At 49.1% G+C, this 121,896-nt stretch overlaps 5 protein-coding genes across 11 annotated transcripts; 3 read left to right on the top strand and 2 right to left on the bottom strand.

Annotated features, from left to right (window-relative positions):
• The first annotated feature begins 22,775 nt into the window (after positions 1 to 22,775).
• KEL (Kell metallo-endopeptidase (Kell blood group)) lies at positions 22,776 to 41,992 on the top strand. 5 transcript variants are annotated; one of them, XM_041750962.1, is made up of 19 exons: positions 22,788 to 23,095; positions 23,394 to 23,535; positions 23,823 to 23,999; positions 25,516 to 25,640; positions 25,958 to 25,979; positions 26,056 to 26,104; positions 28,933 to 29,011; positions 29,111 to 29,299; positions 29,541 to 29,689; positions 30,724 to 30,853; positions 37,578 to 37,688; positions 38,844 to 38,942; positions 39,184 to 39,261; positions 39,705 to 39,805; positions 39,988 to 40,098; positions 40,244 to 40,311; positions 40,526 to 40,695; positions 40,958 to 41,053; positions 41,720 to 41,992. In XM_041750962.1, the coding sequence occupies exons 1-19, from the start codon at positions 22,961 to 22,963 to the stop codon at positions 41,879 to 41,881; spliced, it is 2,193 nt and encodes a 730-aa protein (XP_041606896.1). In that variant the 5' UTR covers positions 22,788 to 22,960; the 3' UTR covers positions 41,882 to 41,992. The 5 variants fall into 5 exon arrangements, with proteins under 5 accessions (XP_041606899.1, XP_041606896.1, XP_041606895.1 ...); XM_041750961.1 differs by having other exon boundaries at positions 25,958 to 26,104; positions 28,949 to 29,011; XM_041750963.1 differs by lacking the exon at positions 28,933 to 29,011 and having other exon boundaries at positions 22,789 to 23,095; positions 25,958 to 26,104.
• A 565-nt stretch (positions 41,993 to 42,557) lies between these two features.
• Positions 42,558 to 43,647, bottom strand: LLCFC1 (LLLL and CFNLAS motif containing 1). Its single transcript, XM_041751504.1, has 3 exons — positions 43,585 to 43,647; positions 43,350 to 43,470; positions 42,558 to 42,776 (listed from the first exon to the last, which is right to left on the bottom strand). The coding sequence occupies exons 1-3, from the start codon at positions 43,618 to 43,620 to the stop codon at positions 42,598 to 42,600; spliced, it is 336 nt and encodes a 111-aa protein (XP_041607438.1). The 5' UTR covers positions 43,621 to 43,647; the 3' UTR covers positions 42,558 to 42,597.
• A 3,782-nt stretch (positions 43,648 to 47,429) lies between these two features.
• TRPV5 (transient receptor potential cation channel subfamily V member 5) lies at positions 47,430 to 82,882 on the top strand. The gene is made up of 16 exons (XM_041751399.1): positions 47,430 to 47,557; positions 49,670 to 49,767; positions 49,933 to 50,055; positions 50,507 to 50,644; positions 50,880 to 50,978; positions 51,083 to 51,258; positions 51,610 to 51,756; positions 53,666 to 53,878; positions 65,817 to 65,903; positions 66,001 to 66,077; positions 66,329 to 66,494; positions 66,694 to 66,760; positions 68,678 to 68,946; positions 72,299 to 72,405; positions 73,103 to 73,669; positions 82,844 to 82,882. Exons 1-15 carry the CDS (start codon positions 47,430 to 47,432, stop codon positions 73,404 to 73,406), a joined length of 2,199 nt encoding a protein of 732 aa, XP_041607333.1. The 3' UTR covers positions 73,407 to 73,669; positions 82,844 to 82,882.
• A 5,566-nt stretch (positions 82,883 to 88,448) lies between these two features.
• TRPV6 (transient receptor potential cation channel subfamily V member 6) lies at positions 88,449 to 103,287 on the top strand. 2 transcript variants are annotated; one of them, XM_041753458.1, is made up of 15 exons: positions 88,449 to 88,851; positions 96,847 to 96,944; positions 97,091 to 97,213; positions 97,577 to 97,714; positions 97,950 to 98,048; positions 98,153 to 98,328; positions 98,677 to 98,823; positions 98,903 to 99,115; positions 99,407 to 99,493; positions 99,593 to 99,669; positions 99,912 to 100,077; positions 100,443 to 100,509; positions 100,852 to 101,120; positions 102,148 to 102,254; positions 102,544 to 103,287. In XM_041753458.1, the coding sequence occupies exons 1-15, from the start codon at positions 88,724 to 88,726 to the stop codon at positions 102,821 to 102,823; spliced, it is 2,175 nt and encodes a 724-aa protein (XP_041609392.1). In that variant the 5' UTR covers positions 88,449 to 88,723; the 3' UTR covers positions 102,824 to 103,287. The 2 variants fall into 2 exon arrangements, with proteins under 2 accessions (XP_041609392.1, XP_041609393.1); XM_041753459.1 differs by lacking the exons at positions 88,449 to 88,851; positions 96,847 to 96,944 and having other exon boundaries at positions 97,098 to 97,213; positions 97,582 to 97,714.
• A 139-nt stretch (positions 103,288 to 103,426) lies between these two features.
• Positions 103,427 to 118,741, bottom strand: EPHB6 (EPH receptor B6). 2 transcript variants are annotated; one of them, XM_041753457.1, is made up of 18 exons: positions 118,632 to 118,741; positions 112,140 to 112,214; positions 111,641 to 111,839; positions 111,304 to 111,368; positions 110,387 to 111,140; positions 109,499 to 109,654; positions 108,899 to 109,255; positions 108,680 to 108,804; positions 108,366 to 108,528; positions 106,379 to 106,493; positions 106,064 to 106,116; positions 105,759 to 105,878; positions 105,382 to 105,629; positions 104,956 to 105,126; positions 104,581 to 104,730; positions 104,140 to 104,333; positions 103,863 to 104,018; positions 103,427 to 103,754 (listed from the first exon to the last, which is right to left on the bottom strand). In XM_041753457.1, the coding sequence occupies exons 3-18, from the start codon at positions 111,738 to 111,740 to the stop codon at positions 103,646 to 103,648; spliced, it is 3,036 nt and encodes a 1,011-aa protein (XP_041609391.1). In that variant the 5' UTR covers positions 111,741 to 111,839; positions 112,140 to 112,214; positions 118,632 to 118,741; the 3' UTR covers positions 103,427 to 103,645. The 2 variants fall into 2 exon arrangements, with proteins under 2 accessions (XP_041609391.1, XP_041609390.1); XM_041753456.1 differs by having other exon boundaries at positions 104,956 to 105,129; positions 118,632 to 118,740.
• Between the last annotated feature and the right edge of the window lie 3,155 nt (positions 118,742 to 121,896).

The following is a 121,896-nucleotide window of genomic DNA, read 5'->3' as shown; positions in this document are numbered from 1 at the left end:
AAAAAAATGAGGCAAGAAAAATATTCTAGCACAATAAGATAATTTCATAGACGTCTAGAAAAAGTTTCTAATTTCTCTGTAATGGAATGATTTCAAAAACCACGATCAAAATGTAAAGAATAGAAAATATCTATTAGCAAAAAAAAAAAAAATGAGAGGAATTGTAGCAGTTAGGACAGGTTAGAATGAAAAAGACAGTAACTTAATGATTAACCATAATAGAGTAATTAAGAATATTGTTGGCATACTCTTTGACCCAGCTATCCATTTCTAGGAATCATTTTTCTAGTTATACTCACACAAGGGTACAGAGATATATTCACAAGAATATGTGTACCCCTGTGGGAAATGTACACATATGCATCATTTGTTTTGGAATAACAAAGCTAGAAGACACTTTGATGCCTACTAAAAAGGGACTGATTAAACAAATTATGTATATCCACACAATGGAATATTATGCGTCCATTAAATAGAAGGGAATGCTTTGTATACTGATGTGTAAAACTGAGTACTTTAAAATAAATAAAGAAAAAAAAGAAAGTTGCAAAACATCATTATGTATTTTTTTTATTATTTTAAGTTTTAATTTAAATTCCAGTGAGTTAACATACAGTGTAATAGGCATTTCAGATATACAATACAGTGATTTGACATGTCCATACAATACCTAGTTCTCATCAGGACAAGTGTAATCTCCATCATCTATTTCACCACCCTGTCCCCCCACCTCATTATGTATTTTGAATCTGGGGAAATGGGCAAAGGCCAGAAATTCACATTTTACTTCACATTAGCTATCTTATTTGATGTTTTAAGAATTATTTGTTAATGCTTAAAAAGAAAAATATTGTTAACCTTGAAAATCCCAATTGAGGGATATATTAGTTAATGAAGCCCTATGTAGTCAAAGTATAATTGGACTAAAATGAAGTAATAAAACTGACTGGACTTGAGAATGGTGTATAATAATCTGCCTTGGGTTTAAAGAGAATCCCTGAATAGGTGATTTCAAATCAGCAAAAGTTATATAATGAATAGGGACTGTTTTGTTTGCCTAAAACTCCTTCCTCCCTTCCCTGGGGCAGCCCCCCCCCCCCTTCTCTTGGGAAAGGCTTCTTTCCTTTTTGCAAACATTTGGCTTAAAAAATATGCAATTTTCTTTTCAACTCTATGCTCCTGATCACAAATGATGGTCGTAAAGGAAGCACCTACCCCAAGCTAAGCCAATCACTTAAAGACCACCAACTTACCCCAATTGTAACTGGTGATGTAGATATCTCCCTGACCCAATCACAGGCCTTTCTTGGCATTTTTCATACTGAACATGAGGAGAAGGAGAGTCATTACTTCTTTGACGGTGGGAATTAAGGAACATGCATCCCCAGAGCCGTCACCACCTATGTGGAGGAGGCCAGTTGGCAGAAGAACATGAAGACAATATTAGAAAGAAGCTGTGATGAGAGATGGAGAGAACATGATCACAGTTATACTTCTGTCCTGCTTCCTTTCTTGCAGTCTCCTTTTCTGACTAAATTAGTTCAGGTTGGGTTTCTGTTCTTCACAACCAAAAACATACTGGCTAATAACAGAAAAAAAAAGGGGGGGACTATTTATTTGCTCCCACCTTTCATTTTGATGGCAGTATAATGATGATACATGAATCTAAAAAGGAGCTGACAATATTCAAAAGATTATAAATTAGGATGCCTACAACTTTTAGAACCTAAATTATAAAATCCTGGAGTAGGGAAGTATTTGTCACCTCTTAGAAATATCTATTCCCCCAAAGACCATTTTTTAAAAATAACTGATTGATCAATCTCTTGAGGGAAAAAAAAGTAGAATGATATTTTAGAGGTCCAAAGGTCAGAGACAGATTTTTTTTTTACCACATATTTTATCTCTAAGAATCATTTAAAAGTTATTTTTAGCAGCTTACTGCGTGGGAAACTCGTATTGAAAAGATTTAATTGAAAACTCTGACAGCTACTCTGGGGTGGATGTCATGGTCAATATAATGCTGGACTCAAAACCATATGTGAAGTCAAGAAACAGAATGAATAAAATATACATTCAGACATGAACAATTAGTGCGAAACTTTGTGTGGGAACAAGAAGTCCAAAGTTTCTATTTTGGATGTTTAATATAAATAAAGTTGAAAATGTTAGTTAACCTTGTAGAATTGAGTTAAATAAAGATATCTAACCCATTTTAGAAGAATGGTATATGTAAATGTAGTCTATGTATAAAAAGGCATAATTGTTAAAGCAAAATAGAATAACAAGTATAGGAAGGAGAAAATTCAGTAGAGTGGATTTCAGACATTCTTTTTTTTGTAATTTTTTAAAAATTTTTATTTATTTATGATAGTCATACAGAGAGAGAGAGAGAGAGAGAGAGAGGCAGAGACATAAGCAGAGAGAGAAGCAGGCCCCATGCAGGGAGCCCGATGTGGGATTCGATCCTGGGTCTCCAGGATCACGCCCTGGGGCAAAGGCAGGTGCTAAACCACTGCGCAATCCAGGGATCTCGATTTCAGACATTCTTAAAAAGATAAAATTCACCTCTCAAAGAAAAGGTCTCATTCTATGTTTATTTTTTAAAGATTTTATTTATTTATTCATGAGAGACAGAGAGAGAGATTGAGAGAGAGAGAGGCAGAGACACAGGCAGAGGGAGGAGAAGCAGGCTCAATGCAAGGAGCCTGATATGGGACTAGATCCTGGGACTTTGGGATCATGCCCTGAACCAAAGGCAGATGCTTAACCACTGAGCCATCCAGGCATCCCTCATTCTATGTTTAAAAGCAAAACCAACTTATAGTTTAAAAATAAAAGAAGAGCTAAGACACTACTAAATTATAGGGGAAGTATAAATGATATTCAACAGAATAGAAGACAATTCATAAGTTATTAATCATAATAGTCACTGGATAAGATAATGAAAAGGTACAATTGAAAAGAACACTTTAACAATTTTACATTCAATCAAACAATGTAGCACTAAAACATTTTAATGAAAACTTTGAAATGAAGGAGAGTGTGGCAGTCATCGGAACTCTCCTTGCAGACCTCCCAGTACAGTGAGGAGAGCTCCAGCTGCTGGGCTGTGGAATCCATCACTGTGGGAGGCTCTGGCACCCACGGGCTGCTCCCGCAGGCACACCCATTCTTGGAGACAAGGGATTCCTCTGATTGAAACTCCAGCTCGGAGACTCCTCAATGATTTTCCAAGCATCCTTAGACTACATGACAGTCTAAAGTGCTTCCACCCATGTTCTCTCCCTTGCTCTTCCAACTCCAGGCTGGACTTGCTTTACGAGTGTTGAACCAGCCTTGCATCCCGGGGAAAAATCCCACTTAGTCATGGTGAATAATCTTCTTAATGTGCTCTTGGATCCTATTGGCTAGTATTTTGTATCCATGTTCATCAGGGATATTGGTCTATAATTCTCCTTTTTGGGGGGGTCTTTGTCTGGTTTTCGAATTAAGGTGAAGCTGGCCTCAGAACGAGTTTGGAAGTATTCCATCTCTTTCTATCTTTCCGGACAGCTTTAGTAGAATAGGTATGGTTTCTTCTTTATACGTTTGATGGAATTCCCCTGGGAAGCCATCTGGCCCTGGATTTTGTGTCTTGGGAGGTTTTTGATGACTGCTTTAATTTCCTCCCAGGTCGGCCTGTTCAGGTTTTGTATTTGTTCCTGGTCCAGTTTTGGTAGTTTGTGGTTTTCCAGAGATGCATCCATTTCTTCTACATTGCCTAATTTATTGATGTATTGCTGCTCATAATAAGTTTTTAAGATCATTTGTATTTCCTTGGTATTGATGGTGATGTCTCCTTCTCATTCATGATTTTATTAATTTGAGTCTTTTCTCTTTTGTTTTTACTAAGGCTGGCTCATGGTTTATCAATCTTATTAATTCTTTCAAAGAACCAACTCCTAGTTTTGTTAATCTGTTCCACAGTTCTTCTGGTCTCTATTTCATTGAGTTCTGCTCGTATCATTATTAACTCTCTTCTCCTGCTGGGTGTAGGATCTATTTGCTGTTCCTTCTCCAGCTCCTTTAGGTGCAAGGTTGGCTTTTGTTTTTGAGTTCTTTCCGGTTTTTGGATGGATGCTTGTATTGCAATGTATTTCCCCCTCGGGATCTAAGAGTGGCCCCACCTTCCAGCCACCACAAATAATGTTAGGGGCAATAGCACCTCATACTGTGTGGGAAACAAACTCCTCATACATGTAGCACCAAGACCCTCAATGTAATTCTGCTTGGTCTGGATTTCCTCCAACAGAGTAGTGATTCTTAGGGGTGGGAAAGGATAAAATGAATTAATAAGAATTATCCAATTATTCAGGCCATTAAAAATTTTAATTCCAGTATATTTAAAATACAGTGTTAAATTAGTTTCACGTATACAATATAGTAATTTAACATTGGGAGACATTTTTCTCCCATCCCTTGTGATAATCACCAGTTTGTTCTCAAGAGTCTTTTTGTTGATCTCCCTTTTTTTTGGTTTGTCTCTTTTACCATATTGAGTGAAATCATATGGTATCCATCTTTCTCTGTCTGGCTTATTTTGCTTAGCATTATACTCTCTAGATCTACCCATGTTGTTGCAATAGGCAACATTTCATTTTTTATGCTCAATAATATTGCATGTGTATATACCACATCTTTTTTTTTATCCAGTCACCTATCAATGGACACTTGAGCGGCTTCCATAATGTGACTACTGTCGATAATCCTTCAATTAACATAGGGATGCATACATCCTTTTGAATTAGTGTCTTTTATTATAGCCATTCTGACAGGTGTAAGATTATATCACATTGTGGTTTTGATTTACATTTCCCTGATAATGAGTGATACTGATATTCATGTATCCCTTGGCCATCTGTATGTCTTCTTTGGAGAAATATCTCTTCATATCCTCTGTCAATTTTAGTTGGATTATTTGGGCTTTTTTTGGTATGGAGTTGTAGAAGTTCTTTACATATTTTAAATACTAACCCCTTGCCAAACATGTTATTTGCAGATATTTTCTCCCATTCAGTAGGTTGCCTTTTTGTTTTGTAGTTTGTTTCTTTTCCTTTATTTCGAGGTAGCCCAAATAGTTTATTTTTGCTTTTGTTTCCCTTGCCTCAAGAGACTCATCTAGAAAAATATTGTATGGTCCTTGTCAGAGAAATTACTGCCTGTCTTCTCTTCTAGGATTATTATGGTTTCAGGTCTCACATTTAGATCTTACTCCATTTTGAGCTTATTTTTGCGTATGGTCCAAGAAAATGGTTCAGTGCCACTCTTTTGCGTGTAGTTGTCTAGTGCTCCCACCACCATTTGTTGAAGAGACTGTCTTTTCCTTTTTTTAAAAAAATATATTTTATTATTATTATTATTTTTTAAAGATTTATTTTTTTAAAACTTTTTTTTTATTTTTTTATTTATTTATGATAGTCACAGAGAGAGAGAGAGAGAGGCAGAGACACAGGCAGAGGGAGAAGCAGGCTCCATGCACCGGGAGCCCGACGTGGGATTCGATCCCGGGTCTCCAGGATCGCGCCCTGGGCCAAAGGCAGGCGCCAAACCGCTGCGCCACCCAGGGATCCCGAGACTGTCTTTTCCTTATTGCATATTCTTGCTTCCTTTGTTGAAGATTAATTGACCCTATAATCATGGGTTTATTTCTGTGCTTTCTGTTCTATTCTATTGATCTATGTGTCTATTTGTGATTACCATTTTGATTACTACAGCTTTGTAGTATAATTTGAAATCGGGAATTGTGATACCTGTAGCTTTGTTTTTCTTTTTCAAGATTCCTTTGGCTATTAGGAGTTTTTTGTGGTTCCATACAAATTTTAGAATTGTTTGTTCTAGTTCTGAGAAAAATGCTGTTTATATTTCCATAGGGATTGCATTAAATCTGTAGATTGCTTTGGGTAGAATGGATATTTTAACAATATTTTTCCTCCCAATTCATGAGCATGGAAAATCCTTCCATTTATTTGTGTAGTCTTGGATTTCTTTCATCAGTGCTGTATAGCTTTGAGAGTATAGGTCTTTCACCTCCTTGGTTAAGTTTATTCCCACATATTTTATTCTTTTGCAATTGAAAATGAGATTGTTTTCTTAATTTCTCTTTCTACTGTTTCATTATTAGTGTATGGAAATGCAATGATTTTCTGTACATTGATTTTGTATCCTGCAACCTTACTGAATTCACTTATTGATTCCAGTAGTTTTTTTTGGTGGAGTCTTTATGGCTTTCTATATATAGTATCATATTATCTGCAAATAGTGAAGTTTTTACAACATTTTTACCATTCTGGATGCCTTTTAATCCTTTTTCTTCTTTGATTGCTGTAGCTAGACCTTGCAGTAAATGCAAGTTGAATAAAAGTGGTGAGAGTGGACATCCCTGTCTTGTTCCTTATAACAGGGGAAAAGCTCTTAGTTTTTTTTTTTTCCATTGAGTGTGATATTAGCTTTGGGTTTTCATATATGGCCATTATTATATTGAGGTATGTTCCCTCTAAACCTACTTTGTTGAGGGTTTTTGTCATGAATGGATGTTGCACTTTGTCAAACACTTTTTCTGCATCTATTGAAATGATCATATGGTTTTTATCCTTTCTCTTATTGATGTATGACATTGATTGATTTGCAAATATTAACAATCATCTTGCATCCTGGGAATAAATCTCACTTGATTGTAGTGAGTAGTTTTTTTTTAAGATTTATTTTTATTTATTTATGATAGACACAGAGAGAGAGAGAGAGAGAGGCAGAGACACAGGCAGAGGGAGAAGCAGGCTTCATGCCGGGAGCCGAAAAGGGACTCGATCCCGGGTCTCCAGGATCATGCCCTGGGCCAAAGGCAGGCGCAAAACCGCTGAGCCACCCAGGGATCCCCAGTGAATAGTTTTTTTACTGTATTGTTGGATTCAGTTTGCTAATATTTTTGGAGGCTTTTGCCACAGAGATATTGGCCTGTAGTTCTCTGGTTTGGGTAATATCTTTATTTGATTTTGGTATCAGGGTAAAGCTGTCCTCATAGAATGAATTTGGAAGTTTTCCTTTTTCTTTTTGGAATAGTTTCAGAGGAGTAGATATTAACAATTCTTTAAATGTTTGGTAAAATTCCGCTGTGAAGCCTTCTGGTTCTGGACTTTGGTTTGATGGGAGTTTTTTTGATTACTTATTCAATTTCATTGCTGGTGGTTGGTCTGTTCAAATTATCTATTTCCTCCTGATTCAGTTTTGGGAAATTATGTGCTTCTAGGAATTCATTCATTTCTTCCAGTTTGTTGGCATATAATTTTTCATAATATTCTCTTACAATCTTTTGTATTTCTGCAGTGTTGGTTGTCATTTCTTCTCTTTCATTTCTGATTTTGTTTATTCTCTTTCTCCATTTTGATGAGTTTGGCTAAAAATTTGTCATTTTATTGATCTTTTTAAAGAATCAGCTCCTGATTTCATTTTTTTATTTATTTATGATAGTCAAGAGAGAAAGAGAGAGAGGCAGAGACATAGGCAGAGGGAGAAGCAGGCTCCATGCACCGGGAGCCCGACGTGGGACTCAACCCCTGGTCTCCAGGATCGCGCCCTGGGCCAAAGGCAGGCGCCAAACCGCCCAACCGCTGCGCCACCCAGGTATCCCAGCTCCGGATTTCATTGATATGTTCTGTTGCTGTTGTTTTGGTTTTGGTTGTCTTTAGTTTCTATTTCATTTATTTCTGCTCTAATCCTTCTATTGGTTTTTTTGTTTGTTTGTTTGTTTTGTTTTGTTTTGTGGTTTTTCTTTTCCTACCTCCTTTAGGTGTAAGGTTAAGTTGCTTATTTGAGATTTTTCTTGTTTCTCGAGGTAGGCCTGTATTGTTAAAAATCTTCCCTCTTAGAACAGCTTTGCTGCATCCCAAAGATTTTGGACTGTTGTGCTTTTATTTTCATTCGTCTCCATATATTTTTGTATTTCCTCTTTGATTTCCTGGTTGATCCATTCATTCTTGAGTAGCATGTTATTTAATCTCCAATTTATTTGTGGTCTTTCCAGACTTGTTTTTCTTGTGGCTGATTTCTAGTTTCATAGCATTGTGGTTGAAAAAGATTCAGGGTATGACTTGGTAAACTTGTTGAGACTTCTTTGGGTGGCATAACAATTGATATATTCTGGAGAATGTTCCATTGCACTAGAAAATAATTTATATTCTGTTGTTTTAGGACAGAATTTTCTGAATATGTGTTAGATATACCTGGTCCAATGTGTCATTCAAAGCCACTATTTCTGTCTGGATGATCTACCCACTGATGTAAATGGGTTAACTGTGTTAAGTGTGTTAAGATTTTATTTATTTATTCATGAAAGACACACACAGAGAAGCAGAGACGTAGGCAGATGGAAAAGCAGGCTTCCTGTGGGGTGTCTGATGCAGGGCTCTATCCAGGACCTTGGGATAATGATCTGAGCCAAAAGCATATGCTCAACCACTGAGCCACCCAGGAGCCCCATGTAAGTGGAGTTTTAATGTCTCCTACTTATTGTATTATTATTGATTACTTCCTTTATGTTTGTTATTAATTGTTTTATGTATTTGGATGCTCCCATGGTAGAAGCATAAAATTTACATTTGTTACATCTTCTTGTTGGATTGTTCTGTTTATGATTATATAGTGTCCTTCTTTATCTCTCTTTACAGTCTTTATTTCAAAGTCTGTTTTGTCTGATGTAAGTATTGCTACCAGCTTTCTTTTCACTTCCATTTGCTGGCTAAAGTATTCTCCATTCCTTTACTTTCAATGTGCTTGTGTCTTTAGGTCTGACGTGAGTCTTTTATGTAGCCATATATCTTTTGATTGGAGCATATAGTACATTTATGTTTAAAGTAATTACTGATGAGTATGTACTTATTGTCATTTTGTTGCTTGTTTTTGGTTGTTTTTGTAGTTCATCTCTGTTCCTTTCTTCCTTTGCTTTTTTCTCTCAAGATTAGTTGGCTTTCTTTCATGATATACTTGGATTACTTTCTCTTTGTTTTTTGCATTTACTGGTTTTTGATTTGTGGTTACCATTAGGTTTGTATATAACACCTTCTTCATATCAGAGTCTATATTAATTTGGTGGTCACTTAAGTTTGAACCCATTCTACTCCTCTCCCCCAATATTTTAGGTATATGATGTCATATTTTCATCCTTTTATTTTGTGAGTCTCTTGACTGATTTTTATAGATATAATTTTTTGCGTGTGTATGTTTCCTACTTTTCTTACTTTTACTTTTGGTCTTTCTTTCCACTCAAAGAGTCCTCTAACATTTCTGTGGGGCTGGTTTAGTGGTCCTGAATTCTTTTAACTTTTGTTTGTCTGGGAAACTCTTTTATCTCTGCTTCTGTTATGAATTATAGTCTTGCTGGATAGACTATTCTTGCCTGTAGATTCTTTTTCTTTTTAGTATTTTAAGAATACATGCCACTTGCTTCGGGCCTGCAAAGCTTCTGCTGAGAAATCAATTGATAGACTCATGAGGTTTCCCTTGTATGTGACTGTTTTCTTTTCTTTTGCTTCTTTAAAATCCTCTTTCTTCACTTCTTTTTACCATATTAATTACTGTGTGTCTTGGTGTGGACCTCCTTAGGTTGATTTTGTTGGGGGCTTTCTATGCCTCCTGGAGCTGAATTTCTATTCCCCTTCCCACATTAGGGAAATTTTCAGCTATTACCTCTTCAAATGAATTTTCTGACCCCTGTTCTCTTTCTTCTCTTTCTGAGATCCCTATAATGTGAATGTTATTGTGCTAGATGGAGTTGCCGATTTCCCTGTCTCTTCTCATTTTGCACAATTTTTTTCTTTCACCTCCTCAGCTTCATTACTTTCCATTACCCTGTCCTCTAGGTTACATTACCCTGTTCCTGTTCTTCTGCTTCCTCTAATCTACTCTTTATTCCATTTAGAGTATACTTAATTTCACTTATTATATTCTTCATCTCTGATTTTTTTTCTCTTTGTTGAGAGTCTCACTGGTGTTCTACACTCTTTTCTCAAGTCCAGTGAATATCTTTCTAATCATTACTTTAAATTCAGGCATATTACTTATCTCCATTTCACTTCCATCTCTTGCTGTGATTTCGTCCTGTTCTTTCATCTCGGACATATTCTTCTGTCTCATCATTTTTTCTAACTCTCGGTGTCTGTTCCTCTTTGTTAGGAAAAGCAGTTGCAACTCCTGCTCTTGAATGTAGTGGCCTTATGTAGAAGAGGTCCTGTAGTTCCTGGCAGTGTAATGTCTTCTGTTCCCTGGAACCTTATGCTTCAGAGGTGTCTCCAGGCGTTGACATGTGCTGAGCCACTTTTTAATTCAGTTCACTCATCTGCAGTGGCTTTCTTTGCCACTGTTGGTCCTTATGGTGTTAGTTGGTAAGTCTGGGCCTACCTTGAGCTTTATTCAGGGAATTTTAATAGATTGTTGGGAAATTTAATGAAAGAGATAAAAAACATACCTTTGTATATCTGTCACCAAAAAATAAAAAATCATAAACAGGCCATAAAGACATTTTTAAAGTACCAACCACTAACATAATAGAAAGAATTCTGCTCAACACATTCTCTAATCATAACACATTTAAAAAAGAAGTAAATGATGGAAGTATTAAAAAATTGCTTAATTTCTTGGGATATCAAAATACTTATTTAGGGGTGCTTGAGTGACTCAGTTGGTTAAATATTTGCCTTCAGCTCAGTTCATAATCCTGGGGTCCTGGGATCAAGCCTTGTGTCAGGCTCCCTCCTCTGTGGGGTTTGCTCCACCCTCTGCCCCTTCCCCCAACTCGTGCTTGCTCTGTGTCTCACTCTCAAATAAATAAATACAATTAAAAAATAATTTTTATTTTTATGTTTATTTTATTTTATTTTATTAAAATACTTTTTAAAGTAAAAATTAGCTTGGAAAAAAATTTAGAATGCAATAAAAATCTATTTTAAAATAATAATAATCACAAGTCTGCACAGCAAAATGTGTTGAGATGTGGCCAAAACAGTGTTTAGAAGAAATTGGACTCATTTAAAGGTCTTTAATAAAAAGAAATAAGAAAGAGATATTAATGAAAAAACTAATATAGTGTAAAATTCCAGAATAGAACATAGTACTAATCCAAAGCAAAATAGGAAGATAATATAAAAGCATGAATTAATAACATGGAAAATAACTGGTATAAATCATACATAAAATTAAGAGCTGGTTATTTGAAGAGAAGAAAATTGATAAATCTGATAAATATAGTTTAATAGATGTGGAATAATTCTAGTGCATAAGGAGATCTGAATGGATGGATACTCATGCATCTTACATATGTCCCTTGGATATCTGCAGCATTTATCAATGAAAAAAAACATTAAAGTACATACACATACACAAAATCCTAACATTCCCCAAATTAATCTTTTTCCTGGATTCTTCTCTTTCTGGTTATCAAATGTTGGAAAGGCCTATGTTCTGATCTCTTAGATTCATCCCTACATGATCTCCTCTGGTCCTTTGGCTTTAAAGGTAATCTACTTAAATTCAAACGTCCAATTTGCTATGTCTACCTTGTTCTTTCTGATGATCTCTAGATGTTTATATTTAATTTCTTACTCAACACCTCTAATTCAGTGTTTTAAAAGCATCCTTCAATTTAAACACTTAAAGCATAACTCTCTACATGCACCTACTCTCAATTTTCTTTCCCTTAGGAAATGGCACCAGAATTCACAGAGCTCCTCAGGTATCAAATCTAGGCATTATGCTTGCTACATCTCTCTCATCTCATCTCATCTCATCTCATCTCATCTCATCTCATCTCATCTCACTCATCTCATCTCATCTCATCTCACGTGGAATCCATTGAGTAATTCTATTGTTACTATTTTTGAATATACCTAGAATTCAGTTGCTTTTTTCCACCTCCATTGCAATTGCTTTAATTCATATGATCATCTCTTGGCTGGATTTTGCAGTAATTCCAATAGGCTCCTAACCACCCTTTATGCTTTTCAGCACCACCTCCCCAGGGGACTGGCTAATACTTTAAAAATATGTCCAGTGACTTCCCATCAGACATAAAGGAAAGTTCAAAGTCTCCTCTCACATCTCTTGGTTGACTCCTTCACTCCTTTGGCACAAATGTCAGATCACATTATTAAAAATGATGCTACATTACCACTACCCTCCACTTCTCTCCACCTCCGTTTCTGCTTTATTTTTTCTCACCACCTAAAATTGCAGTATTCTTTTGTATATGTGTTTGTATGTCTATGTCTCCTTCTGGATCACACCAGATCAATTCATATACCTTTGTCCGGTCCCTACCTTTATTACTTTTTTTAAAATCTACTCAGAAACAGCAAGAATATCTACACAAGGGCAGTCCGGGTGGCTCAGCGGTTTAGCACCGCCTACAGCCCAGGGTCTGATCCTGGAGGCCTGGGATCGAGTCCCACGTCAGGCTCCCTGAATGAAGCCTGCTCCTCCCTCTGCCTGTGTCTCTGCCTCTCTCTCTCTCTCTCTCACGAATAAATAAATAAATACAATCTTTAAAAAAAGATATCTACACAACAAGTTGAAGTAGATGGAATCTGGAGAAGGTGGTGCATTCTCTGAGGCTGTGGAAGGTCCTATGTATCATGCATGATCAGAGGCAGGTACAGTGAACACAGTAGTTTGAATACATGCTAGGAATTAGAGCTTTCACACAAAATGAAGATGCTATGACCTCAGTAGAGAACAGCTATACTGATAAATGCCTGCTAGAAATACAGACAAGCCCTGGAAGTACTACCTGCCAACTATAAATAGGAGAATGAGAGTTGAAGTGTGCTTCACCCAGACTATCTTTCTAATTCCAGGTGGTTCCAGGATGAATTCTTTATTTTTCAGGTGAGTCTCAATATATAAACAAAGCATGCTGGCTTTCATCCACCTCTCAGGGGAGAATCTTAAAACAAAGAAAGAATTAAAGAATTATCTTATGGCTTCTCACCACCCCAGGTACTGTGAGCATGGAAGTGCTGCAAGAGAAGTTGGGGGATCTCTTGACAGCCTACAAGCCTTCCAGGAAATTGGCTGCCCCCAGGTTTAGTCGGGGGAGGAACAGCACTTTAAGTGAATTTCAGTAAGCTCGGGAGGAACAGTCTGGACAGGGGTTCATGTCGTGTGGTTACAGACATTCACAGTCAGACAGCCTCTGGATCATCTCTTTTAGAGAACCACAAAGTGTGATTCTGACCCTTCCCAGGAGTGCTTAGGCATTGCAGCCTCAGTTAACCTACCAGTCTTTTAATCATAGATAGTACAAATCTAATAACATCCTTACATTTCAAACATAGCACTGGCACCCAAACTCAAACTGCTGTACTAAAATCAAGTGGCATTCGCCAGTTCTATATTTATGGACCAGGTTTTAGAAAATGTACAAGAAAAAAAAAGAAAAGAAAATGTACAAGACAATCTGGAAAGCACAGTTAAAAAAATTTCATTTCAAAATAGGATTTTCTTGGGAAACCCCAGGCTCCAAAAGAAAATTGTCCTGGAGACCCCTTATCAAGACAGCCACACAAGTAGATCTAGAGCAGGGATAGAGGGAAAATATACATTTTCTTAAGTCTAGAAATTTCATCTTCTTCAATTAAGAAGAGATAACACCTGGAGACTAGACATAGGAGAATCTGATTTTAGGAACCAAATGATGGGATAGGACACAATTTCTCTTTCTCCATTGTTAGTTCCATCTCCTGAATATAAGCTCCTCTTTTACACAGGCTTCTAGCAGCTGCAGGGATGAATCTTTCTCCTTTACACTTGTCAAACCTGGGTTAGGGTGGGCTTGGGAGCTTCTCCTAACAGACAGGAATCTTGGACCTGTTTTAACCCAGACCGATGTAGGGCACGTGACCACTCTTGAATCAATCACTATAGCCAGGAGGATACCAGGCACTGATTGATTATAACGGAGGTAATTGCATTGGTGAGGCAGTGGGTGTGTGGTGTGTGTGTGCGTGTGTGCGTGTGCGTGTTTGTGTGTGAGAAAGGACTCTGACTGGCTTAGGTCAAATGGGACCCACCCCAAGTATGGTGGTGGAATCAATCCACCTAAACTGCATTTCCAATGGGATATGAGTGGAAATGGCCGTTAGAGAGTTCATTGGAGTTATTACTAAGTCCTGGATTTCAAATGATTTTTGTTTTCTCTTTTGCATTTTTTTGTATATTTTTTATTGGAGTTCGATTTGCCAACATAGAGCATAACACCCAGTGCTCATCCCGTCAAGTGTCCCCCTCAGTGCCCATCACCCAGTCACCCCAACCCCCCGCCCACCTCTCCTTCCACTACCCCTTGTTCGTTTCCCAGAGTTAGGAGTCTCTCATGTTCTGTCTCCCTTTATGATATTTCCCACTCATTTTCTCTCCCTTCCCATTTATTACCTTTCACTATTTTTTATATTCCTCAAATGAATGAGACCATATAATGTTTGTCCTTCTCCGATTGCCTTCTTTCACTCAGCATAATACCCTCCAGGTCCATCCACGTCGAAGCAAATTGTGGGTATTTGTTGTTTCTAATGGCTAAGGAATATTCCATTGTGTACATAAACCACATCTTCTTTACCCATTCATCTTTCGATGGGCACCGAGGCCCCTTCCAGAGTTTGGCTGCTGTGGACATTGCTGCTATAAACATCAGGGTGCAGGTGTCCCGGCGTTTCATTGCATCTGTATCTTTGGGGTAAATACCCAGCAGTGCAATTGCTGGGTCGTGGGGCAGGTCTATTTTTAACTCTTTGAGGAACCTCCACACAGTTTTCCAGAGTGGCTGCACCAGTTCACATTCCCACCAACAGTGCAGGAGGGTTCCCCTTTCTCCACATCCTCTCCAACATTTGTGGTTTCCTGCCTTGTTAATTTTCCCCATTCTCACTGTGTGAGAATGTGTGAGGTGGTATCTCATTGTGGTTTTGATTTGTATTTGTATTTTCCTGATGGCCAGTGATGTGGAGCATTTTCTTATGTGCTTGGTGGCCATGTCTGTGTCGTCTTTGGTGAAATTTCTGTTCATGTCTTTTGCCCATTTCATGATTGGATTGTTTGTTTCTTTACTGTTGAGGTTAATAAGTTCTTTATAGATCTTGGATACCAGCCCTTTATCTGATATGTCATTTGCAAATATCTTCTCCCATTCTGGAGGTTGTCTTTTAGCTTTGTTGACTGTTTCTTTTGCTGTGCAGAAGCTTTTTATCTTGATGAAGTCCCAATAATTCATTTTTGCCTTTGTTTCTCTTGCCTTCATGGATATATCTTGCAAGAAGTTGCTGTGGCCAAGTTCAAAAAGGATGTGGCCTGTGTTCTCCTCTAGGATTTTGATGGAATCTTGTCTCACATTTAGATCTATTTTGAGTTTATCTTTGTGTATGCTGTATGTGAATTTTCTAGCTTCATTCTTCTGCACATGGCTGTCCAATTTTCCCAGCACCATTTATTGAGGAGACACTTTTTTACATTTTTGTTTGTTTCTTGTTTTGATTTTCAAATTTGCTATAAGAAATATGTTTTTTTGTAATAAAAAAGAAAATAGAATGCAAAATAAAATAAAATTAGAAACAAAAATAATATACAGTAGTGAGAAATGTTAAAGCTAATTTAAAAATGTTAGGCACAGTTAATACAATAAAAAGATAACTATGAATTTTTAATAAAAATATATCAACATTGGATCAAGAAATAGAAAATTATAAGAACGGAGGGGGAAAATGGGTAAGTTATCAAAGAGGCATGCTTCCTTTCTGTACCTGCCCTATTCATCAGAATTTGAAGTGGTTTTTTTTTTGCATATTTTTTGAAGTGGTTTTTTTTATAAAGATTTTATCTATTTATTTTAGAGAGGGAGAGAGAGAGAGAGAGAGAGAGTGTGTGTGTGTGTGTGTGTGTGTGTGCATGCAAGTGGAGTGAGGGTAGGGGTATAGGGAGAGATATAATCCCAAGCAGGCTTGTGATGAGCATGGAACCTGTGTAGGGCTTGATCTCATGATCTTGAGATCATGACCCCAGTGGAAACCAAGAGTCAGAAGCTTAACTATGAACTTCGGGCACCTGGGTGGCTCAGTCCATTAGGCATCCAACTCTTGATTTTGTCTCAGGTCATGGTCTCAGGGTCATGAGACTGAGTACTGCCTGGGCTCCGTGTTCATCATGAGCCTAGCCTGTGTGGGATTCTCGCTCTCCCTCTGCTTCTCCACCCCCCTCGAAAAAAAGAAAGAAATGTTTCTTTAAATTTTCAAAAAGTAAATGGTCTCTTGTTTGCAAAACATGCCATTATACTTATGGTGGATATTCATCATGTTTGTGGATAACAAATATCTTTGAACACTTTTCTAGAATTGGGGAATTTCCCATTTTATAAATCCTACTTCTCTAGGACCAGAAGTCAGGCAGTGCTCTCTCAGATTCTCCTGTAATTAGGCACAGGCTATTACCAATCAGGTAATAATAATAATACCACAGGTTTTACCAATCAGAGATACCTGCACCAGACATCAGTTGCAAAGTAAAAAATCGGAGAAATAGTGTGGACAATCCTGGGGTAAGTGTAGTGCCAGAGCTTCTGTTGTCTGTTCCCCAGCATCACTAATGGGAGCCACAGGATCTGGGCAGCAGTGGCTGCAGGAGAGGTATGTTGGCCAGAACAGGGTGTGGTTCTGGGTTTTTTGCTGCATAGCCTTTGATTCTGTCTCTCTGCCCATCCCAGTGGAATTTGTGAAATTCCAAATATCATTGAACAGATTCCCTTACTGAGGAAATTATCCAGAATAAGTTCTGTTGCTTGCAATAAAGAATTAGACTTATCAGGTAATTATCCATTATTCAGATCATTCTATGAGACAATAATAGAATCTGTTTTGCAACTTAATAGGAGAGACCCTGTGTACCCTTTACTCAGTTTCCTCCAATGGTAACATCATGCAGAACTGTAGTACAATTTCACAACCAGGATTTTTTGGTAATATTTATTTATTTAAGTGATCTCTATACTCAACATAGGGCTTGAACTCATGACCCCAAGATCAAGAGTCACAGGAGCCAGGCAGGTGCCCCACAACCAGGATATTGACATTGATACGGTTAACATCCAGAACATTGCCACCACAAGAATCCTTCATGTTCCCCTTTTATAGCCATACCTACTTCCATCCTATCTCTACCCCTCCTTATCCCCTGGCAAACACTAATTTGCTGTCCATATCCATAATTTTGGCATGTAAACTTTGTTATATAAATGGAATCATTAAGTATGTAATCTTTGGGGTAACCACGCAGCATATGATTCATCCAAGTTGTCCCATGTATTGTTACTTTGTTCCTTTTTATTGCTGAGTAATATTCCATGGTATGGGTTACCATGGTTTAACTATCCACCCACTAAAGGGCATCTGAGTTGTTTCCAGTTTGTTCATTACAAATAAGGCTGCTACAGATATTTGTGTACAGCTTTTAGGTGAACATAACTCTTTATTTCTTTGGGATACTTGCTCAGGAGTATAGTTGGCCAATAATATCGTAGTACCTCTCTTAGTTTTTAAGAAACTGCCAAATTGTTTTCCAGAATGGTTGTGCCATTTTACATTCCCACAAACAATGTGTGAGTAATCCAGTTTCTCTGCATCCTCCCTAGCACTTCGTTGCCAATATTTATTTTACACATTCTGATACATGGTAGTGATATTTCATTAAAGTTTTAATTTGCATTTCTCTAATGGCTAATGATATTGAACATTTTTCAATGTGCTTATTTGCCACTTTTACATCCATTTTGGAGAAATGCCTCTTAATGTCCTACTGCCCATATTCTAATTGGATTCTTTGTCTTTTTGTTGTGGAGTTTTGAGAGGTTTTTAAAAATGTATGTCTTAGATACTAGTCCTTTGTTGGATATGTAGCTTGCAAATATTTTTTTTTTTCCTCAGTCTATAGTCTGCATTTTTATCCCCTTGACATGGTTTGGTGCACAGTAAAAAATTTTGATTTTGATGAAGTCCAATTTGTTAACTCTTCCTTCTAATGACTGTGTTTTTGGTCCAAAGGCCTGAGAACCAGGAGCACCAATGTCCAAGGGTAGGAGAAGATGGATATCTCAGCTCAAGCAAAGGCAGCAAATTTGTCCTTCCTCTTTTTGTTCTATGCAGGCATGTGGCAGATTGGATGATGTCCACTCACCGTGGTAAGGGTGACCTCCCCACCTTCCTTCCTCCCCCACAAGCTTCATTGAGATACAACTGGCATACAACATTGGGTGAGTTTAAGGTATACAATGTGATGACTTGCTACACATATATAAAGAAGTGAGTGGTGGCGTGGAAAAATACTAAAAAACAGGGATCCCTGGGTGGCGCAGCGGTTTGGCGCCTGCCTTTGGCCCAGGGCGCGATCCTGGAGACCCGGGATCGGGTCCCACGTCGGGCTCCCGGTGCATGGAGCCTGCTTCTCCCTCTGCCTGTGTCTCTGCCTCTCTCTCTCTCTCTCTCTGTGACTGTCATGGATGAATAAAATTTAAAAAAAAAATTAGCCTCAAATGTATTCTCCAACAAAGGAAATGACCTCTGCTTTGTTAAAGAAGAAACCTTTAAAAAAAAAAAATACTAAAAAACAAAGGACAAAGATCTTCCTTTTGAGACATTATTGACATGTACATATTTCAAACTTCAGTCTTTGGGGCATTACACTACCTTCAAGTTTTTGCCATGTTTAATACCAACCCAATTATTATATTTTAAATATATTTTTTAATTAATTTGCTAACTTAATTAAATAAGCTTATGTATTCTAGTCTTGTACCTATAAAAGAGAAAGTATTTATAGAAATTAAAAGCAGTCCATGTAGACTTGTCCCTAAATTGTTTCAAAAATCATACATTTTTCTTTCCCAGAGATGATCCCTAACTCTCAATATGGCTCCCTTTGAAAAAGCAATTAGAATGTCCCCAACCTTGACCCAGTGATCTATTTCTTCCTCCTCTGGTCAGCCTACCCAGTATTGCCTATGACATCAAGGCTTACTCGGGTTCACTCATGACAGGATTTATTGCTCCTTAGGAGGAAGCTTCTTAATTGTTATCACTAAAATCAAGTGATCTGAGAGGTAAATTGTCACTGATAGACATACCTGAGAGTGCTATGATATGTAGATAAATGTTCCATCCTTAATTTTGATGCTTTTAGCCCTGTCATTGTGAGCTGGTTATGGTCAACAATAAAGATATGATCTTTTTTTCCCTTTTAAAAAAACATTTAAATCCAATTAGCCAACATATAAGTATATCATTAATCTCAGATATAGTGTTCAACAATTCATCAGTTGCGTATAACACCCAGTGCTCATCATATCATGTGCCCTCCTTAATGCCTATCCCCCAATTACTCTATCCCTCCACCCACTTCTGATCCATCAACCTTCAGTTTGTTTCCTAGAGTTAAGAGTCTCTTATGGCTTGTCTCCCTCTCTGATGACTTCCCAAATAGTTTTCCCTCCCTTCTCCTATGATCCTCTGCACTGTTTCCTATATTTTACATATGAATGGAACCATATGATAATTGTCTTTCTCTGATTGATTTATTTCACTCAGCATAATGCCCTCCAGTTCCATCTGAGTCAATGCAAATGGTAAGTATTCATCCTTTCTGATGACTGAGTAGTATTCCATTATGTGTACACACACACACACACACACACACACACACACAAACACGGCATCTTCTTTATCCATTCATCTGTTGATGGACATCTTGACTCTTTCTACAGTTTAGCTATTGTGCACACTGCTGTTATGAACATTGGGGTGCAGCTGCCCCTGCAGATCTCAACATTTGTATCTTTGGAGTAAATACCTAGTGGTGCAGTTAGCAGGGTTGTAGAGTAGCTCTATTTTAACTTCTTGAGGAACCTCCATACTGTTTTCCAGAGTGTCTATATCAGCTTGCATTCCCATGAAGTGTGCAAGAGGGTTCCCTTTTCTCCACATCCTCCCCAACATTTGTTGTTTCCTGAAAGACATGACCTTCAAAAGGTGAAACGAATGTTTGAGAGTCTGGAGAATAATAGCTTCCAAGGCAGTCATAACAAGGTCAAGCCATGAAGAATAGGTGAAAGAGTTTAGACAGAAGAAGATTCTGATGAAGAAGAGCCTTCCAAAAATAGAAACTTAATGACTGAGGGTCTCAATAGTTCAGAGTTTGCTTCAGTCTAGGCTTTGATGATTGTTGATTTTATAACTTCGAGCAAGTGTACTGTACTTCCATGTATCTCAGTCTTCTCATCTGTAGAATGTGGAAAATAGCTCTCATCTCTCTCATAGAAGACTGAATGGAAAAAATATGCATGAGCAAAGTGTTTATTGGAGTCCCTGTCATATAAGCAGTGCTCAGCAAAAAGTAGATACTATTGTAATTATTATTATTTGATATTATTATGGTATCAAACAGAAGATCCTGGAATTCAAATAGACTGCACAGAACGCTAAAAGCAACCAGGAAGCAGTATCTGCCAAGATGAAGACGTGCCTGCTCCTGTGGTTGCTTGCCAGTCTCTCTGGATGCCTACAGCCAATTGTGACGGCTCTACTGGAGGTGTGTGGGGTGCTGGGGCCTGGTGGTGGCGGTGCTGGTGATGACTCACTGCACAGTAGGACGTGGGAGATAAGGGGGTTATTTTCCTGAGACAGGTTCCAGAACAGAAGCAACTTTGCCTCCAGGAGACACCAGGGTGGGGAGGGGCAGACTGGCAACCGTGTTGCTGTATCTCCATGGTTGGCTCAGCCTCTCTAGGAGAGAGAGAGAGAGAGAGAGAGAGAGAGAGAGAGAGAGAGAGACATGAAGCCCAGGCCACAGTGGCTATTCACAGAGCTCATGTGACAGCTCTCACCTAATCTGAATCGTCCCTCCTACCATTTTCCTAGAGAAGCATCAGCCCAGAGGAAAGAAACGTGGAGGGGAATAGGTGCGAGGGAGCTAGAAGTGCAAGGTTGATCATCTGGGAAAGGGGAGATAAAAGAGAAGGTACAATTGATTTATATCCAAAAAGACAGAAAACTTCTAAAATCCCGAGTCATCATTTCAGTCTCAAGGTGATTCCTATAGCAGCCCTTAACCATGATCCTCCTTTCTACCACAGGCATCACCATTCTCCTGGTCATCCAGAAACAAGCTATGATGGCCATCTGTGTCTGTTACACTAGCTCCCTCCTCCCCAACTCCATCAGCTTCTGTGACTTTATTTCCTCCCATAAAGTTTTTCTGTCCATGTATTTACATCCCCTGCACGGTCGCCCAGGGCCAAGCTGTCACTTCCTAATTCCTGTACCACCCAAGTATACCAATGTATTTCTCATCTCTCATCTTAATCAGTCCAGATCCCCAGTACCATACCAGCTTTCCACAGCTGCAATTTTCATCATGTTAAATTCTTCCTCAGAAGACTTGAATCTCTCCTTTTGTAACGCCCAAAGTCCTGACTTTTCTTCATGACTTTCATGATACTCCATATTATGGCCTCCATAGGCATGTTAGCTGTGTTCCACTTCACTAACCATGCCCGGGGCGGGGGGGTGCTTACCTCCATCCCAACACACACACCATCGCCCAGTGCTGATGTAGGCAGGAAATACTGCTGAGGTACCATGAGAGGGATTATCCTATTTTGCCTGGGATGGGAAAACAAGGGACAGAAGTGAAATACCTTCTCTCAGAAATATGCTCACTGTGACCACAGTGAGATCTCAGTAGGATGTGGGAAAGACAGTTTCTGACCTGGAATGCAGTTCATTCCTACACATATTTATAAAGCATCATGGGAAGATACGAAGGAAAAAGGGACACCATCCCTGCCACTAAAGATTTGCAATCACTAGGGAGATGAAGACTCAAGCCACCTGTGGAAGAGAACACAGAATCAAAGAGTCAGTAATGCCTCCTTCTTTTGTAGAAGGTACGAGACCCCGTGAAGTGGGCAAGGCAAATATTAGACTCATTTTCTAGAGGATAAAGCTTTCTTACCTGCTTGAGAATTTAAGTGGCTTGTTTATTGTCACAGGACTAATAATTTAGCAGATCAGGGTCTCCTGGCTGTGCAGTCCTCTGCCTGCAGACAGTGAAGTTATGACATACTCTGAGAGCCATCAAGCATTCCCAGGAGCTGTGAGAGCTCTTGGCTAAGGTGGCATTTACCTGCAAATTGAAGGATCCGGGAGATTTCAATCATAGGAGAAAGGAGTGAAGAAAGAATATTCCAGAAATAAAGAAACTCCATGAACAAGGGCACAGAGCAGGACAAGAGGAGCCACCCAAGGGCAAGATGGCTTGGGGAGTGAAGACTCCCTCCCTTTGCCTCCCCTGAGAAGCTGAGATAAAGGAGGAGGAGAGGCCTGAGTGTCTCTGCACTGATAAACAGACTCCACCCAGAGGCCAATAGCATGGGTATGGGGACAGGAGGGTCAAGTGGCAGAAGTGCCCCTTCTCCAGGACAAATGAACTGGGGTGGGGGTAGGAGGGAGGCCATTTCCTGAACCCCTGTTTCCAGACTCAGCACTTAGGGTGGAACCAGCAAGGCTTCCGGGAGCCAGAGGGAAGTGAGAGACGGCAAGTCCCCTGGCAAGTCCCCTGGCAAGTCCCCTGGAGAAAACCCTTCCCTTCTGGGGTCAGATGCCTAGGGTGGGGGAGGGGATGAATGGTCCCTTGCGCTAGTGCCCTGCCCCCCACTAGAGAGGAGGGAATGTGAGGGTTGGAGAGCAGAAATGGGAGAGAAGAGGAAGGTATCTGGAGAGGGAGGAAAGTAGGGGTGCATCCAGGGGAGGGGCCCCTTCTGAAGCCCTTCTGGGAACACTGCCCTGGATGATAGCGCCTGTGTGACGGGAAGTGTCAAAACGACCTGATATAACTCTCTTTAATGCACCCCCTTCCTGAACCAGCTTCTCTCCCCTCCCTCCTCCTCAGTTCAGGAGGGTGGAGACCAGAGTGGGGAAGAACCCAGGCTGGGGGAATGAGCCAGCCAAGTGGAATGGGACCTCCCTGGAACCAGGAGGTAAGTGCCGTCCTTGACCCTTGTGGGGCCGATGTATGACATCCCTTCCAGCCCTAGCATCCCACAAACTCTCACCCCTCATAGTCTGCTTGGTCCCTACCCAGAACAGGTGGCTTTCTTGTTTGCACATCCCTCCGGGTGGTCCGAATAGGGCTGGGTTTAGGGAGAAGGGGAATTTTCTCCCCACAAAGGGCCCCTGGCACTAACTTCTTCCTTCTCTCTCCTCTCCCCTTCTCTTCCTCACCCCTCTGTCCCAATCCCCTCCCTCTGTGGTTTCACTTCCTGGTTCCCTGCACAGAGATCCCCAGAAGGAAGGCTGCCCACTGAACCGGGCGGACGGTGGTCCACAGTCAGGGGGGTGCTGATCGCTGGGCTGCTCTTCAGTGTGCTCCTTGGCTTCTCTGTGCTTTTGGTCTACGTTTTTCGGAGCTGTGGCCCTAGTAAGCAAGATCCTGGAATCCTCCAACCCAGTCAGCCCTTCCTCCTCAGCCGGAGGCTTCATGTTCCCTGACGTACTCACCCCTGGTCCTGTCTGACCGTCTCTTTCCTTCCCCACTCTGGACTTCTTCCTCCCAGTCCTGATCCGGGGCAGTGTTAAGTCCTGTCCTTCTCATAGGGTCCCTCTGCCTTTTCCTCACCAGGCAGTCCTTTGCTGAGCCCCTTGGGGGAGCCCTGTCCCTTTCTCTCTCCCTCTCTCCCTCTCCCAGTTCTGAGCTTTTCCCCACAGGCCCCTGTAGGACGCCAGCATGTTGGGACCTCCTGGCTCGTTACTTGGCCTCTGGGAACACCAGTGTGGCCCCCTGCACCGATTTCTTCAGCTTTGCCTGTGGAAAGGCCAAAGGGACCGATTATTCTTTCCAGGCCCTTGCAAAGGAGAACAAGGATCGACTTCGGAAAATACTGGGTGAGGCATTCTGGGCAAGTGGGTGACCCTGAGCCTAGAACCGTCTTGCTGTCCCAAACCTGTGTGGTTGTGAGACCCCTGGTTTGCTTCTCTTGTCACTATGGCTTGCACCTCAGTACCTCCCCTCTTCTGGTCCCTCTCATCACCTCTCCTTGCCTGCTTACCCATGACTACTGCGTTCTCTTCAAGCTCTCCCTCTTTGTTATGGCTCCCACTGTGTCCCCTCACACCTGCTGCATGTAAGTTCATGTATCCATTACTCTCAGCCGCCAGCCCCCCACCCTGCTTGTCTCCCAGAGCCCCTGTCAGTGTCACCCTCTCCCTCTGGACACTTCTCCACTCCTCTCAGCATTATCTTCTATTCTCCATGGAAACCTTGGATCTTGGTGTGCAAACTCCACTGGAAGAAATGGGATACTTCAGGCTGGTTGGCTGGGGCGATGTGGCCAGTGGGGTGAGAAGTTGGGGAGACAGGGGTTATCTGGCTGTGTGCCAGGGAATAGATCCAGACAGGCACAGAGGGTGTGATGGAAGAAGAGAGGGCCCACCTGAAGCCCTGGGGTACAGAAGAGGCCTGTACAGGGTGGCTATGTGTGGAGAAAACAAAAGAACTGAGAGGAAAATCTGAGGACGGAGCTGCCACCATCTGGGAGGTTGGAAGTGGGTCCCAGGAAGTTGGAGGATGGTGGTGAAGATGGGGAATGAGACGGGGGTACTACCGGCATGTATTTCCAGCATAAGGGAACCCAGGGAGTGCAAGGCCTTATCCACTGGAATTTGGGACAAATTAATGTATTCCCCCACACACCTCCGCCCGCCCCCCCCACTGTCCTCCTTTTTATGAAGGAAGAGTAGAGGCAGACATTCCCTTGGTAGAGGGCAATGCTTCCAGTCAAGGCCCAGGGATAGAAAGAAAATGTATGCTGAGAATGAATGCTGTTCCCCACGAGAGAGGGAAGGGTTTCGGGGGCTAAGGGACAGGTGGAAGGTATTACAGGGGGACTGATTCCAAATGATATGCCTTTAGGTTATTGCCCTGTGTGTGTGTGTGTGTGTGTGTGTGTGTGTGTGCGCGCGCGCATTTCCTGGGGTCTCAAGCGAGGGTCTGGACCCTGTTTCTTCTCCTTGCTAAGCCTTTCTGGATGAGTTTTCCTCCCTCCAGTCCCTCAAAGTCCTCCGGTTTTCCAAATGCTTCTAATCTCTTCACTCACCTTCCCTCTACCTTCCACTGCACCCTTTCTCCTGTACCCACAGGTGCTCCTAGATGTTCCCATCTCCCTTCTCTCCCGTGTCTTTTCCTCCCTGATTCTCTTCCATGTCTCCTTTATTTTTCTCAATCTTTCCCACACTCCCTCTCCCTGCACTTGTTCTCCCATCAAGCTGATCCAGCCCTCCTGTCTTCCCCACCCCTGCATCCCTATGTTCCTCCCCTTCTTTCCATTTCCTGGGAGTCTTCCTTGTCCCACCTCCCTCCTCGGTTCTATTCTCCTCTAATTCTCTCATGATTCCTTTCTAGAAACCCCAGATTCTTGGAACCTGGGCTCTGGGGAAGAGAAAGCCTTCCAGTTCTACAAATCCTGCATGGACACGGGTGCCATCGAAGCTGCTGGGGCTGCCCCCCTGAAACACGTCATTGAGGAGGTGAGACCCTGGCCACTAACGTTTCTAGATACACAACACAAAGGGCCAATGTATGCTCAGGGCTGCCCTCCTTTTTTTCTAGAAAGGGAGGGGGTATCTCTTTCCTAGGGATCTCCAAGATCCAGGAGGGAGATGGAAATGGCAGCACCCTTTGGAAGCATGAGGACCCTGGGTGTGGTAGAGAAAGGACAGAGGTGGAGCCTCGAGGGCTCCAAGCACTCAGAGTAGAGGTCAGGAAGTAGCAGCTGTCTGAGGAAGGGGGGGACAGGTCTCCCAGGCCATCCTCCTGTGCTGAGCCCTGTCTCTCTGCTTCCCAGCTCGGAGGCTGGCGAATCTCCGGTAATTGGACTTCCTTAGACTTTAACCGAACTCTGAGCCTTCTGATGAGTCAGTATGGTTATTTTCCATTCTTCAGAGCCTATCTGCAACCTCGTCCCACCCCTCCGTACACGCCAATCATCCAGGTGAGGGATGCACTGGCAAAAATGCAGTAAGACCTGGGTCTGCCTTGAATTCTAGCCTAGCGTCTTCTAGTGGAAGGTTGTGGGCTGGAGAGAGAGGACAAATGTGCAATGTAGAAAAGATTCCTATCTTGAGGGAAAACTGATGCGGTATTCAGGGGCACTAGGCGAAATTAGGGAAAGGAGCAGTAGAGCCAGTCCAGAGAAGATAGAAGTAGTTCCTATCTTCCATACTGCTTATCTGGATTACCCCTATACCCTCTTAATTAGCCCCCTTATCTCCAGTATTGCTCTCCTCTTATCTACTCTTCATTTTTGCTAGAGGGACCTTTCTAAACCAAGAGCTAATTATGCTATTGTCTCTGTTTAAATGCCTCCAATGCCTCACCAGGTCATCGTGATCTAGTTCTTAATCCTTAGCAAAGCCTTGCAAGTCCTTTTGTGATCTGACCCTTACACACTTTTCCAACCTTATCTTCTGTCCCATTCCTTGTCCCCTTTAAACCTCAAGCCACACTCCCTGACTTACAGCTTCAAGAATATCCCTCAATTCTTTGCATATATTACTCCCTTTACCTATGACACCACAACCTCCCAAGCTCAGCCTGGAAAACGCTTACATATTTTTCAAATTTAGGGTTTATTATTATCTCTTCCAGGAAAGCATCACTGACATCATAGCTATGAGTTAGGTATATCCTTCTGTCCTCCCACTTTCCAAGTTCTCATCATTAAACACCATGTTAAAGACCTAAAGAACAGGACCACACCTTATTCACCTCTTGCTCAGGACCTAGTACAGGGCCAGGCATCTTGAGGCCCACAGCAGGTGTTTGCTGAACAAGTAAATAAATAAAATTTTGAGGGAGATCGGTATTGTAGTAGGCAATGCAGTGCCATCTACTTGGCCCCTGCTCTTAAAACTTCCACAAAATTATACGAGGATGAATATACCAGAAAAGCTGTTGTTAAGCAGTATGAGGCATTCTAAAATTCAGTTCTAAAGAGTATTCTCAGGAGCTTAACTGGTGTGGCCTTTAGGGAGTAGTTAAATATCTGAAATGGTTAAGAAATGGTTCAGAGAAGGGAGAATTTGAGCTGAGCCTTGAAACATGGTTGAATCATACAGCTGAAGGTGAAGCTAAGGGCATGGGGAGGGCTTTGGGAAAGTCCTGAGCTAAGGCAAGAGGTTAGAACAGTGTGACTCCTCTGTGGGGTCAGTGAGAAGTCTGGTTTGTTGAACAGAGGATTTGGGGGAGGGGTGAGGTGCAGTGGGAGATAGATAGGAGCAAGGCTGAAGAGGTCAGGTTGGGCCTGATTATTCCTGGCCTAAAAAGACAGATGGAGGTGATCACCTGGACTCAATAGAAAAAAAAGAACTATTGGGTCCCTTCAAATATGATGGCTATGCACTGCCCTTAGCAGAGGCAGCAATTTTGGAGGTCAGTCTGGAGGTGTTGAAGAGTCTAGATGAGCATTTTGGAGGTTCTGAACTAAGATGATTGGGGTAGAAATTGAAAAGGAAAGCCAGGCATGAAGATTTAGGCAACTTTATCCCTGTGGTGATGGTCCATGGTGATTCTAGAGGACTCACTGGCTGATTGAATGCAGCAAATGGAGAAGTTGAGAAATGACCCCACAGTCTTCATGTGCTGTGAATTGGAGGAGGGTGGTCACCATCAACTGGATACTGGATGGACTCTGAGGGGGAAAATAGGTGGACAAAATGGACTGCAAAGGGAGTACCTCCACAGGGGCCTGGGGGCCGGGAGGGAGCGTCAGACTAGCATGGTTGAGACACAGTGGACAAGGGAGGAGCATCTTAGGAAGCGGAGGGTTGTCATCGATTCCAGAGATTTCTGAGCTCAGAGAATAAGGAATGGGAAGACACCATTAGGAAGCTTCTAGAAGGGAGTATCAAAATGGTTTTGGAAATAGATTATACAGAGTTTAAGATGAAGGCAACAAAGTTGAAGCAGGCACACAGGTGATTTTTAGTTCTTCAAAATGTGAACATAGAATCCACATTTCTAAGGAACCAAGCGAAAGATTTTTCAAGGTAGGGGGAAGTATACAGCTCAAGGTGGGGATGGAATATTGAAGTCAGTGCAGAAAAAGGCAAAGTCTTCAGAACAGAATCAAGGACATGTCAGGACTAAGGTGGGGCAGGTGAGGTAAGTGGCTCACTTACCTGTGTGCAAAATCAAAGAACATATCCAAAACAGTAATCAAAATAAATATTCTAATAATATTTTTAAAAAATCAAAGCCAGTGCAAAAATTCATGATAAACAAAATATCAAATTTTTGTTCATTGTGGATTTTTTTTTGAAAAGATACCTTTGTCCCCAAAACGGGCCAAAATTTTACTGTAGACTTTTAAAAAAATCTTTATTTTTTCTTCAAAAATGGATACAAAATATACTTTTGATTTTCAGAAAAAAAATCCAGGATGTACAAAGTTTTGTTATTTTAGTCAGTGTGGATTTTAGCATTGATTTTTATTCTTAAAATACCAATTAGAATATTTATCTTGCACCTGAGATAGTTTCTCATTCCCTTAACTCTAGACCTGGCCTTAGCATAGGGGATGGCTCCCTTCAGGACATGGATTAGTACACTCCTCTCTTGCTGAGCACCCCAAACTGGTTGACATACCTACCGTGTCTTCATATTTCCATATCTAGACTCTTTTTCCCCCTGCCCCCTGGCCCCAATCCCTTACTTTCTTTGTCCTTCCTGCTCCTTCTCTTTGAGGCCATCTTTTGTGGTACATTCCCCTTCTCCCCACACCTGTCCTCTCCTTCCTCCATGCTCCCCACTTCTCTCCAGTATCTCTTGTGTCCAGATAGACCAGCCAGAGTTTGATGTTCCCCTCAAGCAAGAGCAGGAACAGAAGATCTATGCTCAGGTAAGATGGCTCTGTGGACAAAGGTCAGGTCCTGACCTCTGATGCTCAGAGAAAGGCAGGGGCCTCTGGTGGCTGTGACTGAGGTTGCCCCTCCCCCAGATTGTTCGGGAATACCTGGCTTATCTGTACCAGCTGGGAACCTTGCTGGGAGGAGACCCAACCAAGGTGCAAGAACATGCCTTCCTGTCCATCTCCATTACCTCGCAGCTGTTTCATTTTGTGAAGCCGCTGGAGCAGCGACGGGCACAGGGAAAACTCTTCCACATGGTCACTATTGATCAACTGCAGGTGCCTTGAACCAGGGACTGGAGGAGGATGGGCATGAGGGCTTCTCTCCCAAACTTTCTTGATCTGATTTCCTTTCTCCTCATCCCCTAATTCCTTTCCATCCCTAACATTCCTGGCTCTATCCCTTCCCCTAACGATCCCCTTCCCCATTCCTTGTCAAACCCTGAGGGAGGGGGAAACCCCTTCTTCTGCCTCCTTTCCTCAATCCCATCCCCCTCAGCCTTTGTGTCCCTCCTCTAAGGAAATGGCCCCTGCCATCGACTGGTTGTCCTGCTTGCAAGCGACATTCACACCAATGTCCCTGAGCCCCTCCCAGCTCCTCATGGTCCATGACCTAGAGTATTTGAAAAACATGTCTCAACTGGTGGAGGAGCAGCTGTCAAAACACAGGTTCGCCTCAGGTGGGATTGGGGAAGTATGAGGGCAATGGAAAGGGTCTCAGGACCTGGAGGCCTCAGGGACAAAGGAGATTATGAAAAAAATGCATGTTGGTAAGGTCCTCCCAGGAAGATGGAGGGTATCCTCAGACACACAAGGGCAGAGAAGGGCTGGGGTGCATGGTTCAAAAGGGAATGGAGGGAACAGGAAATATGAGAGGCTTGGGAGGCACAGGGAAGGGAAGATACACATGAAACAAGGAATATAGGTGCCCAGCAAGATACAGTGTTTGCTGGGAGTAGAACTCAGCCCATGAAGAGCCTCAAAGCTATAGGAGATGCTAGAAGGCCAGTCACGAGGGACAGTGAAGGCCTATGTGTCTTGTCAGCAGCTGGAAGGTACGGGCAGGAGGTGGAGGCACATGAGGCCAGTGGAAGGACGAAGTGAAAGCTGGGAGTTCTCTGCAGGAAGAGCTGGGGGAGAGGCCATTTCTCAGCTGTGGGAGGATTCTGAGGCCCTTGTCAGTGAGGCTCTGTGTTGAGCTGCCATCCCCAGTGCCTGTGCTGCCACTATCTAAAGACAGTAGCTTCTTCCCAGGGCCTTGGTCTCAAGGCCCTTCTTCATAGTAACTCAGTGGCAGCAACATCTAGAAATTCTTTGTGAAAGAAGCAAGAGCCGTTCTTGTGGATGTGAGCGGGTTTATGTAAGGCTACAGAATAGGCATAAGTTGAACTGAGATATCTTGCTCGTAGAAACAGATGAATCTGTTGGTTAAATTCTTTAAGTCCAGTCTTCCTCTAGCCCACACCCTTAACTCCCTGAAACTTGAGAAGTCACCTCTGTATCTAGTTCCTTCTACTAGTATTTTCCAGCTCACACCAAGAAGAGCTCTTTTTGACCTATTCCAAGGTCAAGCTCTTATTCTCTATAGATACAGAAGAGAAGGGCCTTCCCCTCGGAGTATCGAGGTGACTATACAAAGGGAGACTGTTCCTACGGCATCCCCAGAGCCCTGGGTATATGTGTCCATCTCTTTCCCTCCACAGAGACTTTTTGCAGAGCCACATGATCTTGGGCCTGGTAAGGACCCTTTCTCCAGCCCTAGACAGTAAATTCCAGGAGGCACACAGATCGCTGATCCAGAAACTGGGGGAGCTGACAGAACGACCAGCCATGGTGAGTAGAGGAGATGAATTTTCCCAGATTGGGGGCTAACAGAGAATTTGCCATTTTGAGGGATAAATGTTGGTGTATCTCTCTCAGGGAGAAGGCATGAAGGCAGTGCCCTTCAATGTCTGGGTTTCCCATAGAAGCAGACAGGTTGGGCATATGGTACGTACATTGAGGACTGAGATGCCAGGTACCAGACATTTAGGCACACATCTGCCTATTTTTATGGCCTTTTGCTGAGTATTAGGGTATAAATATAAGACTAAAATTACCAGCAATTGCTTTTCCTTTGTCACGACCTTTAAACTATTTGCCTAGTTATCCAGAGCTCTGTGATTTAAGGATGTGGACCTAAGGCTTAGGATTCACTGGGATGCAAGACATGAGTAGCAAGCAGTGATCTTTCCTCTGTATAGATGATTCCAGTGTTTGATGTTCAAATGTGTTTCACAAAGAGTTCATCTCTGACATCCAGTGTGATCTGCTGGGCCACAGCATGGGCTTCATGGTCCAGATCTTGATTTATCTGAGATAGCAGCTGTGTAGCAGACCCACTAACAAAGTCTACTATGTCACATAAGATGTGGAGAAACTCCTTTACCAAGACCTTTGAAACCCTAGGTCAGACACATCCAAATACAAGTGAAAGTATCTAGAATATTGGATATGCTTCAACCTCAGTAAAGGCCTCAGTGTAGTCTTGAAAATCACTGGTTTTCTTTTTTTCTTAGTAATTTCTGGACTGTTTCTGTGTCTTGGAGAAACTCACTGCTTTGGCAACCTGAAATCTCTGTGGAATTCGAGAGGGGAAATGTATGGACAGGGACTGGGAAGTAGTTATAGAGTACTGAGAGTAAGATATTTTTCCAAACCTCTTTAGCTATATATGAGTTGATTTAATCCTTGGACAGATTTCATGAGGTAGGCACATCATCTTGTTGTTTTATCATGGGGAAATTGAGGCACAAAGGCTATATAACTTGCTCAAGGTATTATAGCTAGTAAGTTGGTAAGAGCTAGGATTTGAACTCTGATAGTCTGGCTCCAGGCTTAATCATTGTGGTAAGAAACAAACAAATAAACAAAAACAAATGACAACAAAAACACTCCTTTTTGGGACTTTCACTCAGGTGGGAAGTCCCCAAGAAGCTTCTTCCCAGCCTTTCTCTTGACACAGATGAAGCAGACAGAGCTCCACCTCTTAGTTGGCATTGCTACAAAATCCTTGGCAACACACTGCTTCCTGTCAATCCCAGAACCATGGTCTGATGGCACTTCTTGAAGGATGTAAGTGTGCCAAAATTGAAATCACACTTTAAAGAACCTAGAAGACTTACAAATTGCTAAAGTTGCCATCCTTTATATACTTATATACATCCTTTATATCCATTATGTCCATCCTCATATATCCATTAGGATTATAGTTGTCCTTGGGCTTGAAAGATGAGTCAGGTTCTACCAACAAACAGAAAAAGAGTAATAACTAATGAACAGTGAATATTATTGTACGTCAGGCACTGCTTGGAATACTTAGCAGTAAAAAAAACTGGACGCTTTTATTTAACCATCCAGAAACACTCCAAGGTCCTCAGAAAGGGCAAGTAACTTTCCCCAGACCACACAGCTCATTAAGTGAAGAAACAGACTCCAAAACAGAGCTGCCTCATGAGGCTGTTTTAAATTATATACTACACAGGATTTGAGAAATAAGTGGGTAGGAAAACAGAAAATGGGTTGGAAAATTCTTTCTACAAAGGTCAAGATAGTAAATACTTTTGGTTTTGTGGCCTATACAGTCTGTGTTGCAACTGTCCGGCTCTGTCCTTGTAGCACAAAAGCAGCTGCACATGGAGTCAATGAAAGGGTGTAGCTGCGTTCCAGAAGGACTCTGGCTCATACAACAAACACTCAGAGTTCCCAAGAGGGAGGTATGAGGGAGTGTTTGAATGGCAGTGGGATCTCTGTTCAGGTAGTAGGACGGGGGCAGTTGTCTAGAGAGTTGAAGGGGTTTTCTGGCAAAGAAAGGGACATCATTTCATTGGGACAAGGCACAGAGCAGGCTGGCTAAACTTTGGGGGCCATATGGGGGTCCCCCACAGTAGCTCTGGCTGAGAAGAGATGATGAGGCATATGTGGAAGGTGGCACAGAGAGGCTGAAGGGAGGAAATCAGAGAGGATTGCAGGGGGCCCCCAAGGCCCAGTAGGCCATAGAGAGTGGGACTTGGGCTTTCTCAGTATGATATGGAGGCCTACAGAAACACTGATCTGTTTTATGTTTCAAAAGAATGTATTTTGAAGGGAAGTAACAGGCACTCTGATAGATGTGTGCTGTGAGAAAGAGAGGGGACTCAGATACCCCCGAGGCACCAGCCTTGATGTGACCGAAATTTGTGGTATAGCCCAATGGTCATTAATTGCAGATTTCTAACCATATTCTTTGGAATGAATTCTAATTTATAGTGTCCTAATCCAGAAAAACTAGGTCTCATTATCTGGCCATATTTTGTTGAATAGTTTTGAATATGTAGTCAATGAAATGGGTGTTAAACCAGGTCTTTCTCTTATTAAACTTGAAAAACTGAATTTGGGGAAGTAAAATCACCATGTCATATTCGTACCTGTTAAGTGAACCCTTTCTATTCAGCCCAACATCCTGCTTCGTTCAGATAATTTTAGCGTTGTTCCAGTCCTCTGCTCTATTACCTTTCCCTCCCCACTGTTGGTCATTTGCAGTTTTATTTAGAGTATCTTCCATCTGGACTATTATTAAAATCCCAAAGAAGGAAGAACAGCAGGTCAGGTCATTGAAGACCTAGCTATAAAGTCATCTGTTTAGTTATGCAACAGATTTTACTGAGCACCTACTATGCACCAGACACCTCTCTCAGCACTTGGAATACCACAGGAACAAAAGACAAAAGCCCCTGCCCTCAGACACTTAGATTCTGATAAAGGAAGACAATAAACTAAGTAAATAAAATATGTTCGGTGGTGATTAGTGTTACAGAGAAAGAAACCAGGAAAGGGAAAGATGGTGTGCTCGGTGGGTAGGGTGTCGCAGTTTTTGGGAGGATGGTCAGGGAAGCTTATGTGGACTTGGAATCATTGGTCACTGATGTTTTGTTATGACTCAGCCAGCTAAAAGGCCACACAAATGACATTATCTTCCAACACAGATTTCTGCATCTCATTCACACGGACTTAATTTGTGGTTTTACCAAATGCCTACACAAAACCAATGGCAACACAGTAAAGGAGTATATTTGCAAAGTGCTTTCAATGCGTTCTTTCACGTGGTCTCCCAAGCGACACAGCGAGGGAGGCAAGACAGGTGTCACTCTCCTGTGGACCGCTCGTGTAACCGAAATATAGGGAGTAAGTTAATAATCCACATGTAGTAAATGCTGAATTCTCTGTTCAGAGAATTCTGGTGGTTCCTTGAGGATGAATCTGGCCAATAGATGTGTTTTCTTAGTCTTTTTTTAAATATTTATTTATTTATTTATTTATGATAGAGAGAGAGAGAGAGAGAGAGAGAGAGAAAGAGAGGCAGAGACACAGGCAGAGGGAGAAGCAGGCTCCATGCAGGGAGCCCGACGTGGGACTTGATCCCGGGTCCCCAGGATCACGCCCTGGGCCAAAGGCAGGCGCTAAACCTCTGAGCCACCCAGGGAGCCTCTGTTTTCTTAGTCTTAAAGCTTTTGACAAATTTTCAGTTCATCACCAACAGTCAAAAGTTAGGAGATGGCATGCCGATAGTGACACTTCAAACATTTCTGTGTGCTTGTGTGATAAATGTGAAGCTTAAGCAGCACCGGGCTAGCGTTCTTCAAGAGTCACAAGTGACAGGGGCTGAGTGATAGTTTTCCTCAGCCAGGGTGTGCTCTCTCTACCCATTGACCCTTGTCCCTCCATGTCCCTTGGGTCTGATGCCAGCTGCTTCTCACTTATGCCACCATGTGGGCCCTATCTGAGTTCGTGACTCTTGGTCTCTGGTTATTCTAGTTTGGTGAAGCTTTTAGCCGGAAAAATTGTTATTATTTTGACATTATTTGCCCTCAGTGATCCTCAAGAATCCCTTAGTAGTTACATGCTGTTTCTCAAGTGTTCAAGAATGATGGGTTTAATGACTCATTTAGAATTTTGTGTAGAAATTAACGTTAAGGATTCCTGGCTGGCCTGTAATCTCTAAAATTTACTTCCCTCTATGGCAAATCAAGAAAATTTTTGCTTCCCTCCAGACTCCTAGAATTTTTTTTCCTGATTTCTATTATTTCTTCAATATTATTATTTGTGGTTCTAAGGTTATATCCGCAACTTATCTTCTGTTCCCTAAAATTAACCTACTGAGCTTTATTGTCTTGAGTTTAAAGTATTTCTTTCATCTTTTATATTTTGGCAATGATTTTTTTCCTCTATATTTCACTCTCCTTCTCTCTCTTTTTAGAGAGAGAGAGAGCACACGGGGCAGGGGAGGGGAGGACGGGCAGCAGCAGAGGGATAGGAAGAGAGAGAATCTTAAGTAGGCTCCATGTCTAGTGCAGATCCCATTGTGGGGTTCGATCTCATGAACCTGAGATCATGACCTGAATTGAAATCCAGAATCAGACACTTAACTAAGCCACCAAGATGCCCCTCTTTTTCTTTATTTGTAATATATATGGTATGCTCTATTATTCCATGTCTCGAGAGATAGTTCAGATACTTAGAACCCCCAGTAGATGAATATATAAGCTCCCACCCCAAGACCTACATTTATTTATAGGTTCTGGAAATTATTTTCCTGCTCATGGAAGATGTGTCCCAGCCCAACCATGACCAAAAGAATCCCAGAGTTTCACAAGCGTTTAGCAATGGGTAGTCTGAAGTGGCCTCTATGCTCTCCAGGAACCAGGTCAGAGCCTGCCGGGGCTCAGGCTATAGAGACAGTCATGGAGGAAACAAAAGCTGTTGGAAAAATAGGCAGATATTACCAAAAGAGATCAGGAAACAACTCAAGAATCAGGAGGTGTGTGGAATAGGCAGGCAGATCACAGTACCAAGCTCAAGGCTGATGTGTTTGCTGCTACCCAGGGGGTGGCCCCTACCTCCCCTCCACCAACAATTCCCCAAGGCAGTCTCAGATTCAGGCCCGTCATCAGGAGGCCTGTGGAAGACAGACAGACACTGTAAGTGGCCAGCAGAGCCTGCCATTGACCCAGTTATGGCTGTCAGAACCAGGTTCCCTTTCATCTTTACTGGCGCCTTTGTGTTTTAGAGCTGCAACTAATACATTATAGAAAGTGGCTGAGGGATCCCTGGGTGGCGCAGCGGTTTGGCGCCTGCCTTTGGCCCAGGGCGCGATCCTGAGAGACCCGGGATCGAATCCCACGTCGGGTTCCCGGTGCATGGAGCCTGCTTCTCCCTCTGCCTGTGTCTCTGCCTCTCTCTCTCTCTCTGTATGACTATCAAAAATAAATAATTAAAAAAAATGTTTAGAAAGTGGCTGAGTCCTTATCCTCACAAGAGGGGACAAGAACACACAGATGTGGGCAACTGGGTTTGGAGCAATGTCCAAAATGGTGAATGTCCGAACAGGCAGACCCGGGAGTGTCTTCTTCAATGATAACAATACTGGCCTTCCTAGTCTGTTTCCTCTCTTGTGGGAAGCCCCTTAATCTCTCTCTCCAATCTTGGCACCAGAAAGCACAGTGGCAGCCTAACTACTTTCCCTGTGAGGAGAGCTGTAGGATCTATAGGAATGAAGTCTTGAGGATTCATCCCACTTACCCCAAATTAGCGTATTAGCTATTTTCTCAAAATCCTAGCTTGGCCATCCCCTAGGCCAGCTCTCTCACCATTGGCACCTTGAATGTATTTCCCAGCTGGCCTTGTGTCATCCCTGGGCCGACTTCATGGCCGCCCCTCAGAGCCATCCGTGCCCACCGCAAACACCTCCTCAGCATCTCTCTCTTATGTTGCTTATTTTTTTCTGTCCCCATGCTAAGAACACCCCAGTTGCCAAGGCCCTACTGAGTTTTTGTCTAACCATCTGTCCACCTTTGAAGTTGACGATATGTCCCTCATCTCATCCTATTTTCCCTGTTTTGGCCAAAAGTTTTTTTAGCTCTCTGAATTCATGTTTAGTCGTTTCTTTTGTCCACTTCTCCTACCAAACAATATGGTGTCTAAAACCCATTTTCAGTCTGATCATCTTCTTTTTTATAAGACAAAGTCCTACTATGATCCACGATAATCTTTGGGAGAATGGGGAAGGGCAGCAGAAAGAAGAGAGGAATTACCTTCTCCAATTTCCATTTAAGCAAAGAAACACGGGAGGGTGGCAGCCGTTACTGGGCTACCAGCATGGTGCATGTGGTGGGTGGGGACTGGGTGGCCAACAGACCTGCTGAGGTGAAAGGTTTGGTGTGTAGTCCTCTCCTATCCGGGAGCCTCTCTGTTCCCCAGAGGGGTGCCCCTGAGATGACTTGCTTTCAAATTCAGTAGTCAATAAATAAGGATGATTTGCCTAATCCAAGCTCACAGGATAATCCTGGAGGACATAAGCCCCTTTTATTACCAAGTAGCAATAGCTCCATGTTTATCATTGAAGAGGATGGTAGAGATGAGACAAACCCAGAAAGACTGGGAAAGAGAGCCTCCTCTGGGGGTAAAGGTCTAGACAGGCCTGGGGAGCTGGATGAGGAATAACTCTTGACGGGGGCCATTCATTCCAGCTTTGTCTCCGTAGCCAGCCCGCCCTCGATGGATGAAGTGCGTGGAGGAGACAGGAGCCTTCTTCGAGCCTACCCTGGCTGCCTTGTTTGTCCGTGAGGCCTTCAGCCCAAGCACCCGAAGTGCTGTATGTGAGGGCTCTTCCCCAGCCCATGTCCCTCCACCCCTTCCCACTCGGTCATTCTCTCTAATTCTATTAACTGTGCCCTTCTCGATGGTCTGGATGGTCAGGGAGTCAGGCAGTCAGAGAGGGAGAGAGCACTGTGAGAGAGAAGCCAAAGGAGGCCATGCTGCATCCCTAGGGTTTGCATTGCTTCATTGCGGGACACAAGTTGTGCATAATATGCAGGGAATTTGGACAAGTTACCTAACTTTCCTGCCCTTGTGTTTCTCCAACCATAAAATGAGAAAATTGCACTCCATGGCCTCTAAGGCTACTCCCTGTTTATCTATGACTTTTTTTTAACAGCGCAGGAAACAACATGAAAATGGAATGATATAATCTTAAAAAGTGCAAGTAAATGAGTACTGAGTAGTCTTTGAGTGCCTACCATGTGGCTGATACCCTTGTAAACACTTTGCATGAAGTACCTTAATGCCTAGTATTATCCTAATTTTAGAGAAGACAGAACCGAAGCATAGAGAGGTTAAGTAATTTGCCCAAGGTCACACAGCTATGAAACAGTAGAGTCAGGATTTGAGTTCAGGCTTCTGATAACATCATCCATTTACCTCTATCGAGAATGGACACAAACAAGATGGTAGATGGCTGGGGAAGTAGTAACTACACAGTCCGTTATGAAGCTGGGAAGACTTCAGCTTGTTGGAAAGCTGAAATGCCCAGGAAGATGGAGAGAGGAGATGCAGGCCTTGATAAAGAGAGTGTGAGGACAAGAGCCCTTAAGGGCAGAGAAGGGAATGATGGTCCTCTTCCTCTTTCTGCTTTTTGAGTGGATTGGCTGGCCGAGGGTAAGGATGGCATCTCCCTCCCCCAGAAGGCTGACATCTCCCTGCAGAAAGGAACGGCCTCCCTGTTGACTCTCAGGAGTGACCAGCTCCACCTTCCCTTTCTGTGCTTGGCACCTCTTGCTTGGTCTCTGCAGATCTCTGTGCTCTGGGTTTCTGGTCTCCTAGTAAACATTACTTTCTACTCTCTTTCTCAGAGATCTTTCCTCTTCTCTGGTAACTTCTTGGGGCCAAGGCCCTTCCTAGTGGCCCAGCAGGCAGGACCCCAGACCAAGGCTGACCCTGATCCTGTTCCTCTCTCCTGGCCCCTTCACAGTCCATGGAACTATTCACTGCAATCAAGGATGCCCTCATCAGTCGCCTCAGAAGGATTCCCTGGATGGATGAGAAGACCCGGAAAGAGGCCCAGAACAGGGTAAGTACTGGAGTGAGAGACAGGAGTAAGCAGGGGTGGAACTGGGTATTGGATCCAGAGATCACACTGGTGGGAGGAGAGTGCAGAGGCCCAAGGACACATGGCAAGTGTAAGCACCCATATGCCACACACATACCCTGGTGAGGATATAAAAGGTGGGACCAGGGCAGTGAACATGAGAGATTTCCTCTGATAGACTTGGGGTAGCTAGGTTTCTTCTACCTTTTGTGTCTCTCCCCAGGTAACCCAACTGCAGGTGAAGATGGGGGCCCCAGAATGGGTCCTGGAGCCATCACTGGCCAGACAGGAATACAAGGATGTGGGTCCCTGCCCTTGCCAGCTCCTCATTAGTCCTCAGCTCCTTCTCAGCCCCCTGACCAGCCTGAGTGGCAGACAATCTGTTTACCTTGGGTGATTCTAACTGACCCCTTCCTTGCCTTGGTGTTGGCTGGGTTTTATGGGTGAATATCCACACTGCGGGTCTTACCAGCAGAAGAACAGAACCTTTCAGGTCACAATGAGTGTGTGTGTGTGTGTACACATGCATTCTTGTGACTTGCCTGAGTGTGTTTATCTGTGCGCTGATTCGTGTGAAGCCTGTCTACACCGACATATGGTGGTGTCATTGTGCTGCTTTCCACTTTACTATGGGCACCTGTATGTCGGGCTTATCCGTCGGTGTTCAGATGTACCCAGCAGGGTATGTCAGTGAGCATCCGTATTTGTCTCTGTGTGTCCGAGTCACCTCCTGCCTTCTCCCAGATACAGCTTGGACCCAACTACCTGCAGTCCTTCCTGAGCTGTGTCCGATCCCTCCGAGCCAGAATTGTCCAGAGCTTCTTGCCCTCTTTCCTCTACCACAGGTATAAGAGCAAGGGAGACACAGACTGCATCTCAGAGATGTCCATCCGTTCAAGATTAGCCGGGGAGAAAGCTGGAGGCTTGGGGAAGCAGGAACAGTGACAGTAGTTGAGAGGGACTTCATATCTCTGGTGGCCGGGACCATAAATGATGGAGCTGGTATTCATATGTGCTCTTCCCATAGGTGGCAGGTGTCCCCCTGGGGGGTCAATGCTTACTATTCAATATCTGACCATGTGGTGGTCTTCCCAGCTGGACTCCTCCAACCTCCATTCTTCCACCCTGGCTACCCCAGGTAGGGGCCATTCCCTGAGGGGTGGGGGGCAGGGGATTTCCCAAGTGTATGAGCAGATGTTATGATGGATGGGACCTGTGGTTGGAGAATTGGGGTCAAAAACGTTGAAGGACTCTGGGAGTAAGACAAACGTTTGTCTCCCTAGAGCCGTGAACTTTGGAGCTGCAGGCAGCATCATGGCCCACGAGCTGTTGCACATCTTCCACCAGCTCTGTGGGTAACAATGGGCCATTGGGAGGTGGGGCCATTGGGAACCCAGGGGAAGGCCCCAAAAGAGGCCAAGAGGAGGCGAAAGGGAGGGCTCCGGGTGGGAAGGTTCTGAATCCTTTGCAATGCTTCCGGGGGCAGTGCGGCCTGTGGTCGCCCCTTGTCCTCATCCCTACACCAGGACTCTGGCTGTTTCTTTACCTGACTCTGTTTTCAACAGTACTCCCTGGGGGCTGCCCAGCCTGTGACACCCGTGCCCTACAGGGGGCGCAGCTGTGCCTGAAACGCCACTATGCGGCCATTCCCTTACCCAGTGGAACCTCCTTCAATGAATCTCAGACGTTCCTGGAGAATGCGGCGGACGCTGGGGGGCTGGCCATTGCTCTGCAGGTGACTCCCATCCCAGGGGCCAGGGTCTGCCATTCCGCATGCAAACAGTTGGGGGTCTTTTCTCCCCCACAGATCCCTCTTTTCTAGGATATCCATAAATCTCACAAGTACATCTTTCCCTGGCTTAGCCCAGTGTGTCTGTGCAGAACTTGGGCAAAAGGGACACGAACAGGTTTTGGGTATTGCGTGGGGGGCATCAGACTTCCAAACGGCGGTGCGTCTGGAATCTGAGGGCCCCTCGCCATCCTGCCCCCATGTCCAGGCATACAGCAAGAGGCTGTTGTGGCACCGCGGGGAAACCGTCCTGCCCAACCTGGACCTCAGCCCTCAGCAACTCTTCTTCCGAAGCTACGCTCAGGTAGGCAGCCGCCACCTCTCCCCACGGCCTGCTTCACGTCAGATAAGCACCCTACTGATCATGCTTAAAGAATGGCTACTCCCGGAAACGCCTTCCCCCAAAGGGTCCCAGCCCTCTGCCACAGAAGTCCCCATTGTCATCTTTTCATACATGCCACTTGGGCCATCTTTTCATATTACTATACATTCTTCGACCAAATTCGACACCCTCCTCAAATAAAACTCCACTGCCAAATCCCTCTCTGGGATGAGCCCAGCTCAAGTGAGCCTTCACCAGACTGTCTATAGACCACATTCCTTGTCGGAGACCTTGCCCCAGTTGTCGTCCCCACCTGACATAGTGCCCTAAGTACCATGTGCTCCCTCAACAGACATTGCCCCCACTTCCTCAGGATGCTCAAAGGTCCCCTTACAGAGTTTGTTCAACAAACCCCACTTCTCAGTCACTTACAAATGGTCCGATCGCACAACCCCGGCCCTTCCTTGCACACCTCCTGCCAGAATAAGTGACCTACAAATGTGTTGTCCTACCCCTGCTCTCACCTCTGCCTGCTGTCTCTAGTCACCGTCTTGACACCAGATCTGCCTTGTGCCAAGGCACTGACCCCGATCTACCCTACGACTCTGCTCTTCTCCTTACCCTGTGTGTACCTCTCTTCCTCCACAGGTGATGTGTAGGGAGCCGGGCACCCAGGAGCCTCATAATCCTCACAGCCCTCCCACCCTTCGAGTCCACGGGCCCCTCAGCAACACCCCTGCCTTTGCCAGACATTTCCACTGTCCACGCGGTGCCCTCATGAACCCCTCCAGCCGCTGCCAACTCTGGTAATCTGGCTACCATAGAGACTTCACTTCGGATGTCACAACATCTCCCTGCTCCATCCATGGAATCAGGAGATAATCTCCTTTCCCCATCCCTTCCAAAAATAAAAGCTGGCACATGGCATAGGTCTGTCCATTAATGACTCTTTCCTGACATGTTCAATGCCTTGAAGTCAGAAAACATAAAAGAAAAGGCCAAGAGAGTTCTAGAGACACAGGAAGAGGAAAGGACTGATGACTGGTGAACTAGTGGGTCTAAAGGTCAGTGGGCCACAGGTCTGGCGGTCACAGGGACCAGTTAAGAGACAAAAGGGCTTTGGTTAGGTCTCAGAAAGCTGCCCCAAGTGTTTTCAGGATTTTATTGCTGTTACTCTTATTGTTGCTGCCCTCTTCCCCTAACATGCTGTCTGGAGCAGAGCCAGGAGAGGCTAGGGAGAGAGAAGGGTGTGGGGTCTGGTATCTCCAGCCCTGGGAGATGGCACTCAGAGGGTGGGGAGCCAGTCAGGCTGTGGCAATGGGCAGTTGAAAGGGTCTCTCCCTTTGCTGCATCCTGAGGTGAAGAGCTACTGGTCAGAGGCAGGAAGCCATATATATATATACCACTCTTGGGAGTAGTGGCGTGGAGTCTAGTGGGGAGAGAGGGTCAGTAAGCTATCATGAAGCGGAGGTAGATATCCAGGTCCTCATCTAGAAACCAGGCCACCACCTCAGCCTCAATGTCCCTCATAAAAAAACCATGATGCTGGCCAGATTGAAGCAGAAGGCAAGGTCAAATAGGTGGTCACGAAGAGCTGCTGTGTCTGACGTCTTGTCATCCTCTTGCTGGGCCATGTCCACAACCTGCCACATCTCACCCACTGAGGAGGCCACAAAGTGCTCTTCAAGGTGATCTTCGTCCTGGTCTGGAACAGGGGAGAGGGGAAGGTTCTGAGAAGGTTGATCCTAACGTGCTCCCCCCCTCCCCCCCACCAATCCGCACCTGTATCAGGAGGAGGACAGAGTTGGAGAATCTGGGAAGAAGTTACGGCCTGGGGCTTTTAGTCCACTTGCACCTACCCTGTCCTGTTACTCCCTTAGAGTCTCTTCTTATGTGTACTCAATCACAGCACACCCGTTCCCCACCATTTCCACCTCAAACTGCCTCCTCCAAAGCACTACACCATTTGGGGATGGAGGGACCGGCTTCGAGAAGGATGGAAACCAGAGTCTCTTCCCAGACAAATGCACCTGTGCCCATACACAAAGGACATGTGCACTTTCAGCTAGCCTGTGGTGTGCCCCTGAATATGGCCCTGGCTAAGAACCTTGCCCTAAACCCTTCACCTGACTCATTCACACTACGATAATAGGGGACTGGGCTTCTCTCCAACGACCCAAACCTATCTCAGGTTTCACACGGGCCTGATAAGTGGTGGGGGGCTGACTCCAGAGATCTGACCCCTCATTTCAGATGCTATCTTCTCTTCTCTACCTACCTGTAGAGGGTATCTCCTCAGTCTGACTCTTCTCGTTGGAGTCCAGGCTGCCTTTCTGAGGCTTCACCACCTTGACCCGCAGCAGCAGCAGGATGGCTGCCAGGAATGCTGCCCTGCAGAGCTGGGAGCCCAGGGAAGTCATGGGCCTGCCCATCTGCTGTCTTTGGCCCCCCCAAGTCCCCAGTACCCAGCTGGCTCCCCCACCTTCCTCCCCTGTCCCTGTCCCAACCCTTACCACTTCCCAGCACCGTTTTCTTCCCTTGCCTTCCATGGGACCTCTGACTTCATGTGCTTTGTGACATCATAACCATGGGCCTGCTCCTCGTTCAGGTCATTAGAGAGTTCCATTGCCAGGCAAGAAAGTGGTGATTAGCCAACAGTGGTTAGCAGAAGCTTCTAGAATGATCATAGTGGATCATCCTGTGGAGGGCAACCAAATGACTGAAGAGTTTCCAAAGTCCTTTCACATTGATTATGTCATGAGATCCACACAGTAACAGGGACTCAAAGTTGTAGGATCATCATACCTATTATATAGATGAGGAAACCGAGCTTCATAAAAGACACAACTCTTGTCCTTAACATCACCCAGACAATAAAGGGCAGAGCAGGACCCTTGACCAACTTTTTTGATTCTAGACATCACATCTTCTTCTCTTCCATGCGGCCTTTCTCTAAAGAAAAAGTGGCTTGTATAGGATGAGACCCAGAGCAGATATTCTTCTCTTTAGAGAAGAACCAGTGTTGCAGAGGGATGAGGAGCCCAAATAACAGATCTCGAGAAACCTGCTTCAGTGTCCCAAGGCCCACGATGCCCATGAACCTGATGAGCACAGACCTGTTGGCAGTAATAGGCTGTGGCTAATTATCTACTTCCTGGAGCAGAGATGGTTGGGATGGGATGGGATGACATGAGGTGGGGTGGGGGTGGGATGAAGACCTGCCTAGACAACCAGAAATCAGCGTATACCATGAGACACAGGAGGGGATCTGGGGAAGGTGGGAGGATATTGTGGGTACACCTGAGCTATCACAACCAGCTCACACCATTTCTGGAGCTCATGCATCCCATGCCTGAGTGAACTACCAAATGCAGGGGCAGGACCATGGACCCTTTCTGGAAGAGAGAATTGCAGACATGGAAGTGCAAGTGGAGACTCTTTCCCACAGATGGAGCCCTGCTAGCAGATGTGCACACCTGGAGGCTCCCCTCCGACAGTCATACTACCTCTTGTAAACTTCCTGCTGGTCCAGTCCAGGTGACGGGAGAGTGGTACAGGAGGTCACTTGATGGTGGGGGAAGAAAGATTCAAGTAAGCAAGTGACCCTGCTCACCCCTACCTTGCACTCATTGACCTTCAGGTCCAGGAAACAATGCTTGGGTGGAAAAAAAAAATCACTAATCTGGTTACTTTGGGGGAGGAGCCTCTTGGGTCCTAGCAAAAGAGAAGCCATCTCAGGCTCTGTGCACATGGCTGGGGAGGGCACCTGGGGATGGGGCAGGCTGATGTGGAAAGAACTGGGTTGTACTGACCACCATTCCTTGCATTTCATTTTTTTTTTTATTACAAAAGTATTTAAAAAGTATAAAAAGCAAAAAGGGATAATATTTCTACCATTCAGTGAAAATCATTATTAATGTTTTAAAGTGTAGTATTCAAAGCCTTTCCCGACATGGCTGTGGAGTGGGAGAGTATTTCCTAAAAAATAAGATCATAATAGGTTATGCTTTGGCACCAAGGGGACTTGACAGTGTAGTGAGGTGCTCCTGGGCCCCCGGGGCCATGATCACTACATGGATGCTGCTACCTGAGGGAGAGTGGTCCTAGGTGTTTGTGTCTGCGGAAGGCTGAGAGGGCATGAAAAAGGAGGAGGGAGAAATAGGGTTATGTGAAGGATATGCCAAGGGAGGAGGAGTGAGGGGAAGAAGCCACAAGAAAGCAGGAAATTCCTTAAAGATTATGCCCTAGAGTTGACCCTTAAGTGACATGGGGTTAGGAGCACTGACCCCCCTCACTCCCAACACAGTCAAAACTCCCAGTGAAACTTTTGACTCCCCCAAACGTAACTACTAATAGCCTACTGTTGACCACAAGCCTTACCAATAACATAAACTGTCAAATAACACAGATTTTGTGTGCTTTCTGCATTATATATTGTATTTTTATAGTAAAGTACACTAGAGAAAAATTTTAAGAAAATCATATGGAAGAGAAAATATGTTTACAGTACTGCAGCATATTCATCAAAAACTATCCCCATAGAAGCAGCCTGTGCAGTAGGCCTGGGCAGGTGAGCGGGTGGAGACCCAGAGGTGGGGACCTGTTCCTGGGCCCCCTCTCTCCCCCCACCCTGGACCCAAGGACAGAGCCCGTGGTGGAGAGCCCCTGCACACCTGCTCTGTGCGGCTCTGACCGGGCGAGCCCCTCCCTGCCCCCGTTGCCTCCAGGATTAGCTTTATGGGTTGAGTATTGCCTCGGCAGGCAGGTGCTCCTTCCTCTGCCAGCCCCCGCTTATCAGCGCATCTACAACCCCCACCTCAAGCTTATCGCTTCGTCCATCTCCTTAGACTGGAAGTCCCAAGGCTTCAGAGGCCATTACCACCCCACACTGCCCCAACCCCCAGCAAAGCAGAAAACTGCCCTACAAGGTGACCGCCTCCCCCTTCCTGGCTGGCACCGCCCCATTCCCTGGGTGAGAGCATGCTTCCCCCTTGTCTCTGGCATCTCCTCCTTTCCTTATTTGTCTTCTTTCCAATTCTCTTTCTTTAAAGGTCGTTTTGTCCATCCTTCAACCTTACATTAAAAGAAGGGGGAATCCTCTGCTCCTGAAGACCCCCCAAGGGGGAAGGTCCCTAGCCTGAGTCCTCCCAAGTCTCTCACATTTGTATAGGCAGAAGGTTCCCGAGAAACAAGTGGTGGCAGGTGATTTGGAGCTAAATTTCCAACTTTGATCCAGTTCTAGTTTTGCTAGAAGCCACAGGACATCACCCTCCGTCTCTATGCTCTGTCTCCTCATTAAAATATAAAGAGAGCCCCCAGCCTATTCCTGTGTACCTCGTTGGCCTCCTAAATGACTCCAATTCAATAACACGTATTTATCAGAAGAGAACTAGAACCCATCCTATCAGAAAACACGACAATGAGGTCATCTGTCCTCAGTCGTCCTGCCTACTCATTCCTGGAGAGAGTCCCAAGGTTTCTCTGTCCACCACCTTGGCTCAGCTCCTATTGTTCCCCCTCTGGGGCCTTCCCTGACCAGGGATCCACAAATCTGGGAGGGAAGACGAGTCTCTCAGCGGCGGGTGGACTGGAAGCCCCCGGGAGTCCGGCTGTAGGGTTGAGGACCGAGACAACCACAACACAGCGAAGCAGCTGGCCCTTCAGGGCTTGGGGCTTTTCTGTGGAAGGAGACCCAAGCTCAGCTCTTAGGGCCGTGCTTTTAAGGACACTTCCAGGAGACAGTACAACTATTGGCCCCATTCTACAGATTGGAAGACTGAGGCCCAGAAAGCTCACTTAACTTATCTGTAAGGGCCGAGAGCCAGAACTCAAAGCAGAACCTGTCGGATTGCTGAGCTGACGGGCTTCACTTTCCTACTTTCCAGTATCCCAGTAAGTGCTCACCTTGCTTGTGGGGCCCACCTTCTGGGCTCCATCCTTGTTCCCCCTCTATATTCTGGTGCCTCACTCTCCTGCACCTTCCCCTGTCTCAGCTGTGGCCCCAGCCCACTGCCAGGAATGAAGTTCCCTCCCCCGGCCCCTCCCAGCTCTAGGGCAGGTTCTGAGCCCCAGGGGCTCTCTGGAAAGAGCTCCTCCTCCTCTAGGTAAAGCTGCTTTCTCCTGGCAGGGCCCCTACTCCCCTCAGTGCCTGCAGGCGTGTGCATACTTGCACACACACACACACACACACACACACACACATCCCACGAGCTGCACGCTGCATACACAAGTCACAGGGCAGATAGACTCAATCTCACTCCCAACTCCACACAGACTCCGCCTCCTCCTGGATTGAGGAGTCCCAGACAGGCTCCTTTTACCACATTCCCTAACCTGCCAGCACCTGAAAGGAGAAGGTATGGGGGCTCCTCTACCTAAGGCAGAAGGACCCTGGGTCCAACTCCAGAAACTTCTGGCCTCCTGGCTGGTCAGAGAGCAAGACTGGGATCAGCACGTGGATGAGGCCCACATGCTGCAACAGAAGAGGTAGGCTGCCCCAGTCGTGCTGCATCCCACCCCTCACCGAGCTCCCAGCCCTCCGCGGATCCACCCAGGGTGGATCTCCCCCTTGGAGCCACCCAGCATTCAAGGCCAGGCACTTGGGTGTACCCAGCCCACCTGTTACAGACCCCAGCTGCCTTTTGTGTGGGCCGGAGGGGACTCCACGTAGATTCAGAGCCAGGGACAAAATGACACCGTGACCCTCACCTGCCTGCCTGGTGGTGGAGGGGTGTGGGGGACAGAATGGAAGCGGGGAGATAGGCAGGTGCAGGCTGATGGGCAACAAGTGACTGGGGGAAGGCATGAGATCCCGTAGGTTTTTGAAGACTTGATGCCTGGAGAAAGAGTGAGGAATTCCCATTAGTATGAATGAAAGTTGACTGTGCGCAAAAGGGGAGGAGAGCTGTTTTGTAGGCCACCTGGAGCAGACCGGCTGATAAGGGAGACTCGGTTTATCTAAACCTTTTATTGAGACACTAATGTGTATAGGCCTTATCCCAAGGATACGGAGATTGAAGGAGGCCCCTGCCTGCCCCCTGGGACACCTTCAGGTCAGGTGGGGCTGGTACCCCCGGGGACGGGTCATTTCATGGAAAAATGGCCACCTCAGGGGCCCATCCTGCAGGTGGGCCTCTGCCTCAGAGCATTTGGGGAGCTTGTCACCCATCAGAGCTGCCTAGGGATTGAGTGAGCAGACTTCAGCAGGTCTGGGGTCCAGCCAGGCCAGATTTGCAGGCAGGTGGCCTTCGGCAAAGCCCTGCACTTAGTTTAATGTGCTGCTGTTGTTGGCTTGAAATGCTTAATTTTTGAACAAGGAGTCCTGCATTTTCATTTTGCACTTTTCCTCACAGATTGTGCTGCCGACCTTGGGTACAATCTGAGCCCTCATTTGGGAAAGGCTCTCTGCTTGCTTACCTACCCCCAATCCCAGGCCCCGTGAGGGAACCTTTGGCCTCTCCACTTCCCTCCGAACTTCGGGATGAGAGTAAGGCAGTCTTCCAGAGAGAGCTGGGTTCTGGACCTCCCCCTCCGCCGAGGGCAGTGGGCTAAGAGGCCTGGGTGCTGAGACTGTGTGTACCCCCCCCCCCATAGGGTGTGAGTCTTAGCTCTGGTCGCCCTGAGCTAGGTGTACTCCTAGGAGGTGAGATGGGGAAAGGGCTGGCCCTTGCTCTGCTGGGGCCTCCAGAGAGCCCTTTTCTAATGGACAGACTCAAGCTCCACCTTGAGATAAAAAGCTTTCTTATTAAATAAAAAAGTTCTTCCCCCTGGCTCACAGGGCAATTGGGAGAGAGGGTCTGGGGGCTTGGGGACTGCACGGGTCAATTTGTTTGCCTTTCATTTCTCCCTCACAGCCCTCACCTGCCTTGTGTTCACCTTGGGGGCACGGGCTTCAGCTTTATCTCCTGGTTGGCTCATCGAGGCAGGGGAGAGACATTAATTGGAAGGAGGCGCCTTAGGTTGGCTGTCTCCACAGAGCTTCTCCGGCTCCCAGCTGCTCTGCTCTCAGAGAAGCCCGAGGCCATGGTCCTCCTCGGTCAGGAGCAGGCTAAAGCACAGAGGGACAAGATCCTCCGCACCCCACTCCAGAACTGTCCCACTCGGCCACGGTGGGGACATGTATCTGAGCAGCCCTGAGGGGTATTTGGAATTTGGGCAGCTTGTCAATCTCCCAACAGCTGGCCCGTCTGTGCCTCTGCCCCTCTAGTCTCTCAAAGATCCCTTCGCCTAAGGAGAGCCGGTTCAGCAGGCCTGGGAGCAGGGGTGAAAACATTTACTCAGCTTAGAGGATACAGCCTGGCCTGGTGGCCTCCTGTCAGGGTCGCAGGGCCAGACCTTCTGCCTCCCACAGAGTCCCCACCCACCTGAGATTCGAGTCCCAAGTCCCACCCCCCCCATCACCCCCAACTGGAGAAGAGCTTGACAACGATGCAACCACAGGGGAGCCTCTGCTAGAGTCCAGCAGACAACTCTTTGCGTCGCTGCGCACGTTGTGTGACTCGTGTCCATTCTACGTAGAGAACGTCTCTGACCCGCTCTCTCTGCCGTTGGCCTGTCTGTGATTCGTCCTCTAGCTGACTCGTGTTCGTCTTCTCCCAGGATCCAAGAGTCTCCGCTGCTTCAGGCAGCCAAGGAAAATGACCTGTGTGTCCTGAAGAAGCTTCTGCTGGACCGGAACTGTGACTTCCGACAGAGAGGTGGGATGAGGGTTGAGTGTGATGGGACAAGGGCCATGAGCACCTGCCCCACCTGGTCCCCAGAGGCTGAGGATTTCTGCGGGGGGTGGTGGGGAGTGCCCTGGGCTGCAGCCCCTTCCTCGAGAGGCTCTGGGAAGTGTGTGACCACCCCCTGTCTCGCTCCAGGAGCTTTGGGGGAGACAGCGCTGCATATAGCGGCCCTCTATGACAACCTGGAGGCCGCCATGGTGCTGATGGAGGCCGCCCCGGAGCTGGTCAAGGAGCCCACCCTGTGTGAGCCTTTTGTAGGTGAGGAGCCTGTGCAGTAATCCAAGGTGGAGACAGGTATGGGAGGATCTGAGGTCACCTCTTCACATGGGCCTCGGAAGTGTGGGCTGGGAAGCAGGACAGAGGCTTCAGGCCTAGAGCTGAAAGGAATGCAGATGTCCAGGCCTTGGCCTTAGGCATCCATGATGGTCTTTACCTGTTCCTTATCTCCTTTCAACTCCCCTCATGTTCCCTAAAGGACAAAACTCTTCTTTCATAGCAACAGCAGAGTGATGACATGTACACCCTACAGACAATAGTTAAGGGGAGGGGACAGTGAGGTAGAGCCAGCCCTCAGTCCCATGCCTCCGTGCTGAGCCAAGGGCACAGATCAATGCCAGGGCCAGTCAGGGACCTCTTGTCTACCTGTGGGATGTTTGTCCCAGAGAGAACTGAGGACAGGCCCCGTGACTGAGGGCTCTCTCCGGGCCAGGTCAGACCGCACTGCACATAGCCATCGTGAACCAGAACGTGAACCTGGTGCGTGCCCTGCTTGCCCGCGGGGCCAGCGTCTCTGCCAGAGCCACGGGCACCGCTTTCCGCCGCAGCCCCCGCAACCTCATCTACTTTGGTGGGAGCAGGCCCGGGCTGGGAGGAGGGGCGTGGGGAGGGCCCAGAGCAGGGGAGGGTGGGCTGAGGAGGGCTCCAGGCCTGGGGAAGCGGAGGCCCAGAGCCAGTCCTCCCCAGGGCGCTCGCTCCATCCCTGCCCCTGGTGGCGCTGATGAGTGTCACCAAGCCCAGAGCTGAGATGTGGCCGGTGCCCCTCCCACCGGGCACCTGTGCCAAGGAGCCCCGTGTGTCCACAGGGGAGCACCCCCTGTCCTTCGCCGCCTGCGTGGGCAGTGAGGAGATCGTGAGGCTGCTCATCGAGCACGGAGCTGACATCCGGGCCCAGGACTCCCTGGGTGAGAGCCAGGCTCGGGGGGAGCCGGGGTGCTGGGGGCTGGGGGGGCAGGGCAACGGCAGGGCCCGGGGTGCGGCGGCCCTGTGACCCCGCGTCCTCCCCCAGGAAACACCGTGCTGCACATCCTCATCCTCCAGCCCAACAAGACCTTCGCCTGCCAGATGTACAACCTGCTGCTGTCCTATGATGGGCGCAGGGACCACCTGCAGTCCCTGGACCTCGTGCCCAACCACCAGGGCCTCACCCCCTTCAAGCTGGCCGGCGTGGAGGGCAACACCGTGGTGAGGGACACTCGGTGGGCCCCGGGGGTCCTGCTTCTCCCCGGCTCCCCCGAGGGCGCCCTGCGCAGCCTCAGCCTCGGGCATCCCTGGCTGGGAGGCTCTGAGAAGGTCCCCCCGGGGTGTCGGCTCTGGTCACCCAAGTTCTGGTCCCTCTGCCTGTCCTTGTCCTCGTCCTTCAGATCTTTGTAGGGTTGGTGGGGAAGACGGGTGAGCAGAGACAGGGGGGCTCGGGCGACGGAGGTGGGGCCCGGGGTCGTTGGGGCCAGGGGTGGGGGGCAGCAGCCCTCCCAGCGGAGTGGCTCCCGCAGCCGCTCCTCACCCTGACCCCGGGCTCGCACCGTGTCCCCTCAGATGTTCCAGCACCTGATGCAGAAGCGGAAGCACATCCAGTGGACGTATGGGCCGCTGACCTCCACTCTCTACGACCTCACGGAGATCGACTCCTGGGGAGAGGATGTGTCCTTTCTAGAGCTCGTGGTTTCCTCCAAGAAACGAGAGGTACAGGTGCCACAGCGGACCTGGGGTGTCGGATATCTGAGCAAAGATGGTCTATTTGCTCAGACCCTGGTTTCCAGACACTTCCCTGCCTTTTCATAGTTGGAGATGAGAACAGCACCATGGGGCCTTTGGGAGAAAAGTCCAGTCTGACTGCATTTTTTCTTCTGCCCTGCTCTGGCCCCTGTGCTTGCCATTGTCATACGAACATTTCAGCTGAGGGACTCTCCTAATGGAAGTCATTTCCTATATTTTATTTATTCATTCATTCATTCCACCTTGAACACCTTCTGAGTCCCAGCTGCTGTCCAAGGAACTGAATACAGAAATAAATAAATCCCAGTTCCTGTCAGTCTGCCTCCCCACATTCCAGTCCCTGTCCTTCGTAATCACAATGGAGTATGACATATGCCATGGGAGGGGTCTTGCTATGCACAGTGACAGCAAAACTGAGGTCAAGAGACTTGTCCTGGATAAGAAGACGTCTCAGAGGAAGGGCTTGAGCTGGGTCTTCAAGGGAGATTTGGTAATTACCAAGAAGATGAACAGAAAAAGAGCTTTCCAGACGGTGGGGGGACCACTCATGCCATTCAAATGGCACTGAATGGAGTGTCGTGGTCAAAGGAGACTTCGTTGAAGACTCTAGCAGAGAGGAGAAAATGCTTCGAGCAGGAACCTCCAAAATAGTGGCAAGATATAATTTCCGTTGTTTATCTGCAACATGACAGTCCTAGGAACCCTTCTAGGACCGAAAAGCTTGAACACTGGTTAGTGCTGACAGATAGACGAAAGCTTGCAAGGCCAGTTCGTGTGATCTTGCTCAGAGAATATTCCTGGAACCAGATAAACTTCAAGCAGGATTTCTTAGGAATCAGAACCCCAGTCTCTCTGTGCGAATTGTGCCAACACAAATCCTGGGTCTCTGGTCCCTGCGACCTCTCAGTGTTCTCCCACAGGCTTTATTCTCGCCTTGCTCCCGCTACTTTAACATTCCCTCAAAATTCCTAGCAAAATTCCTAGTCCTTCTTACATCCTTCACAGATCTCCTGCTTAGTTCCATCAGAAGCCCAGACTCCCACACAGTTATGGCACAAACAGAGGCTCTCTGGCCGGAGCTCCTTCCACGTCTGCCCCGACCTGCCAAACACATCAGCAACTGCCCACCGCCTCTCCTTCCCTGGGGGTTCAGTGGAAAAGATACTGTTTTGGCTAATGGTTAGTTCCTCCAGCTGTGCTTTGAATTTGAATTTTCTCACTTTCTCAAATGCATCATCCCGTCCATCCCACCACGGTCTGATGTGTGCTTAACCCCTTCAATGTGTACTCATATCAGAGCCCCAGCCCACCCTGGGGGTTGAGATTATGGCCACATCTGACCCCCTGGGCCTCTATTGCTCCTCTCTTTCCAAAGCAAATGTGACTGCTTCCTGGCTTGAACCCCCCAATGCTCCCCATTGCCTTTGGAAAGACCATTCAAGCTCCCTCCTGTGGCATCTGCAATGTGCAATGGTCAGCTTCTTATCTATGTCACCCGTTATAACTCCTGCCTGCCTTCCCCATGGGTCCTCTCATGTCTCCAGACACACTTCATTTGGAGATGACCTCTCTCACCGCCCTGCCTTGGTAACTGCCGCTATTTCATGGAGAGATCTCCTCTAACTGCCCCCGCCTCGCTCCACTAATAACCGCTCATCCCTCATTGGTGCTATAGGGCCTTGTGTTTGCCTCTATAATAGATCATCCGCAGCACTAACAGGAGGCCCAACATTGACTAGTTGTCTGTGAATGAAATGGCTGTCTAACTGGAGGAAAGATGATGGCGCTGTTAGCTCCCTGCCCTCTGGGACCTGGTGGGAAATCCTGCACGCCCCACTATGTCAGTCACCCCATCAATGCTCTCCTTCCATGACAGGCTCGCCAGATCCTGGAACAGACCCCAGTGAAGCAACTGGTTAGCTTCAAGTGGAGGAAATATGGGCAGCGGTACTTCTACATTCTGGGTGCCTTGTACACGCTCTATATGATCTGCTTCACCACGTGCTGCATCTACCGCCCCCTCAAGTTCCGCATGGGCAACCGCACAGACCCCCGGGATAACACCGTCCTCCAGCAGAAACTACTGCAGGTGACACTTCTTGGAAAGGGCCGGAGGGGAGTGGTATCGTGGGGTGCTGGTGCAGGAGAGCAGAGGGTTACTACCCAGCAAAGGCACTACTCACTGGGCTCCAGCAGCTGCAGGCTCCTGATCACCCAGACACACATTCACCATGAGATAGGAGACCAAAAAAGGCGACCCAATGAGTAAAAGCGCACTTGCCCCGGGAGCTGTGGGTTTCCTCACTAACCCTGAGAGAACGCTTAGTATTATAAACATCATACATTTGTAAACTTCCTTACAATTTGCAAGGCCTCTTGTTCAAAAGGGAGGAAAATTGCATTCCAAGTCCATTTCTAAGTCCATTTCTGTTCTGTGAGGGCAACACAGACATCCCTCCTGGTCTGCAATCTCTTCTGTGGACTGTCGATACATGAGGGCATTGGTGATAATGTGTCAGGTGTCTGACCACCCGTGAGGTCTGCTGCAGAAGGATGCCCGGATTAAGTAGCAGGTTGATGTAAATGATTTTTGAGGTTCCTTTGATGCCTGCAGGCTTGCTATTCTACAGTGTCCTTCAGAGGCCCAGGGTGGTGAGGATGGCTCAGTAGAGGTAGAGAGTAGCTCTGAGAGTCTGCTGTCAAAGGGAGCAAATTCTCTCCTTTGTAGGGGACAAGACAAGTAGACTCTAATGAATGTTCCTGAACATATATGATCAAGTATGGCTGCATTCGGTTGGTTTACTGTTCGTGGGTAACCGAAGTTGTCGTCCTGGTGACCTGAAACAGTCAAGAGTGGGTGCAGGTATGTGAGCAGAAAGCAAAAGACAGAGGAAGAAGAATTTTGCCAGGCAAGTAAGAGTGAGGTGACTGGGGATCCATGTTCTCTGCAGGATGGGCCAGCCGCAGGTATGATGCAGCCTCGGCTAGGAAGGGAGAGAGTCTGGGTCTGAAAGAAAAGCTAAGCTGCTTGCCCAGTCAAGGAGCAAAAACCCTGAGTCAAGTCAGTGGAATACCCAGAGAGGCAATAGAGTAGAGCTTCACTGGACTCCAGAGTGGGTCAGGATACTCCATCTCTCTTGCTTCTGCAGCTGCCTCTCGGTATCTACTCAGTGTGCTCATGGATCCAGAGCTGGTGTCTGGCAAAGTCAGGTTTGCTGCCTGGAGAGGGCAATTCAGAGTGTGATGCGGCTGCCTGGTTAGAGTGAGCACCAGTGAGCTGGCGGGGAGGCTCTGTTCCATGCATCTCAAACTGGGCATGGAGGTTGGCCCTGGCACGGAAGCCACACAGGATGTTGAGGAGATGGCTCGTGGGGTGGGCGAGAGACTGAAAATGGGGGAAATGCCTACACATGAATGAGTTGAGGGCAGCTGGGCTTTTGCAACATTCCAGGCCCTGTTTCTCAGATGTGTTGCCTGAAAAGTCTTCCTTTGTCTCAAGCTTACCTGGGGGATTTTCTGGACTTAGAATGTAGATAGCATTCTGGCCTCAGAGTTGGGTGATGCTGAATAATCCATTATTCTGAGTCTCCTCTCTCCATGCCCATTGCTGTTTGGCACCGGGCTAACATGTTCCTTTGATCTGGATGGTCTCTATTTAGCAGATCCCCACTCCCTTGCCTCAGGACCAGGTGGAACAGAATCACATCTGAGAGCACCTCCCCTTCCTTCTTTTTTTCTTTCCTCCCCCACCCTTACCATTTTGATCCTTTTGTCTTCCACCTAGATGATAAATACTTTAGCCCAAATAGAAGACTCATAACTTTCCAATGGTCTTTTCTTGGTAGGGCTAAGAGATTGAGAATGCTTTTGTAAGGGGTTCAGGTAGCGAAGACCACCAGAGGAAGGTCCCTACGGTTTGGAGTTACTCCTTGAACTTTGTTCTGAGCTTCTGGAATCTCTGTGTCCTCTCACTCAGTAGTAAGTCCATCTGGATAACATCAGAGGCTCCTGAACTTATCACCATGACCTGATAGATCCTGCTTTCACGATATACTAGACTTCTTAAATAATAGGAAATTATCTCTTTTTTTTCTGCTTTTTATTACTCGAGAGTTTTGGAAAAATGAAAATGCACCGGTAGTGTCTCAACTTGATCAATATAACCATTGACATGTTGGTTAGCCCACGGAGCTTTATCTTAGACAAATGAGTACTTTATTCTCCAATTAGACTAATAAATCTGGATGCAGAGGGCTCTCTCTGTCACTGAAGGATTTCCTCTGTGGATCTCACGGGATCCAGAGAAGTCACTGGGCTCCATGAGAGCAGCCCAGAGTTACCTTCTCAGGACAGTTGAAACGAGAGGGAAAACTCAGCTACTTATCTGCGTGGCACAAATGACACAAAAGCAGACAGATAGATCTGAGGATGGAATGCAGTGTGTCTCCAAGTTCTGGAGATATATGAGGGGTGACTTCTCTCTAACTCCTCATTGTTTAGCCATAAAAGTTGTGCTTTTCCAGAGTTTTCTAAGAACTCTATTAATGAACTGAGTTGATTTCCTACCCCCATTCAATGTCTCCTTGGTTTGGGCAGAACGACATGTGGTGCAGTGTTAGTTCTCTGGGATTTCCAGGTGAGCAGAAAGCTCAATGTGTGGGAGTCTGGGTGGCTTGGGTTTTAGTTCTAACTCTGAAACCAAATATTTGTTTGACCTTGCACAGATCCTACCTCTTACTAGATCAGTGGCTTTTAACCAAGATGGGAAGCTGGTGACGATACTGGTTTCTAAGTTACACCACACCTAATAAATCAGAATATCTGAAGCTGAGCCCCACACCACCACACTCCCCGCCCCCACCCCATCAGTGGTATTTTTGAGAACTCTTTGAGCCATCATAATATTCAGCCAGGGCTGAAAACTACTGGCTTCCATTTCTGATGTCTATTTGTCTACAACTTTCCAATCTTAAGTCAATCACTCTGATCCTTTGGATTCCTCATGGGCTGTTCAGCAAGAAGGCATCACTCTCTTGTTGAAATTCCTCTGTCTCCTGAAGATTTCCTCAATCTCTCCCTTACCCTTTTCCCAAAAAAAAATTTCATTAATTTGTTCATTAAGGAAATAACCATAGAGAGCCTATGGAGCCTGGACATTGTTGTAGGCATTAGGAATTCAAATGATCTGAGCAAGACACGCATGATCTCTGCCCTTTTGGAGTCTATAGACTGATTTACATTAAGTAAATGAATCAACATGTCATCACAACCTGTGATTGTTACAATTCACATTATTGTTTCAGATGACAAGAAAAAGGAGAGGATACTATGAGAGCTTGTAACAGGGTCACAGGCATGCTGAAAAGCCAGAGAAGGCGTCCCTGAGGAATATACCTAAGCAGAAAGCTGGATACCAATTGGAGGTGGAAAGTTAGTCCTAGGCAGTAAGCATGCACACACAATAACCCTGTGGCAGGAAGAACTTTGCCAACATCTGGGGACTAAAAGAAGAGCTAGTGCTAGAGCACAGGAGCTCAGGGGAGTTGCCAGATGAGGTTGTCCAGGCAGACCCTTCTCAAACCATGAAGGGCCTTGGAGGCCGTCTTGAAGATTTTGCTTTCCATGCCAAAGGTCAGAAGGGCTTTCTATGGGAAGCTCAGAAGGATTTTAAATGGAGGAGGGGCTTGATGAGACTTTCGATTTAGCAAAATGTCTGTTTGTAAGGTGGAGAACAGGTTTGAGAGCACCAGGGTGGATGTGGGCAGACCAGTTAAGAGGCTGTTACAGTTCAGCAAGCAAGAGATAATGGTGGGATGGCCTAGAGATGTGCTGGGGGGTTGACATGACTATTGCACCATGGATTAGATGTAGAGGAGAACGGAGCAGACTATGGCAGGAATGACTCATAGTTTTCCATTCATTTATAAAAGAATGAAATCTTGCCATTTGCGATGGCATGAATGAGAATATAATGCTAGGTGAAATAAGTCAGTCAGAGAAAAACAAATACCATATGATTTTACTCATATGTGGAATTTAAGAAACAAAGCAAAGGGGAAAAAAAAGAGACAAACCAAAAAAAAAAAACAAACCCACATTTACCTATGGAGAACAGATAGTTATCAGAGGGGATGGGTGAAATAGGTGAAGAGGGTTAAGAGTCCACTTACTTATCTCAATGAACACTGGGTGATGTATGAAATTGTTGAATCACTGAAACTAATTTAACACTGTATATTAACTATAGTGGAATTAAAATTTAACAAAAGAAGAAGAGAAATAACACTGTCCTAAGAATAACTAAGAAATCAGCAAACAGATTGAATAATTCAGGAATCGTTTATTAAAAATTTGCTTTGTGCAAAATAATAATAATAATAATTGTCCTTTACCTGTCATGATCAGTGGGAGTGATTTGTCTACACATCATTATTCCTCACTAGGTCTGAACAACCCAAAGCACCACAGCTATTTGAAAATCCAATTGTCATCCAACTCTACACACTGTTGTTCAGGGACCCTAGCCACCTTTTTGTGGGACTAGCACAGCAAATTAGGGAGGAAAAGAGATAAACAGAAGTAGGAAGGCCAGGAGGTAAAAAATAACTCGTGCTGAGGGCTTGCTACATGTATTCATCAGTGCTTGGAGGAGCTGGTTAAAATGCAGATTCTGATAGACCTGGGATCTCTAACTAGCTGCTGGGGGGATGCTGATGTTGTGATTCTGTGGACCACATTTTGGATGACAATGCATTTTATCACTTAATCCACATAGATACTCTAATTATTAAGGAAAAGTATCACCATTTTAAAGACAATGAACCTGAGGCCAGGAGAGGTTAAGTACTTTGGCAAAGACACTCAGCAGCCCCTAAGGGCAGCACTGGTATCAGGTTTTGATCTGCTTTACCTTTAACTACCAAGTTAGGCCATTTGTCTCTCCAGAGTGATATGCTGGAACCCAGTCTTCTTTCTTAGAGGTCCCATTGCTTGAGAAACTCATGGCTCTGGTTTTGAGGAGCCCCCAGCACCTGCCACACTCTCAACTTTGTCCAGCTATTCCTAATCTCAGGATGAGGGACACCAAACTTGAGGAGCAGCCCTGGTTAGGAACCCCTGTGTACTCTAGAGGATAAGAGTAATTCCTCATTACGAGCCAGCAGGACGTTCTGGAAACTTCATTCCTTTGCCATCTAGGGTTTCGAGGAGGAGAAGAAGGTCTAGGACTAGAATTTGAGCACTGTTTCTGCTGTCTTCCCACTTCCTCTGGGTTGCTTGTGCTCCCTGCCCATCTCCGCCCTGGTACAGGTGACTCTGACTCTGCTATGCCCACCCCCTCTGGGCATTTCCTTCGAGGCGAGGCGATGAGCTCAGCCAGCTGGTAAATGAGAGCAAGGTCATTAGGCTCACTTCAATGAAGTATGAATGATCAGCCTCCTCGGGGGATTTGGCTGTTGACAACTCCTGAAATTCCAAGCCTTATGATGATGTAAAGAATTCCAGTCATTACTGAAAGACATCTATTTTTAGAGGAGCAGGCTAGAGTATTTTCTCAGTATATTATTAGCCAGGCCCACTTAGGTGACCTTGAGCTACAAATCTCAAAATCCCGGAAAAGCCCACTTCTTTGTAACCATTTCCCCATTCACCTCCAGGTGGGTTTCCCCAGCCCAGCTTCCTAATTCCTTCTTTATCTCCCTTCTGTAACTCTCCTATCATCCTTGGTGTGCACCTGGCTGCTTACCTACTCCGTTCTCTCCTTCCTTCTTTCAAATCAATGGAGCATCCACTACACTGTGCATTGTGGGTCAAAAGTAGTAAGATGCTCCTGCTCTCAGGGAGCTCTGAGATTACCGGTGAGGCATGGAATACCTGATGATTACAGTGTGCTGGGTAGGTCTATAAGCAGAGTGGTGCCATGTGACTCTGAGAGAGTCCCTGAGGTAGGTGTGGAGGGACAGGTACGGAGTCCCAGAAGGAAAATGCTGTTACTTGAGTCTTCAGGCTTAAGTAAAGGTCAGCCAGGAACCAGGATGGAGGAGGGCATTTTAAGAAAAGGGCACAGTCCACACAAAGGCCTGATATAACACTCAAGAACCCCAGTGATTCAATGTGGCTGGAGTGTCACATAGAACGTGAGGACACAGAGAAAGAGCAGGACCAGCAAGGGTTCTGTACATCATGTTTGGTAGTTCAGGCCTTATTTATTTATTTATTTATTTATTTATTTATTTATTTATTTAAATTTGCATCTCCCAGTGGCACTTCTAATTAAAAGAATACATGCACATGATTTAAAAATTAAAGAGCAAGCATAATGAAGAGCACCAGTGTTGGGGCCAGCCCCTCCCGACATAGGTCTTATTCTGTGAAGGCAACCAGGTTTTACCTCTTTAAGCTTTTCATTCCTTTTTTTTTTGGATTGATTGATTTGACAGAGAGAGAGAAAGAGAGTGCACAAGCAGGGGGAGCAGAAGGCAGAGGGAGAAGGAAAAAGCAGGCTCCCTGCAGAGCAAGGAGCCTGATGTGGGGCTCGATCCCAGGACCCTGAGATCATGACTTGAGCCAAAGGCAGACACTTAACTGACTGAGCCACTCAGGCACCCCTAAACTTTTCATTCCTATTGTTATCTCCACACTACTGAAAAATATGCTTCCATATCTTTATTCATTAATTAAATTTAGACATTATCAATGGAATTTCTGCTACAATAAAGACCTAGAGAGCACCCTCCATGCCCATCTTCCCTTCTTTTCTATTTTTTAAAGATTTTATTATTTACTTATTTATCTGAGAGAGAGAGAGAGAATGCAGGCAAGGGGAGGGGCAGAGGGAGAGAGAATCTCCTGCAGACTCCCTACTGAGCACAGAGCCAGTAGGGAGTCTGCGATCCTGACCCTGAGATCCTGACTGAGCTGAAACTCAGAGTCAGACAATTAACTGATGAACCATCCATACACCCCATTTCCTTTCACTTCTATTCTGAAGACTTCAGGGAGCCAGGAAAGGTAGTGAACAGAGAAGCCCTGTGATGACATTTGCATTTGGAAAGACCAGTCCAGAACCATGGAGGGGAGTGGGTCAAATGAGGAGAAATTGGCTTCATGGTAAACTGGACAACAGGGACCATGGGTTTGCATTAAGGAAGTAGCGCTGTGGATTGAGGGAAAGGATTGTGTTTGAGAGAGAACTGGGAGACTGAATGAACAGGACCCTGAGTATGAAGTGTGTCTTCTATTTTACTGTGCCAAACACAATCTTGGTCCCAAAGCCCTTTCACAAAGGCCACAAATCCCAAAAACCTTTTAATAGAGACAGAAAATCTTGAATGCAGTCTTCAGACAATAAAATTCTCGAAAATTCAAGGGAAAGTTCATTCCCTGCTTGAGTTTAAGATTTAATTCACAGAGATGATTAATGAAGGTGGAGTTCTTTTTTTTTTGTATTTTTTCTTTTATTGGAGTTAGATTTGCCAACATATAGTGTAACACCCGGTGCTCATCCCGTCCAGTGCCCAAGGGGGATTTCTTATTATCAGTTTAATAGATATAAATAAGTCATTCATCAAAATTCAATGCTCCTATCCATTTTAATTTTTTAAAATTAAAAAAAATTTTGTTATTCATTTATTCATGAAAGACACAGAGACAGAGAGAGGCAGAGACACAGGCAGAGGGAGAAGCAGGCTCCCTGCGGGGAGCCTGATGTGGGACTCAATCCTGGGACTCCAGGATCACACCCTGAGCCAAAGGCAGACTCTCAACCACTGAGCCACCAGCCACCCCCTCTTATCCATTTTTAAAATGTGAAAATCCGTCTTAACTTTGAAAAGAGTTATTTATTCTAAACCGAAAGGCAACCTTAAATACATTGGTGTGAAACATTAGATTTCTCCTTAAAACCAAAAGAAAAACAAAGTGGTTTAGAAGCCCAATAGTTCCATTACTTTTTCATCTTTATTGAGGTATAATTGACAAAGAAAATTGCAAGGTATCTAAAGTGTACATTGCAATGATTTGGAGTATGTATAGAGGGTGGAAGGGTTCCCACCATCTAGTTCATTAATACACTCATTACCTCACATATTTATCTTCTTTGTTAGTTTTTGGTGAGAGCAATTAAATTCCACTCCCTTAGCAAATTTTTTTTTTTTTTTTTTTTTTTAGCAAATTTTTTTCTTAAGATTTATGTATTTATTTTAGAAAGAGAGTACAAGTGGCAGGGGCAGAGAGAGAGAGAGAGAGAGAGAATCTCATTCAGGCTCCCCACTAAATGCAGAGCCCCATGCAGGGCTTGATCTTACGACTCTGAGATCACGACCTGAGTAGAAACTAAGAGTTGGACACTTAACTGACTGGACCACCCCGTGCCCCTCTCTTAGCAAATTTCATTTATATAATAAACTATAGTCATTAAAATGTAACCATTTTACATTAGGTTCTTAGGTCTTATTCATCTTAAAACTTTAAAAGTTTATACCTTTTTACCAACTTCTCCCTATTTCTTCCATCCAATAGGCCCTGGCAACCATTTTTCTACTCTGTTTCTAGGATTTTGTCTTTTTTTTTTTTTTTTGATTCCACATATAAGTGACACCATACAGTATTTGTCTTTCTCTGTTGAGCTTATTTTACTTAGCATAATGCTCTTAAGGTCCATCCATGTTGTCACAAATGGCAACGTTTCCTGCTTTCTTGTGGCTGAATAATATTTTATTGTCTATATACACCATATCTTCTGTATCCATTCATCCATTGATGAACACTTAGGCTGTTTCCATATCTTGACTAGTATGAGTAGTGCTACAATGAATATGGGAGTGCAGACGTCTCTTCAAGATCCTGTCTTTATTTCTTCTGGATATATGCCCAGAAGTGGGGTTGCTGGATCATATGGCAGCTATATTTTTAATTTTGTGAGGAACCTCCATACTGTCTTCCACAGTGGCTGCACCAATTTGCATTCCTACAGCACATAAGAGTTCCCTTTCTCTACATCTTCACCAATATTGTTATACCCTGTTTTTTTTTTTTTTTGATGATATTCATTCTCTCAGGTGTGAGGTGATATATCACTTTGGTTTTGATTAGCATTTCCCTAGTGATTGGTGATGTCGATCACCTTTATATGTCTTCTTTGGAAAAATACTTATTCAGTTCCTCTGACAAGTTTTTAATTAGATCATTTGTTATTTTTCACTATTGAGTTGTATAAATTGCCATTATTTTATTGTAACTTTTACACATATATATTACCTTTTATTTTCTAGAGAGAGCAATTAAAGATAAAACCTCTACATGAGGGTCTTGTATGGTAGTCTTGGACAGCAGCAAGGAAGGGGCCCTCAGGAGACTATGGCATTGTGTGGCTTGGTTTAGGGGAGAGGACTTTTGAGAACAGAGTTGTGGAGGCATCTACTTTACGGCAGTCAGATCCCAATGAAACTGTGACAAAGCTTGGGACACGTCTGTTACTCACTGGTGAACTTGTCCAGAATTCCTACTTGGTTTATTTTTGTTTTATTTGAGAGACAGAGTACAAGCCTGGGGCGGGGGAAGCAGAGGGAGAGGGAAAGAGAGAATTTCAAGCAAACTCCCCACTGAGTGCAGAACCCAGTGTGGGGTTTGACCACCCCACCCTGAGATCATGACCTGAGCTAAAATCAAGAGTTAGCCACTTAACTGACTGGGCCACCCAGGCACCCCAGAACTCCAACTTGTAAAGGAATGTGTTAAACAATCAGAGGGGTGGTGGTGAGGGGACGCCCCAGGAGACGGTGGTGACCAAAACTGTCCCCAACTATCTCCATCAGTTGGGGTTTCACCCTTTCATTTCCTGAGGGAATAGCTGATGCTACTCTCCCACTGTCCTCTAGGGGCCCCGTGATCCCCACAACCCTGGGCCGAAGGGTGGTGTTCCTTTTACTTAGTTGAGCCAATGAAAGAAAGGTTGGTGGCAGTTTTCCAGACATACTTAACCAAGATACAAACTTCTAAAAAAGAATTCAAAATTTTTGTACAAATATATATATATATATATATATATATATATATATATATATTACAGATGCAGTTATTTTATTTCTGCATTTAATGTTATTTTGTTTCCATAGTTAACGTACTTATTATGTATACTACTACTTACTCACTACCTGACTCTCAAAAGGAGTTGGAACGTTTTACAATTAGAGATGCTATAGGAACATGAGGGCAAAGAAGAAGAACGAGGCCCATGAACTGAACTTCAAGACAGAGGTGAGGGGATTCAGTTAGCACTGAGATAAAAAAAAAACAAAAAAACAAAAAAACAAAAAACAAAACCAAACCGAACCAAACCAAAATAAACAAACAACCTGGGAGCCGCCTTGGAAGCAAGGCAAAAGGGAAACTGCCCATTAGATGATAAAATAAAATTGACCAGTTTGTCAAGAGAGTATCAATTCTTTAAACAACAAACAACAACGAAGTCACTGAAGTCTAGCCACAGATTGTTAGATCACATAGTTTACCAGGCACATAGATACCAGCTCTTTTTCTGATCTTTCCTGGTCCCATAGGAATTACTTGAAATATTTCTACCCTCTGTTGGTAAGTCTGGTCCTACTCTTTGAAAAATGCTATATCCTTGACTTTTTCTGAGCTATCAGTTTCCCAGCAACCATTGGGGGTCCTGCTGGTGGTACCTTCTTTATCTCATAGATCATCTCCTACCACATAGCATCTCTTCCTATTTCAAAGCTATGCCTCGCACTGGACCAGTGACTACACACTTGAAGTAGCCTGCTGAGGGATGCTTAGAGGTTCCAATATATCAGCAGAGCAGAGATGATTAGCATTCCTTATGCCTAATGAGGGATGACATCCCTCCTAGCTTAGATCATCAACTTTCTCGCTGGCCCTAGGGACTCTCAATTCTTTTCTTGGGTGCAGTACTCAGAAAGGTAATCTTAGAGAAGAGAGTTCCACAAAATCTAAAGTGTACTTGAATGTGTTGAAATTATTTGTATGATTTCGTGTGGGGATTATATATATCTGAACATAGTTTTCTGGTAAGAGGATCTACAGTCTCAGTGATACTCTTCAATGCACTCATAACCCCCCAAATGTTAAGAATCATTATTGTAGAATTCTATCACTACACGTGTAATGTTGTAAGACTTTCTCTGTAAAATCACATGTACACAAGGAAGATGGTCTTCTTTTATCTTGACCTTAGGGCTATACCTTCTATATCCACTGCTGAGGATAAGGCAGGGAACTTCCTTAACTAAATTTAAGCTTTGGACCCGTCCAAAACTAAAATCCATTCAGTGTCTCTAACCTTTTGTCCTGACCTTTTCTATGTTGCCAAATCATAATAAAATCACAACGAAAAAATACATCTACAGTGCTTTCTGGTTTATAAACTACATCCAGATACATCATCTAGTATAATCTCCATAGTAACACTGGAAAGTAAAGCATTATAGTCTCCATTTTACAGATGAGAGAGCTCAGTCCCAAAGAGGTTTAGTGGCTTATTCAAGGTCTTGCTAAAGCTAGTTGGTTCTGGGTCCATTCTGGAATCTGAATTCTGTGATATGTTTATAGTCTAGTCTACCTTCCAAGGACCACAATAAGATTGGAAAAGCTGGACTTTCAGCATAGTTGAAACCATCCCAAACCACTAATATCTCTTCCTGTTGGTTTAGCCTTCTAAGTTGATGCTCTGAAATGTGATCTCAGCCCCTTGGTACACACATCATAAATTACTGCTCACAATATAATAGTGACATGCTAGGAGGCGTGGCTCATGTTATTAGCATGTACAACATATATTAAGCCATGGATACATAGACTAATACCCTGATCACTGAGTTAGCTACAATAATAAATACAATGGTGGGGGTGGGGGTGTGATGGTGGTGATAATGAGAGGTTTTCTTTATCTGGGATGGACTTCAGTTGCTTTAGACCACTTGCCCCCAAAAAGATTTGACTCTCAATCCATCAAAAAACTACTTCCTACCCTGAATTTATCCCTACAGGAAGCCTATGTGACTCAGCAGGATAAAATCCGTCTAGTGGGGGAATTGGTAACCATCACCGGGGCTGTGATCATCCTGCTCCTAGAGGTGAGGTACAATCAGGGTCCAAGCTGAGGTCATATAATGGGTTCCCAGGATGAACTGTAGTCCACATCATCTTTTTGTTTTACTGGTCTCTTCCCAGATCCCAGACATCTTTAGGGTTGGTGCTTCTCGCTATTTTGGACAGACTATCCTCGGGGGGCCATTCCATGTCATCATGTGAGTGTCCCTTCCTTTCAGTCCCCTGCCTTCCCTTGCCAGAACTACTCCAGATCTCCCATTTAGTCTCCAGAACTTGGACCTCAGTTGACTCTCACCTCCAGGGATTTCTCCCCAGTGGGTTCATATGCATGCTTTCAGTGTAAGAAGTAAGACTGAGTGGATGCCACCCAAGTTTTCACCATCCTTGAGGGGACCAAGAATATTACCTCTCTCACTCCTTGTTCCCTGCCTCCCCACCATGCCTGCAGCATCATCTATGCCTGCATGGTGCTAGTGACCATGGTGATGCGGCTCTCCAACATGAACGGAGAGATGGTGCCCATGTCCATTGCCCTGGTGCTGGGCTGGTGCAGTGTTATGTACTTCGCTCGAGGATTCCAGATGCTTGGTCCTTTCAGCATCATGATCCAGAAGGTCAGTGCTTTCCCCCACATCTTCCTCTGGCTTCAGCTGTAGGATCTTTCTAGACAGAGCAAGGAAATTGAAGCAAACAGGAAAACGCTGCTCTGAGTGAATCCTGGGGAACTAGGGGACCTCCAATCTAGCAGGCTGGCTGCACAGAGGCAGGTGGAGAAGGGTCACTCCACCCTGCCTCCCTTTCCTTTTCCTGTAGATGATTTTTGGAGACCTCATGCGTTTTTGCTGGCTGATGGCTGTGGTTATTCTGGGATTTGCCTCAGGTAAGAGCACTGTCCCCTCTTCTACTAGGTCATAGGGTCCAGTTCTCCTCAAAGTTCGTTCAGTCTTGCTCAGTTCTCATTTGTACTCTGTTTTGCTCCCTAGCCCCGGGACCTCTGTGGAAATTGAGTCAAAAAGCACACTCATATCCATAGGATCAGGGTCACTCAGGTTGGCTTAGACCATGTGCTCTGAATTTATGGGCCAATAACATTCATGTTGACTAATCCAATCACTCTGCAAGATCTTTAAAGAAGAGATAGAAGAAGAGCTTTCAAGAGGGAGAGCCATTAAACAGGAAAGACTGGCCAGTTGCGGATCTCAGAAAACTATGTGAACAAACAGAGACAGTGCAAATTACTGTGTTTACACTTCAGAAAAAGAAACATAGAGATTCAATAACATGGAACACACTTTTGTTTCTACGTGTGATTGAAGTTGGGAGAAAAGGAAAGAATTCAAAGAGGAGGTACTAAAAAAGATTTTGGAGAGTTTGAGAATGAGAGAGGAAAACAGACGAAAAATAGAGATATAAAGAGAGATTGGGGAAAGAGGGAGCCCGGGCTCAGTCTCAGCCTAAGCCACTGGTGGGGTGAGGGGAGCATCAGGGTAGAGAGGGGAGCACAGTCAGAAAATAACAACCAGAGAGAGATGGAGGGTGAGGGTAGTGAATGAGTAGGAGAAAGTTCTTAGGGAGAAGTGCTAGGGGATGGAAGAGCAGTAAGATTTGGCAACTTGAGTCCAGCCTTTAATGTCTGCAACCAAACATCCAAAAGACAGGGGGATGTCCTAGTCAGTATTTGAAGATCCCTCAACTCTAAAAGACCATGGCTTTTAGTACAGAGGACACTATTCTTATCTGAGGAATTCCCATTTAATAGGGATTCCTACCAAACAGTAGACTAAAAAAGTCCCAAGATCTGAGCTATGGATGGGTAAAACTGTGGTAATCCACCAATTTGGGAGATTCCTTATATATTCTTTCTCCCTCCCTCCCCCCATCTGCACACATCATAAATTACTGCTCATAGTGTGTGTGTAGTCATATAGTATGCATATGATGCATATGGTATATGTATAGTATATAGTATATGGTATTGTGACTTACCGATTACAAAATTAGATCATGGTGACAGAGTAGCCTTCTGTATATGTCCTATACCCAGAATCTCTTAAACCATCTCTTCTTGGTTGTTGCACTTGTTTTTTGCTTCAGTAAATAAAAAAGCAATGCTTTGTCAGAGACCCTATTTCCATTCTTGAGATTACTTTGTATTTCAGTTCCCCATACAGACAGGAGTCTTTTAAAGGTTCTAATTCTGTACTAAAGTATTGTCTAGTAGGCTCCACACTGAGCAGGAAAACCTTCTCCATAATGGTCCGAGTTCACCCAGGGAATCTCGGAGTGATGGGTGGTTATCTAGAGGCCACTGAGATTTTTTTTTTTTTTTAAGGTGCTTTTCTTTTAGCCATTTCATATATTGGTTCTTTGAAATTGTTGAAGATTCTATGCATTCTTGTAACAAATTGTCTTTTAAATATTCTATTTTCTAAATTGTAAAAGCAGTTAGGTCACTTATTTTGTGCATACATATATAAAAAATCATATATATATATTTATGTATATATATATATATATAATATACATACACACACACACTTTATATACACATTTTGCTAAATGGCTGAGTATTACCATTGTCCAGAGTGATGAACTTGGTCATTTGACATCTCAGGGTTAGCCAGGTCCAAATGTAGAATGGGACTTACATGTATACAGTCACATATGTACATATGTACATTGATGGGCGTATATGTGTGTCTGCAAGTGTGTAAGTATATGGAGCTATGACTAGGCCCATGCTTATTGTGATAACTCCCTGTTTCCCCAACTCCATGCCCACTCTTGGGCGGAGCAGCGTTCTATGTCATTTTCCAGACAGAGGACCCAGCCAATCTGGGGCAATTCTATGACTATCCTATGGCACTGTTCAGCACCTTTGAGCTTTTCCTCACCGTCATTGATGGGCCTGCCAACTACGAAGTGAACTTGCCCTTCATGTTTGGCATTGTCTACTTTGCCTTCACCATCATCGCCACACTGCTTATGCTCAACCTATTCATCGCCATGATGGGTGACACACACTGGCGGGTGGCCCATGAGCGGGACGAGCTCTGGAGGGCCCAGGTGAGTTTATTAGTGTTAGTTTTACTAAGGGGAAGAATATGAAGAGAAAAATCACAATGGAATATGTTATGGTAGACGACTCTTAGAAGAGTCACAGAATAATCCAGTAGGGTTGTCACCTCAACAAAGGAACATTTGGGTAGAGGAAGAGACAAAAGGAGGGTAAAATGGTATGATAGGGGTAGATTCAAGGGGAGGTATTGATGACAGGGGCAAAGTAGATCTGACTGACAGTCAACCTTGGGTCCAGTGAGAACTAGAAACTGTCTTAATCTTATATATTCTAGTTTTTATTTTTTAAATTTGTTTATTTTTAAAAAGATTTGTTATTTTTAAGTAATCTCTACACCCAACATGGGACTTGAACTCACAACCCTGAGATTAAGAGTCTCATGCTTTACCGATTAAGCCTGCCAGGTGCTCCTGCATATTCTACTTTTCAATGCAGACCTTATCTTCTATTTGCTTTTCCCTGTTTCTCTATGATTTTTTTCTTTATATCATTGAAGATAATACAATTTTAGAGTTGGAAGTACCTTTAGTGGTCCTCTAATTGAGCTCCTACCCAGCGATCAATTGTTCATTAGTCAAAGGGTCATTTAATATCTACTTTAATGCTCATTAGGACCTTATTATATGGATTTGGAGAGTGGCTGGGAGGAGGAGAGATTTTTCATATTCCAAAAGTTTTTGTTGCTACAAATGTCCATGTTGCTTTGAGCTGAAAGCCATCTTTCTACAATTCCATTCTTTAGCCCCAGTCTTTTCTTCTCATATAACACAGAAAACACTCTTCTGTATGAACACCATTCAGACTTTTGGACACAGCCATCATTTATCCCCTCAGACTTTCCATTCACTTAAAAATGATTACTTAGAGGCTGTAATGTGTCGGAAAATGTCTAGGAGCTGGGAACACTGGGATGAACACAACAGATGGCATCTGTGTCATCATGGAGCCTACAGTCTGTTTGGGAACTCTGCCATTAAACAGTGGACTTCCCGGAAGCCTGTACAGTGACAGTAGTAAAAGTATTACAGAGAAGTAGAAGATGCTAAGAATAGGAAACAACAGAGGAACATGATAGGAAAGTCAGAAAATGCTTTCCTTTTTTTTTTTTAAGATTTTATTTATTTATTCATTAGAGACGTACACAGAGAGGCAGAAACATAGGCAGAGGGAAAAGCAGGCTCCCTGCAGGGAGCCCGATGTGGGACTTGATTCCCAGGACCCCAGGATCACGACCTGAGCTGAAGGCAGATGCTCAACCGCTGGGCCACCCAGGCATCCCAGGAAATGCTTTCCTGATGGAGTGACATTTAAGATGAGTCCCTCAACATTGGTAAGAATTAACCAGGAAAGAAGAATCAGAGAAAGAGATGAAGGTTAGAGGTTGTATCAATCAAGACTCCTGGTTACAGGGACAGAAAACCAAACTCAGACAGACTTAAAAGAAAGGCACTGGGTGGAGGATATGTCAGTTCCCATAACTGGAAAGTTTAAAGAACTAAACTAGCTCTAGGCATATCTGGCCAGAGTCTGTAGCTCCATTCCCACGTGACATCAGTTTCTCTGTCCTGCTCTCCTATCCAGATTCTCCTAAGTCAGTCTCTCCCATCATGTTGGTGAGATGCCTTCTAGAAGCTCCGAATTCCCAAAGGAAGGAGCAAATGTACTGCACTGCACAATTCCAAGGGCCCCTTTCCTGTTGTATTCTGCATGCCTCCTAATGCTGTGCCATATGTACCCCCTCAGAGAGCATCTTTCTTCTGAGAATCCAGTCTAAGTTCCATCTCACTGCAACAGGTTTGAGCCATAAGTGCATCCCTGAATTTGAGGTTAAGGCCAAGGATGGAGAGGGGTGATGATGGTGGTGGAGTTTAGGGGAGATTAGGCTAATTAGCCAGGCCTGCGTGCAGTCCAGTCTTCCCTGACTGATGGACAGGGTGGTAAAGGGGTTATGCTCTAAGTGGAAGAGGTTCTGTTACCAGAACAAGGTGGAGGGGCTGACTGATGGCACAACAGGACACATAAATGTCCTTTCCAAAAAAATATTTTATTTATTTATTTGACAGAGAGCACATAAGCTGAGGGAGTAGCAGAAGGAGAGGGAGAAGCAGGCTGTCTGTTGAGCAGGGAGCCTGATGGGGGGCTCGATCCCAGGACCCTGGATCTGCATCCTGAGCTGGAGGCAGACACTTAACCTACTGAGCCACCCAGGAGCCCCTTAAATGTCCTCTTCAAGATAAAGAAGGAGAAGAGCTATATAGGGAAAGGGAACAAATGATTGAGCGCTCTGACATTGGCAGGAACTTGGTGCAACTAAGAAATCGAGAAGAAGAATATGACATGGGGAATGGGGCTACTTTAAGCATTACTAATGCCTCCAACTAACCAAGACCGTATATAGTCCTTTCAAAACTAGAATGGTCTTAATAGGATTGAGGAATCCAGTATAAATCATACCTTTCCTTGCTTTGGACACTACAGTATAAATGGTACCTCAAATTGAGTCAGGTGTCTTAGCAGACATACCATATACCCTTACCAAGGTCATGATCAACTAACCCCTGCATCTTTGTTATGCAACTTCATTCGTGAAGCCCCTTTGCTGTTTTCCTGTACTTACACAGGTACTTTGGGTTTAAACATAAACAGAGGACCTCACATTTGGTTCTCTTAAATTTCACATTATCGGTTTTTGACCAACATTCCAGTCTAGTGAGATCATTTTTATATTGCTTCTGTCGTCTCACATTTTATATATCCCTCCCCTTTTGTGTCACAGGCATATTTGATAAGCTTGTCTTCTATGTTTCATCTAAGTAATTAATGAGGGCTGGTCAAAGGACAGAACATGTGACGTGCCCCTGGAACTTTCCCTGCCAAGTTTACAGTCATTAACCTACTCTTTTTCTTTGTAGGATATGGGTATTTAATTTGCTGCAAATTCCCTGAACACTGGTAGCATCGCTTCATTCCCCATGATCATAGAGGTTCTGTTTAATCATTTTATTTAAATCAAGATAGCTAGTCTATGGCTTGACTTTAAAAAAGCAAATGAAATTAGTTTGGAGTGACTCATTTTCTATGAATGTGAATAGTAATGTAGGGGTCACAGTTTTATTGAAAACACTCATAAGATATTCTCTCTCCTTTTACGATGAATGATGAGTAAAGCACGTAGCAGGATGCCTGGCATGGGCTAGGGCATGGCTAAAGGACTGTCATCTTCCCAGTCTCTGGTGTCCTTATCTGACAGGTTTTTCTTTGTTCCTTATGTCGGCAGCCTCCAGTGTTCCCTGAAACCTCATGACTTTCTGAGTCTCCTCTACCTCTCACTCCTCCCAGGTGGTGGCCACCACGGTGATGCTGGAGCGGAAGCTGCCTCGCTGCCTGTGGCCTCGCTCTGGGATCTGCGGGTGCCAGTATGGGCTGGGGGACCGCTGGTTCCTGCGGTGAGTGACTGTGTGTACGTGTGAACTGCCAACAAGTGTGAGGTCATGGGAGTAGGGTGACCAGTTCCACATCTATTACACACCTTTTCATTCCTAAGATCCCCAGTTGGACCCAAAGAAGACATCACTCTATAAAGTGAGACTGCATTAACCTGTTAGGAAAGGTGGGTGGAGCCAACAAGGAGGATGACAAGGATGACAAGACCCCTGATAGCTGATGCCAGGCTCTGGGTACATCAGGGCAGTAACATCTGGGAGGCCATATGTGTGTCCGTGCTCAGATGTGGGCATGGGCAACCCAACTTGCTCTAGGTTTCTTACTACCTGACCCTCGTTTCTAGTATATTGTTGCCTTGAAGCTAACCTTCTCCATACTCTACCTTCAGCTCCTGACCTGGCTCTCCCCCCTCTCTCCATTTTCTCTTTCGTGTTCACTATCACACACACATACACACACACACACACACACACACACGCCCCACTACCCTCCAAATCCTGACTGCTTACCTCTTTGGTCTCTATCCCACGTTACCCTCCATTCTACTGAATTTCCCTCCATTTGATCCTGGGACTCTGGTCCCTTCCTTCCCCTGTCCTCTTGATTATGTTTCTTTCATGCATTCTTTCCACCTCTCCTTCCCATCACAGTCCTTTTCTCTTCACCTCAACTGAGTCCCTTCCTCTTTGCCCTCCTCAGAGTCGAGAACCACCATGATCAAAATCCTTTGCGAGTGCTTCGCTACGTGGAAGCTTTCAAGGGTTCAGACAAGGAGGATGGACAAGAGCAGCTTTCTGATAAACAGCCCTCTGTTTCTGTGACTGAAAGTGGGACCCTAGCCAGAGCCTCTCTGGCCCCCCCCACCCCTTCCCTGTCCCGGACCACATCTCACAGCAGCAGCCACCGGGGCTGGGAGATCCTTCGTCGCAACACCCTGGGACATGTGAATCTCGGGCTGGACCTTGGCGAGGGGGATGGAGAGGACAATATCTATCATTTATGATGAGGACCCGTGTTACTGTTGGCCTGGCAAACAGGTGGGCCTAGATGGGGGGCAGTATCTAATGTTCATGCCTCTTAATCATGGGGAGGGGCTCAACAGAATAATTCTTAAAGGCCATGTCTCACCCTCCACATCAGCATTTCTGGAGATGGGCAGTGGGCATCTGTTGCCCCACATATCTCCCTGGTTCCTGGAAGTCCCACATCTTGAGAAAAGAAGGTATCTCTTCAAGCAAAGTTGGACTTGGCCATCAAAGACAAGAGGTAGGGGTACTAGACTGTCATGTGAATCATCTCTCTCTCTCTGCCTCACACAGGCACTAGAACGTAGTAAGCTGTGAAGCCTGCCTGGTCCCACAAGCCTTACCGTGGGAAGAGCCAGGTGTGGCACTAAGGTCCGTGGCCCTTCCCTTTGCCTTATACCCGGTAGGACTCTCTCCTTACCTAGCAACCAAACCCCAACTAGAAAACTTCAAGAAGAAATGTTCTTTACCCTTGTCTTATTTTTAAAATAATTCTATTATGGGAAAATACAGATAACATAAAATTTACTATTTTAACCACTTCCAGGGATACAATTCAGTGACATTAAGTCCACTTATATTGTTGCATCACCATCACTACTCTTCATCTTCAGGACGAGTTCATCATCTGGAACCGGAACTCTTGTACTCCTTAAACATGAACTCCCCACTATCTTCTCCGCACAGCCCCTGAAAACCAATATGCTACTTTGTGTCTATGAATTTGCCTCCTCTAGGTGCCTCAGGGAAGTGGAATCATGCATTACTAGTCCTAGTGTGTCTGTTTTATTTTGCTTAGCATAATATTTTCAAAATCCATCCATGTTGCAGCAGGTATTAGAATTTTATTCCTTTTAAAGGCCAAATAATATTTCACTGTATGGATAGGCCGTATTTTATTTATCCATTCATCCCCTGATGTCGGGTTGTTTCCACCTTCTGGCTATTGTGAGTAATACTGCTATGAACATCGGTGTATAATTCTCTTCAAGTCCTTGCTTGCAGTTCCTTTGGGTATATCCCTAGATGTGGAATTGCTGGATCTTATGACAATTACTATTTAATTTTTTGAGGAATTGCCACACTGTTTTTTGTTTTTCTTTTCTTTCTCCGTCTTCTTCTCCTCCTCCCTACCCTCCTCCTCTTTCTTCTTCTTCTTTCGATAATAGCCATCCTAATGGATACGGAGTAGTATCTCATTGTGGTTTTGATTTGTATTTTCCCAATGACGAGTGACAATGAACATCTTTTCATACATTCGTTGGCCCTTTGTATATTTATTTTTGGAGAAATAGCTATTCGAGTGCCTCAGCTATGTTTGAATCGTGTTTTTTGTTGTTTTTGAGTTGTCTTATCCTTGCTTGTTGAGGTTCACAGTCTAAAGTGTTTGTATCTCATGTGTGTTCAGGTGTATGTTTAAATAAGTGTGGTAAATTATGCCTTTCTGTGCTTGAACAGCTCAATCATTTCTTTTATGGGACTGTCCTGGGTATGTCCCTCAGGTGGCTCATTAGCAGCTCATCATCCTTGTGCATGGAGTTAGCAGGCTCCTGGCTACGTCTCCTGCAGCAGCCAACCTGAATTGGCTCCCTCTGCCCCTGTGCTGAATTGTGGGGTCGCAGCAACAATGCAGGGTGGGCCATCCCTCTCCAGGGTGGAAACTGGGAGCCAGTGTCCAGGGCACCCAGTACCGGGCTTATGGCAGCCTCCCTCTTGTCTCCAGTCCTTTGCATCTCACCCCAGCCCTATCAACACCCTCACGCAAAAGCCATAATATCTTTTAGGAAGACCGTGGTTTGGAATAGCCAAGAGGTAAGTGGGATTTGTGAAACTGCCAGGTTCATCTAGGTACTCCTACAAAGCACAGATGAGTGTGGAACAATGAGGGATCACAGGAATGCACAGGCACAGGGTTCTACACGCTGGACCACAGGCAGGGTTTCTAAAAGTGCTCAGTCATCACGATTCCTCTTATTTTCCTTACAATAGAAGCGCTTCCTCTCTTGTGTAAAGCTAAATTTCCATCTGAGTTCCACATTCAGTTTTCTTCCTCTCTCTTCAGACGGCCATGTCCATCGCCATCCTCTTTTGTGTATCTTCTCATTTGTGTATCGCACCCCCTCCCTCTCTGCTAGCCCTGGGGGTCAGCAAATAACCATGCTCTATTCTTTCCCATCTTCAGAGGAAAGGCAAACACCCTCCCTCAACCCTTCTCCCTCCTTGCAGCCAGCTATTGCCCTATCTTTTCTACTCCCTCTTCAGGGCCAAGCTTCTTAGAGAAGCCTCCATTGTCTACTGACCTCACACTGAGTCCTCAACCCATTGTGATTTGACCTTGCCTCTCCATGCTGCTGACATCTCTCATGTTATCTACCTCTGGCTAAGCTCGCCAAACAGTTTCAATCTTGCCTGAACTCTCAGTGGCCTTCAGACTGTAGTCGGCCACTCACCACCGTGATCTCACCACCTTAGTGCCCCACGCTCCTACCACGCTGGCTGCTTCTCTTCCAAAATCCCTTAAATATTTTTGGTCCACAAGGCTCTCTGTTTTTCTCACCACCTGGGCAGTCTCATTTGCTTCTGCAGGTTGTATTAACATGCACATGTTCATGACTCCCCACTCCCTATCTTTGGTTCAGATCTGTCTCCTAAGCTCCAGGCATGAACAGCTTGGATGCCTATCTATTAGACAGCTGAACCTGGATATTTTACAAGCACCTCAAACTCAACATGTCCCAAACTGAACAGCTTTTTTTCCTCACCAAACCTGCTCCTCCACCAGAGTTCCCGACCAAATGGTAGGCAAAGTTGCCTAAGCCAGAATCCGGGCGTCATCTTCAGCACATTTCTTTCAACTCTCAGATCCAGTAAATCTCAAATCTTGTGGATTCTGTTCCCTAAAACATCGACCTTGAAAAGAATTCATTTTGATTAGATAATACAGGACATAGCACAGAATTCAAAGAGCACGTAAGATACATAGGCAAAAAAGGCTTTCCTACCTCTGTCTTGGCCCCTCTGGTATTATCTCCAGGGACATTCATCAATCAAAGTTTATCCTTCTAAAAAGACTCTGTGTATACCCAAGCACATGTATGTAGGTATCCCCCTTAAAAATGCATATAATGGTACAGTTTATTAGAAAACCAATTTTTGCTCTTTTTTTACTTAATACATTTTGAAGACTGTTCCATACCAATATAAAAATCTTCCATTTGTCTCTCTGCCTCTCAGAACCCTTCTGTGTTCCAAGAGTAGGTTTCTAACTGCTCTCTTTGCCTGCAGTCTCAGTTTTCTTTAATCCATTGTCCACACTACGCCAGGAGGGTTTTTTGTAAGAGGTGATTCCTGTCCCAAGTGTGGTCTTCTGGAAACCCTCCATAAGCCGACCCTGGGCAACCCTCCAGCCTCCCCACACCTCTCTTCTCTCAAGTTTTTATTTCACTGCCCAGGATTTCTGTTAGTTCCTGGATAGTGCCATGTTCTTCTTCTTCTTGGCCTTCACAATCTCTGGACCTTTCTACCTCCCTGCACCATTCTCCCTTCCATCTTGCTGACTTCCAGTCATCTTGTTGGTCTCAGCCTCATGGTCGTACATCGGTTGTGTGTGCTTGTGTGGGGGTGCTGGCCCGTAGGCTAGTTAGAGTCCATCTGCTTTACGTTTCCAGGCTACCCACATTTTCTTTTGTATATGCATCCTGCGTCTTATCTGTACTTATTTGTTTCAATGTCTGTTTTCTTTAGTAGACTGTAAGCTCCACAAAGACAAAGATGGTGTCTATCTTATTCATCACTGTGTTCCCAAAGTCTGGCATAATTCCTAGTACAATGTAGTGTGCAATAAATATTCATTAACTAGATCTATGAATGATTGACCGGTTTTTATTCTAAGCTCTCTCACTGGCCATGCTTGAGTTTTTTCCCATCTGTCAAAGGTGGTAAAAAAAAAAAAAACAAACCTGCCTTTTGAGTGGGGCTGTAATAATCAAGGTAAGTACATAATATGGTTAGAAACACTTTGAAAAAGATAAAAAAAACAATGCAAATGTGATTACTGGGGAAATTTTCAGGTTAAATATACTTCTGTGTGTGTGTGTGTGTGTGTGTGAGAGAGAGAGAGAGAGAGAGAGAGAGAGAGAGAGAGAGAAGAGAGTGGGAAGGAGGAGGAGGCTGAGGAAGAGATGTGGAATATCATAAGGAAGAGGGAAAGGAGGGAAGAACCCCAACAGCAAAGCCCTGGAACAGATCTTACTGAACCTCTGGTATGTGGCACCCTCTGAAAAAAGCATTCAAGGCAATAGACAAGATTCTGCACCTGCCTCTGGAGCCCAGGTGAGAAAGGGGAAGCAGCGTGCACAGACATCGATGTATTGCACAGCAGACGCAGCAAGCGAACTGTGTGCGTGTTAAAATAGTTGGCAGGTGTTTTGTGCTGCCAAGCGGATGCCAGGTTCATTTACAGGCTCCTGGGATGGGAGATGGGGAACAGGGCAAAAGAGATGCTCATGTTCCTGTCTCAGGAATTCTTTGGGTACCCCCAAACAGTTCGCATTCTCCTTCCTGTCTCCTCCCTCCCCGGATGCAGAAAACTCTAGCTCCTGGGCACCTTGGAGAGGAGGGGCAGGAAGGCACAGGAGGTTTTGCTGCCGAAGAAGGCATCACTGGACTTTACAAAAGGTCTTCTAGCTTGTTTGCAAAGCATTTTATTGACAGGTTTCTGGGTTCTGGTAGGAATGGCTGGGTAGCCCTTGAGGAATGGGCCGCCTGCAGCCTTGGAAGGAAGGGCAGAGGTCGGTTCCCTCCCGCCTGCTGGGCTGGAGGACTGCAAGATAAGGTGGGGCGCTGGGACACAGACGGGGCGGGGAGAGCCCAAGCACAGATGAGGAAGGTAAGGGCTGGCCCAGGGGTCCTGGAGGGCGGATGCTCCAGGTGGGCGGAGAAGGGGCACCGGAGGAGGGGCGGCCTGCGGCATCCTCTGGGCCCTGCCCCCCCCCCCCCAGATCACTCAGTGGGTAGCTGAGAAAATGCCTCCACGGGGTGTCAAGAAGCCTAATGAAGGCGAAAATGAGAAATGTGCAAGGAAAGGAATACTTGAACCCGTGTCACCCCAACAGGAGAGGCTGGCCCCCTGTCTCCGCTAGGGAGAGGGGGGTGCGGCCAGGTTGAAGCCACCTGGGGCAGGACCGGACACACCTGCCTTTGTTTGTGCCACTTCTCTGTTAACCCTGGCACTGAGGAGGCGGCGGTTATGGCCACGGGGCCCGAGGGAGGGAGGCTTGTGCAAGGCCTGGCTGCAGCTGGAGGGACAGAGCGTGGGTCCTCAGCTCTCCCAGGCTGCAGGGCTCCTGTGAGGGGGGATCTGAGCCTGCGCTCGTGCCCGGTGATGGGTGATGGTTGCGGCCCCGCAGGGCTTCGGCCCCTTCCCATCCTGCTGCTGGATGTGCTTCCAGAACAGCCTCCTGCCCGGGCTGTGGAGCCCTTTAGGGATGACAGGTGCAGGTAAAACCCAATTTCAGTTCCCGCACTCTGCTGCAGTATTAGCTGAGGCCTTCTGCGTCATCCACCTGCCGCGGTTGTGACAATAGTAGCGGCACACGCCTGAAAGCACGTGGGCCACCGAGGTCTTACTGATGTTACAAGTTGGCATGGCAGTTGTCTCTGCCTTGTGCGGGTTCACTTCTCTCATGCTCTCACTCCCTCTGCTGTTCCTCAACCCTCACCGAGCGCCTCCTCCTGCTTCAGACACAAGAAGGTAAGGGAGAGAGAGAAATTGGTGACTGTGGCTCCATTAGGTGACTGACCTCTGACCAAGTCCTCAGAGACTCCACCCGGGGTCAGAGAGCATCACTCCCAGATGGATGAGGGCTAGCCCCTCCTCCCAAGGACTCCCAGACTCCAGCCCTTCTCACCACGTAAACCAGGCCCAGAGAGGACAGTGGCAAATTGTTCCTCCTTTGCCCAGACATGAGGAACTGTCTGCCTCTTCACCTTCCCTGCCCCTCCTCGTGTGAACCTGGTGGACAAGAAGACAGATCCCAGGCCCCGTGGCCTCTGTCCCAGACCCTCTGGGTCTTAGGTCAGGGGTCACTGCCTCCCCCGGGGTCCTGGGCCAGCCAGGAAGGGGTCCTCAGGATAGGAGGGTGGGCTGGAGGGAGCGGGGACAGCCCTAGGTGCTTCAGTGTACATCCCCCGCCCCGAAGCTGCTCACTTCACCTTCCAAGGTGCTTCCAAGGTCATTCTCTCTGTAGTGTGCGCTGGGGATTGACAAATACCCCCTTTCCTCCAAGGGGACACACACACACATACACACACACACACACATACACGTGCAGGGTCCCCTGCCTCCTCCCGTTGTTCCCCTGTCACCTTCTGGGCCGCTCTCCTGCACACCGACCCACCTTTCCCTTTGGGGCCTAGGAAAGAAAATGTACCCACTAAATACCTTGCAGTTTCCTCGGCGCAGACCATTCTCCATAAAACACAATTCAACATACACTCTACACCAGGTGCTCTGATGGGGACAAAGAAGACACAATGTGCTTTGACCTCTTCCTGTGAGGCTCCGCCAATGGGGAGATAGGCAGGAAGGGGACAATGTTAATGCTGTACTCTTGCTTCGCACAAGGGCACGAAGAAGGGAGATCAGGCACAGAAGAGGCAGGACCAGGCCCCACAGAGTGACGGCGGGTACAAGGGGAAGACAAGAGACAATGGGATTTTGACTTCCGCTTCAAGGGATGAACTGGAGCCTGTGAGCCAGATAATCTGAGGCCTCTCCTGAACTGGGGCAGGATTGTCGTGGTCACGGGGCCTGGTGTGAGGGAAATGCCACAGACCCTATTTCCTCCCTACTCAGTTCAGTGGTGAGCCAGGCAGTTCAGTTTGATGAAACTGCCTCTTTGGAAGGGACAAGGGGTGGGTGAGGTCAATGGGATGAACCGTATGGAAACCCATCCTGTGCAGGCGGCAACAGGTCAGATCTGCTCTGGTCCCACGAGGGGTGGGACTGGCCCATGGGAGGGTAAGCTGGTTACTGAAAGGGCTCCAAGACACAAAAGCAGCAGCAGAAGAGAGGGACAAAGGACTAGAAACAGAGGCTCTGACTGTGCATTTGCTGTGGGCCAGGAGCCTCACGCGGGTCACCTCCTCACGAGGGAAGGGGAGCTCCTTGCCTGAGGTCACATGAGTATGACTCTGCTCATTTGGTGGGCAGGAAGCTGAAGCCCGAGCGGTGGCCTCCTTTGCCTGAGCTCAACTAGTAACCAGCAGCGTCTGACTTCAAACCCAAATGCATTTGGTCTCGAGGCACGTGCTCCTTTCCCTACAAGATTCGGGGTCCCTGAAGCAAGAGAGTCTAACATTTCTACCAGAAAGTGATTTCCTGGCTGTTTCAATTTCAAAGACTCCCACCCAAGCAACAACGATAAAGCAAATGACTTGTATTCATGCGACACTGTACATAGCGTCTTCTGAGTCCATTATCCTCTCTAAGCCAAAGAACCACCCTTTAGAGTAAATAGGGCAAGATTTCTATCCTCACTTTCCAGATAAGGAAGCCAATTCTTGGAGAGATTGTGTGATCGAGGTTGCTGATCTCTCCAATACAGGGCAGGACGATAATCCGGGCTTCCGGGCCCCTGGAGAGACCTGTCACCACAATAGCTCCCCCGATATCTGGTGTGGACAGATGGGCAAATCCAGACCCAGGTGGGAGGGCCGCCACCCTCTACACCCGGCCTGCAGAGGATGGAACTCAGAGGCCCCCAGGCGTGATGCTAGCTCACGGCACTTGCATACCTATGACCGTACATCCATGGCCCCTCCCACCCCTGGACAGCGTGCATTTTAACTTGAGTCACACACTAGCACCTTCCACATAGGCTCCGGTAGGCAGCCGTGTGCTCTGACGTCTCCTGTACTCTGGTCTGTGTGTAAGGCTTTTAGGCCCAGCCCTGACTGCGTCATGGTTCCTGGACTTCCCTGTAGCCTCCTGGACACATCAAAGTCAGCTCTTGGAGCTGGGAGCCTCAGCAAGGCCAGGAGAAGGGGGAGGGACCGGGGAGGGCAGCCAGGGGCCTGAGAACTGTCCCAGGGGCACAGCGTGTGGATGGCAGCGCTGGTTCCCTGGGGCCTGTGACCAGATCCCTAACAGGAAATTCCACCGCGTGCCCCCCTGCAGGTACCAGTACCAGCCACACGCCCCGTGTGCACCAGGTCCTCCACACGGAGGGCGCCGTGTTGGGGGAAGCCTATGCGTTGTGGGCTCAGGTGGCTGGGGAGGTGCCCGACGGCGAAGAGCTTTTTATTTCCAAGTGTCTCCTAACGACCTCAGGCTCTTGGGGCCTAGGAAGGTCCAGAATTGCCCAACAGCCTTCTGGAGAATGCTCCTCAGTCCCTCCCTTGTACCTGCTGGCCCCCTGGCCCCTGCCTCTCCACCTTGCTCTCAGCCTCCCACCACGCCCTGCTCAGGTTTCTGCCCCAGAGTCTGCTTGGCCACGTGGGGAGGCCTCCCCTTCTTGCTGGGGTCCATCCAAGCCCAGCTTTGGGAAGAGGAGTCCCAGCTCCTGCCCAGATCTGCCTCTCAGGGTCCTGGGCTCGAAGCCCAGCCCGTTTCTGCCCTCCCCGTTCAGCTCTGTACCCAGCTGCTCCTTGAGTCCTCACCCTGGGCTCCCAGACCAGCCCTCGGGAGGAGGCAGACCGTTTGCCCTCACCTTCCCTTCCCGGTCTGCACGTGCCCGTGTGTACGCATTCAACAATGGCCCTGCTTTGAGAACAAGTCTGGCATTTTGCTTGGTTTTTATGACGAAGTTGCTGGGGTGTCTGCGTGAGTGCTTGAGCTAAATAAATAGAATTTGAAAGAGTTCTTATCACGGCCCATTGCCCTTTCACTGAGTTTGTTCGGGTGGGGACAGAGAAAGAGTAAGAAGTGCAGGTGGGGTCAAATCTGGGGGAAGATCGCTGATAAAGGGCTGCCACTGAGGGCTGCTGCGGAGAAGGCTGTGGCCCCCAGTTTGAGCACATGCTTTTGATTGGGGGTTTTTAATAACAGTGATCCGATTTGGGATAATGGCTATGTAGACCCTTTCTCCTGAGCCCCAAACCAAGGCTGTTTACTCAAGGCCCAGCGGCCCCACGGCTCCTTCCTCGCACACCCTGAGCCCAGCATGGGGAACGCTGCCCAGAGTGAAACAGAGTGGAGTGGAGAGCCAGCCCCTTCCCACCCTGGCGGATGGCCGCAGCCTCGTCTCTGGGTGTCAGCGCTCTGGGAATTGTGGGGGGGGGGAGCTTTACCCTCTCTCCACTTACAATTTGGGGGGTCACGGGATCTTGCCATTTGTAAAGCTACAGGGTGATCAGAGCCATGTGGCCCCAAGTCCTGCCTGCTGACCTTCTCTTTCTCTTCTCTGCTTGGAAGAGCATCTGCCCCAGTGATACAGAGACAAAGAACACACAATCCCACCCCCCACCCCCCCGCCGGAGAGAGAGGAGGTTGCTCTGAGCTCCATCCTGTCCATGCTTAGGAGGTGAGAGGGGCTCCCTGGGGAAGCGGAGTGTGGAAGGGAACAGGAAAACTTGAGAACTGAAGAGTCCTTATATTTGCAGATCAGGAAACTCAAAGGTAAGTGACTTGGCCAAGGTCCCACAGTGATTTCTGGTCCAACTGGGATTGGAATGCTGCTGTTTTGGTTACACATCTTGCTCTCTTTCACCTCTTCCAGAAACCAGCCTCATGGCACATTTGGCATATTTGGGAAGGTCTTTGGGGGCTGCACACCCTCAGCCTCTTTCGCAGTTGGCTGCAGCACCCGCTGGAGAGGAACCTCTGTGTTCCAGGTATGGTGGGACGAGAGAGGGTAGGGCAGGCAGCTGAGCAGAGGGGTCTGGGTTTGGGAGGAAGAGACCTCAGGGTCTGGGGGAGGGGAGGAAGTGCAGGAGTCTGGGACTATGTGGCCAGCAGGAGGGCTGTGGACTTTGACACGCTCTTGCACACTGCCCTATCTCCAGAGGGGCTGGCCCAGGCCTTGGGCCATAGGACTCCAGTCTCTAGAGGCCTCAGGGGAGAATCAGAGGCAGCTCAGGCTCCTTCTAAAGCTTCACCTTCCAGATAGAGGGTTTAGGAGACAAGATGCTCTGAGAAGGTCATGGAGGGGCTACCAACTCAGGGAAACCCCGCAAGGCTGGCTCAGAAAATCTTTCATTCGAGGTGGGGTGGGGGGAGGGGAGAATCTGACAGTGGAGGGACACGGGCATGGGTCAAGAAGGATGTTCCTTCCCCTACATCCCATAGCCCATATGCCCACCTTTGAGCACATTCTGAAAGGGGGTCATGGTCCAGGAGAACCAATGGCTCCTACACCAGACACCGGAACACAGATGCACATGCACACACACACCACAACCGCTCTAAAATCTTGCTATGCAGGGATCCCTGGGTGGCTCAGCGGTTTAGCGCCTGCCTTCGGCCCAAGGCATGATCCTGGAGTCCCGGGATCCAGTCCCACATCGGGCTCCCTGCATGGAGCCTGCTTCTCCCTCTGCCTGTGTCTCTGCCTCTCTCTGTGTGTGTCTCTCATGAGTAAATAAATGAAATCTTAAAAAAAAAAAATTTCTCTCTCCCTCTGCCCCTCTCCCCTGATTCTCTCTCTATATATATAAAAAAATAAATAAACTCTTGCTATGACCTACTGCTTCATTTGACACCAGGATTCCTTGCATAAATACATGCCAGGTGCCATGTGCATGCCTAACTGAGGAGGTGGAGTTAGCAGCAAGCTGCTGTTGGTCGCAGCATCTCCCCTTTTTCCTGGCCCCGTTTCTGCCACCAGCTCTGCTCCCCGACCGTGTTCTCCTGGGCCCTGACCAGATGTCTTCAAGCCAGCAGAGGCTGGAGCTCCTGCACAGCATGCCCCATGGCAGGGGCGCTTAGGCCGGCCCAGGCTGGACGTGCAGGGCACGAGCGCAAAGGGATGAAGCCACAATCAGCAACGGGACAGAGGGGGCTGGGGACGAAGGCTGCATTTTGGCCAAAAGTATGTGACAGTCGGTAACAACATAGATCTCCTGACCTACGAAAGCTGAAGGAACTCAGGTAACTCCTCTTTGGTTAGAATCGCAGGATGAGGGGCACCAGGGCAGCTCAGTGGTTGAGCGCCTGCCTTCGGCTCAGGACATATTCCCAGGGTCCTGGGATCGAGTCCTGCATCGGGCTCCCTGCATGGGGCCTGCTTCTCCCTCTGCCTGTGTCTCTGCCTCTCTCTGTGTCTCTCATGAATAAATAAATAAATACAATCTTAAAAAAAAAAAAAGAATCGCAGGATGTTTGAGTTGAGAAGAAGCTTGGAGGGCTTCTAGCACAAACTGCCCCCCGGGTACCCCTGATCCAGCGCTAGAGCCCAGTGCATCTGGCTCCCAGTCCGGCTGCTCAGCAGACCACCATCTGCAGAGTCCCTGGGCGGCTCTGGGCGCCTGCCTGCGTGGGGGGGCAGGGGTGGGGAAAGGGCGTGTGTGTGCACTTGTTCACCTGCTGACCTGCCGCCCGCTCCCGTGCAGCCTTCATGAGCTGGCACACAGGGCTGTGAACCCAGTGACTGGAACAAACTCCAGGCTGAGTGAGCAGCGGCTTTGACCTCGCTGCCCTGTGCCGCCTCCATCCTCCCAGCCTCTCGCCTGCTTTTCCTTTGTAGCCAGGCCGGCATGCACCGCACACCCTCACAGCGAAGGAGACACCCTCCTGGAAGGTATGGGCAGCAGGCGTGGCGTGATGTGGCCAGCTGGACGAGGACACAGGGAGCAGAGATGAAAGAGGAAAAAGAACCAGGGGATCCAGAGAGGCCACTCAGAGTCGTGGACACACACAGCCCATGTCATAGACCACCGCTCACACACACATGCACACCCCCCATACCCATCATACAGCACAACCACACACATGCACACGCACACTCATACATAGACTGCACATGCACACAACCCACATCATAGACTGCTGCTCACACACCACATACACACCCGCTTCACATCATACTCCACAACCACACACAGACCACACACGCCACATCATAGGCCACCATTCACGTACCACACACACATGCACACACACACACAAAGCATATCATACGCTACAACCCCACACTTACCACATGCACACGCACCACATCATATACCACAGCACACACTTGCATGCACACCTGCACACCTGCACACCCAACATACACATGCACACGGACCCCACATGTGCTACTACACACTCAGACCAAGGGAGGAGATACAATTGCAAAGAGAGCCAACGAGAAAGGAAAAACAGAAACAGAGAGACATAGAATAAACAAAAAGGGACAAAAACCAGAAAAAGAGAAATAGATACACGTGTTTGCCTGAAATCAGTGGTTCTCAATGGAGAGTGATTTTGCCCCCCAGGAACATCTGGCAATGTCTGAAGGAAAGGGGATCCTCCTGTCACCCAGTGAGTGGCAGCTAAACATCCTGCAGTGTGTGGGATGGACGCACACTGAAGAATGATTTGTTTCAAAATAGCAGTGGTGCCCAGGGCAGCAGTCAGCCACAGGCAGCCCGGAGCCCCAGCCGGCTGTGCTCCTGTCCTGCATGCACTGATACACATGTCATCTTCATCTCCCCAGCCCCCTCCAGCCTTGCCGGTGCGGAGTGGGCTGGGGAACCCTGCGAGGCTCCGAAAGACAGAGGAGCTTCAGGGCATCCTCCCTGCCCCTCAGAGCCAGCAACTCCCGGGGGGACAGGGGATGGGGCTTTCAGATGTGAGAGGACCTGTGCAGGCAGGGTCACCCAACCCTAGGCCCACTTCCCCACCGTCCAAGGACATGACGTCAGGTCCAAGAACTGCGAGGGCGCTATTGACAGAAGTCTGAATCCAGCAACCTGCCCCCGCTCCTCCCAGCCCTCTATGCCCATTTTTTTAAAAAAGATTTTATTTATTTATTCATAAGAGACACAGAGAGAGGCAGAGACACAGGCAGAGGGAGAAGCAGTCTTCCCTCAAGGAGCCTGATGCAGGACTCGATCCCAGGACCCCGGGATCATGCCCTGAGCCAAAGGCAGATGCTCAACCCCTGAGCCACCCAGGCGCCCCCTCCATGCCCTTTTTGAACCTGTTCTCAATTTCCCAGAAGGAAGTCGTGGCATCCCACGCAAAGGCAGCAGCAGGTGGAAGAAGTGGAGGAAGGAATGACTGTCCTCGGCAGCCTCCCTCCTCCACAGGACAGATGCCTCGTTGCCTTATTCCCTTTGCCACCTGGGACTGACCTGGGGTCTTTGCCTGGGGCTGAGCAGTTGGAGAAGGTTGGGGGTCAGCGGGTGACACACGCTGGTTTAATGGGCACAAAGTTCCCAGTTGAAGGTTTGGGTCCCAGCGCCTCCCCCCGCCCCAACCTGAACCCACTGACCCCTGAGTGGGTGGGGAGAAGCTAATTGAACTGCAGTGTTTGCTCAGGGCTCTATGGCCTGGCCTTGGGCCCAAGAGCAGGGATGGGAGAGTGGCTTTCCCTTAGATTTGAGGGCGGCCCTTCTATACCCTGCCCACAGAGATACCTCACCCTGCACCCAAGCTTCCCCCTCTCTCCTACACATCCACACCCGTGTGCACACACACACACATACACACACACTCCTCACTGTGTCCTCCAGCTCTCTGAATCAGAGACAAGTAGAAAAAAAAAAAAAAAACAGACTCTGAAGCTAGGGAGTGACCCACACATACCAGTGACTCGAGATGCCCAGACACCCATGCCCCAGGCCATCAGGTCCCTGCTTTGCCATGGGACTTTGCATAATCCAAGGCTTTGGTCTCTCTCCAACCGGAAGGCCAGGCCGAACCAAGTGACCAGGATGGCTCCCAAGCTGTTCCTGTCCGAATTCCGTGCGGTGGGACCAGGACGGGCTGTGCTTTCTGTTACCATTCGTCCCAGAGTCTGTGCAAGCCACCTCACCTCCCTGGGCCTCCATCTACCCACCCACTGGGGATGTGGGAATGGGTATGAATCTGGCCGCTGCCGCTAAATTGGCTATGTGACCTTGGATGATTTACTTTACCACTTTGGACTTTGTTTTTGTTTTGTTTTGTTTTTAACCTGTAAGATGTGGACAATAATGCCCGCCTTGCAAGCTCAGTGTGAGTTTACAGGGGAGCATTTAGCTGGGCCCAGCAGGCTGGAGGGGGTGAACCCCTGGGGGAGGTTGCCAGAGAACATACTTGCAATACTGGGGGCATATTTATACTAAAAAAAAATTCTTCATTGTTTATCTGAAATTCAAATGGAATGGGACGTCCTGTATTTTATTTGGTAACTCAATACATATATGCCATGTTGGGGGAGTGTTCTAGAACTCGGGGGTGGGGGGGTCTATGAAGTCCAGGGGGCTAAATCCTGCCCATGGCTCCGCTTTATGCCCTGGCCCCTGAGCTAAGAATGGCTTATACATCTCTGAAGGGCTAACAAAACAAAACAAAATAAAGCCTGTGTGTCAGAGGCCATATGCCTGTAGGTGGTTTGCTAAACTTAACATATCTTCGCGTCCTATCTGGCCCTTTACGGAAAAGGTTTGCGGGGCACCCTGGGTTTTCTTTGTTTATACCACCTATTCTGGGCCAGGCTAGAGATTAAACCACAAGGGTGAAGGGAAGCTCAATCTCCAGGAGGGCCAGGCACAGAGAAGACCCCAGGGAGAGAGGTGAGCTCCACTCACTCCTCTATCCCCTAGGCCGGCCTGACTCCTCCTCTCCTCCTCTCCTCCCCTGCTCCCCTCCTCCCTCACCCCAGGCCCTCAGGCTAGTCTGACCTGTCCCAGGCCTTTCTATAAAAGGTCACCAGGTGTCCCAAAGTCCAAGGGAGGCCTCTCCCCTCTTTGAAGGCCTCCCCTTCCTGGACTGGCCTGGGGGCAGGGAGAGAGACCCAGGTGTGGAAGGAGTTGAAGCCAGGCCGCAGATGCAGGGCAGGTCAGCTGGCCTGTCTCTTTAAATCTCAGGTAATTTGGGAGGAGGGAGGGAGTGTCTGCGGGCTCCTGCTCACTCCCAGGAGGAGCTCCCGAGGAGGAGCCAGAGGAGGGAGCCCCAGCTCTGCGGAGGGTAAGAAACTCCGGAGCCCTCTGCAAGCCCTGCCCTGGCGCCGCACGGAGACTCTGCGGGGGACCCGGAAGGCAGGAGACGGGACCTCTACAGGGCGAGGGCAGGCCGGCCCTTGAGGGGGCTGATGTGGCCCCTAGGCTGAGTCCGTTTGGGGTCTGGCCTCGGCCTCAGCCCCCCAAGGAGCCGGCCCTGCGCTCTATGGGGTTGCCGCTGCCCAAGGAGAAGGGGCTCATTCTCTGCCTTTGGAGAAAATTCTGTAGATGGTTCCAGAGACAGGAGTCATGGGCTCAGAGCCGAGATGAGCAGAACCTGCAGCAGCAGAAGAGGTAAGCCTCAATCTGCTCCCTCTGCACCCCCCAGCGTGTCCCTCACCCCCTCCTAGCTCCTCCTTTCTCCCCCTTCCCCCTCCTCCCCTCCTCCCACCCCATTCCAGTCTTTGTCTGGCATCTCTATCTGAACAGATTGTGTTTCTAGGCCTGGCTCCTTGGGTCATTTTGTCTCAAAGGTGCTGGCCCTGTGGGGTTAGCACCCCAGGATGTCAGGGGTAGAGGGGAGGAGGCTGGCAGGGGGGCACAGGTGCTCACTATCTTTAAGATCCTATTCAATTATGCAAGCCTCTTGTACTTCCCTCTGGGCCTTGGAAAGATCATGGCATCATGAAACCACCACCCCAGAGGTGCTGGTGGGTCCGGACAAAGCCTGATATCTACTCCCTACCCCTAGAGCAGTGTTTCCTGCAGAAACATGTAACACATACATGTACGCATGTAGACCTGTGGGAGTGAATGAATGAGGCAGGAAGGGGCCGCAGACGCCAGTAACCACAGAAGACAAAAATGTGACCATGGTTGTCATTCCTGTGCACGATCACCATCACCAGCCATTGCCCAGGGCCCTGCTGAGTGCCAGGCACATGCGGGGCAGGGGGTGTTATGGAGCGCAACAAAGCTGGGACCCAGCCCTGGGGCTCAGGACACTCTACTGGGGAGGGGGGCATGGTGGGTGCCCGGGCGCAACACCAGAAGTGCTCACCCACTCTCTCATTCAAGCTGAGGAATTTGAGAGGCTCTAAAGTTTGAGCCCCAAGGAGATTGCACTTGTTGCTTCCAGCCCCTGAAAATGTCCCACCCCAGGAGGGAAAGGAGAGGAGAGGGAAAGCTTGAGGCCATCCCTGGGTACGATGCCCTCTCCAAAGACTCTCTGGGTCTCCCCACCAGATGCTGGCACGCTGGCAGGAAGGCCCCCCAGGGTCCCTAACTAAAGGCAGATAACCCATGTTGATTCGTAGAGGAAAGCGCAGGGTTTTTGTATCTGAGGGTCTTTCTCCATCTCTGAGAGCAGGGGCCCGCCCGAGCCTGACTGGGAGTGCCTGTGTTTCTTCTCCCTTCGCCCCAGGATTCTCACACCAGCCACCCACTTCTCTCCCCCCAGGCCTGGGAGAGCAGGGGCTGAGCGCATGTTTGGCTGATGACATCTTAAGGCACAGAATGGCGCTGTTGTTGGAGAAGAGGCCATCCCTGGTTCCACCTCTCCCTTCCCACTCAGGACCCCGGGGCTGGGGGAGCCAGACACAGAGCACAGAAAGGCTCGGGGCTTGGAAGGGGCAGCAGAGCTGCCCTGTGTGCCAACGAGGCCAAGGCAGAGTGAAGGACCGCAGCCTGGCTGCTTCCACTGTCCTTTCTGCCCCTAGTTTTCTCAAGACCATCGAGTGGGCCTCCTCTTGCAGCCTCGGTCCTGAAGGCCCGATGTTGCCACGTTGAGGGATTCTCCTCCCATCCTGATCTCCCTGCCTGTGTCCACAGTTTCTCGGGCCCCCTCCTTCCCACCCAGAGCCTGGAGTATTGATCTGCCTCTGAGTGGGCACTCCCAGGAAGGACACTGAGATGGCCGGAGCGGAAGTGTCCCAGGCTGCGCGGTGAACCTTAGGGAAGACTTGTAGGCAAGTAGGTAAATAGGGAACCATGCAAGTGAGGACAGTAGTGATGGGTGAGGAGGCGGGCTGATGGTGGAAAGCCGTGAACAATGTAAGGAGCACCTACCTTATCTTCTGTAACCCCAAACCTATGGGAGTCAGGGCCTGTTATCCCCCAAAAAACAAGGCAGGCCCGGAATAAGCAAGTGCTAAAGTCAGGATTCAGCCAACAGCTCAGAGAGGGCATCTGTGTGGAGTTGGGGGATTCCATGAGGGTAGAGAATGGTCCAGTGAGAGTGGAAGACTTTATAGGCTTGCCAAGATGGTCAGGAACCCAGCATCTCTCTCTCTCTCTCTAGCAGATGAGTCTTGGGTCTTCGCCTCTCTATGCTTAAATCCACATTGTCAGACCCAAACTGAACCACTACCTTTCTCCTATTTCTTCTTCCGCTCTCCCTGGACCTTGAATTGTCTTATTTCCTGAGATCCAATGTATCAACTACTTACCGAGCATAGAGCACTCTGCTAGATTTGCAGAAAATGAACGTGACATCCCTGCTCTCAAGCAGCTCACGGTGCTCATGGACAAAATGTACCAATGTGCACCTACTTGGGTGACAAGTGAGCTTGGGGAGTGTCCTCACCAAGAAGGGTATAAGCGAGTGTCGTGAGAGCACAGAGGAGGATGCTGTGGTATCTGCTTCTGCCTGGTGTGGGGTGTGATGTCCAGCTCCCAGAGGCCCACACCCGACCCTGTTGCTGCCACCTTCTCCCTCCCACCGGATGCTGGGAGGGCAGTGATCACTGGAGGTTTGGAGGATAGATACCTGTATAAGTACATGGGAAGTGATGTGTCTGGAAAAGTAAGCTCTGGGGCTCTCCGGTATACTGGGACCCCTGGCCTCAGTAAGTACAGTCAGACAGGCCTACTTGCAGGCACATGTGCTAGAGCTGCAGCAGAGAAGGCAGCCTGACTCCAAGTCTGCAAACAACCTCTACCCCCCACCCCCAGCTCTGGCTTCCTCCTCTGGTTGCCAAGAACCTGAGCTGGCGGGAAGTGGCCCACGCGTGGCCGGTGCATGCCTCCTCCCCACACATGACTGCTCTTTCCTTCATCTGTGATCGGTCTTCTGGGCTCCCCCTGAGAAGGACTGGAAAGAGCCATAAAACTAGAAGAACCACATAACTGAGTGGTAGGAGCCTGAGGCTACGTTCCTGGCCAAGCCTTCTGCTTGTAACTGCAGGATCTCCTCCCAGCGATTCGGTTGTGCTGCCTCAGTTTCCTTTTCTGAAAAATGAAAGGATCCTTTGGCCTGTGTCACAGGGTTGTAAGGAGCAAAAGGGATCGTAAGGGAGATGCTGCTTTGGAAGCTGAAAAGCACATTTAACAAATGGGATTACTGTGATGAAAACAGCCACGGTGGTCAAAAGGCTACGCCCGATGTTGGCGGGAGGTCAAGGGACTGGGCATCTCCTCCTGGCAGAGCCATTCGCACCCGGGAACCTGTACATGGTGTGAGCCCTCCCCTTCCCAAATGGCCCGCTTGTCTGAGGGGGTGCTTGTGGGGAGAAACCAGTGGCACCCATGCCCGTGGACACAGCCCCCCGTGTCTCTAAGCCCTCTCCAAAGCCTGATCAACACAGAGAACTGGGACAGAGAAACGGCCGAGGGGGTCCTGGTGCCAGCTCTGAGTCCGACTTGTTTGGCCAGGTCGCCTCGGGACTCTGGGCCTCTTTCTCCATCTGTAACAAGAACAGATAGACCAGATTTCTAGGAACTTTCCGGCTCTAAAATTCTGATTTGAATTCTCCTCCAAGGCACTCTGAAGTCCGTCTTGTTTCCAGCAACCAAATAGAACACTCTGCCCGTGCGCACACAGACATGTGCACATCCGTGTGCACATCCGTAAGGAGGAGGAGGAGAGGGGAGGACGGAGTGTAGGGAACCGGCAGAAGGAAATGAGACAACCTGGTGTGGTGGCCCAGGGGGAACTGCAGGGGGAAGATCAGGCCAGGGACTTGTTTACCCTATAAAAAAAAAAAAATGGGCTAGGGTTTGCAAGTACAGTTTTGACCAGTCTTACATTGCACTAAATCATGCAAGTTTATAATTAATTGTCCGGCGAAATAAAACATTCTGAATCCCGAAAACAGCTTCCACCCCGCTAGAGTTTCAGCTTTTCTCTGTAATTTCTTTTCGCGTCTCGATCCGTGAGTGTTTAAAAGGCTTTACTTTTTCGTTTTCCTCTTAAATATTTAATGATGTGTGAGCAAACACAGAGAGGGGACTTCTCATTGTTTTTAATGTGAAGAATCTTTTCTTTAAAAAGATGGTTGGTGAATAATTCTACCTGTAGGTCACTTTCCCCACCTTGGCAGGACGGAATAATTCTTCATTACAGGAGGCTGCCCTGCCTAAGATGCTTCTTCTTTAATTTTTTATTTTTTTGATTATTTATTTATTCATGAGAGACACAAAGAGAGGGACAGAGACACAGCAGGCTCCATGCAGGGAGCCCAACATGGGACTCGATCCTGGGTCTCCGGGATCATGCCCTGGGCTGAAGGTGGCACTAAACCCCTGAGCCACCCGGGGTCCCAAAAATGCTTCTTTTTTTTTCTAAGATTTTATTTATTTATTGATGATAGACACAGAGAGAGAGAGAGAGAGGCAGAGAAACAGGCAGAGGGAGAAGCAGGCTCCATGCAGGGAGCCCAATGCAGGACTCGATCCTGGGTCTCCAGGATCATGCCCTGGGACGAAGGCAGACACCCAACCGCTGAGCCACCCAGGGATCCCTAAGATGCATCTTAAGAGCATCCCTACCCTCTCCCCTCCGGATGCCAGTAGCACCCCTCCGCCCCCCACACCCAGTTGTGACAACCAAACATGTGTCCAGACATTGCCAAGTCCCCTGGGGAGGGGGAAGGGACTCCCCCCTGGTTGAGAGCCACCATTTATGAATTAGAGATTCCGGCCAAAATATTAAGTATTCTACTAAACAAAGTAAAATTTTCCCCTGGAAGGGAACGAGTAATATTTAACCGTTCAAACCAGGACATATTTTTATCAGTATCTCTTCTTCCTGGACGAAGGAGGTGTCTGGCTGAGACCTGGTGACGATGCGTAGATTTTGCTCCAGATCTAAACTTCTGGGCTGGGGTGCTATGGGAGGGCCTGCTTGTATCTCGGGCATGAGTCTGTGGACGAGTCAGCTCTTGTGCCTTTTTTTTTTCTTTTAATAAATTTATTTTTTATTGGTGTTCAATTTGCCAACATATAGAATGACACCCAGTGCTCATCCCGTCAAGTGCCCCCCTCAGTGCCCGTCACCCAGTCACCCCCACCCCTGCCCACCTCCCCTTCCCCCACCCCTAGTTCCTTTCCCAGAGTTACAAGTCTTTCATGTTCTGTCTCCCTTTCTGATATTTCCCACTCATTTTTCTCCTTTCCCCTCTATTCCTTTTCACTATTTTTTATATTCCCCAAATGAATGAGACCATATAATGTTTGTCCTTCTCTGATTGACTTATTTCACTCAGCATAATCTTGTGCCTTTTTTATGGGTCCCAAGAGTAGTCAGGTTTTGGGGGGTCAGCCCAACAGCCAAGAAGTTGACTGAGGGCTTCCTCTGCTGCTCCCTTGTGGCCCTAAGATGCCATTGCACGTAATGGCTCTGCTCCCCTGGGAACCTATTCATCTACCCTGCCCTCTTTTTGGCTAGATTCTGGAGTTTGCCACCCAGAAGGGACCAGTTCTCCACATACTTCGCTGGGCTGGGTCATGAGCTGATTCTTCACCCAGAATGTAGTCTGACTGGGGTTGCCAGACAAAGTACAGGACATGGAGTTACATTTGACTTTCATATACGTGATGAATAAGCTCTTAGGAGTCTGTCCCAAATATCATGTGGGCCATAGTTATATTAAAAACTATTGGCTGTACGTCTAAAATTAAAATCTAACGGAGCATCCTGTATTTTTATTTGGCAAGCCCAGACGGACAGTAACTCCATCCTTCCCAGGCCACGAGGGCAGTCGGCAAGGCAAGAAAAAGAACACATAGGAATGGAGGCTTGTGGGGGACATTTGTGGGCTTCAGAGATGTGTGGGGACCAAAAGGGGTGTCTGCAGGCCGGCCACCAGCTAGCCTCCCCACTCATCTTAGGAAGCAGGGGGCAGAACTCTGCACGTGGGTTAGAAGCCTCCTTGGATCCAGTTCTAACTTTGCCATTAACTTTAGTCAAAATAGGGCACCTGGGTGGCTCAGTGGTTGGGCGTCTGCCTTTTAGCTCGGGTCATGATCCAGGGTCCTGGGTTGAGTCCTGATGGCAAGCTTGCTTCTCCCTCTTCCTATGTCTCTGCCTCTCTCTGTGTGTCTCTCATGAACAAATAAATAAAATCTAAAAAAAAAAAATAATTAAAAAACCACAAAACTTTAGTCAAAATAGGGCATAAAGCTCATTGAAGGAGGGCAGAGAAAGGATATAAAGATGAGAAAGTGACTGACCCCTGCTCTAAGTACCCCTAATGCAGAGGAAGAGACAGTGTAATCACAACACGCAGTGACAGATGCAAAAATAAAGGACCAGAGGATAGTGTGGGAAACTGCCTGGGGAAGGTGTGTATGTGTGTGTGTGTGTGTGTGTGTGTGTGTGTGTGTGTGTGTGTTGGGGAACAGAGTGGGCTCTAGAATATTTATAGAGGAAGGGTTTGGGCATATTGTCAGAAAGGGCGGTGGTGGTGGTGAAGGGGGTGTAGAAAATTTGCTTTGCAGCTGCGTTTGTGTATCAAGCACACTGTTTTTTCCTTAGATTATGTTTGCCTGAGGTTGGCTTAGGGGGTGGCCGATGGAGATAATAAGGAGGGGCAGTAAAGCCAAACTACCTTCTGGCACTGCTACAAACTCATTCATTCTGCAGATAGTGGGAGAGTGTCTGCCCCACGCGGGGCACAACCCTAGGCACTGGGATCACGGAATGGACAATGACCAGGGCGAGGAGGAGGTGCTGGGTTCCAGGTGGGAGGAGCGTTCGGTGCAGGCTTGGGGAGAATGAGGTGTTCTGGGGGTGCTGAGGCCGGAGCATCAGGCATGAGGAGTGAATGGGAGGAGGAGAGAGTGGAAAGGCAGGTGCACAGAGGCTCGAAAGGACCTCCGTGTTCCTTTTATGTGGGCATTCAAGGGCCGACTTCTCTGAGCCAGGATGGTATTGCCATTTAGAGGGGGCACTTTGGCCGCATGCAGAAGGATGGACTGGGGGTAAGGAGCACATAGGGAAACTAGTTGGAGTATTTCGGTAATGAGGGGCAGAACAGAGAATGAAGAGCTGGACTGAGGAGTGTCAGGAGGGACGAGGCGGTAGGGACCGGGGGGTGGGGGAAGAACACTCAACGTTGAATTGGCAGGGCCTGGTGGCCGCCCATGTGGCATGGGGGTTGGGGAGCTGGGACCAATGTTTGGGGAGGTGTGAGTCTGGTGCTCATTCCTCCTCTCCTGATCACCCTCCCATCTCAGCTCCTGGAGTTGGTTTCCTGCCACCACCAGCACTTCAGTGCGCGAGTCCCATTCACATAGTTCCTAGCTGGCCGTCTATGGCTAAATGGTCTTAGTTCATTTAGCTCCCATTAAAAGACGATGGCTTGGGGCCAAGAGAGAAATGGAATAAAGGGGGCCCCATAGGTCTTAGACTCATAGGTCTTAGTTGGGCTAAATTTTGATTATAATTTAGGTTTTTAGTTCATTGTAGGAATAAAATTCAAGAAGGGATCTGGTGAGTCACAGAGGACGACTCCCCCCCTCCCCCAAAACAAGTGAGAAGCAGACAGGAAGTAGGAAGAGAGTATATACTCTGACTTAGGGTCAGAACAAAAAGGATCTGCTGTTGCTTTCCGATTGAGCTCCGAGGATGCTGTTGTCGGGAGGAGAGTGCCAGGATCAATGGGCTTTGCTGAGAAGGTCTAGAAAGGAGAGCATCGCTCCACCGGAGGACACCTGCTGGCCTCCACGTGTTGACTTGCTTCACAAATATGAGGGAGGAATTCCTTGTACCCTTAGTCCATGAAAACAAGGCTTATCTTGGGGGGTAATCACAGGGCACTTAGTGAAGCTAAGCAGGGTTGCTCCAGAGGTCAGCAGGTCAGGAGGTGAATGAGTACTTAAGTGAAACTCCTCCCCTCCATGCCCCATGTGCACAGATAACACCTTCACACACATTCTGGCCCCAGCCCCCAGGGGAGGGGAGGCCGGTCCTGGTGCTCCCCTACACACACAGAAAGGGGGGGACGTTGGCTTGGGTTAACTAACTGGAAGTGCTCGTGTTTGCATGGGGGGGGCCCTGCCATCACCCCCTCGCTGCACAACGGGGGGCATGCTCAACATCACCCCCTTTCTGATCCCATTCCCTTGTAGGATCTGGGAGTCTCCTCTCCTTCTGGCTGCCAAGGAGAACAATGTCCAGGCTCTCAGCAAGCTACTCAAGTACGAGGCCTGTGAGGTGCACGAGAGAGGTAAGAGGCAGAGCCCTCACACCGTCAGACCCCCGCCCCCACGGCTCCCAGCCCAGCCCAGGCCCTTCTGCTTTGGCCGCTAAGTCCCTATTGTCACCGGCCCGGCCCCAGAGAAGCCATATAACTCGGCTTTCTGTCAATGCCAGGAGGCATGGGGGAGACGGCCCTGCACATAGCAGCCCTCTACGACAACCTGGAGGCCGCCATGGTGCTGATGGACGCCGCCCCGGAGCTCGTCTTTGAGCCCATGACATCCGAGCTGTATGAGGGTGAGGGGCCACGGGGCCCAGGACGGAGGGAAGGGGCGCCCCGCTGCATATTTCCAGTCAGTCTGGGGTGGATGATTTGGGGAGGGAGTCTGAGACTCCTGCTTCTCATGCTTCTCTATCTCCCTTGCCTCCTGGCCCCCTCACTGCGCCCGGTTAGAGCACCAGGCCCCTGCGATGCAAGGGGTCTAGGATAGGGAGAGAAGGCAGCAGCTGGCCTCCCTGGGGACCTGCAGGCCAGGGGCTCCTCCCCCCCAACCCCCGGGCTCAGGCTGCCCCCGGGGAGGAGGACGGGTGTGGATAGGGGAGGGACCCCGGCAGGATCCTGGGGACAGGCCCCGTGACTGAGGGCTCTCTCCGGGCCAGGTCAGACCGCACTGCACATAGCCATCGTGAACCAGAACGTGAACCTGGTGCGCGCCCTGCTTGCCCGCGGGGCCAGCGTCTCTGCCAGAGCCACGGGCACCGCTTTCCGCCGCAGCCCCCGCAACCTCATCTACTTTGGTGGGAGCAGGCCCAGGCTGGGAGGAGGGGCGTGGGGAGGGCCCAGAGCAGGGGAGGGTGGGCTGAGGAGGGCTCCAGGCCTGGGGAAACAGCGGCCCAGAGCCAGTCCTCCCCAGGGCGCTCGCTCCATCCCTGCCCCTGGTGGCACTGATGAGTGTCACCAAGCCCAGAGCTGAGATGTGGCCGGTGCCCCTCCCACCGGGCACCTGTGCCAAGGAGCCCCGTGTGTCCACAGGGGAGCACCCCTTGTCCTTCGCCGCCTGCGTGGGCAGTGAGGAGATCGTGAGGCTGCTCATCGAGCACGGAGCTGACATCCGGGCCCAGGACTCCCTGGGTGAGAGCCAGGCTCGGGGGGAGCCGGGGTGCTGGGGGCCGGGGGGGCAGGGCAACGGCAGGGCCCGGGGTGCGGCGGCCCTGTGACCCCGCGTCCTCCCCCAGGAAACACCGTGCTGCACATCCTCATCCTCCAGCCCAACAAGACCTTCGCCTGCCAGATGTACAACCTGCTGCTGTCCTATGATGGGCGCAGGGACCACCTGCAGTCCCTGGACCTCGTGCCCAACCACCAGGGCCTCACCCCCTTCAAGCTGGCCGGCGTGGAGGGCAACACCGTGGTGAGGGACACTCGGCGGGCCCCGGGGGTCCTGCTTCTCCCCGGCTCCCCCGAGGGCGCCCTGCGCAGCCTCAGTCTCGGGCATCCCTGGCCGGGAGGCTCTGAGAAGGTCCCCCCGGGTGTCGGCTCTGGTCACCCAAGTTCTGGTCCCTCTGCCTGTCCTTGTCCTCGTCCTTCAGATCTTTGTAGGGTTGGTGGGGAAGACGGGTGAGCAGAGACGGGGGCTCGGGCGACGGAGGTGGGGCCCAGGGTCGTTGGGACCAGGGGTGGGGGGCAGCAGCCGTCCCAGCGGAGTGGCTCCCGCGGCCGCTCCTCACCGTGACCCCGGGCTCGCACCGTGTCCCCTCAGATGTTCCAGCACCTGATGCAGAAGCGGAAGCACATCCAGTGGACGTACGGGCCGCTGACCTCCACTCTCTACGACCTCACGGAGATCGACTCCTCGGGGGACGAGCAGTCTCTGCTGGAACTGATCGTCACCACCAAGAAGCGGGAGGTAGGGGCGGTCAGGTCAGAAAGCAGCCGGGGAGTGCGGGCCTGGTCCGGAGCCGGAATCCAGTTCCTGCCTCCCGCAGGCTCGCCAGATCCTGGACCAGACCCCAGTGAAAGAGCTGGTGAGCCTCAAGTGGAAGAGATACGGGCGGCCGTACTTCTGCGTGCTGGGGGCCCTGTACCTGCTGTACATCATCTGCTTCACCATGTGCTGCGTCTACCGCCCCCTCAAGCCCAGGACCAACAACCACACTGGTCCCCGGGACAACACCCTCCTACAGCAGAAGCTCCTCCAGGTGAAGCCCGAGGAGCCGCAGAGCTTCGGGGCCGGCTCGGCTCCCTGCCCTTCCACAGGCCCGCACCGTGGTCCTGTTCTACGGCCCGTGTTTCTCCCCTCACCCAGCTCCCGAATACCCAGGCATGAACCCAACAAACAGTCACACGGAAACACACGTGGGCTCCAAGAGCAGAGCCTGGGCCGGCCAGACCTAACACAGATGCCCTATGCGCGGGACGCTGACGGGTGCCCACGGGCGGGGGGCAGGTGCGCGGACGGCCTGCAGCCTCTGACCATGTTTCCCCCTCAGGAGGCCTATGTGACCCCAGAGGATGACATTCGCCTGGTGGGGGAGCTGGTGACCGTCATTGGAGCTGTGATCATTCTGCTTGCAGAGGTGAGAGGGGGGCAGGGTTGGGGACGAGGCTGCCTGCCCCAGGGATCCCACCAGAGCCCCAGGCTACAAGTGCCTTTGTGTCTTCCTGGCCCTGCACAGATTCCAGACATCTTCAGGGTGGGGGTCACTCGCTTCTTCGGACAGACCATCCTCGGGGGGCCGTTTCACGTCCTCATGTGAGTCTCCTTTCTCTCCCCCCCAATCCTTTCCCTCAACTCCCTGGATTCCTGACCCCTGGACAATCCCTGGAGAAAACTAACTCGAGGTCCTTCTCCAGTGGCGTGTGTGGCCTCGTGTACTGAACGTGCGAAGGCCAAATCTGAGTGTGTGGGTGTTGCGTCCCCCAGTCACTCCTGCTCTTGCGTGCCCAGGATAATCCCCGTCTCCTCTCACATCCCCGTCTGCTCCCCACCCCCAGCATCACCTACGCCTGCATGGTGCTGGTGACCATGGTGATGCGGCTCACGAACACCAATGGGGAGGTGGTGCCCATGTCCTTCGCCCTGGTGTTGGGCTGGTGCAATGTCATGTACTTCGCCCGAGGATTCCAGATGTTGGGCCCTTTCACCATCATGATCCAGAAGGTCTGTGCCTCCCCCCAAGCTTTCTAGAGCAAGGTGCTAGAGCAGGGGCTGCTGCAGACATTTCTGTAAAGGGCCAGATGACAGATTCGCAGGCTTTGCAAGACCACATGTAGTCTCTACTGCATATTTTTTTTCCTTTCCTCCTCCTTCCTTTGGTTTCCTCAAGCCTTTAAAAATGTAAAAGCCACTCTTAGTTCTGTAAGGGCTGTACTCGAACAGGCCAAGTAGACTCGGTGTGCACCATAGTTTCTAACCCCGGGAGGGAGGAGCTGCTGGACTTGACGGGGTTTGACGCAGGAGAGGCTGCAAGGGGCAGCCGCTCAGGGGACCCCTGAAGAAGTATTTTCCTTCCCTCCTCCCTTTAGATGATCTTTGGTGACCTGATGCGGTTCTGCTGGCTGATGGCGGTGGTCATCCTGGGCTTTGCCTCCGGTAAATCACGGGTCTGGGAGGGGGCCCTGGTGGGGAGAGGTTGGAGGAGTCTGGGGAGTCCAGAATGGCTGTAGAGAAACCCGGGGGAAGGTGGGAGCGAGGGCCAAGACACAGGGCTGTAGGGTCTGAGGATGGAACGTCCCTCGCAGGTGAGACAAAACGGGGAGTGTTGCGGAGACGTGGCTCTGGGGATCGGGATAAGCCACACTGAAAATAAGGGAATATCAGAACCCAAAGTATGGAGCCACGGGGGGCGGGCCTGAATTGGGCAGCGAAGGGCTGGCCGTGGTCCAGCCATGTATATGGTTGCCATGGTAACTCTCCCCCCCTTGGGTGGAGCAGCCTTCTATATCATCTTCCAGACAGAGGACCCCGACGAGCTGGGCCACTTCTACGACTACCCCATGGCACTGTTCAGCACCTTCGAGCTGTTCCTCACCGTCATCGACGGGCCTGCCAACTACGACGTGGACCTGCCTTTCATGTACAGCATCACCTACGCTGCCTTCGCCATCATCGCCACCCTGCTCATGCTCAACCTCCTCATCGCCATGATGGGTGACACTCACTGGCGGGTGGCCCATGAGCGGGATGAGCTCTGGAGGGCCCAGGTGAGCCCCTGGCGGCTGGGTGGGTTCATGCCGGGTATTCCCTCCCAGCCAGGGCCCCGGCTGAGCTCACACAGAAACAGGATATTTTGACCCGACATATGTTGACATGGTCACTGCACGGTACACCGGGTAACGCGGGGTGTACAGAAGCACGGGATCGGCAATCCAACGGAGCAGGACTTGAATGCCTGGAAAGAATTCCTCCCAGTTTTCTCAAAAATGAAAACCTCAGGCTTTTCTAGGAGAGTCAACAAGAAAGCAACCGACAAGAAATAAAGCCAATGGTGGCTAAAAGTGCATTTAGTAAATTAGTCTGTAAAAAAAACGTGACCCAGAAAAATCGGACAGGTTAAAAAAAAAAATGCTACAAAAACTTCCCAGAGTAGCAGCAGTCATCCTCAGTCAGATCGTCACGATGGAGACAGAAGGCCGTTCGATGAATCAAATCGTTTGAAAATATACTTAGAAAATAATTTCTCTCAACAGAATTAAAAATGAAAACCCCCCAAATTGAATGGCACTTAACTGTGCTGTGTAGAAAACAGAGTTAAAAGGCCCTAAATTGGCTAAAGGGGATTTGCTCGGGAAAATATGTTTTCCATGCAAATGTATTGATATTAGATTTCTCAGGAGGATGTTAGCATTTATAAATGGCCTTTATGTCTGTGGGGTCAAAATATCCTGTGGCCCCGAGGATCCCGTTCTGTTTGCTTTGCCCTCCTTCCTGTCTCCTTGGAGCGAGGTCTCTCAACCTCCTGCAGGAACGGCGTGGATGTCAAGTCATGGAGCAAAGAATTGCAGGACTTGTGTCCCACTGACTGTCTCCCGCAGAAGAGGGTCAGCCAAGAGGACACCACCACCCTCGCGCTCGCTCAGGGTGTTGTTGGTCCCTTCTTGGAGACCCCGAGCCCCTGCGTTTCCGACCTATTGCTACCCTGTCCTTCCTCTGCCCCGCACCTTCTCCTCTCCCCATCCTTCCCTCCATCTGTACCCGACCCCTGACGGCCCCTCCTGTCCCCACGCGCAGGTGGTGGCCACCACGGTGATGCTGGAACGGAAGTTGCCTCGCTGCCTGTGGCCTCGCTCGGGGATCTGCGGGCGCGAGTACGGGCTGGGGGACCGCTGGTTCCTGCGGTGAGTGACCTTGCGCCCCTTTGTTCAGACAGCCTCCAGTTGGGGGGGGCGTGCCCAGTGACCTGTGTTGACCTGAAGTCCCCACACTGGATCCCCACTGCTAAGGGAGCCCCCCCCCTTGCCAGGTGCTTGGGGCTGGAACCCGGCCCTTCCCTGTGCCCACACCAGCTAGCTGCACAGGAGCAACAAGGCCAGTACCCGTGGGAGGGGGTGCGCATAGGACAGAGGCAGGGTCCCCAGGACCAGCCTGTCCACCCTCGGCTGCCTCTCACGTCCTCCTTCTGCACAGGGTGGAGGACAGACAGGATCTCAACCGGCAGCGCGCGCGGCGCTACGCACAGGCCTTCCACAGCCAGGGCGCCGACGACCTGGACAAAGCCTCAGAAAAAGGGCAGCTGGGCCACCCCTTGGGCCTCCACCTGGCCCTCCCGACCCCCTCAGTGTCCCGAAGTACCTCCCGCAGCAGCACCAACTGGGAGAGGCTCCGACAGGGCACCCTGCGGAGGGAGGTGCGGGGCCTGGCCAACAGGGCTCTGGAGGACTGCGAAGGCTGGGAGTACCAGATCTGAGCGCTCGCACTCCACTGGGCCATCGGGCCCCTGCAGCTGCTCTCGGCTCCCTGGGGCCATCGGGGCGCAGAACCAAGACACCCAGAGGTCCAATCTCCCTCCCGGGTCCGGGGGTGGGTGGGAAGCAGAATGAACACCCAGGCACGCCGGTGGCAATAACTGCCCCGGGATCCACTGCTGGGTTCCGCTGCTCCCCCAGCTCTGGGGCGATGGGAAACCACGGAGGGCAGTGGCCCTGGCCTCACCCCGAGCACGGGGCCGGGGGCCACCCAAGCACTCTGCACTGTCAGAGCAAAGCACTTTAAGGACAGGCTTGCCGTCTCTACCCCAGTGTTACGGTGGGAAGGGGAGACCCCTTCCCAGGGTGCTCCAGACAGCTGGGAGGGAGGCTTGCGGACACGAGTGAGGGGGCGCAGGTACCGCTTTGGGGGTGGGGTGAAGCCGGTGGAGTCTTGCCACCTTCTACCTTCCAATAAAGTCACTCCCTGCTCTGCGCCCCGTGCATTCGGCTGGGTAGTGTCGCCTCTGGCAGTGGCCCCACGCTCCTTCCGTGGCCTCCTTCCCAGCCCTTCCTTGCAGACTGAGGTCTCACTACACCTCCGATTTGCAAAGTTTCTTCTTTCCCTTTAATGCGGGGGAGGGCGGAGGAGGGCGGAGGACTAGGGAGTGAAGCGTCCAGAGGGTTGGGTGTTGTGTGGCAGGCGTGCCTCTCTCGCTGAGGCCAAGACAGAGATGGTCTCTGGCGTTCCAGGTGTTGCTCCTGGACCCGAGTGCCAGGGCGGGGACAAAGGCCTCCCGAGCTCACAGCCGCTGGCCCAGGCCTCAGACCTCCACTGAGCCCAGCTCCCTCAAGTGCTGCCGCAGGAGCTGGACGTTGTGCAACAGCTTCTTCTGGTGGCCAGCCAGCGTGATGCCCAGGGCGGGCAGGTCTCTGGTGGGGAAGGAGTGGGTCAGGTCTGGGCCAGCTCCTCGGAGATCCCAGGTGGGACCCCTTAGCCTGGGGCCCAGAGGGACCCCCACCCCGGCCCTCCCTGCTTACTCCGAGCTGAGCTGAGCCACATCACTGAAGGTACAGAGACCAAACTTGGAGAAGTTGTCTTGGTAGCACTCTAGTCCGATAGCCAAAAGCCAGGCCTGGGGTGAGTCCAGAGAAGGAAAGTCCAGGGCCACAGGGTTCAGGAGGGCCTGGGAAGGTCTAAGTGGGGGAAGGGGGGTGTCAAAATCTCCCCTTCGTCTTAGCCCCCTCTCCTCAGTTCACTTTCCGGTTTGCATCTACCCTCCCTGGTTGTCCCGGGCTCCAGCCCCAATCTCCAGACCTGTCCCCAGGGCCCCCGTCAGCCTGCAGAGTGTCTGGCTTTCGGATCATCTTGTCAAATGCCGCCACCAGCTGGTCAAAATGAGGCCTCTGGGTACGGTCCTTCTGCCAAGTGTCTAGCATGAGCAGATGTAGTCCAGGAGGACAGCCTGGAGGTGGGGGAAGCCGGAATTCCTGCTCTATTGCATTTAGCACCTGGGGGTTAGTAGAAGAACATGGTGATGGGAAGAGATTGGTGGTGGAAAGGAGGGTTCCTTAGGTCAGTGGGTGGGCTGGGATTGGGTGGAGCATGCGGTTGGAGGGGGGGGGAAGGAAGCCAGAGAATTTAGAATCTGAGCGGATTAGAGAACTAAACTAAGAAGCTGAGCATGGACGAGCCTGTGAGGCTGGTGGGTTGGGAGGATGGGGTGGGGAGCCAGCAATGTCTGCGTCAAGAGCTCACCTCCTGGTCACTCATGTCCCAGTAGGGCCGCTCTCCGTAACTCATCACTTCCCACATCACTATCCCAAAGCTCCAGACGTCGCTGGAAGTCGTATGTTTTCCGTGTGCAATGACCTCTGGGGCGGCCCAGCGAAGCATACAACCTGGGCCCTGGGGGCGGGGGGGGCAGGGTGAGAAGCAACGATAGCAATCACTGCGGCCGCGGTCACACGTGTCGAGCCGGGATGTCTGCCCAGGGTGCCCTCCTGGATGGCGCACAGGCGGGTTCCACTCCGTCAGATGCCACGACACGCCAGCGGCGGTGGGCATCCCGGCCCCCAGCTCCGCCTCCAGCGCCCTCTGGAAAAGCCTGAGCCTGCGGGGCTGTGCTCTCACCTGAGGACTGCGGCCGAGACGGGCCACTTTGCACACCAGGTGGCTGTTCACCAGCACGCTGTGGGCAGAGAGCGCGCGGTGCACGAAGGCGAAGCTGGACAGGTACTGCATGGCCGCGGCCACTCCCCGCTGCATGGCCACCAGCTGCAGGCTGCTGAACTGGCCCTCCCGCTGCTGAGGGGCCGGGGGCAGAGGTCAGCCAGCAGCAGCCGGGGAGGGGGGGACCCCCAGCTACCGCATGCAGACCTCAGCACGGAAGGGCAGGGGCGTGGGGAATTAGAAGATGGCCTGGGAGTGAAGGAGACCAGGGGAGGTGGCAGCAAAGACAGAGGGCCCTGTCCCCTGTCTCTGGGACGGCTGAACGGCAAAGCTCCCCGGACCCAAGGCCCCCCGCCCGCCCGCCCGCTGCCCCCAGGCCAGACCGACCCTGAGGAAGCTGTCCAGGGGGCCCAGCTCCATGAGCTCCGTCAGCACCATGAGGGGCCGGCTCTTGGTGACCACGCCCTCCAGCCGCAGGATGTTGGGGTGCTGGAACTGGCCCAGCACTGCAGCCTGGCCTAGAAAGGTCATCTGGAGGCTCTCGGCGCCTCCAGCCCACAGGGCCTGGATGGCCACAGCCTGCTCCCGCCGTCCCCGGGGCTGCAGGCGGCCCCTGCGGACTTCTCCAAAGGAGCCTGGGAGGACAGGTGGAGGTCAGGGGGTATTGAGGAAGGACGTGGGCTCTCGGTGTCCTGCCATGTTTAGGAGCGATCCTAAACGCGGGGCTCCGGTCCCTCCCGTGCCCTTCCTCTGCCCCTGCACACCTGCCCCAATGACCTCCTCGATCTTGATATATGCAGGATCCACCTCCCGGGTAAATTCTCGGATGGCCTGGCAGGGGTCCTCGTATGTGGAGGGATCGATGTAATACTTCACCCCAAGCCCTGTAGGCAAATGGGGTGCCTTATGCGTGGGTGGTACAAGGCCAGGCTGCCCATACACCCCAGCATGCCCGCCCACTTACAAAGGCAGGGCTGAGGAGTTCCTCTCGACCTCAGGGGAACCCAGCCTTGCCCGCTGTGCTCAGCCCCATCCGAGAGCACCCCCTTTCCCGATCCCGATCCCACACCTGGGCTGCTGTACTGCTGCAGTTGCTCTGTGTAGCCTGTCCCACGCCGCTTCCTGAGGACAAACCAGAGTCCTGGAGTGACATTCCCACTTTCCCCCTTTCGGCCCCCATGTGCACCACTCTCCAGCCAGGCATTTGTGGGGTGAGGGCTGCTGGATCCCTCCTTCCCGCCTCCCACCGGCCCAGGGGCAAGGGCCTGGTGATGGGAAGTGGGCTCTGGGGGGCCGGGGTTTCTGCAGTGGGCTTCGGGGCTGCCACGATGTGGGGTTGTGCTGCGGGGTGAGTGGAGTGGGGACACGGCTGGGAGGGGCTCACCTCTGGAAGACCACGGCCAGCACGGTAATGGCTGCCAGCAGGAGGAAGGCCAAGGCCCCCAAGATGGACCCAATAACCAAGGAGAGTCTCTCCGGAAGCTGGGTGGACAGCTCACCTGAGGAACCAGCCACCCAGGATCACACGTGGGCAAGGCTTCACAAGCCTACACCCCTCCATGTACCCACTCACACCCACTTACACCCCCCATGCACCCACTCACACCCACCTGCACCCCAATGCACCCATGCACACCCACCTACACCCCCCATGCACCCACTCATGCCCACCTACACCCCCATGCATCTACCCACACCCACCTACACCCCCTTATGCACCCAATCACCCCCACCTACACTCCCCCACCCCCCATGCACCTACTCACACCCACCTACACCCCCATGCACTCACTCATGCCCACCTACATCTCCCATGCACCCACTTGCACCCACCTATACCCCACATGCACCTACTCACACCCACCTACACCCCCCATGCACCCACTCACGCCCACCTACACCCCCATGCACCCACTCACACCCACCTACACCCCCATGCACCCACTCACGCCCACCTACACCCCCATGCACCCACTCACACTCACCTACACCCCCCATGCACCTAGTCACATCCACCTACACCCCCATGCACCAACTCATGCCCACCTACACCCCCCATGCACCCACTCACGCCCACCTACACCCCCCATACACCCACTCATGCCCACCTACATCCCTCATGGACCCACTCACGCCCACCTACACCCCCATGCACCCACTCACGCCCACCAGTACCCCCCATGCAGTACTCATACCCACCTACACCCCCCATGCACCCACTCATGCCCACCTACACCTCCCATGCACCCATTCACACCCACCTACACCCCCATACACCCACTCACGCCCACCTACACCCCCCATGCACCCACTCATGCCCACCTACACCTCCTATGCACCCACTCACACACACCTACACCCCCATGCACCTACTCACACCCACCTACACCCCCATGCACCCACTCACGCCCACCAGTACCCCCATACACGTACTCGCACCCACCTACACGCCCCATGCACCCAATCACACCCACCTACACCCCCCATGCACCTACTCACGCCCTACACCCCCCATGCACCCACTAATGCCCACCTACACCCCCCATGCACCCACTCACGCCCAACTACACCCCCATGCACGTACTCGCACCCACCTATACCCCCATGCACCCACTCACACTCACCTACCCCCATGCACCCACTCATGCCCACCTACACCCCCATGCACCCACTCATGCCCACCAGTACCCCCCATGCATGTACTCATACCCACCTACACCCACCATGCACCCACTTATGCCCACGTACACCTCCCATGCACCCAGTCGCATCCACCTATACCCCCATGCACCCACTCACGCCCTACACCCCCCATGCACCCACTAATGCCCACCTACACCCCCCATGCACCTACTCATGCCCACCTACACCCCCATGCACCCACTCACACCCACCTACACCCCCCATGCACCTACTCATGCCCACCTACCCCCCTATGCACCCACTCATGCCCACCTACACCCCATGCACCCACTCATGCCCACTTACACCCCCATGCACCTAGTCACACCCACCTACACCCCCATACACCCACTCACGCCGACCTACACCCCCATGCACCCACTCACACCCATCTACACCCCCAAGCACCCACTCACGCCCACCTACACCCCCCATGCACCCACTCACGCCCACCTACAACCCCCATGTGCCTAGTCACACCCACCTACACCCCCCATGTACCCACTCACACCCACAGACCCAGAGGCCAGCTGTTTTGCATGAGAGTATTCCCTACAGCCGTCTGCCCCACATGGCCTCTGGTCTGGAGGGTGCTAGATGAGGGTTCAAGGCCTGAGGGCCCCTGGGCCTCTCCTCATGAGCCCCCCCACCCCCGGTGCTGCCTCTGCCCCATCCAGGCCTCCTCTCACCTTGAGGCAGCGTCTGGAAATAGACCTTGCCCCCATAGGGGCCGTGGCCTGCCGCTGTGCGCGCCCGCACCTGGAAGCCATAGATGTGGCCAGGGCTCAGCTGTGTCACGGTGGCCGTGTTGGTCTCGCTGGTCAGGGTGAAGGAGTGGGATTCATCTTCTGCCTGGGGGTGACAGCCACTCACTCAGTCCTGTTGCTCAGTCCCAGCCACCGACCCCTGCTCCCACCCTCCAGCGTCTGGCACCTCTCTGTCCTGGCCCTGGCCCACCTCCCGTCTCCCCCACCAGCCCTGCTGGGCACCCCCACCCCCCCACCTGGTCGTAGTAGCGGAGCTGATAGTCCAGGATGTTCCCGTTGGTCTGGTCGGGCTGCGGCCAGGACACCGTGATGCTGTTGGATGCCCGGCTCACCTGGTGCAACGCAGGGACTGCGGAGGGAACTGGGGTGGGGGAGGTTAGTGCGAGGGTTCCCAGGGGCCTTGTGGGTGGCCGGAGGAGGGGAGGGCTCCCAAGGAGGCAGAGCAAAAGGCTCACCTGCGTGGCTGGTGCTGACATTGATGGCAGCAGCCTGGGGAGGGTCGGGGCTGAGCTCTGACACCCCATTCACAGCCTGCACCTCCAAGATGTAGGGCACATGTGCCCGGAGCCCCCCAACCAACACTCGGCTCTCCGTCAGGCCCCTCTGGCGGGGGTCGAAGTGCACCTCGTCCCTGCAGCGGCGACAAGCGCCCCCGCTGCCCGGGGCCGGCTCCTGGTGGCCTCCACACTCCTTGCACACCACGTTGAAGAGCAGGTCCCCTCGCCCCCCCAGCTCCTGAGGCAGGCGCCAGTGCAGCATGAGCACTGAGCCCTGCACTTCGAACCAAAGCTCCCGGGGAGCCGATGGAGGTCCTGGGGAGGCCGGTGGGGACAGTGGGTCAGGCCAGGAGACGCAGGAGTGGTGGGGTGATGGGGGGAGGCGGGAGGCAGGCCAGCGTGGATGGGGTCCGGTGAGAAGGAGGTGAGTGGAGGGAGAAAATGAAAAGGAGAAAAGTCACTGCGAATGCAAACCAGCCCCACTGTAGTGCCCTCTGGCTCCCCTTCTCTGCCCAACCCTTGTCCTGTTTCCACCCCTGGGGCTGGTGGGGGACTCACCAGTGCACGGGGCCTCTGGGGGGTCTGAACTGGCCCTGTAGAAGCCCTCCAGGCAAGGGCAGATGGGGGCTGCAGGATCGGGGGCGTGGCTGCGGGCAGGGCACGGTAAGCAGGGGGTGTTCCCAGCCACGGCCTTGTAGGACCCCTCAGGGCAGGCTGGGGGTAGAATGGGGCAGAGACATTAGGCTCACCCCACCCTCCACCTCCTGAGCCCCACCACAGCCATCCCACAGACATGCCTCCAGCCTTCCATTCTCCAGGGCAATTTCTTCTGTCCCCCTGAGACCTATCGGCCACCCCCACGCCTACCCCTCCCCTTCCCTCTTTGCCTCTCTCAGGCAGAGATTACTTCCATGGCCCGCATTTCCACTGATGGAAAAAGTGAGGTGCAGTGGGGGCTATGAGCAGGCCAAGCACCCCTAGAGGTGTCTGGCTTGATTTTGTGACCTCCCTGTGCAGAGGCCTTCCTCAGCCTCCGCCCTGCAAGCCGAAGGATTCCCCTTAGCTGGTCTCCACCGCCTTCTCCTACCCGCATCCTGGTCACCTGGCCTGGTGATGACCCCTTCCTAACTAGACGGCAAATGGGGACAAAGGACCCATGGCAAGATAACCTAGGAGTTTAACTCCCTTTGACCTCTATCACTTCTCGGGCCTGCAGCCCTTGGATGCTCAGCAATGGCTGTGGAAGTCTCCAGAAGGCTATAGAAATTGGAGATGAGCACATGACACCAAACGTTTATGCTTTAAAAAGTAAATCTGGAGATAACAAGGGTCCTTTCCTAAATAGCTTATTCCTGACCTTCTGGGGGGACAAAAGGAGTCTGGAGCATTCAGGAGAGGCGTGCCCAGGTTGGGGGCCAGGTGGGCAGGTCTGGAGCGGAGCCTCACCTTGGCAGGCCTTGTCTCCGCGGGCCGGCTGGTGGCCCGGCTGGCAGCGGCAGCCCCCGACGGCTACCATCCACTTGCCTTCCCCGTTGCAGTGCAGCCTGGGGGGGCTCCCCCCTGCCTGGCCCCCGCCTCCATCCTCCTCCGGCTCCGCGTGGGCCACACAGGTGCCCACGGCCGCCACCAGGGAAGCGCCCCCGGCCCCGCTGGCCTGCGTCTCAGGGAAGGAGGCGAAGGCGCGGAGCACGGAGGGGCAGGTGTAGGAGAAGAGCTTGACGGCCACGAGGGCCAGGCAGGCCCCGGTGTCCTGGAAGGCCACGTAGAAGCCGCGCTGCGTGAGCGGCCCGAAGCTCCTCTCCTTGACGTTGAGCTGCAGCCCGGCCCGCTGCCCGGCGCCCCGGGGCCCCACCGCCCAGGCCGAGGAGCCGGGGAAGCTCTCGTCGGCCGCGATGGTGTCCACCTTGGTCCAGCGCTTGAGGTGCCAGGCGGGGACGCTGTCGGGGCCGTCGGGCTCCTCCGCCTGGCGGTAGTAAAGGGTGAAGGTCTCCCGGCAGGTGCCCCCGGCCGCGCCCAGACTGGCACAGGCGCGCACGGAGAAGTGCAGGCGGATGTGGGCTCTCTGCGCCCCGCGCCGCTCCACGAAGTGTGTCTGCAGCCAGTTGTCCTGCCCGGTGCCCGCGGGGGCCCCTGCCACGTGGCATGCCTCGAAGGTCCGGGTCAGGCGGCGCTGGTCGTCCAGGACGCTCACTTCATCCCACTGCAGGGAGGCGGGGTAAGGAGAGGGCGAGGTCCGGGCCTCTGGGGGGGCAGGAGCCTTATTCCGCTAGTCTCCACCCAGGGCTTCCTTCCCCAGGGCGCCCCCAACCCAGGAAGCAGGGTGGGGAGGAGCACGGGGAGGGGGATGAAAGAGTGACACTCACCCCACCTGGGGGGTAGGTGAGCCAGCCAATCTCAGATGTCTCTCCAGTGGTGTCCAGCAGGACCTCTGCCCGGAGACAAGAAGGGGCGCTCAGCGGCCAAGCCCCCCGCTAGCACTGCTCATCGTCACCCCATCCCTTGGGGAAACCAGAAAGATACCTCCCTTGTCCTTTTCATTCACCAGCAGGGGCACAGCTGTCTGTCAGGAGCCTTTCTCTGGAAGCTTCCCCATTCCTTTCCCCTGCTTGATGTCTTCAGGCTTCTCAGCCTTTTCGGAACCTTTCCCATCCCCACCTGTGCTGGCAGGTGGGGGTTCTCCAGTCTCCCCTTCCCTCTTACCTTCCAGAGCCAGAACTGAGGACACCAGCGCCAGGACCCAGAGACTGCACAGCATGCCCGCCGCTCTGCTCCCTGCCCGGGCAGCCCCCTCAGCAGCCATGGGGCATCTTCGGGGCTCCCACCATTGCCCTGGCCACCACCCTGCTCGCAGGCAGGGCTGCCGCTTTGTAAGCCTGGGGTCTGCAGCCAAGCTGGCTTCCTAGGGAGGCACACAGGACCAGAAGAGGCAGGTGGCAGGTAAGTACATTGCTACGTGGATGGCCCAGACTCCCAAACCTGACTCTCTGTCTCGTCCTATGGCTCTCAAACCACCCCAGCACCAACTACAGAGTAAGGGCCTGTCGGAAGCAGACTCTCTCCTGACCTGTGCCAAGTCCACCACCTTAGAGGGCCATGTAGTAGGTGAGTCTGTTCCTACATCCTGCAGGTGACCCATCTCTGGGCATCCCTTACAGCCCTCCCTCTTAGAGCATAGGATATAGTTCTAGGCCAATCTTACCCTTTTCTTCTGGAAGGAGCTATTTCAGTTCTTTCTTTTCATTAACTCTCCCGTCCTCTTCCTCCTTGAGCCACCCTGTATCGGAAGTCAGAAGATTCTTCTCATTAAAACAAGCAGAGTAGAAGCTACGCCTTCCCTTGGGACACACGATTCCCTCTCCCCAGCACCTCCTCCCTCACATCAGATCTGGACACTGAGAGGAGCCACAGACGAGAGCTGTGGGGTGTGATGGAAGGGAAGATAGGAAAACAGGAGCAAGAGGGACCTAGGTGTAGGTCCCTGCCACCCCATCTGATGAGTAAGCCAGCATAGAGTAGAGCCGCCTGGGTCTGGCATAACTACATTTTGTGAACAATGGTCCTCCCTCCACAAGGGCACATTTCTTCTACAGCTTACAGAAAGATAAAAGTGTGCCTTCTATCTGTATCTGGAAAAAACGCTCCTGGTTTGCTCACAACTAGAGGACAGCAGCAGTGGCAGGCCACCTTGTCCTATGGGATTAATAATGCACCGGGTTCAAGAAGGTATGTGGGATAGGCTCTCTATATCCACGGTGCTTACGAGTTCAAACTGGTGTGTCTTGTGGGAAGGACAGGTGGTGATGTCTACCTAGCAGCTGCCCTTCCGAGAGCTTGCCCTTCAGGTGCTGCATCCTTGGATCTGTTTGCCTGGATGTTCAAACGAGGATGGGTGTGGCCGAAGTGTTTGTAAGGGAAAAGACTGTAAAGTAGCCGTCCATCAATAGGAAGATATCCAATAAGCATGGTACAACCTTACGAAAGGGCAAGGGCAGGTGTTTTTTTGCACTGATTATGAACATACTTTCCAAGGGAAAGCAGTCCGTGCAGAACAGTGTAAAGTATGATCCCCACTGGTTAAGGTAAGAAGGCCATCCATATACAAGCACCCGCCTCCTCCAGCTCACAAGAGCATGACTGGGGGATAGGGGGCACAGTGAGGACCCAAATGGGTTCAGGCCTTCCTCTGTTCATTGGTCTAGAGGTTAGTGGTGACCCATCTGTCCCCTTGGGACTGAGTCTCAAAAGTCCGTGAGTTGCATGAACAAGAGCAAGTCCATTCCATTTATTTCTGTTGAGGAGAAAATAAGAGGCAGGTTGTTCAAAGACATGATGCTGAGAGGGAGAACAAAGACAGGAGTTGAGAAATGGAGCCTATTTCCTCCATGACAGGTGCGGCCAGGCGACCCACAGCCATCCTGAAAGTTGCATGTTTCACGATGCAGTCCAAGCCAAACCATTAAACCATTTAACTTCGATAAATCAGAAAATCCTAATTTGGTTCCTGCTAATCTAATTTTTCCCAGTAACACTGGCTCTGGTGCAAGCCAAAGCCTTCGGTGTCCCTCCGCATGGTCATCACAAAAAGGCGCTGCTTTTAGAGCTGGGTGGGCTGATCACATGATGGGCACTCGCCCACCAGCCACTGCAGTTCACCTTCCGTGCCCCTAGAACCCTGCTCGCGAGGTGGAGTTTAACTTAGAGCATGTGGAGGCAAGCAAGAAGCATTTCCGGATCACCAGGTTGTATACCTTAAACCTACACTATCTTATATCTTATACATCAGTTGTGCCTCAATAAAGCCAGAAAAAAGGGAAGCATTTCCCTATGGCAAATTATTCCTAAGAAACAGAGGTTCTTTGCAAATACACTCCCGAATGATGCTAGCATCATTCACAGATGAAATGTTTCAAAGAAGAACAAGGAGACTGTGAAGTAAAAAAAAAAAAACACGGCCCCATCACCAATGCTGTTTAATAAATATCCTGAGGTAACGTATGCTGTAGGCACATCCTCCAAACGCTCAGTGGCTTAATTTGGAGACACACTTGACACACCAGGGCAGACCAGACTGTCCAGAGCCAAAGGGTCTTTAGGAATGCTGTTATCAAGAACTGAAAATGCCAGCAAAATGTCTTTAAACAATAAAAGCTATTATAGCATTTGCTCAGCAGATACTCTCTAAAATAGCCTCTTTCAGTCAGAAGATGGATGGATCCTGGATTCTGTACAAAAAGAAAACTGTAAGCACTGTGTCTTCCTAAACTTATAACAAGACAAATAATCATGGAGAAGGCGTAATAAACACTTTGGATGCATCTCAATGAATTATTATTTTTTTTGAGAGAGAGAGAGACAGCAAAACAAGAGGGAAGAGATGTACTGCAGATCCTATCAGCTGTGCACTATGGAACATTCTAGAGGATGAGGAATGGCAAAGTATTTGCTTTGATGACCCACAACACAAGCAACACAGTCGCTTGTGGCTGCAGCAGGGCGTGTATGCATAGCCTCAGCATGCATCTTAATGACAACATGAAGCTGGCCTCTCTCCAGAGGATCCAGAAAAGAGCAAAAGCAATTAGGGAACATGTTAAAGCCACTCAGCAACTGTCCTCAAGAGGCATCAGAAAGAAAAGAATTAAATGGAGACATGGTGTGTGGACTGCCGCTCTCATAATCGTTCAAAATTTTTTACCAAGAACAAAGATGTTCATTAAAAAAAAAATGGTGGAGGATTCTCAAGTGCCCAGAAGTGCTCCTTGCTGTTTGAAGGGACCTCTTTTAGATTTGAATCCAGAAAACTGAAGGTTATAAACAAGTTTCTTCAGGAACAACAACAACAACAATAAAAAAAAAAAAAACCCAAAAACTGTGGTCGAGTGAGACTGGGAAGCGAGGTCAATCCCTGCTTATCAAACAAAACATAAATGCAAATCTTTTATTTTTTAATATATAAAAAGAACCTGGGTGTACCTCTACGGCAGGAATAAAAACAAGGAAGGACGAAACTTTAAGATACGGATGAAACTGCTGTCAGCTAATTCCTACCGCTGCAGATTCTTTTGAAACAAGTTTCAAAGGCAGAAATATAAGTGACAAGAACACGCAGCTCCATCCACATGCCTGGAATACTGAACAAGGGGACTTAGAACTTGGTTTTCAAAGGTGCCTTCAGTGGTTGAGGCCTAGGACATCTGCGTGCGCTTAGTCTAGGGGCGCATCCTGGAAGCTGCTGAGTGCGTCCCTTCTGCAACACAGAGGGGGGCAGGCCTGCTTCGGATCCCCCTCTACTCTCCAGCTCCTGAAAGGCATCGGTCAGTGCTTAGAAATCCTCTACCCCGTGAAAGAGCAGAAGACTTCTCTCAATCAGGAAAACATTCAAGTCTCAGATGTGTACATGGTTTTAAAAATATAACACACCAGAAGCAGCAGCAACGTGGATGGAAAATGGTAGCTCAGAAAATAAGACTCATTTCACAAAATTTCAGATGACAAAAATTGCATTCTATGACTTCACATTTTTTTTTTTCTCAGCTTCTTCTCTACATATATCACTTTACATCTTTTTGCTCCAGTAGAGACACTGCATCCGCAAGCCTGCTACATTTCTTTGGTTTATAAAAATATGACAGTCCGTAGGCATCAAAATTGTGTTTTGTTTCCAGAAACTGGCAAAGATTAAAGATGTGTAGACTCTTAGCTTATAAATTGTAGCTTCTGAGTTCTGTTATCTATAAAAATGAAAGATTTAAAAATAAATTAAATGAGTAGATCTGTAGGAATTTCAAAAATTAACTATCCTCAAATTGAAATGTTAAATGTGATAATTTTATCAACAGAGATGGTTAAAAATAGTTTATGCACCTCAGTCCACAAAATGAGTTTTTTTAAAAAATTAAGTAATATAAGCCAAATAAACTTGGAAGAAAGGATGGCAGAAAATGTACCGGACATTAAAATTGGTTACTGCAGGAGGGAGAAATGAAGGATGGTGGGGGGGGGGGGGTATTAATTTTGTCTTATGTATATTTGAACGGGTTTTCGTGTTACAATGAGCATATCTTTTTTTTCCAATTAAAACAAAATCTCATAATTATCATCTAAACAAAAAAGAAGGAAAAGATTTTTAAAACCTAGACTAGCATAGCATATGTTTACATTTTATCGTCCCCTCCCATTTCTCTCTAGGTTTCAAAACAATGTAGAAATTTCCACGTATAAGGAGAAAGCAGAGATAAAGAGGCAGTAGGAGTTGGGAATGAATGAGCAAAATAACTTTTATCTCTGGATTTTCCTTAGGCTGCTCTCCAAAGAAGTTCAAATTGCCCCCACTGATAATATCAGGCTTCTCTTGCTCTGTGTTAAGTGAAGGACTGTGGCTTTAAAGGGACCAGGGCTGTACACCGGGGACACATGACAAGGGCCTCGCTGCAAAGTGAGCCCAGGCAGGGACAGTCAGAGAGGCGAAGCAGGCTGCAGGGCCCGAGGGGGGACACGGGGGGGGGGGGGGCAAGGAAGGTCCCAAGGGCAAAGGGGCCAGTGGTTAATGTGCGGTGTGGCTGCTGAGCTGGTCCTCACACCTGTTAGCCACAGGGTCAGCGTGGGAGGGGTCAGCACCATAGGTCCTGTCCTCTGTCCTGTTCTGCAGCTGTTAAACGCCCAGGAAATTCCAGTATAATCCTTGCTCAGTTTAATGCTGCTACCCTTTAATCTCCACCTTGGATATGGTCTCAGTCTCAGAGCTCCATCCGCCTGCCTTGAAAGGGATCCCATCAGCCCTTACAGAGGCATCCAGAGCAGACAGTGAGGAGGTGGCTGCCCTCCCGTGCTTCTAGCCCCTGCTGCCCTGGTTCGAGAAGCCAATTTGTGGATTACCTAGCAGAGGAGAGTCCTGTGTCCCCCGAGGCCTCCAGCCTCCAAGAATGTCCCCCAGAGCACGCAGATGCAGATGAATGTGCCTCCCACTCCCAGGCTGTGGAGCTGGGGGAGGCTTTTAAGATGCAGGCAGTGTCTGGGAGTGGCAGACAGCCACTTAGAATGAGCCACTCTGGCTGTGCACTGACCGGGGACATGCGTGGCTTTGGAAAAGGGCACAAGGGAGGGTGTTGGGACAGTCAGTACGTGTCTGTGAGAGATGAGCAAATGGAAGACCGCAGAAGCCCCCAGGAGCCGTGAACAGTGCCTGCAGGAGCAGGTGTGAGAGTGTGTAAGGAAGTGTGTGTGAGGTGAGATGGATATGGAGCAGCACACATGCTGGGAGAGATGTGTGTGTGTGTGTGTGTGTGAGAGAGAGAGAGAGAGAGAGAGAGAGAGAGAGAGAGAGAGCATGTACATCAGAGCAGAGCCAGAGTGCTCCCCATACTGGAGACAGATGCCCATGAGCCCTTCTCACCCTGGGTCTGTCCCTGCCCTACCCTGAGTCAGCCCCAGGCATTGCTGCTGTAGAAACATCTGGGCTGGGAGAGGGAGCTGACCAGGGGAGCAGAGAAAGAGGAACCTGAGGCTCCCTGCCCCCCAAACCCCCCCATCCCCCTTCCCCCTAGTGGGCAGGCCAGTAGGGGGACACAGGACTCAGGGCCCAGCTCAGGAAATGGTGATGAGCTGGGAAAGCAGCTGGTCCCGAGGAGGAATGTTCTTGCCCTTTCCATGCTCAGACCACTGCTGCCTGTTGCTCCTAGGCACTCTGGTGACACAGTGGTCACTGCACCCTGAGTGAACCAACAGACTCCAAACGAGTCCTCCTCCCTTGGCCACTAGGTAGGTACACAGAAGCCCCTGCCCTAATCTCCCCGCAAGGAGAAAGGTCCACTGCCCTGCGAGAACCAAATGTCCCCTCTGCTAGCACCCTCCACGAGCGACGACTCTCAATCCTGCAATGCCCAGTACCTGGACGTTCCCCTGCATCGCCACCGACGCCAGAGCTCCTTCCCAGCCAACCAGCGTCTCCCCTTCTAGAACCTGAGTCAAGTTCTCCTGGCGGGGCGGAGGGCCTGGCCCTGGTTAACTTATTGGGAACAGGCCCAGCCGCTTCTCTCCATGGGCACTGCCAGGGACATTACAACATCGGCTATGCTGGCCCCGAGCCAGCTCCCCCAGGGATGGGAGGAGGGAGGATGCCAGACAGCCAAGATTGGTGGATGGGGGTGTAGGGCAGGTAGGGCCAAGCACCCAGATGTAAAGAGCAGGCGGGTGGAGCTGGGGCAGCAGCGCAGCCGACTTTGGTTGCAACTTGGGGGTTACGGCCGGGGAGCATGAACCAAGCCTTCTCTCCACTCCAAGGCTTGTGCGTGATAATGGGGGTTGGGGTGCGGGGGGGGGGCGCGGTGTGGGATCAACCTCCTTGCTCCTCCCAGCTCCGCGGGGATTGGAGAGATGCCACCGGAGTCATTAGGGTGGGCGATCCTCCTCGGAGCGCGGGGAGTCCGGCCTTGGCGAGGGACCCCGACATCGGGACCCCCGAGCCGAGCGCGCGCGGCGGGCGGAGACGCGGTGGGGGTCGCCGCGGCCGGGGTAACGGGGGTCGGGGCGCCGGGCACGAGCCAGGCACCCGCCAGGACCCACCGCCCCGGGAGGCCCCCGGGCATCCGCAGAGGCCCAGTCCGGGGCCCCCCTACTTTTGCGAGCCTTGGTGTCCGTCCCCGGGCGCGCCGCCCACGGCCCCCCGCCCCCGCCCCCGGCACCCCGGGCTCACCTTCCGCCGCCGCAGGCTCCGCGGGTCTGCGCCCCCCAGGCCCCGCGCCGCCCGCGTCTCCTCCCGCTGCGGGGACCCCGCTCCCCGCTCCCCGCTCCCCGCCGCCCGGTGCGCCGCCGCCGCGCGTCTCCGGGGCTCGGGGCCGGCCGGGGGCGGGGATGCTCTGCTCTGGAGGCGGGGCGCCCGGGGATGGCGCGGGGCCCGCCGCCCGCAGCTCGGCTCCGGCGCGGGCAGGGGCGAGCGAGCCCGGCCCGCCCCTCCGCGCCCCTCCCAGCCCGGCCCCTGCGCCCCCCGCCTCCCCCTTCCGGGGAGCCGAGCCCGCCCTCCCGGCCTGGGCGGCGCTGCGCGGCGCGGGGCTCGCCCTCGGGGGCCGCGGAGGACGCGCTGCCGGGCTGCGGGGCGGCGGGTTCGAGCCCCGGGCGGCGCGCGGGCTGCGGTCCCAGCAGCGAGGCGCCCGGGGCGGGCGGGGCGGGCGGGGCGGCCAGCTCGGGCCCAGCACCCGCGCCCTCTCCCCACCCCTGCTTCTCTGCTTCAACTCTGGGAACTAAACCCACTGTGTCAGCTCCTGCTCAGGTTTGCACTGAGGTGGGCGTGAGCTGGGAAGAAGAGAAAGAAGGAAAAGAAGGGGGTGGAGGGAAAGACAAACTGAGAAATCTCGGAGGGTCCGGGGGTGGGGTGGGGAAGAGGAAGCGGCTGGGACTGTGTGTGTGTGGGGGGGGCATCTGGGTTATGAAAGTGGCCCTGGTGTAGCCCTACACTCGTCCGCCTCCCGGTGGGTGCCCCCGGATCTGGTCAACGTGGGGGCTTGGGCTCGCACCCTCCGCAAAGGGCCGGGAAGCCTGGGGCTCAACGGGGAAGGCCAGATGCGGGGCGCCTGCCTGGCTGTGCACTGCCCGGGCAAGTCGTGCACCTCCGGGCGCCTCCTCCCCCTGCCCCGCTCCCCGGGATGAGGGAGGGGGCACCTGAGGCCCTGGGAAGTGCTCAGCAGGTGCCTGGAGGGCTTGAGGAGCCGAGGGGCGCCGCCGGGACAAAGGTTTCCGCCCGCCCCTAACCTCTCCTCCCTCCGAGGACGGGATCTGGGGTCTATTGTTCGGGTCCTGCGGCGCTGGGCTGGGGCCTTCCCACGAAGTGCTGCTACCACCTGCTGGTTCTTTCCAGGAGCACAGGCCGCTGCTGGAGCTCCCTCCGGCCTCCCCCCCCTTCCCCCCCCCCCCCCCCATACCTCCCGGCTGCATCTTACTCTCCCACTTACTTCGTTTGTCCAAGGCGAGGTAAAGCACTCCCTGCAAACGGGCTGATCAAAACTGGTACTTAAGGAGCACTCAGAAACCAAGGAAAATTGTGAAAGAGATCCGTGAGCCAACAAGCACAATAAGCAAAACAATGCAACTCATTAGGAGGCACCTGGGAGAAACAAACAGGCTTTAATGAATTGGCTGAATGAGTGATGGAAACCGGCGGCTGAGCTGGTCCCCGCTTGGCAGAGGGATTGTTCACTCTGGAGATCTGCAGTCAACTAATAAGCCTAATGATGTTCAATGATTCCGCATTTGGGCACCTTTAATAAATCCAGTAGCACTGGGGAGTCTAGCTGTATCTTTGTTTCTTCCCCTTGCCCTGAAATTCACTGATGGAGAGCTGCCTTCCTCCTTTCATTTCCAAACCAGTTCTCTCCGAGGCCTTGAAACAGTTCTGCGAAGAAACCTGAATTTACATTGTCTGCGATATTATATAACTCATCCTAGTTACAGTAACAACAGGACTGCCAGAAAGCTTTGGGTAAATTGCAAACCTTTTTTTTTTTTTTTAAAGCATCTGATGAAATTATGTTTAAAAAGTATCAGCAAAACAAAAACAGCAGTTACTTTATAAACCCCAGAAATTTCGGTGGTAATTTGCAATGCATCATCTATTGACATTATAGTAAAAGTATTTATTCCTTTTCCCTTGTCTGATAGAGCTCATTGTTTACACTGCCCGTAAAGTACCTATAATATGAAATTAAGTTCTTGTTGTTCCAGGCTTATGTAATGAGTATTTTTCTTTTGTTGATAACATTGGAGAGGCATCCAGTCTTCAAAGAAAGCTCCATTGTACTCAGGAAGCAAAGAGGTTTAAATATGTGATTACAATTGGCCCCGTATCATCATCTCCTATGTGTTAAACCAAGTTTTAAAGGTAGGTGGGTAGCACAGAATGCATTGTTAAGTTATGCTGCCATCTGCAGCTATTAAAAAGCAAAGTAATGAATCCCTTTTTAAAGCTGAACATAAATCTTTGCTATAATTTGTTCAGAGCCTGGCACGCATGGGGTACTTAGAAGTGTTTTAGAATAAGTGAATAAAAAATAATAGTATTTAAACTTGTTCTGTGCTGAGGGGCAGGACCTAATAAAGTCTGTGGCTCACAGAATTCATTATCCTGAGACACAACCATCGATAATGTGAATTTGGAGCCAAAAGAAGCTCCAGAGAGCACAACGCCAGGTGGCTTGGGATGGGCCTTTGATTCTGCCTCTTTGCCTTGTCTGTTTTTGCTCCTTCTCAGGCTTTTCCATTTCCGCATCTTTTAAATCCCCAAGGATGCTCAATTTCTTCCTTCTTCCTTATTTCCCTGTAGAACGACTAATGCAAGCCGATGTTATTATAAACAAAGAGCTTTATAAGTAATTTCCATGATTAGCATTCTAGTAAAAATCAGTAAAGGAATTTGCAAAACCCCCAGATCTCTTATCCCGAGACATTAGTTTTGGCTCCATATACACAACCTCCCAGGGACCCAGGCACCTCCGCGTACTGTCTCGAGGTCCTGTGGCCTCTAAGTACGGTTTTATTTCCCAAAAGCTGGTGTCTGATCTCCAAATATTTTGCCCAATAAAAATGTCAAGTGCCCATTTATCCAATTCAAACTCCCCCCCCCCCCCCCCCCCCCCGTCCAGAAACTTCTAGTGCATTCTAGGGTTTTCCTACAGGACAGGTTTGTTTGAAGGACAAACCTAGTCTGCAAGTCATTTTTATTTTATTTTTATTTTTTATTTTTTTGTTTTTTTAAAGATTTATTTATTTATTTATTTATTTATTTATTTATTTATTTATTAATGAGAGGCAGAGACACAGGCAGAAGGAGAAGCAGGCTCCATGCAGGAGCCTGATGTGGGACTCGATCCAGGGGCTCCAGGATCACACCCTGGGCTGAAGGTGGTGCTAAACCGCTGAGCCACCCGGGCTGCCCTGCAAGTGATTTTTAGACCAATGGTGATTGATAT

This window comes from Vulpes lagopus, chromosome 4, assembly GCF_018345385.1.
Source record: "Vulpes lagopus strain Blue_001 chromosome 4, ASM1834538v1, whole genome shotgun sequence".
Classification (NCBI taxonomy): domain Eukaryota; kingdom Metazoa; phylum Chordata; class Mammalia; order Carnivora; family Canidae; genus Vulpes; species Vulpes lagopus.
This window is presented reverse-complemented; position numbering and strand designations above follow the sequence as displayed.

Excerpts from the sequence above, each read along its gene's own strand:
- KEL (XM_041750961.1), top strand. The coding sequence starts at position 22,961 with ATGCACCCCCTTCCTGAACCAGCTTCTCTCCCCTCCCTCCTCCTCAGT. Across the intron at positions 29,300-29,540 it reads TCACTATTGATCAACTGCAG|GAAATGGCCCCTGCCATCGA; the intron begins GTGCCTTGAACC and ends CCCTCCTCTAAG. Across the intron at positions 29,690-30,723 it reads GAGCAGCTGTCAAAACACAG|AGACTTTTTGCAGAGCCACA; the intron begins GTTCGCCTCAGG and ends TTCCCTCCACAG.
- LLCFC1 (XM_041751504.1), bottom strand. The coding sequence starts at position 43,620 with ATGGAAGGCAAGGGAAGAAAACGGTGCTGGGAAGTG. Across the intron at positions 43,471-43,584 it reads GAAAACGGTGCTGGGAAGTG|CTCTGCAGGGCAGCATTCCT; the intron begins GTAAGGGTTGGG and ends CTGGGCTCCCAG. Across the intron at positions 42,777-43,349 it reads TGAGGAGATACCCTCTACAG|ACCAGGACGAAGATCACCTT; the intron begins GTAGGTAGAGAA and ends CCCCTGTTCCAG.
- TRPV5 (XM_041751399.1), top strand. The coding sequence starts at position 47,430 with ATGGGGGCTCCTCTACCTAAGGCAGAAGGACCCTGGGTCCAACTCCAG. Across the intron at positions 65,904-66,000 it reads TGATCATCCTGCTCCTAGAG|ATCCCAGACATCTTTAGGGT; the intron begins GTGAGGTACAAT and ends GTCTCTTCCCAG. Across the intron at positions 66,495-66,693 it reads TCAGCATCATGATCCAGAAG|ATGATTTTTGGAGACCTCAT; the intron begins GTCAGTGCTTTC and ends CTTTTCCTGTAG.
- TRPV6 (XM_041753458.1), top strand. The coding sequence starts at position 88,724 with ATGGGGTTGCCGCTGCCCAAGGAGAAGGGGCTCATTCTCTGCCTTTGG. Across the intron at positions 99,116-99,406 it reads TACAGCAGAAGCTCCTCCAG|GAGGCCTATGTGACCCCAGA; the intron begins GTGAAGCCCGAG and ends TTTCCCCCTCAG. Across the intron at positions 101,121-102,147 it reads ATGAGCTCTGGAGGGCCCAG|GTGGTGGCCACCACGGTGAT; the intron begins GTGAGCCCCTGG and ends CCCCACGCGCAG.
- EPHB6 (XM_041753456.1), bottom strand. The coding sequence starts at position 111,740 with ATGGCTGCTGAGGGGGCTGCCCGGGCAGGGAGCAGAGCGGCGGGCATG. Across the intron at positions 111,369-111,640 it reads CTCAGTTCTGGCTCTGGAAG|AGGTCCTGCTGGACACCACT; the intron begins GTAAGAGGGAAG and ends GTCTCCGGGCAG. Across the intron at positions 105,630-105,758 it reads CGAGGAGGTCATTGGGGCAG|GCTCCTTTGGAGAAGTCCGC; the intron begins GTGTGCAGGGGC and ends CTGTCCTCCCAG.